Source organism: Adiantum capillus-veneris, chromosome 11 (genome assembly GCF_014529385.1).
Source record: "Adiantum capillus-veneris isolate H3 chromosome 11, ASM1452938v2, whole genome shotgun sequence".
Lineage (NCBI taxonomy): Eukaryota > Viridiplantae > Streptophyta > Polypodiopsida > Polypodiales > Pteridaceae > Adiantum > Adiantum capillus-veneris.
Genome location: NC_140941.1, coordinates 53,686,396 through 53,830,574, shown reverse-complemented (window position 1 = coordinate 53,830,574; position 144,179 = coordinate 53,686,396). Strand labels below are relative to the sequence as shown.

Sequence of the window (144,179 nt, the reverse complement as noted above, 5' to 3'; positions counted from 1 at the left end):
TACTCGAAGACTAGGAACGATAAACTCCCATGGCATAACCACTTCTTAGCCATACACCATCTTGAATGGTGTGCAGTTAATGGCAACTTTGTACGCAGTATGATAAGCCCATAGAGATGATGTAAGCTTTAAATCCCAATTTGTGCGATGAGCTTCCACCGTTTTGGTCAAGATAGAGATTAAGGTCTTGTTGGTGCTCTTAGCTTGGCCATTTTCTTGTGGATAATAAGGTGTGGACTTATGGTGAGCTATCATAAAGTTGGTAGTGAGTTCTTTTATTACTCCATTTATAAAATGAGTACCATTGTCACTAAAAATCTCAAAGGGACAACCAAATCTTGTAATAATGTTCTCAAAGAGAAACTTGGCAGTTGATTTTGCATCGGCCTTACGTGTCGCCCTGGCTTCCGCCCACTTTGTCACATAGTCAGTGGCAACAATAATATATCAAGATTGAGTGCTACGAGCTGCCGGACTAATCGGGTCTACAAAGTCCAAACCCCAGTTTTCAAATGGTTGAGTCACTTTAACAGGATGTAAGGGCATCCTATCCTTTCGTTGTGTGATCTTGTAACGTTGGCATTCATCACATACTTTTGCAAAAATTGATGCATCCTTGAATAAGGTAGGCCACCAATAGCCTGATTGTAACACCTTTCTAGCTGTTAGTTCCCCTAAGAAATGTCCTCCCGCTATACCCATGTGGGCTTCTTGCAGTATGTATAAATACTCATCCTCATGGGCACAACGTCTAAGAATATCATCCTTCCCTAGCCTGTAGAGAGTTCCTACAATGAGAGAGTAAGGTTCACATTATTTTAACAGTTTTTGAGCTACGTCTTTACGAAGCTCTTTGGGTGGAAAACCATTAACTAGAAAGTTCACAATCTTCTCACTCCATTCAGGTATGGTTTCGACTAGGAATAGAGAAGTATCAAGCAACTCATCATCGACTCTCGCAGGGGCTTCACCATTGGGTATGCGAGACAAATGATCCGCCATGACATGTCTTTTACCAGGTCTCACCACAACGGTAAAATCAAACTCAAGGAGAATTAACAACCATCGTGTAATTCTTCCCGTGGAACAAGGTTTATTTACTAGATACAACAAGGCTTGATGATCAACATAGAACACAAACTTGTTGGCCAGAAGGTAGTAGCGAAATTTCTTCACTGCATAAATCATACCTAAACCTTCTCGCTCTGTAGTGGTGTAGTTTCTCTCGGCATCATTCAATTGACGACTTGCAAAGCTAATGGGGTAGTCCAGTTTATGTTCTCCTGGTTGAGCTAGAACACACCCAATAGCAAAGTTTGATGCATCAATATGCACATGGAAAATTACATTCCAATCAGGCACTCATAGAATAGGAGCGCTAGTCAAGGTCTTTTTCAATGACTCATAAGCATGGTCACACTTCGCAGTCCATTGGAACTCAATAAGAAGCTTGTACAAAGGACGAGCTATCTCGACAAATTTTAAAATAAACCGTCGGTAATAACCAACATGGCCCATGAACCTTTGAACTCCTTTATAGTTTGTAGGTGGTGGCAATTCAGCAATGGCTTTAATTTTGCTCTCATCTGTGGAAATCCCATTTTTGGACACTATATGCCCTAAAATGACTCCATGTTTAACCCAAAATTGGCATTTGAAAGGTTTTAAGGAGATGCGATACAATCTACACTTCTCAAACACTTTTCGTAAGCATGATATATGTTCTTTCCAAGAGGAATAAACACAAAGGTCATCTAAGAAAGCTTCACAAAACTCCCTCAAATATTCCCTAAAAGCAGTGTTTATTAATCTTTGAAAGGTAGCAGGGGCATTGGTTAAGCCAAAAGCCATAACACGAAATGCGAATACTCCAAATTCGGTTATAAAGGCTATTTTAGCTTGGTCCTCCAGCACAATTGTGATTTGATTGTAGCCAGAGTACCCATGTAAAAAGCTATAAGCTTCCTTCCCTGCAACTCTTTCAAGCACATGTTCTGAATATGGAAATGGGTAATGGTCCCTCCTAGTGGCGGCATTGACCTTCTTGAGATCCACGCACACTTTGAGTTTCCCATTCTTCTTTGGCATGGCAATCACTATTGGAGACACCCATTCTGAGTGCTCAATAGGGTATATGAATCCGCATTCCACAATCTTTTCAATCTCTTCTTGAATGATTTTTTCATATTTAGGATTCGTTGGGTAGGGTCATTGCTGAACTGGTTTAGCCATGCTATTCATGTGGATTGTGTGTTGCACCACGGAAGGTGGAACACCTTTCATATCATGATATGTCCAGGAAAATATACCACTGAATTCCTTGAGAATTTCTTTAAGTACACACTCCTCAGTCTCTGTCAGATCTTGGGCAATGAAAACAGGTTTGGACTCTTCTCCTGGGTCTGCTAACTCTATTTCCTTAACTATCGCTGGACCATCATAGACTCCATTGCTCCCATCGATAGGTTTTGTTTGAGCCTTTGTATACACAACCTTACGTTCCTCTGTGGTATAGGATTTGAAATGTTCAGGTGCAGGGTGTAAGTCTGTGGGGTCCTGTTGCTTTGTGGACTGTGATTGCACTTCCGATTCCTTTTATTGTTGAGCTAACTCTCGATTTTGTCGTCTCCTTACAGTACAGCTCAACTTTGGCTTCTCTGTAGCCTCTAGTTGTGCGTTGTCAATGGGTTGTGGACTACACCACATAACGCTTTGAAGGTATTCACCCTAGTTATCTACCAACTTTCGATGAGCATCACATGCCCCTATATAATTAAGCCATTCTGCGGTAGATTTCTTTTGATTTATTCTAGCACGCACATTTGCTCGATATCGTCGCCTCTTATATCTCTTACTCTTCTTGTTTAATTCTTGATTACGGCCGATCTCTAGTCAAGAGTCACTAGATGAATCACTACTTGTGTCTTCTGCTCCCTTGGATAGATTATCATCTAGGTTACCACTGGGCCCTGAATGGTTTGTCCCCACATTTGCACCAAGATTTAACTCAGATTCTTCATCCTCAGAGTCAATTTCAATTGATGATTCTGACCCCAAATCGTGTGGGCTATAGTCTTGCGAGGCGCTACTGGTTCCAATGCCAGTCAAACCTTCATCTTGTAGGTTATCAAAAGCTATATACATTGCTTCTAGCATGTTTAAGGGTACAAGTGGTGGCATTTCATCCCCCTCAGGTGTTACCCAGGTCGTCCCCCTATTTCCCCAAGTGTCTATGGTTGCTGCTAGGTGGACCCAATCCACATTGTCCGACTCAGTCATCCCAGGTAGTACATCCATATAAGGAGAATCTTCCCCAACATCAGTGTCCGCTTTACACATGTAACAATACTGCAATGGGGTCGAGTGAATTGTGGTGTCAGATCTATGATCAATTATAAACCTGTTTCCGAGGATGTGCTCGACCAGTCACAAGATTGACTCGAATGACAGAATCTTGGAATTGCAAGTAGACATGGTTTTTAGACCGGTCATGCACCATTTTTGCTTCCGTCATGAAAGGACGCCCTAAGATCATCTCCGATGCCATAGTGTGTTTGGAGAAATCCATAACAATGAAGGTAATCCTTATTTTATGTCCAAAGACCTTGATCTTGAGATCTTCTAGCATCCCAATAGGTTTAACAATAGACCCATTAGCCATCTTCACTGCTATGGTTGTGGTTGCAAGGTGAGGTCTTCCCATAGTTTCCCAGCAATTCTTAGTCACAATGCTAACCCCAGCGCCACCATCAAGGATTCCCTTCACAATTAATCCTTTAGTAGTGATTGGTATGGTCGCATTGGATTCATCACCCTCAAAGTATTGTCCCAACTTGTTAAAAGGTATTTCTATAACAAGGTTCTCATCTAGGTTGGGTTGTGGATCTAAGTGTTCCTCCTCTATTGGCATCTCCCCAGCTCCATCCATCTGGGAAAATTGTGGTAGCCCAAACTTCAGTTCTCCATTGAGGAAGGCTCGAAGAGCTGAGACTAGCTAAGGGTCTTTATATAGTTTGGACATGATGGTGGTTCTAACTTCTGAAGACATGAAATCCATCAATTTGGCAATGTTTAACGGCACCTTTTGGACTTCAGTCCCTTGACGTGGGGAAGATGGGATCTCCATTTATTCGATAGGATCAAGTAGTCCCTCTGTAAACATTCTTTCCATCAAAAGTGAGTACGCCCACTTTCCCATGACTTTAAGTCACTTTATTCTTGGATGACACTAGGTATGGCTAAGGGTCTATGGACTTGGTGAGGTTGTTGTTGGTGTCTATAATCTGGATCTGCCTAGGTGCTAGTTCTAGATCCCTTTGGGTACCTTCTACCAAACTCCTTGATTGCTTGACTCGCTCGATCTCCTTTGTAGGGCTTGGATAAGCTCCTATCTTCTTCTTGGATCCCTGCCATTGTGGCTCATGAAGATCTTCCTTGTTGGTTTCTATCTTAGTGGTTGTTTTGGTCTCCATGGTTTCACTTGAATCAGAATCCTCTTCAGTGTCATTCATATATACGGGGTCGTCACCAGTCCCTATGTTGGTCTTTGAACTGAGGTCTGACTTTGCTGCTTTTTGCAATCTCTTTCTTCGTGTTTTCTTATTTTTTTGAGATTGGGCAATTGATGCCGTGTCTCTTTCCTCAAGAATATAATTTTGTTTTTGGAGCATCGATCGTGTGAGTACATTTATTGGTACCAGAGGTGTATTTTGTGATGGCTCCTCGGTAACTCTAATCAAGTTTAATGGCATGATCTTCGGTGCATTTGGATTATTTGGACATTGGGCAATCAAATGATCTATGCCATATTGATTACACATGAGTATCGGCATTGTAGATGTGCTCGCTTGATTGGTTTGCATTAGTGTGGCGTTGTTTTGTAGCCTAATAGGACACTCGGCTACATGATGTGGACCTCCACACTCATAGCATTGAAGAGGTGGTCTCTTAGCAATGTAATTGATATTTTGGCCTCTTGCCGCAAGAGCAGCTACTTGATATACAGGTTTGACTTGTCCCCAATAGTCCTCCATGTAGTATTGTGGACTTTCTTCAAGCACATCCATCCCATAGGCAATATTAGGGTCTATATCTTCCTCACAGCCTTCCAAACAAGAAATAGATGACTCACAACCCACTTGATTCATAGAAGTGATTCTCGGATGTGGTGGTTGCGGTCCTAGCACTGGAGGTGGTAAGGGTGTTGTTTGAACAACATTTTGGGCCCTAGGGACCATGTGTCGTGCTGTTTGTTCAAGAGGTGGGGCTGGCATCAATGCAGGCACTCAAGGTGTGTGTCCATGCTAAGGTTGGTCTATTGGCCATCGTGCACTTAAATACTATGCAATCCTTAGCTTGATGAACATACCTTCCACAGGCATTGCAATTCCCATTGAATTTTACTCTAAAAGTAGGGCATTCACTGGTACTATGCGGTCCATAGTATACTGAGCACCATTGTTGCTCCCTTCTTGGATACATATGATTGTTTTGCGGAGCACGATTATCCCTAAGACTCTCTTGAATAGCCTTGGTGAGATCTGCTAAAGTCATCTTAGATATCTTTGGCTCCTTAGAAATAGGTTTTAGGGTCATTGGTTGATGCTCTGATGCTTGCGAGCTAATAGATTAGGCTCAACAGACACTCTTTCTCCTTGAATCATTAAATTATCCTCCAATTGGATCGCATTGGTGGTGACTGCTTCCCAAGTGGTGATACCTCTAATGACTAGGCCATTGTAGATATCCTCATGTCGTAACCCCCTAATGAATCTATCAAGCAATTGGTTATTGTTGAAGCGCTCATTTGGATTACAACGAGAATTCAAATGCTTCAAGCGACTTATAAAGTCTCTCACCGACTCTCCTTCCTCTTGTTGGGCTTTCTGGAGCTGAGAGGCTACACCCCAAAGCACTCCCTCTTGTATGTATTCTTTCAAGAACAGTCTCCTAAGAGTAGGGTAAAGTTTTTTCTTCCACCCTTAGGGTTCTATACCAATCCCCTGCCTTCCCACTTAAGGTTATGCTTAAAGCATTACTCTTATGCAGGTCATTGTGTTCTCCTAGAGAATCACATATTTGTTCAAACACTTCGATATGCTTTCTCACATCCCCATCTCCACTAAATTTTTGTGTGAGCTTGGCTATTTGTACTGCCTTACTTCTAGGCTCTCTATCAGGTGTGTTACACATATTCTCAGCAATAGATCGACCAATAGCTTGAGAAAATGTTTCCAAGTCACCTAAGTGAGCAGGCACCGTGGGTGAAGGTGCTCCAGAGACTACATGTGGAGTAGGTATTGGCATTGGGCTTGGCGCATAAGAAGCCCTTGGGTTCCACGTTGGGTACAATGTTGTGCCATGTGGTGGCCCAAAGTTCATCTGTGTGGCTCTAGGCATAGTAGACGTCGGATGTGACATGCTAATGCTAGCCGGTATAGTCCCATGGAAATAAGAACTTGGGTGTTGTGGTCATGGAGCATAGGTTGTTGAAACAATGGGAGGGGTAGGGACTACATGAGTACGAGGACCCATGGGTGTATACGATTGGTACACACTTGTAGGTACTGTTGCAGACATTGAGATACCATGTAGCCGTGCTTTACTAACAAATGAGGTCCATGGCGTGTTTCTTGGCATGCCCATCATTGGGGTAGGCATGGTAGCCATGGTGTCATCAAGGGAAAGATGAGCTAGACTTGGAAAGGTGAAGCTATCACTTGTGGGCGCAGATTGCACTGAGACCCCTGGAGAAACAACATATGTAGGATCCATCGGACTTACCGAGGGAGTCTCCATTTGCGATAAGGTCGGTTGTTTAGCCTTTCCTGTATCCAAGAATCTCATGAGACCTGTTGAAGGCATGTTGATCCCCTTGTTCTGTCTTGCTAACTCAATGACCCTATGGATGACCTCACAAACTCTTTGTTGTTGATCCTCCACACTAGTAGCGCCCATTGTGGATTGTAGGACATCTAACCAACCCACGTGATAGGTGTGACCTGTGTATAGGTCGGCCAGAGTTTTAGTTTGTAGTTCGTACTCCCAGTTCTCATTCAAGAAAGCTCCATCTAGGATTGAGGTGCTAGGGGTGTCCTTTGAGCTAGATGCAATGTTGCTTTCTAGGGGTTGGTCCTTAGCGGTTGCTAAGTCAGGAGCACTCAATTGCTCTCTTAGCAAGGATAGTGACATAGGGGATTTTGCTTTTAACTCTCTTCGTTGCTCCGCCTTGCGTAAGCTCTCAAATTCCTTTTCCCTCGCTGCAATGATATATCGCTCAACCTCTTGCAATTTGGCAAGGCTTCTACCATCGGGTAATATGACCTCGGAGGAAAATAGTTCTGAAGAGTCAGGAGGTGCAGTGAATGAAGTATTCATGTGCACATTCTCTAAGAGCATAGGCTCTACGTTGGTCATGAATGGAGAATTTACTTCCTCACCCCCCTCATTTACATCATTAGCTCCATGTTCGGAGCGAGTGGCTCTACTAAAGGTTTCCTTCAAGCGGCTAAGCATGCTCGGACCGGACCATGGACCCATGGCATGCATGTCTTGGCTTGAGCTATCGGGATTAGGCATTGGGAAACCCTCCATGATGTCGCAGTCAGAGGAAGAGTCACTAGCCGCTATATTCGGGTCTTGGTTTGTACTACCTTGGGTCCCCGCCGAGGGCCCGGAACCTAAAGTAGGTGGATATTGAGAACTCACGTAAATCAAATTCTCTCTAGTTGCTCCGTCTCTAGCACACGACCAGAGCGCAGATGCATGTGCCTTTGACACCCTACAAGGGTCAGCGAATAACCTCGAAGGTTAACCGCTTACTTTTTTAAGCGTCCGTTTTCACTCGTGTTTTTTACGTTTTTAATATTTTTTAATGATCGATTTTTTTGATTAAAGTGTGTGATAGCTCAAAACAAGTGTATCACTTAGAGGGTCGAGGTGTGCTTTACAGCACAACGTTCGGTCACCTGAAGCTCCGTTGGTCCTCAAAAAAGTCGATTTTTAGCTAAGTGTGAAGTTAAAATTCGTAATTTTAAAGGGCGATAGATGCCTAAGCCTGAGCGTGAGCTTGGGCTTGGGTCTGGGCTTGGTTCTGGGAGATATTCCCGATCCCGGTCCTACCTTTAAATTTTTTATAATTTTTTTAATTTTTTTTTAATTTTTTTAATAAAAAGGATAAGGTCGCTGCGGCTTGCGCAAGAGCACACACACACTCTACCTACCTACTTCCAACTAATACACCTATTGTTACACACTAACACACTCTATTAGCTCTCACAGATCTACTTCCTACTTACTGTACATCACAGTACACAGAACTAACAACCTTAATATTAACACCTTACACAAAGAAAAAACATAGTACCTTTGAAAACTCCATTAACAAAAAAAAATACACAGTAGTAACACAAAATCCTTCTTCTCAACACACACACCCTCCTTCCTTACCTTTCCTACAATTGAAATTGCACCACAAAAGAAGCACAGAGTGCCATTCATGCTTAGTGTATGGCATTCCCCGACAGCGGCGCCAAGAATGTGCGCGTATGTCGCACGTGTCAATGCAAGGAACTTGTCGATACACCGTGTGCGAGCCACAAATGGCTCCAAGAAGACAACTAGTAAGCTCAAAGATGGCGTTGATGTGTCACTCACCGCTCTACGCTTCATGTCGTGGAGGATTCCTCGTCGCGAAGAAGAGGGAGACGCCGCTATGCCGCGCTCAACCGCCTCGCTACCGTCGTACCGTCACAATGCTCGATCGCACACACACTCTCTCTCTCTATCACACATACACACACATAGAAGGAGAAGAAGAAGAAGAAGATGGAGATGGAGCAAGAGCACTCTTCAATTGCACAAATGAGAGAATGAGTGAATTTTAGGTTTAGTTGACTTTTATATGAGCTCGCCCCATTTACACTTGGGCGCCCATGCTTAGCGAACTAATCCCTTGAATGTTCCAGTTAGAGTGCGCCTCTCATCGGTGATCACTCTTACCCTTTTCCTATTGGACCGACAAGCCCGGTACCTGACTCTACCAAGTAAATAATACAACGTCCGTCGTAAGTGATATGGTGTCCGTGAGCCATGAGGGTTAACAACCCGGTCCCCCCTCCAAAAGGCTTGGTATTATAGGTTTCTCCCATCAAGAGAGACATTTTACAATAATTTTTTTTGTGTTCCTTCAATACTAGCTAGTGCAATGAAGACGAAAGCTTCAACCATTAAGCAAAACACTTATAAAACACAACATCAATTCCCTGTTGGTGTAGGCCTCCCTTCTCACAAGCTTGGAGTAGATGAAAAGCTTTCCGTTAAAGCTTGAGAAGGAGAGAGAGAGTCTTCTTGCTTCACACATGAGCTTGTGTGTGAGTGTGTGAGATAATGCCTTTGAAAATTCAGCCCCCTCTCTCTCTTGGTCGACCCCTCTTCCATTTTACTCATGCAGGCACCCCATTGGCCCATGCCAGTCTTAGCCAATGAAATTTAAGCAGCATAAGTGATAGCCTTCTGACATGTATCCCCCTTTCCCCTTTTGTGAGAGCTTTAGGTAATTAAGTAATGCAACTAAAAATCTCATTGGACCGCTTTGTTTCCTGGCCAATAGGAATCAGGCAAGCCATTGGGCTGCTGAATGCTCATTGGACCCCTTTGGAGACTGTCCAATAGTCTCTTCTAGAGAGCTTAATTCTTATTGGTTCTTCTATTAAGTGTTTTAAGATTAATTAAACTAGATTTATTGTAGCCTAATTCTCATTGGTCCACCTCCATGGCCATCCAATAGGATTTGAGTAGACCTTGTGGGCATCTGGGCTAGGGAGCTGACATGTGTCCCTCATTCCCTTTGTGTAAAGGAGGCTTGTGAGTGTGTGTGTGTGTGTTTCTCTTTATAGCTAGCTCGAGGACCTCCCTTCTTGAGCAAGAAAATAGAAACCTTGTGCTCTGATACCAAGGTAACATTTAAATGGCCTAGTAACTTGTGTGTAGCGGAAATTAGCATGAACATAGTGAGCATTTCATTAGAATAGATTCCTAATGAGCATAACAAGAGTGCTTGGGTGGAGAGAGCAACAAAAAGCATAACATCTAGTTAGATAGGCATGAACAATACTTCAAAAGAGAGAGAAATTAAGCTATTGACAACAATTGAGGACCGGATTTACATGGAGCCGGTCCCCCCTCCAAAAGGCTTTGTATTATAGGTTTCTCCCATCAAGAGAGACATTTTACAATAAAATTCTTTGTGTTCCTTCAATACTAGCTAGTGCAATGAGGATGGAAGATTCAAGCACCAAGCAAAACACTTTTAAAACACAACATCAATTCCCTCACGGTCTCAGACCCAAGACCTCACACACCTTCGAAGATGGTGAGAGCTAGTGGGGTAGGAGAGTAGATTGAGAGGAAGAAGGAGTAGTCTTCCGAGAAAGATGTACATCTCCTCACTTAATAACTCATATTAGCATACATAGCTTAGTAATTAGCATGGTAGAGGAGATGGGCACGCATTGAAACTTGGCTCTTGGTTGGATTTGCATCACAAAGCCAAGAGTTGTTGGTGTAGGCCTCCCTTCTGACAAGCTTGGAGTAGGTGATAAGCTTTCCATTAAAGCTCGAGAAGGAAGGAGAGAGTCTTCTTGCTTCACACATGAGCTTGTCTGTGAGTGTGTAAGATAATTTCTTTGAAAATTCAGTCCTCTCTCTCTCTTGGGGTCGACCCCTCTTCCATTTTACTCATGCAGGCACCCCATTGGCCCATGCCAGGCTTAGCCAATGAAATTTAAGCAGCATAAGTGATAGTCTTATGACTTGTGTCCCCCTTTACCCTTTTGTGAGAGCTTTAGGTAATTCAGTAATGCAACTAAACTCTCATTGGACCCCTTTGTCTCCTGGCGAATAGGAATCAGGCAAGCCATTGGGCTGCTGAATGCTCATTGGACCCCTTGGGAGACTATCCAATAGTCTTCTAGAGAGCTTAATTATTATTGGTTCTTTTATTAAGTGTTTTTAGATTTATTAAACTAGGTTTATTCTAGCCTAATTCTCATTGGTCCACCTCCATGGCCATCCAATAGGATTTGAGTACACCTTGTGGGCATCTGGGCTAGGGAGCTGACATGTGTCCCTCATTCCCTTTATGTATAAAGGAGGCTTGCGAGTGTGTGTGTGTGTGTGTGTGTGTGTGTGTGTGTGTGTGTGTGTGTGTGTGTGTGTGTGTGTGTTTGTCTCATCTGCTACTTGCAAGGCTCGCCCCCTCGTTTGTAGGATTCATGAAGACTTTTGTGCACACACACAAAGCATCCATTGAACACAACCTTTGATTTTTGGAACCTTAGCATTTGGAAGTATTAATGGGTTGAACCTTAGGGTCTTTAAAGCCCATTGCTGCACCTTGCTCTTGTGTAGATGCCCCCCCCCTTGGATCCCTACTGTGGCCGGTCTGCCAGCTTAACCAATATTCTAGCCTTTTCTCCCCTGACACTTCCCCATATTAAATGATCAGTTTAACATGAGAAAATTATTTAGGAGAATTAGATGTTGGTTATTATAACACAGGCTCAGGGCCCGCTTACCAATCAATAGACTTGGAAAGCGGCCATGGATAACTTGATGCACTTGCCGTCGTTCGCCTATAGGTTCCACGTCATCGAGTTGAGCAACTCAGATAGTGGCCATGGCGGTGATGGGAATGTTGGCCCACTTTTCGTAGTGCTGTCCATCATCATGGTGCTCGGGGTTGTGGTAGACTTCATCGGCCGCGTATAAGAAAAACTTCAACATGGAGAAAGGTGTGTTAACCTGCAGTCCTTAGAAAACTTGAGAGGCTTGAGTGTTGCAAGCCGTGGGTGGGAGCATCAATCACTTGAGGAGATCTTGAACGGAGCAAAGGAAGTTGGAGGAATTTGAATCATCTAAGCTCTTCGGTTGCAGGGATTTGCTCTTGACCACCATGCACATGCCCGCAATTGAAGAAAGCTTACCTCAAGAAAGCTTGCCACCCACTGTTTTGCAGGCCAATGCCCACGTGGCAAGCCATTTGTGAGCATTGAGGTAGTGGTCTTCTTGCTCATTGCTTGATGCAAGCACTAGCCATTCTTGCGTGCAGCCCGACGCCGGTGCTACCCAAGCAGTACTCATTGGTTTCCACCTCTGCGGTGGGGAGCTAGTTGTAGCTCTTGTAGGGATTTTCTACCACATGGCAACACACCATCTTATTTTAACATAGATATAAGATACAACCTAAGACCTGGCTAGGTAACTTATTTTCCCTTGTGCCGCCGACCCACACCCTAAATTTTTGCATGCAAGGTGCCTTGGGGGATTCCTGTCCTATGCAAGGAACATCGACTCTACTTCGACACGGAGGGGGGGGAAGGGAGCTTGGGAGTACTGGACTCAATGCAAAGGGGGATACTTGCAGTGGAGAGCAAGCAAATCTTATGGAGTTCGGGGGCTTACACTCTTGACATTTCTCTTTGGTTTTGTTGCAGCCAACTAGATGGGATGCAAGGCCTACTTTATCTTGTCGAAGTGCTTTCGACCCACTCTGGTGAGCATCAGTTTGTGTTAGAAGTTCCCGTGCTTCTTAGTCGGTGAGGATTTGAGCTTTGGTTTAGGTGCTGCTATTGGACGCCCTGATCACTACAACACGTCACGTGGATATCGATGTGCGTACCAATGGTAAAAAGTTTGTTTAAAAAATAAAAAGCGTTGGTGTAAGCGTTGATATTAACATCGGCATCATATCGTTGGCATGCAAGTCCGTATTTTGCTCATTGAAATATGCAATGATATATGCATCGACATACATGTTTAAATAAACACTGAAAGGAGGATGTTATTTTGACGTTGATTTTTGTGAGCATATTGACGCATATTCCCACGACTAATTTTGATGTTGATACTGACACATATTTTCTCGCGTATTCTGATACCTATATCGATTCCAAAACCTGCATAAATTTTTTTGGGGAGAGAGAACTAGGAACTGATGCTACATGTATTGTAGCACTAGGAACCAACCCTCTCCACCCAAAGGAAGAGTGCAAAAGAAACTCTCTCTCTCTCTCTCTCTCACACACACACACACACACACACACACACACACATTGTGCCTTTAAAAGAGAGAGAGAGAGAGAGAGAGAGAGAGAGAGAGAGAGAGAGAGAGAGAGAGAGAGAGAGAGAGAGAGAGAGAGAATGTACACACATGCATAAAAAAACAACACATACACACACACACACACATTGAATGTACACACATGCATAAACAAAGAATGCATACTCACACACATTGAGAGAGAGAGAGAGAGAGAGAGAGAGAGAGAGAGAGAGAGAGAGAGAGAGAGATAAATTAAAAAAGTAGAGAAAATATGAAATGAAATGTTATATTAAGATTTTGGGCTAGGTTAGATTTAAGTTAGATTACATTTAGGTTTAAGTTAGATTTAAAATTAGGTTAGACTTAAGATTATGTTAGATTTAAGATTAGATTAGATTTAGGTTTATGTTAGATTTAAGATTAGGTTAAGATTTAAGTTAGATTACATTTAAATTTGATCTAGGTTAGATTACATTTAGGTTTAGGTTAGAGTTAAGATTAGATTAGATTTAAGTTTATGTTAGGTTTAAAATTAGAGTAGATTTAGGTTTATGTTATATTTAAGATTAGGGTAAGATTTAGGGTTATTTCAGACTTAAGATTATATTAGATTTAGGTTTATGCTAGATCTAGATTTAAGTTAGATTTAGATTTAAGATTATATATATATTAGATTTAAAATCAGGTTAGATCTAAGCTAGATTTAAGGTTAGATCTAGTTTACCTTCAAGATTACGGTTTAAATTTAGAGTTAGGCCAATGGTGATCTCTCTCTTCCTCTCCACGGATGCAGCCACTTGGTGTAATCCTATACATGCTACCTGTACTTATCTATTAGAGCTTTTAGGGCATGTCCCTCGAACAAGTGTAAAGGAGATGTTGTGAAGAGATGTTAAGCTGCTGTGAATTGCTACAGCTAAAGAAGAGACAAAGGGATTTTTTCCACTACATGTATTGTCATGTAGACGTGGGTGTGTAGATTTCTTGTACCCACAAATATAGGCATTGAACAATAAAGACAAGATTATAGCCCGGTGGTTTTGATCTCCGTGCACCTCTAGACCGAGGTGTACTGGGATTAGACATGACTAGAGAATGTGAGGTAGTTTACAGTGTGATCTGAGAGAGAGAGAGAGAGAGAGAGAGAGAGAGAGAGAGAGAGAGAGAGAGAGAGAGAGAGAGAGAGAGAGAGAGAGAGAGAGAGAGAGAGAGAGAGAGAGAGAGACGGAGAATGCCAATAGAAGATTAAATTTATGTCTAGGTGTTATAAGGTTTTTACATTCATTATGAGTAGTGATGATGATGTGGGGCGGTCCAACCAAAACACCTATCTCTCGACAAGGATCTTATGTCCTTGTAATCAATGCAAACATGCTGTGCGATGGACAAGAAGCTTTCTTTGCAACACGTTCGCGAATTTGGCAAGTTTGACCCATCTATTATAGATTGAGTTGTTGCCAATTACAACTCGTCAGACTCTGACACGCTGGCCACTGATAGGCAACAATCTTGCAACCCAATAGACGTGTTCGTAGGAACTTTGGTCAAGCAGCATACGTGAGGCCACAAGATGCAGGCTCTGAGAGCTCGGAGGGTGATCACGTAAACCACCATCCCAAAGAGGCTATGTTTGAGCCCAAGATCGTTGAAATGATCGAGATGATCATGGATTCAGAAAGGATTATCTATGATGACATGAGAGGTGAATCCGATACGTCATTGTATGGTGGAGCACGTGTGTCTAGATTGAAGGCACTCTTGGTTCTTCTCAACATGTAGGCAAAGTTTGGATGGAGTGACACTAGCATCACAACGCTTTTTAGGTGATCTATTACGATGTGATTACTTCAATAAAAAACTATAGATGTATAATGATTCGATAGATTACTTACACAAGTGTCTTGTATTTTTTCCGCTGTGTAGATTGCTCAAAGAGCACATACTGCCAACTGATAATGTGATGCCAGATTCTAGAGAGCAAGCAAGAAAGATCTTGCAAAACTTGGGGATGGATTACAATTCGATTCACGCTTGTCCTAACGCATGCATTCTTTTTAGAGGGAATACATAGACATGGAGAAGTGTCCAAAATGTGATTCCGAGAGATATCGAGTAGATCTCCACGGACAAAAAATTCCACAAAAGGTATTGCGACACTTTCCTCTGCTGCCTCGCATCAAGCATTTCTTTGAATGTAAGTCCATGGCCACCCTAGCATCATGGCATGAGGAGAATAGATCTTCGGATGGTGTGCTACGGATTCCTGCAGATTGTGCAGCCTGGAAACATATAGATGACACATGGCTGGATTTTGCCAGGGAAGCTTGAAATTTGCGCATCGACTTGGCCATGGATGGCATAAATCCATTTGGTCAGAAGTAAAAATCTTACAGTGTGTGGCCAGTTGTCATCGTCAACTACAACATTGCCCCGTGGTGGACTACCAAGAAGGGGCACCTGTTTCTAAGCTTGATTGTGCTTGTGGGTGGTATAAAGTGAAGAATATGGATGTGTATCTTTGTCCACTATTGGAAGAGCTACAATAATTGTGGATATGAGCTGACACATAGGTCGACCCAATCATCTTTGATCAAAGGCATAGAAGTGGTGGATATGAGCTGACACACAGGTCGATGCAATGCTTGATCAGAGGCATTCTAATGTGGACCATGCATGACTATCCCAGAATAATAGAATGCTCAGGTGATATATACTCAAACTTAATCACTATAAATGTTGGTTTTTCTCAAGATTATCTATTGTCATGTGTATACATGCAGGGCTTCAAACAAGCGGATACAGAGCATGTGTCACATGTGGACCTAGACTTAGGACCTAGACTTAATGCACGTCGGGCGCCCTCACTGAAGAAGCAAATCTGCAAAGGTCATCAAGTGCATCTTCTAGAGAATCACGAGTTACGTGATGGTTTTTTGGGAAGAGAGCCACCGAGGATGTCTGATCGAGCATGGTTAGAGAAGAAGGAGATGTGACGGTTTGCCCCCAGGGATGAAGAGACTCTCTCTATGGTACGAGTTACCATATTGGCCCAGACTCATGATCAATCACTTGCTTGATCCAGTGCACATATTCAAGAATGTGGGTGATTTGCTGTGGGACAATCTCATTGGCAAAAAGGAAGTTTGGGGGCCAAATTGACCTTAGAAATGTGTATCGTATGGAGCAATATTGCACCCGATGGATCGATAAAACTCCCTAAAGCGCCATGGATTTTGACAGCACGCCAAGAACACAAAGTAAAAGAGATCATTCGATCCACGCGGATGCCCACTGGCGTAATGCACTTGCTCCGAACATGTTCCACTAAACAAGGAAAGCTTGCTAGTTTGAAGTCACATGATAGGCATAAAATGTGTCAAGTATGTTTGAAGTGGAATATATCATATTGGAAATTGTGTAACATATCCATGTACGGACTTTAATCTAGACGTGTTTTGTAGTTTATTTTATTGATGGCCATTTGAGGAATGTTTGTCTCCTGACGTCCGTACCACAATCTACAAACTTGGGAAGTTGGTGCAATGGATCTCACAAAAGGAGATTCATGTAGATTCCATACCATCCGCCAAACTAAACACTGTGGAGGTTGTATGCATGTTTGAGAAACATTTGACTACTACCATGCTAACCATTCAAGTGAACCTTCTTGTTCACATAGTTGATAAGGTGGAAATAGCTGACACAATGCATTCCAGATGGATGTTCTTTTAGAACAGCTCATGAAAACGCTCAAGGGATATGTGCATCAGAAGGCATGTCCAGAGGGTAGCATGGCAGAAGGTTGACTGGTATCAGAGTCCCTATCTACATTAGAGAGTGGCTAGATGGATTTGATAAAGCTCAAGACATGCTATGGTGAACTATAGATGATGAGCGCATATCTGGGATGGTCATGTGCAATCTCGATGTTGAGAAAAAAATGACAGAAGATCTAGAGGCTAAAATCAATCGATTTTGCATGATTCACAATCCAGTGATGCAAAAGTGGATTTCACAATACGAGAATGCAAAGCAAGAGCGACAAAGGGCATGAATCGAGTGGAGACGGGAAGATGACCACCGATGCATTATCCGACGGGTCTTGAGATCCTACCAACATTAAGATGGTTACACAACCAATTGATAAGCGCACAACCGTGCGGCGAATAAGTGACTGAGGAGGAGTGGGAGTACTCGTGGTGTTGTGTGACCAAGGTAAGTTTGCAATGTACAACTCGAGTCTTCTAGACGTTTGGACAGCCACTCATAATCTTTGTTGATTTTAGTATGAGTCATTCACGGAAGCATGGTGTAAAGGTCGACATTTTAGGGTGGAACGGATCGACAAAAGGCATTTTACACAAGATTGTGGAATCATGGCAAAATTTGAACAGTTTAGTTGACAATGGTTCTTTGATGTAGATCCTCTGCTGGTGGAACTCACTTACTTCGACATGCTACAAGAGATTCTGAGCATCGATTATAGAGAATTTTTCATGGATTTGTTCGATGTGCAATGGTTCAAGATAAACATGGAGGGTTGCAATGCTATAGTGCGGAGAGGAGAGTCAGGTTTCCTTGAGGTAGATTCAACTAAAAAATGGACCGACCTAAGAGACACTTTTGTACTACCCGAGCACTGTGAACAAGTAAGTCTGTGAACATCCAATTTTAGAGGATTGATAGTCTGGAAGCACTCACGTAAGTTATTGTTGGGGTATAAAGCTCAATGTGGTCGCCCAGGTAAGTGGGCGGGCCGCCAGGTATGTACACATATTCTTTTGTAAAAACCTAATAAGAACTCACTATGCTCTACACATTACAGTAGAGCGAGTTCACCATATCATTGTGCTCTTCTTCTCACACTCTCTCTCGCGTCGCACTTCCGCTCGTACTCCTTCAACTGGTATCAGAGCTCAGATTGAGGCTCCGGGCAGCACTGCACGAGGCTAGAGTCACCAACTCAGATTGGAGTGAAATTCGACAGGCAAAGACATGGCCCCAAATATTGTGAGGTCATCTCGGTCACCTCGGTCATCGTTTGGCTTCGACAAAGTTCTGCTCATGCCATTTTTGACTACGTGGTCTCAGCGGGTGCAGATCTGACTCTGCAAATTTGGGGGTTTTTGGCCTACGACTGCAGGTGCTGAGGATATCGACACTCCTAGAGTGTTGATTTGTGGCTGTCTACACATCGAAGGATGGCTCACAGTTCTTGGAGGCGTGTCACATACGACACGGGCGCATCTACACACAGACTGTAGGAGACATCCACTAGTTCATCAGGTAGATTGTGTTTGCTGCTTGATATTCCAGATTTCATCCTGACATTGCAGGTACTTCCACATGGGATGTATTGTCAGAGATGATGTATGTCTGTTGAGGGTTTGCTGGCTGTGAGTCACGCAGCAAACAACCGCCGCAGCGGTTACAGCATACAGTGGGAAATTTGTGGATGTATGACTTTGTGGGAAGTCTATGTACTGTCAGATTTACTGCAGCCTTTGTTGAGGGTCGAGTGAGGTTTTATTGAGCTGGGGGATTCTCGAATGTTGAGATCCTTTCGGTGATACAGGTCTTGGAGCGATCCCTCGAGCACCCTTAGATAGGCAGCTAGGATGTATTGACTGTGAGTTAGACAGTTGGGATTGCATCTTTGCTTTACTGCCGTTGAGGCATTGTCGCAGTCTATGCTTACAGGACAGTGACAGGACAGTCAGAGACAGTACAGGTGCAGGACAGGTTTACCCACAGCTTACAGTGTTAGAGAGACAGTGGTTTTTTGAGCTGTTTTTTGGTCTATTTTTAGTACACCAGAGCCATTTTACAAAGGAGACAGTGCCAAAATTTTTGCAGAATCTGAAGCTTTCTTGGTTCATTTGACAGGTTGATATTGGTTCAGAGGTCAGTTTACAGGGGAAACTCTGCCGAATTTTTCCCAGGAAAGTAAACTACTATAAAGCGTAGCTATGGCTGGATCACAGGACACTGCTCTTTACAATATCAAGAAGCTGGATGGAACCAATTTTCCATTGTGGAAGAAGCAGATTTGGCACGTGTTGGTACAAAAGAAGTAGATAAAACCTATAAAGCTCAAGGGGATAAAACCAGAAGATATGGACGAAGATGAATGGAGCGAAATGGATGAATTGGCACTTTCTACCATTATGCTGACTTTGGCAGAAAGCGTTTACTTCAATGTAGCAGGCGAGATGTCGGCTTATCAAGCATGGTTAAAGCTGAGTGATCTTTATGAGAAGCAGAGTGTAGCTTCACAGGTATACTGGCTTAAGAAGCTTGTTGACTTGAACATGAAAGAAGGGACACCTATGTCCAATCATCTGAATGAATTCAACACAATCTATAGTCAGTTGTCTGCTCAAGGTGTCAAGTTTGATGAACCTGTTAGAGCTATGTTCCTGTTGATCACATTGCCGGAAAGTTGGGACACTTTTCACACAGCTTTGAGTAATTCTGCACCTCCAGATGGTTTGAACATAACAGGTGTAGAAGGAAGTCTGCTTACTGAAGAAACCAATAGAAAGACAATGGAAAAAGGCAAAGGAACAGCCTTAGTTGTCAGGGGAAGGACCAAAGAAAAGTACAAAGGTGGAAACAGGAATCAGTCTCGTAGCAAGTCCCGCAGTGCTAAAGGCAAGAGTGACATAGAATGCTACCATTGTGGCAAGAAGGGTCACATGAAAAGAGACTGCAGAGAATGGAAAGCAGAAAAAGGCAAAGAGAAAGCTGAAGACCATGGTGAGAAGAACAAGTCCTTAGTGAAGATTCAAGAAATAAATGTGACAAACACTATTGCAGAGGATGACAGTCTAGTGTCAAGAGACATCTACTTCTTGAAGAATACAATGGACTCAACTCTTCTTACAGCATCAGATGGAAATGCACTGAGTGACTGGATTATAGACTCAGGGGCATCACTTTATGTGTCTCCAAACAAGGTGTGGTTTACCTCTTATGTGACCACTAAAGATCATGTTCAGCTAGGTAATGGGCAGACATGCGAGATCTTAGGTGTTGGAGATGTTCAATTGAAGTTTCAGAATGGCTCTTCTTTCACGCTGAAGAATGTGAGACATGTTCCCGCAATTACAAAGAGCTTGATCAGCACAGGTTTACTTGATGATGCTGGCTACGTCACCACTTTTGGACAGAACATGTGGAAGATATCCAAGGGTTCTATGATAGTAGCACATGGAGTAAAGTCTGCAGGACTTTACATGATTTATGTATCAAATGTCTCTAAAAATGTAATCAATGTAACCGAGCAGCCGAACGTTTCTTTGTGGCATAGCCGGTTAGGACATATGTCCAAGAAGGGAATGGAAATCTAGTCTCGTTCTGGTTATTTTCCTGGCTTTTCATTTAATGATTTTGAATTCTGTGAACATTGTCTGTATGGTAAGCAAACACATCAGCCACATAAGCATAGAAGCAGTAGAAGAGATACACAGTTGGCACTTGTTCATAGAGATTTGTGTGGAACTATGCCTAACCTATCTCTAGGGGGAGCTTCTTACTTTATGACATTTATAGATGATTACTCGAGGAAAATATGGGTTTACTTTCTCAAGCACAAGGATGAAGCGTTTAGTGTTTTCAAAACGTTTGTGACACTTGTGGAGAATCAGAGTGGCAAGAAGCTTAAATGCTTACGCACTGACAATGGTGGAGAGTACGTTTCAAAGGCCTTTCAGGACTTTTGTGAGTCAAAAGGTATAAAACGTGAACTTACTGCTCCTTACAATCCTCCTCAAAATGGTGTTGCTGAGAGGATGAATAGGACCATACAAGAGAAGGTCAGAAGTATGTTGTCTAATGCACAACTGCCAAATGGGTTTTGGGCTGAAGCTGTATCAACAGCTATTCATCTTGTAAATAGATCTCCTAGCAAGGTTTTGCAGAAGGATTCAGTGCCAGAGATGGTATGGTCAGGCAAAATGCCCTCATACAAGCATCTCAGAGTCTTTGGTTGTGAGGCATATACTCACGTTCCAAAGGAATTTAGGAACAAACTTGAGCCATAGAGTAGAAAGCGCATCTTTCTAGGCTATGGTAATTCTGGTGAGATGGGGTACAGACTTTGGGATCCCGAATCCAGAAAGGTTGTCCGCAGCAATGATGTTCACTTTAATGAATGCAAATATCATTCTAAACCAGAGAGGGTTGAGGAGATTAGAAGAGTTGTCTTCCAAGAAGATGGACCTGCACGTGCAAGACAAAATTTTAGGGCTCAAGAGGAGCAAGGACAGGATAGAGTGGAACCACAGGTTGTGGCTGAGCCTGAGCCACCTATTGTGCGTAGATCTGGACGTGTCACGCTACCTTCTGATAGGTTTGTTCCATCTATGAACTATGTCATGTTGACTGATTGCAATGAGCCTTCATGTTACAAGGAAGCAGTGCAAATGAAGGACTCCGGGAATTGGCAATTGGACATGCGGTTAGAGATGACAGCTCTGCATAAAAACAAGACATGGAAGCTAGTTAAATTACCACAGGGCAAAAAGGCTCTACCTTGTAAATGGGTTTACAGGTATAAGATCACCGCTCATGATAGTCAGCCAAAGTACAAAGCAAGGCTTATTTCCAAGGGCTTTAAGCAAGAACATGGCATTGACGTTGATGAAGTCTTCTCTCCGGTGGTCAAGATGACTACATTGAGATGCTTTCTTGCATTGGTTGCCATATTAGATTTGGTGTTGCACCAAATGGATGTCAAGACAGCGTTCTTGCATGGTGATTTAGATGTGGAAATTTAAATGTAGCAGCCAGAAGGGTTTTTTGAGAAAGGCAAGGAAGATTGGGTATGCCAGTTGTTAAAGAGTCTTTATGGCTTAAAACAATCACCGAGGGCATGGTACCATAAATTCCACAAGTTTATGCTTTCTCAAGGCTACAAACGTAGTGAGTTCGATCACTGTCTATATACAAAGAAGGCTAAGGATGGCAGTTGGCTGATTCTTATTTTGTATGTGGATGACATGTTGATTGCTGGCACGCACTTGGAAGAAATTTCAGCTATGAAGTCAAAGATGGCAAAATCGTTTGACATGAAAGACATGGGTGAGGCAAGTCATATACTTGGTATGCGCATTGAGAGAGACAGATCAAAGAAGTTGATTTGGTTATCTCAAACAGAGTATATTGACAAGGTTTTGCAACGTTTCAATATGGAGAAGGGAAAGGCACTGAGTGTTCCATTGCCACCATATGTGAAACTTAGCAAACAAGATTATCCTGTGTCTGAGGAAGAACAGGCTGAAATGGATAAGATTCCATATGTGTCTGCAGTGGGTAGTTTGATGTATGCAATGATTGCTACTCGCCCAGACATTGCATTTGCAATGGGAGTAGTAAGTCGATACATGTCAAACCTAGGCAAGAAACATTGGGAGGCAGTGAAAGGAATATTGAGATACCTGAAAGCTACAAAGAGTATGCGTATATGCTATGGGAGTCAGGAGCTAAGTGTAAAGGGTTTTAGAGACTCAGATTATGCAGGTGACTTAGACAACCGAAGGTCTACGTCAGGGTATGTCTTTACATTGGCTGGTGGAGCAGTATCATGGCGTTCTAGATTACAAGAATGGGTTACTCAGTCTACTACAGAGGCTGAATATGTTGCAGCATCAGAGGCATGCAAAGAATCAATTTGGCTTAATCGACTAGTAACAGATTTGGGAATCAAAGAAGAGATGCCTGTGTTATATTGTGATAGTCAAAGTGCTATACAATTGGCTCGCAATTCAGTTTATCACTCAAAGACAAAGCATGTGGATGTGAAGTATCATTTCATCAGGGAAATGCTCGAGGATAAGCAACTTCAACTTGTCAAAGTTCACACCACAGAAAATCCTGCTGATCTACTTACAAAAGGACTTCCCTCAGAGAGCTTTGCGCATTTTCTCAAGCAGTTAGGTGTAGGGTAGTACATCACTTCTCTACATCTCTTGTATATTAGCTGGTATAGTAGCTTCTCTCACACTTAAAGTACCACATTGGACTTTAAGTGGGAGGTTGTTGGGGTATAAAGCTCAATGTGGTTGCCCAGGTAAGTGGGCGGGCCGCCAGGTATGTACACATATTCTTTTGTAAAAACCTAATAAGAACTCACTATGCTCTACACATTACAGTAGAGCGAGTTCACCATATCGTCGTGCTCTTCTTCTCACACTCTCTCTCGCGTCGCACTTCCGCTCGTACTCCTTTAGTTATGTGGCTCTTGCAGGTGGTATTTCATCCTACAAAGTCTGCATGAAACTGGTGGTATGTCATAAAGGTAGCCCCTCGTAGTGCACGGACGTATGAGGGCTACCATGTGCCAATCACTGCAACATCAGTGGAGGAGATCAAAGAGGATATTGCTGAGTCAGAAGCCACTGAGGTGGTACAGGACGAGCCTGGTGCTGCTATTGTCTATGGAATGCATGTAGAGGATCTACAAAATGAAACGAAGGACATTTGCCTAAACGGAGAGCTCTATATAGACATAGGGAGTTATGCTGAGTTATGCGAGGATGAGAGAGAGACCTCTTAAAGCCATAAACATTGTATTTGAGCAATTTTTCTCCTTTTTATAATGTATATTGTATTCACATGGAGCTTTGTTCATTCTTGTCTATATGATATACTTGAGAAATTTAAATTGTGTTTAATCAAATTATAACTTGATCAGATTTTCTTTTCCATTCATCAATAAGATATAATGTTTGTGTGTTTAATGCAGGTATGGATGATGATGAGTTTCTTTCTTCCTTGTCACCCCAACAGAGGAGGTGGTACGCGGAGCGTCATCACTGTGGAGCATCATCGCGTTGTTCCACTCCTTCAACGTCTCCCTCTTTTTTGGAGTACTCACTGCGCTTTGAGAGATCGGTGTCGGCGAGAAAATCTACACACTCTTCCAGGCACCGACGTTCTAGTGGTGGCGGAGGCGGTTACTGTGGAGATGCCACCCCTCATGCTTAGACACCACCTCATAGTCCACGAGGCTCCTTACCTTCCTCTTCTTTTCATGCCCACACACCAGCCACGACATCACCATCTACTCTAGGTTTTGCGCGGCTATTGGCTGTTCTTGGCTACACACGACTCGCTACTCCTTTGGGAGTCACCCTAGTTGACACTCCTTGCTTCGGGGCCCAGAATGCAGTGGAGACACCTGTCATCTGTACCCCCATCAAGACGCCACTTGATATGCCACTCAAGATCCCTATCAAGATACCTAGGTTCACACGTCCCACAAGCGAGGGGGCATTAGGAAATTTTGGAGGTCATTTGGAGTGCCTTATTGAAGAGAGAGAAAAGAAGGTGCAACCAATGAGCAGCAACCTTACGTAACGTAGAAATGCATGGAAAATAACACAAAAATGAAAGAAAAAATTTTAAAATATTGAGATTTGTCCCATTTTTGTAAGGTAACTTTCTCATCTCACAAAGTAGGGCCCACTGCCAGTAGACGTCAAGTTGCTGAAACCTGACTATTGATTGATACTAACTCTCTCCCTTCAATAAAAGATAACCACTACCTTTATGAAAGGCTTTCAAAATTCATTATTCCTCCATTATACCTATGGCTTCGTCTTCTACCCGCCCAAGAAGTTCCAGAGGTTGCTCTACACTGTCCCCAACTAACCTCACCATTAGTGTGCCAAGAAGACCATGTAGTAGCATAAGCACTATCTCAATCTCAAACTCTCTCACTACGGATAAAAGGTGGCAAAAGTAGAGGATAAGCAAAGGTTCTTTGGGTCCTTATGCAACCAAGAAGGAGAAAAAGCTCAAAAGCAATAAATATGTTTCGTTCCGCATGGAAAGCAAGAGTTCTCGATTTCAAAGTCGAGGTTGGTAAGAAGACTGTGAAAGAAGTCTTTGTTCAACATGTTTTCACTCACTCTGATGTGATTGCTAATGGCAGCGATGTCTCCATGGTGCATAATCCACGGTGCAACTGTGAGTTAATTATTTAGCACTCCTCTATAAATGTCATCTTACATTTCAAATGTGAATCTGTTTTTTTCTTCTCTTATTATAGATATTTAATCAGGTTATACAGATGTTTGTATTTATTTCTAGTCTCTTATGTTCACAGATGTTTATCCTTCCTCATATGAGGAATGGAAGCCACTGGAGTGCATTATAGGTCTCATCTCTGTGACCCATGCTCATATTGGGGTCTTGCAATATGCGGGCAGAACTAGCAAAAGCCTTGCAGACGAGGGTATTTTCTTCTATGACCATTTCTACCAACTCAATCAAAGGAATCAGAGAGAAGTGTTGGTGAAGGTTTCACTACCAACCAGCTGGAACTCCGTGGATTGGCCCGTTCCTGACACAACAATGAGTGAGGCATTGAGGAGCAGGCTCTATAGGGATGTTCAGAGGTCTCTCCGAAACTTTGTACCCACTAAATTGGTGAAACTTGCAATTTTTTGTCCTGTTGGTCTCTTTGTTGAGTTATTTCATACCTGCAAAGTACATGTTGCTAAAACTATGCTGCTCTGCAAATCATTTGATTCCCTCTTGTGTGATAAGCTTCTTGATAGAGGGTGGTATGTGAAAGAAACAGATGGCATATGTTGCGAGATTGCTCTTGACACTTTCATTGTCAAGTATATGCTTGTGACATAGACATTAATAATCTCCTTTTTGTACAAGCGTTCTCACATTGTTCAAGGATGCTATGTGCCTATGGATCAAGAGGCAGCAAGTTTGGCAAACAATGTTGTCATAGATGTGGAAGTGGTGGACAAAGACCTAAATCTTATGATAGTAATTATAATAAAGGCAGCAATGCAATCTTTTGCAACTTCAACATGACATAGTGGAGGAGACTGCCGACATTGACTCCGTAAACTTTAATTTCTTGCTGGGCGGACGAAGAGTAATGCAACAAAGGGAGAAGCATTTTCTGTGTGGAGATCTTTCTGGCCGTATTCAAATTGTGCCCATGTAATCTAGCCTGAATGGATTCAATGAAATGTAAGTTTTTTGACTAGTTTAATCTTAATATCAAGTGTTTGCTCAAGTCTCTCTCTCTCTCTCTCTCTCTCTCTCTCTCTCTCTCTCTCTCTCTCCCCCCCCCCCCCCCTATGAGTATTCAAAACACATAGATAGGTAGACGATATCAATTTAAGGTATAAACAATGAATTACTGTGAAGTAAAAATTCCAATGTGCTCAATGGGCTTAAGTACATTCCTTGCAGGTATGGGACCAAAATGTCCTCTAGGTAAAAATCGTGAAGATAACCTTCAAATGAAGGTGGGAAAATAGAAGTGCCAGGTGGATTAAGTAAACCCTTATGTGGTGTTCATCAATCAACAAAGTATTGAGAGCATCATAAGGCACATTGATCTGTTGAAAGGGCTTGTAGAAAAGTGGTACATTAGCTTTAGTTGGGTGGAAATGTCCTACAATGGGATTACAATTTCTTTGACTATACACAAATTAAAAATCTGATCTCTGAATTTCAGTCAAATTGCAAATTATGGTAACAAGGGGATTCAAGTTTTGGGCCTGCACTCAAAACCAGATAGCAACCCTAAACCGTGGAATAAAAAAATTCAAAAATTCCTTTGTGCCTGATCGAATTATTACTCTAAGATTTCCCAAGAGAAAACTACGTAAATCAGAGAACTCTGTATGTACACTGTACGGCTATTGTAGCAACAACAATCCATTGAGATCCAAGATAATTAGTCTCTGTAATCATTGTGTGCATACATATAAGTAGTTAGAAACAAGAAAGAGTATATTATTTAAGTACAATGGATATTACCGGAACAACCATATCTACTTGAAGCAAGAGTCCATATTGGTCATTTCTAATGTTGACATTCTGTTGTTGAGTGTCGATGTTCCCTTTTGTATTGCCAAGGATATCCACCTCTTGTGGTTGTGTAGTACATGACTCTTGTGTTTCCATGGACGAATGGTTAACCTGTTCTGTTGTCTGTTCCTGGCTTTGATTTGCAATGTTGGCCTCCTCCTCTACATGGTCAAGACACTCTGTATCTTCTCTCGGCTCTGAAGGGCTCTTCACATTAGCAATTACAGGAGCTTGGATTCCCTCATATTCACCATGTGCCGCATTCTTGTGCCACAATAATAGGCACTCCCTTATCCTCCTCTACTTGGCCTAGTGACCTTTGTTGCATGCCTCGTCTCTGAGGAGCATTTTACATCTGCATTTTCAAGCTAGGGCTTGGTCTACTTCACATTGATCAACCCCAACTTTCGTTCAAGCCGCTCCAACTGCAAAGCATACCGGTGTCTGTTCCTCTAATATGGGGTCAGTTCTAGGGATTTGGTTTCCAGTGGTGGAATCTTGCATGACTTCCTCATCATCGGTCATTGTTAAAGTTATTATATGGTCATCGACAAAACTGTCTTCTGCATCTAAAACACTTGGAGTTGAAAGAGATAGTAGATGTTGAATCATTGAAGCGTGGTACCTTTGTAAATATAAGGAGGTATAATTTTCCTCAACATTCTGTAAAATTAGGTTAACTTGTGGTCAATACTTTAATTAATAATAGCACCGAATTGGTCCAAACCATAGCACAAAAATACCTTTGACATAATGGATTCAAAGGAAAAAACATCTTTAGTATGTACTCTACATGGAGAAGACATCTCCAACCACATGCATTTAGGTATGTCTAATTAGGCACTTTGACAGCTTTAAAGTTTGCCTTGTAGAGTTCATGATTTTCACAAAGCCTTCCATAGACATGAAGTAATCTTTTTACACATCTATGAACAGGGAAAGTTATTTGTTATTAAAATATTGAGGTCATCAACCATAGCCCAAATAAACACTCAAGGTTTTATCAACACTCACACTCTTATCTCTGAATGTGTTCCTTGTATGGAGTTGATAGTCCATACCACTTGTTTGTCCAATCTAATGCATACAAGGCTCCAATGATTATTTGATTCGTATGGAAACACCATAGTTGTGACCTGAAGCATTGGACATTGGACAAACCATCTCTCCAATGTGCCATGAGGGGTGTTTTTTAATCGGAGTGGCACAGACAACTGTGGATCTAAAACATATATTTCAGTATGGATTTGTTGAGGGAGCTGGCTCTTTATTAAGCTAAATAAAAAACCAGGATTTAATTAGAGACCAAATACAAAAATAAAAGGATCTTAAAGGTAGAGACGAGCACTTACTTTAGGCATAAATAAACAATAGAGTTAGTAATTTGTGCATTGGGATCTTTCAAAATCCCAATATCAACAGAATCCAGAGCTAATTGCCTAGTACCATCAGCAAGGTGAATGGTTGCTAACAGTCCTTCTTTCATGGAATGTAAAATATCATTGTTTCTTTCATTTAAGTCTGTGGTAACTTGCCCATAATTTCTCCTCTGGGCCTCTTCATCAGCAGTAGCAATCTATATCTTCTTTAAGTTCTCTGCTTCCAGGTAACGTCTTTCTTCTTGCTCAGCTCTGGCTCTGGCGTTCACATCATGAGCTCGGGGGGTTCACTATGTGTAAAACTACCATATCACGTGCGTTCAAGACATGTTTATAAAACCCCTTCTCTGTGAATTTTGTTAGGAATATAATGTACCCTTTTCTTTTAAAATCTGTAAGTTATTTTTAAATTTGAAAAAATAATCACCTTCTGTATATATATTTTTGTGAGTTTCAAGAACTTTAAATACCCTTCTGTTGAACTCACGTGATAGGTTACATTTTTATAGGTGACCTCCCCGGGATCATGAGTAACCTCATGAATCTTAACCCCATGATCCCGTTGGCCTGGTGGTATTAGCAATATATCCTTCATTTTAGGGTCAATAAACTCATTAGGGATAAGGAGCTTATCTATCTCCAACATACTCTCTTGAGCGTCTCACTGTCCTTGTCCATTATTGTCACCTGGCGAGCATGAGCAACAACAGTGGTGATATCATTAAAATACTCCAGTAAAAAATCTTCTGCTGCTTCCAGAAGACAGAGCAGGGAAACAACCTTCCATCTCATTGTACCAGCACATGCTTCCTTGCAAATTTTCCTTACTGCTCTTTGGAAAGGAAGTTTAGGGACATAGAGCTCAATACATTTTTGAGCTTTTTTGATCCCTCCAAATAAATCCATGTTTCTCTGAATATTCTTCAAAAACACTATCTCTGTGTGTGTGTGTGTGTCTTCCTCTTTCAAACCCAATAGACACACAGAAACTCTCTCTATCTCTCTCTCTCTCTCTCTCTCTCTCTCTCTCTCTCTCTCTCTCTCTCTCTCTCTCTCTCTCTCTCTCTCTCTCTCTCTCTCTTCTACTTCAACAAACACTTTGGAAATACCTCTCTTGGTGGAATTAAATTGGATGAAAAGGCTTGAAGGAACTTTGCACCTTGGTTGCAAAGGTTGTCTCGGCGGTAGGTCTCTCTCTCTCTCTCTCTATCTCTCGCAGAGGTCGTCTCTTTTGTTAGGTCTCTCTCTCTCTCTCTCTCTCTCATCATGAATCCAAGTGTGCATTTGTTACCATAAATAGTACACATATTTTTTGATTGTTAAACAAATTTATTGTGGTCGTGCCACCCATTTAATGCATGTCCTTCTAACACGTGTACAATAATATTCGGCTTGCTTCATTAAAAACGCTAACGGTAATACCTATAATCGTATGAAAAGGGGAAAGAGAGAGAGAGAGAGAGAGAGAGAGAGAGAGAGAGAGAGAGAGAGAGAGAGAGAGAGAGAGAGAGAGAGAGAGAGAGAGTAACTTAGTAAAGGGGAGAATAGAAATCATATTGGAGAAGCTAAATACAGATCGAGAGAGAGAAAGAGAGAGAGAGAGAGAGAGAGAGAGAGAGAGAGAGAGAGAGAGAGAGAGAGAGAGAGAGAGAGAGACTTAAAAAGGCCTCTGCCTCCTTCAAGGTGCGGGAATCACAAGTTTGAAGACCATAAACAACATTCCCAGTCATGAATCTCTACTCCAAGAGCAATGTCTAGTCCTGGCAAAGGTAAAGTCAATCTCTTCACTTTCATTTGGTCCATAGTTTAGTTGTGTCTAGGAATTGTGCTTGAAAATGTAAAAGACCATTTAACATTTCACCAACCAATATTGCATCATGGCACGCCAGTAGTGTTGTGGACATTCGTTTATGTACTACGCGTGCCGTGATCCACTTTTGAAATTGTACAAACGTTTTTTTTGGAGAATAATATTCTTTGATGTTTTGGTAGCTATTCCATTGTATAAAAGCCCATCAAGTGGATCACGGTGCACCAGTAGCTCTGTGGATTTTGGTTTATGTACTCTCCGCACCGTGATCCACTTGTATGGCTTTTGCTCTTCACAACTATAAAGCAGTTTTGCATTCTATCCATGCTAGTTATTGCCTATATGATTAGTTGGGAATAATTGTGAGATATATAGCTATAGTTTGTTGAAAACTTATATGATCATATGGTGCTCTTCTTTTTATTTATGTTTGATGAAACTTATATTTGTGAGTATGAAATAAATGACAGGATTAAGATCACATAGGAGGAAGAGACAGAAAATAGATCCCGAGCGCATCATTGGCCAAGAAAACGTTCCAAGAAGACTGCCGGAGTTGTTAAAAACTTCAATGAAGAGGAATATAGACTTCAAAGAACCCATTGATATATCTGGTGCAGAGTCTGCCATGAGTTTGGAGGAGCCTACCCTGAGTTTGGAGGAGCTTGCTCTAGGTTTGAAGGAGCCTGATACTGATCCATTTGTCCAAATGGAGTCCCCTTCTACTCCAAAATTTACTTTACCAGACTCACTTAAGAGAGATGTGGATTTTTCAGCACCTACTTTGCAGAGTGCCCAATGTGTTGCAACAATCCAAAAGAAAAAAGAGGCAGTTATTTATGAAGACCTACAATGACTGATAAAATGCTTTTAGATTTTGCAGTTTTGTCTGGGGCTGGTGATAAGTTTGACTTGGTCTCCTGCATTTTTAATGCTCCATTTAATCTTGATGTGTTTATAGATGAACAGAGTGAACAATTGAAGCTGGAACGAGAGAAGTTTGAGCTTCACACTTAAGAGGGTAGGGTTAATGTTGGTGAAATGGTGGTAGTCCATTTAAAAGACTGTGATCCTAAAAGACAGTATTACAAGAAGTATAATCAGTTGCCTCTTATGTACAGACCCCATTGGTGCAGCTTACATGAACGGGAGTGCAAGCTGGTTGAAGAATCCTTTGGATTTCTTATATTTCAAAATGGATTATTTACAAGTCTTATGAAAGATCCTAAGGAGGTCATGGAGGAACACGATTTACCAGCAAATGAAAAAGAGGAAAAGGATGAGAAATATATTGAAGTGACGGAGATAGCGGAGTCCATTGATCTTGAAGAAGAAGAAAAAGAGGTGGAACGAAGCAATATTCTCTCAGTGAAAACCTCAGATATCAAGCTACCTCTAGATGTGTCAGGTTTCAATGAGCGGCAAGCCACCTTAATGCTATCAGTGAAGGAGTACGAGCGGAAGTGCGACGCGAGAGAGAGTGCAAGAAGAAGAGCACGACGATATGGTGAACTCACTCTACTGTAATGTGTAGAGCATAGTGAGTTCTTATTAGGTTTTTACAAAAGAATATGTGTACATACCTGGCGGCCCGCCCACTTACCTGGGCGACCACATTGGGCTTTATACCCCAATAACGAATATGTGTACATACCTGGAGGTCCGCCCACTTACCTGGGCGACCACATTGGGCTTTATACCCCAAAAACCTCCCACTTAAAGTCCAATGTGGTACTTTAAGTGTGAGAGAAGCTACTATACAAGCTAATATACAAGAGATGTAGAGAAGTGATGTACTACCCTACACCTAACTGCTTGCGAAAATGCGCAAAGCTCTCTGAGGGAAGTCCTTTTGTAAGTAGATCAGCAGGATTTTCTGTGGTGTGAACTTTGACAAGCTGAAGTTGCTTATCCTCGAGCATTTCCCTGATGAAATGATACTTCACATCCACATGCTTTGTCTTTGAGTGATAAACTGGAGTGCGAGCCAATTGTATAGCACTTTGACTATCACAATATAACACAGGCATCTCTTCTTTGATTCCCAAATCTGTTACTAGTTGATTAAGCCAAATTGATTCTTTGCATGTCTCTGATGTTGCAACATATTCAGCCTCTGTAGTAGACTAAGTAACACAATCTTGTAATCTAGAACGCCATGATACTGCTCCACCAGCCAATGTAAAGACATACCCTGACGTAGACCTTCAGTTGTCTAAGTCACCTGCATAATCTGAGTCTGTAAAACCCTTTACACTTAGCTCTTGACTCCCATAGAATATACGCATACTCTTTGTAGCTTTCAGGTATCTCAATATTCCTTTCACTGCCTCCCAATGTTTCTTGCCTGGGTTTGACATGTATCGACTTACTACTCCCACTGCAAATGCAATGTCTGGGCGAGTAGCAATCATTGCATACATCAAACTACCCACTGCAGACGCATATGGAATCTTATCCATTTCAGCCTGTTCTTTCTCAGACACACGACAATCTTGTTTGCTAAGTTTCACATATGGTGGCAATGGAACACTCAGTGCCTTTCCCTTCTCCATATTGAAACGTTGCAAAACCTTGTCAATATACTCTGTTTGAGATAACCAAATCAACTTCTTTGATCTGTCTCTCTCAATGCGCATACCAAGTATATGACTTGCCTCACCCATGTCTTTCATGTCAAACGATTTTGCCATCTTTGACTTCATAGCTGAAATTTCTTCCAAGTGCGTGCCAGCAATCAACATGTCATCCACATACAAAATAAGAATCAGCCAACTGCCATCCTTAGCCTTCTTTGTATATAGACAGTGATCGAACTCACTACGTTTGTAGCCTTGAGAAAGCATAAACTTGTGGAATTTATGGTACCATGCCCTCGGTGATTGTTTTAAGCCATAAAGACTCTTTAACAACTGGCATACCCAATCTTCCTTGCCTTTCTCAAAAAACCCTTCTGGCTGCTACATGTAAATTTCCACATCTAAATCACCATGCAAGAACGCTGTCTTGACATCCATTTGGTGCAACACCAAATCTAATATGGCAACCAATGCAAGAAAGCATCTCAATGTAGTCATCTTGACCACCGGAGAGAAGACTTCATCAACGTCAATGCCATGTTCTTGCTTAAAGCCCTTGGAAATAAGCCTTGCTTTGTACTTTGGCTGACTATCATGAGCGGTGATCTTATACCTGTAAACCCATTTACAAGGTAGAGCCTTTTTGCCCTGTGGTAATTTAACTAGCTTCCATGTCTTGTTTTTATGCAGAGCTGTCATCTCTAACCGCATGTCCAATTGCCAATTCCCGGAGTCCTTCATTTGCACTGCTTCCTTGTAACATGAAGGCTCATTGCAATCAGTCAACATGACATAGTTCATAGATGGAACAAACCTATCAGAAGGTAGCGTGACATGTCCAGATCTACGCACAATAGGTGGCTCAGGCTCAGCCACAACCTGTGGTTCCACTATATCCTGTCCTTGCTCCTCTTGAGCCCTGACATTTTGTCTTGCACGTGCAGGTCCATCTTCTTGGAAGACAACTCTTCTAATCTCCTCAACCCTCTCTGGTTTAAAATGATATTTGGATTCATTAAAGTGAACATCATTGCTGCGGACAACCTTTCTGGATTCGGGATCCCAAAGTCTGTACCCCATCTCACCAGAATTACCATAGCCTTGAAAGATGCACTTTCTACTCTTTGGCTCAAGTTTGTTCCTAAATTCCTTTGGAACGTGAGTATATGCCTCACAACCAAAGACTCTGAGATGCTTGTATGAGGGCATTTTGCCTGACCATACCATCTCTGGCACTGAATCCTTCTGCAAAACCTTGCTAGGAGATCTATTTACAAGATGAACACCTGTTGATACACCTTCAGCCCAAAACCCATTTGGCAGCTGTGCATTACACAACATACTTCTGACCTTCTCTAGTATGGTCCTATTCATCCCCTCAACAACACCATTTTGAGGAGGATTGTAAGGAGCAGTAAGTTCACGTTTTATACCTTTTGACTCACAAAAGTCTTGAAAGGCCTTTGAAACATACTCTCCACCATTGTCAGTGCGTAAGCATTTAAGCTTCTTGCCACTCTGATTCTCCACAAGTGTCACAAACGTTTTGAAAACACTAAACGCTTCATCCTTGTGCTTGAGAAAGTAAACCCATACTTTCCTCAAGTAATCATCTATAAATGTCATAAAGTAAGAAGCTCCCCCTAGAGATAGGTTAGGCATAGTTCCACACAAATCGCTATGAACAAGTGCCAACTGTGTATCTCTTCTACTGCTTCTATGCTTATGTGGCTGCTGTGTTTGCTTACCAGACAGACAATGTTCACAGAATTCAAAATCGTTAAATGAAAAGCCAGGCAAATAACCAGAACGAGACTAGATTTCCATTCCCTTCTTGGACATATGTCCTAACCGGCTATGCCACAAAGAAACGTTCGGCTGCTCGGTTACATTGATTACATTTTTAGAGACATTTGATACATAAATCATGTAAAGTCCTCCAGACTTTACTCCATGTGCTACTATCATAGAACCCTTGGATATCTTCCACATGTTCTGTCCAAAAGTGGTGACGTAGCCATTCTGAAACTTCAATTGAACATCTCCAACACCTAAGATCTCACATGTCTGCCCATTGCCTAGCCGAACATGATCTTTAGTGGTCACATGAGAGGTAAACCACGCCTTGTTTGGAGACACATGAAGTGATGCCCCTGAGTCTATAATCCAGTCACTCAGTGCATTTCCATCAGATGCTGTAAGAAGAGCTGAGTCTATTGTATTCTTCAAGAAGTAGATGTCTCCTGACACTAGACTGTCATCCTATGCAACAGTGTTTGTCACATTTATTTCTTGAATCTTCACTGAGGACTTGTTCTTCTCACCATGGTCTTCAGCTTTCTCTTTGCCTTTTTCTGCTTTCCATTCTCTGCAGTCTCTTTTCATGTGACCCTTCTTGCCACAATGGTAGCATTCTATGTCACTCTTGCCTTTAGCACTGCGGGACTTGCTACGAGACTGATTCCTGTTTCCACCTTTGTAATTTTCTTTGGTCCTTCCCCTGACAACTAAGGCTGTTCCTTTGCCTTTTTCCATTGTCTTTCTATTGGTTTCTTCAGTAAGCAGACTTCCTTCTACACCTGCTATGTTCAAACCATCTGGAGGTGCAGAATTACTCAAAGCTGTGCGAAAAGTGTCCCAACTTTCCGGCAATGTGATCAACAGGAACATAGCTCTAACAGGTTCATCAAACTTGACACCTTGAGCTGACAATTGACTATAGATTGTGTTGAATTCATTCAGATGATTGGACATAGGTGTCCCTTCTTTCATCTTCAAGTCAACAAGCTTCTTAAGCCAGTATACCTGTGAAGCTGCACTCTGCTTCTCATAAAGATCACTCAGCTTTAACCATGCTTGATAAGCCGACATCTCGTCTGCTACATTGAAGTAAACGCTTTCTGCCAAAGTCAGCATAATGGTAGAAAGTGCCAATTCATCCATTTCGCTCCATTCATCTTCGTCCATATCTTCTGGTTTTATCCCCTTGAGCTTTATAGGTTTTATCTGCTTCTTTTGTACCAACACGTGCCAAATCTGCTTCTTCCACAATGGGAAATTGGTTCCATCCAGCTTCTTGATATTGTAAAGACCAGTGTCCTGTGATCCAGCCATAGCTACGCTTCACAGTAGTTTACTTTCTTGGGAAAAATTCGGCAGAGTTTCCCCTGTAAACTGACCTCTGAACCAATATCAACCTGTCAAATGAACCAAGAAAGCTTCAGATTCTGCAGAAATTTTGGCACAGTCTCCTTTGTAAAATGGCTCTGGTGTACTAAAAACAGACCAAAAAACAGCTCAAAAAACCACTGTCTCTCTAACACTGTAAGCTGTGGGTAAACCTGTCCTGCACCTGTACTGTCTCTGACTGTCCTGTCACTGTCCTGTAAGCATAGACTGCGACAATGCCTCAACGGCAGTAAAGCAAAGATGCAATCCCAACTGTCTAACTCACAGTCAATACATCCTAGCTGCCTATCTAAGGGTGCTCGAGGGATCACTCCAAGACCTGTATCACCGAAAGGATCTCAACATTCGAGAATCCCCCAGCTCAATAAAACCTCACTCGACCCTCAACAAAGGCTGCAGTAAATCTGACAATACATAGACTTCCAACAAAGTCATACATCCACAAATTTCCCACTGTATGCTGTAACCGTTGCGGTGGTTGTTTGCTGCGTGACTCACAGCCAGCAAACCCTCAACAGACATACATCATCTCTGACAATACATCCCATGTGGAAGTACCTGCAATGTCAGGATGAAATTTGGAATATCAAGCAGCAAACACAATCTACGTGATGAACTAGTGGATGTCTCCTACAGTCTGTGTGTAGATGCGCCCGTGTCGTATGTGACACGCCTCCAAGAACTGTGAGCCATCCTTCGATTTGTAGACAGCCACAAATCAACACTCTGGGAGTGTCGATATCCTCAGCACCTGCAGTCGTAGGCCGAAAACCCCAAATTTGCAGAGTCGGATCTGCACCCGCTGAGACCATGTAGTCGAAAATGGCCTGCGCAGAACTTTGTCGAAGCCGAACGGTGACCGAGGTGACCGAGATGACCTCACAAGATTTGGGGCCGTGTCTTTGCCTGTCGAATTTCACTCCAATCTGAGCTGGTGACTCTAGCCTCCTGCAGTGCTGCCCGGAGCCTCGATCTGAGCTCTGATACCAGTTGAAGGAGTACGAGCGGAAGTGCGACGCGAGAGAGAGTGCGAGAAGAAGAGCACGACGATATGGTGAACTCGCTCTACTATAATGTGTAGAGCATAGTGAGTTCTTATTAGGTTTTTACAAAAGAATATGTGTACATACCTGGCGGCCCGCCCACTTACCTGGGCGACCACATTGGGATTTATACCCCAACAACCAAGAGTGCCAGAATTTAAATTTGGAGATAGGTCATACATTTTCCTTCATGATATACAAAGTATTTTTTGTTTGCGGGAGGACTTTGCACTGGACACTAGCTCCAAGTATTAGGAGGAGAGGAATGGATTTGCTTCAGACGATAGTAGTGATGAGGAGGCAATGGAGATCTCTAGTAACCCAATGGACTGCCTTAAACTCTACTTTGAAAAGGCAAAAAAGTATAAAGAAAGCCTTCCTGATGAAGCCACATTTCAAACTATTCAAAATAATCTTAAGCCATCAACTAGTAAATAGGATATGGAGGATTGGTTTAAGCGACCCCCCCCCCCCCCCCCCCCCCCCCCCCCCCCCCCCCCCCCCCCATCTCTGTCTCTCTCTCTCTCTCTCTCTCTCTCTCTCTCTCTCTCTCTCTCTCTCTCTCTCTCTCACTTACACACACACATCCACAAACACTTATTTTGTATACAGTCATGGATTGCTGAAAAGGACGACTTTCTTTGTCATCGAAGAAGACAGTTCCATGGTAGGGATGCAACTCTAGGACAATATCTTCCTGGTTTATGTAAGGCACTCATCCTAATCTTCCACAACGGAATGTCACAAGAGGGGAATACTGCAACCTATGCTTTCAAGACATTATCTCGCTTCTTAAGTGGTCCAATGCTGCCACAAAATGCTGACAAAGTTATCCTTGTCGACAAGGTTTTTGGGAGAGAATGTTTTGGTTACTCGCCAGGATATGGGGGCCGTGCAACATATTACTACACATACACAGCAATGGCATTATCTTTAGGAAAAGAAAACCCTACTAAACTCTTAGAGTATGGCAAACATTTAATGATCAGATATAAGGGCAAGGTTCCAAATGATATTTGCAAATCATCAAAAGGTTGAAATAGTTGTGGTACATGTTGAATTTAATTCTACAGGCATTTATGGTACATCCGATAATCTAAACTCTAACTCTCTTGTTCCACCGATTATTGGCATATTGCATTGTCTCCCTCCACCCCATTTGACTTTCGAGAGCACTTGAGTCGTTGAATGCGTCTGCTCCCTTTCTTTTCTGAAGTTGCAAATGTCTGATTACCTGTACGGTTGTTGAAGAGGCAAATACTTGCTTTTGTTGCATGCGATGAATGATTCTGCGATAAAACCAATGAAATAACTCCTTCACACTGTTTGCCTTATTTCGAGAACCTCCATGCTGTGTGTGTTTGAAGTAGGAATTTCTAGCCATGTAATGAGACTTCTCTAGGCCCTGGGTTTTCCATATACCTGGATTCCCATACTTTTGGATGAAGTATGGCAAATGATAAAAAATAATGTGCTGCAAAACAAGAAATTTATTTAGAAATTTAAACACAAACTTAGTACTAAGACTATCTGAGGTGCTTTGAATTTACCATGTACTGAGTGATTTGAGTGTCAGTCCATGCTGTCTTGAAGGATTTTTTTAGTAGCTGAAGGTTCTGTTTAAACTTGCTAAGATTATCTTGCAACCAAGAATAATTCTCACAAATTTGAAATAACGTGTCAATGGAACGCCACACATCACCCTTTGCATTGCGAGTTGGGTGATCTTGGTATTTCACTACTAAATGAAGTTTTTTCTAGTGCATATACTCAACTTTGCTAATGTAGGTAGAGTGATATACTCTCCCTCGCTTTGTTAGCTTCACATCTTTCATACCTTGAGGTTTAGATAGAAAATGGCGTGCCTTGACCCCACCTATGGATGGTTTGGAGGGTACATATTTCTCATTGGTTGATCTTTTTTGGTCCCACTAGATTTTCAAATTGCCCCCATGTAAACCAATATCTGACAAAACTAGTTCCAAAGCCTCTAGAGCAACTTGTCGTTCAGCTGACTTTTTGATTTTCCAAGAAAACCCAATGTACAGATATACCAACTTCTCTACAATTCGGAAAAGACCATGCATTGTACAAATATGGACATTAACAAGTGATATCTCCACAACTGGTCAAAAATTAGAGTCTTGATTGAAACGAGTAGGAGCTTTTCGCCACCACTTTGGGTCCATCACCTTTGCAGGCTCCATGCAATACAAGCATGGAGACTTTGCCATGGCACCCATTCCACAATTATACATAGACTTCAGTGTTTTGAGGTCACCTGCAAGATGCCATTGAAAGTCTCCTCTCCTATCTACAACCAATACCTCTCCTTGATTCATTTGCCTATCAATGATATGTGGAATAAGGGTTTGATGGAACACCCAAAATAAAATGGCATGGTCTTCTTTCTTTACCTGCAAGATTAATCCTTATGAGATACAAAAAATAAATCTAAAATTTAGGTACAATAGAGGGCTTGCTAGAGCTACAAAATTGGAGATAACTAGATTACCTGAAATGCACCAAGCCACGATATGTTTGTTTCTGATGGAGCACTAAAGTATGAAGGGTCATCAATGGGACATTTGGAAAGAGCCCTATTCATTAATGTGATTGTAACTTGCTCTAGCTTCTTCTGAATCTCACACTCATCTAGCTTCAAAACAAAATGTAGAACGCCACCTGTCTCTTCAAATGTGATATTGTAGAACTCTATCATTCTAGTTTGTAACAAAGTGAGGTCCATGAAGATATTGTTGTACTCATCATAAGTGACAGTAGTTCCTTGTGAGCTATAAATATCTTGAATATGAAATGGACATCCAATGAATTCTGTATATTCATTATTTAGCTGTAGTCTTTCCTTCCAAATACTTGCAGCTGTTGATAAAATCTTAGACTTTATTCCCTTCTTTACAAACATGGAAGAGATAGACTGTTGAATAGCTGAGTAACCTCTTTTACTAACTCCAAGGAAGTCCAATGTACCCTGTATATGCTTGGCAGGCACTGCATTCTTTGAAATGAATCTGTCAACAACATCCCGTTGCAAAACCTTAAACTTTTTGTGATTTATTATATCCTTTGCAAGACCACTAGTTATCAATGGATTTAACTGATTTCTTACATTGGCCTTCGGGTCTATGTTTTCTTTGTCTGGATAGATAGCATCTCTACAAAGAAAGCATAACTAACATAAGCAAAAACTTAGAATAGTTTAAATTAATTAGATAGTTTACAATACTCACCTCAATGCTTGGATTCTTTTCTTAAGGCCGCCAGAGCCTACCTTCAACGTTTCAAGATTCCATAGTTTCTTTTTTCGCACACGAGTGCCTAACATTGTCTCTTTGTTTCGTAATGACCGTACCTTTGTTGTTCGCAAGACCTGTGATTCTCGTGTGCGCTGCATTACAATATTTTGGTCCCCATAATGCAAGTTTGAAAGTATCTGAATCTCATTTGCTTGGTGCTTCACCATGTATTTATAAGTTTCTGATTTGTTGTTTAGAGCTTTACAGTAGCCAAGCAATCCATTCTCTCCATTACCTGCAAAGGTCAATAAGTTAGTGGGATTTAAAAATGTAGGGAAAGCATTTGTCATGGGATCTAATGGATAAAGTGATCCTTTTGTCCAAATATCTAAGTGTTTTGCTTCCTCTGCTTCTGAGTCTCTCTGTCATGATCAGTGTCACTTTGATGTTAGTTTTGTCTCGCTTAGACAGTGGTGTATATTGGGGATCCAGGTCAATGTGTAGATGATAGAAGGGTCTTTTAAGGAGGACATTTGTGGGGGTGGAAGAAGAAGCCATGTATGCAACAATTCCAGAAAGGAAGGATTTCTTTAAGGTCAGCGCACAAACAGTGAGAGAGTAAGGAGAGAGCAGGTTTGGAAGGATACATCCTATTTCCTTTAGTCATACGTTCCATGTACATGAAACTCCCTCCAATTCTAGGACGTTCATTAAATGCAATTGAAAACGGTTTATCCTTCAATCATCACGGCCATTATGACACTGTGGCAAGAATATACTTGTACGTGCACTTTTTGAATGGTTATTCCAAGTTTACAATTGCTTTTACCACACCTATTTTCTAGAGAGAGAAATTCAAAATTCTATTTTTCTTAGAAGGCCCTCCAAATGACCTCCGAAATTTCCTAATGGCTTACCGTACTCGGTCAACATCAGCGACGGCATCATCTTGGATGATGACAGCAAGAAGGTGATCTTGCGTATGCACGGCCTTTGCTTTCAGGTGTTTCCACAATACATACTAAACACCTGGAGTGAAGTGCCAAATGATAGTAAAAGATAGAGGCATCAGCATGCTGCATGACGAGTTTCCTGTGTCAAGTCGGGATGAGAGCTTCAATGAAGACCCAATGAAGGTGCGGATGGGCAAATACTGCAAGCACAAGTGTTCTAAAGTGCAAAAAGCAATAAAGCATGGGTGGAACATGCTAGATTGGATGGCCAAAGAAGATTGAAAGAATGCAAAGTGAGCAACGTGCAAGAATCTTGACAAGTGGAAGCAACAAAAGGAGGCAACCAAAGTGCGAGTAGAGGTAGGGATCTCGCACCACTTGGGGAGCGGCGAATGGGCATCATTTAAGGTTGATTTTGTAAGTGTTTCTGCATTGCCCTTTAGGTTTGGTAGTTATGGATAATTGTACTTTTAAATTCTAACATAACATATTCTTTGTATGTTTTGAACAGTGGTCGATGACAGGACGTGACCCCACACCGTACGAGTTCGAGTATGCGGGCAGAAAGGGCTTACACGTCCTTATGGACATTCTAAGTTCTCGCGTCGGCATGGTTAGTATTTCACTTTACTCTCTTACATTTGTTGTATTTTAATGATAACATAAGAAAATAGACTGTTTTGTAATTATGTGTTTATACTTACAAAAAGTTTTATTGTTTTTTTTTTTGTAGAATCCGATAGATACGCCGCCTGGACGTGATGAAACGGACAACGTCAATCTAGCCATAGCAAGATAGCACTAGTTTTCTTTTGTCATGTATATATGATGACGTGTGTACGCCATTTTGTAACTATTGGTCTATGATGTATTTTCTCAATAATGACAATTGTGTTGTAGCTATTACATCAAATGATTTTGCTTATGATGTGTATAATTTTGTCATTGTATCACTTTTATCAATTCACTTTCTTCAAACTACTTTTGTCTGTCATTTTTGTAACTATTGGTCAACGATGTATTTTCTCAATAATGACAATTGTGTTCTAGCTATTACATCAAATGATTTTGCCTATGATGTGTATAATTTTGTCATTGTATTACTTTCGTCAATTCACTTTCATTGAACTACTTTTGTCTGTCAATTTTGCATCTTTATTTTTGGAAATAATGTTCAATATGGTGGCAGGGCATTCGGTACCCTGCTACCCAATTTTTTTAATTCTTGAGCATCGCTATAAGCGTCTCTATATAAGGTTCTGTAGCGTTGCTATAATCGTCGTTAAAATGAGGACTATTGTGTCGCTATAGGCATCTCTATATAGCAACTCTTATAGCGACATTTATAGAGACGTCTATAACGACGCCTATAGCGATGTTTCCATTTCGACGCTTTTAGCAACGCTTTTATCGACATCGGGGGATAAAAACTCCGATTGTAGTTTTGTTACTACAGCCATCACAAAGTGCACATAACCTCTTGTAGTGCCAGTAGGAAAGTCTGGCAATTTTTGAAGATGATCTAGAAAAGGAAGGTTTCTAGTGTCACGATTGCGCTTGAATTGCAAGCGATCTGTCAAGCGTAATTTATTTTCCCCTTCGTACCTCTCTATCCACTTTTGCATGAATCTAAGTTGAGAAGACAAAATCTCATAACCTTTTCCCGCATTGTGATATCCATCTTTCTCATGATGCCTTGTCTCTGCGGCTCGTCCCTTATCACTTTGACGTTGATCTCAATAGTCCACATTCAGAGCATCTCTGGATTGAACCCAGAAACTCGCTGATGAGAATAAGAGACTCATGCACAAGCCATCTTTCAGCCATGCTACCCTTGGGACGAGCCCTTTCATGAACGAACCATTTTAAAGTCTTCATGAATCTCTCCAAGAAGAACATCCACTTGTTATGGACCACTCTAACAATTGAAATTTCATCAACCACATGCACAAATAGATGCATTTGGATGGTAAGAATGTTTGTCAAGAAGTACTTCTCCACCATACACACTGCTTCAATAGCATTTAAGCGAGCTGCATCTATGTTGTCTTTTCTTATCTCTTTTGATGAGATCCAACACACTAACTCATTGATTTATAGATTGTGCTTTTAATGTCATCTGTTAGACAATTTTCTATGGAAATTGGTCAGATAAACTATAATTTCTTTTGTCAAGCATGAGATTTAAGACCACTAAGATTGTCATCTCTAGTAAAAGCCGTTTTCAAACATCACATGCATCTAGTAGGAGTCCTGAATGAAGATATGGTCTTATTCACTTGTTGCTCCTCTGCACGACTCAAAACGCATGGAACTTTTGGTATAGAAAACTTTCCATCGGGTGTACTTATCTCGGGCATTCGAACCACATCATATAGGTCATCTCTTTGGGCCTTGCTCTCCCTTTTTCCAGTGATGGTCTTCCATAGGATCTCCCCTACATTCTGAAATAGGTTGATCAAATGATTAATAAGCAGGTCACTCCAATATGGGAGTTCATGGAAAATAGAGTCTCTTTATGTCAGGTGGCTCAAAATCTTCCCTCTCTAGCTACTTAATGTTCTTCCAATCACTTGCTTTTAGTGGATGCATGTCGTGTTCGCATATGTTTGATCTACGTAGCTCATGGCCTTTAGGCAAAATTCTACCATGCTCCTCGTAAACTGTCTTGCTTAAATGATGGGAGTGGCAAAACCCAAGTCAAGAAACACATTTTGGACATGCATGATTGCCCTAGTAACTCATGCCTGAAAAATCATAAAAATGAAATCAAAGCATTGGCACGGCCATGAATAGCATATAGGTGAGGATTTCAAAGATACTTACCTGAACACTCAACGAAGCCTAGCCAATCGTGCATGGTCCACATGAGAATGCCTTGCAGATGGGTATTTCTTCGTCCGATTGGTTGGGACATGTCAACCATATCGATCTCTGTCCACAAGATTTAGAGCTCTTCTATAAGTGGTTCCAGATAGACGTCCATGTTCTTTGCCTTGTACTTTCTTGAGACGATCAATGACAACAACATATGGCTCTTCTTGATAGCTAGCCATGGTGGAAGATTGTAATTAACCAAGCAAATAGGCCATGTGCTCCATGACAAACTCCGTAATCCAAATGGGTTTGCTCCATCTATTGCCAGACCAAAACGGATACAACAAGGCCCATCCTTGAATGTAGGCCATCTTTCCTCTATGTACTCAATCCTAGATAAACAACTAAATGACGAAGCGGGTAGGACTAAGCGGCATGGCTAAGCGATGATTGAATACCTAAGTGGCTAGCCGTAAGCGGCTAGCCAAAGGCGGCTACTAACACTAAGCATCTAGCCCTAAGGGTCTAGCCTTCAACGACCTAAATACGTACTAGTCTAAACGTCTAAGCGACTTAATACCGAAGCGGCTAGCCTTAAGCGGTAAGCCCTAAGCGGCTAAATAATAAAGCGGATATGACTAAGAGACGCGGCTCAACGACTGAATACCTAAGCGGATAGCCATAAGCATCTAGCCTTCAACGACCTAAATACAGACTACTCCTAAGCGGCTAAGCGAATGAATACCTAAGCGATTAGTCTTAAGCGGCTAATCCTAATTAAGAGGCTAACCCAAAGCGGACAACTACGACCAATTGACATAACAATGTCGATTTGCCATAAGCGATCGACATAACAACGCCGATCGACGATTTGTAAAATGCATGAAGTTAATCAAAGGTAGTTTGAACCTAACACTAGAACTTAACTGAAAACATTTTAATTTACATTTAAAACACCTACGACTAGTCACAATTTTAAAAAACATAATTTACTAATTTTTACATTAATTTACATAGAAATAATAAAACTAAATACAAAATGACATAAATCAAAATAATTCTTTTTTTAATGATCAAATTTCATTATCTTTCTTTGTTAGTGATGTTTTCTAATTTATAAAATAAAAAAAGTAATATTTTTTTTTCTATTTTTTCTTTGTTTAGAAATGTTTGTGTGTGCCGCACATAGTGTGTTTAAATTGTTCACAAACTAATGTGCATTTTTATTTATTTGCGTACATGTTTATGTGCATGTGTGTGTATGTGCAAGAGAAGAGAATGATAGGGCACTCACATGCGGCCTATTTGAGCAACAAACACTTGAAGAAATGTCGCCAAACCTACAAACAAACACACACACACACACACACACACTATGTTACTCACACGCACACAAAAGTGAAGAAACCTACTACGAATCTTGAAAAGAACCTAACCTTGTTGATTGGGGGCGGGGGGAGGGGGGACGTGTGAGTGTAGATCTCCAGTCCGGCAAGCCCTATAGCACCAGATCTGCAACAAGTGAGGAGGAGGAGAGCAAGGGAGGAGATGAAAAATTACACAAAAATATGCGGGAAGAACCTTGGGTTCTAATGTTGCAGAATTCGTCGGTACAAGTGCCGATAGAATAGTCAAAATGCGCATCCAAATTAGCATCAAAATATGCCTCCAAATCGGCGTTGGAATATGCGCTATCAAAAACTCAAATTTTGATTTTTTCAAAAATTGGTTCTCCCTCTAGAATTACCTACATATATATCGACGCCCGCCATCGACATCGGTATTTAGGTGATCTCTTGTAGTGGATCTACTAGCGATTTCGAGGAGTTTGGATTGTGGGGAGCTTTCTACGTGGTACCCATTGCCTTGGTCGTGGTGAGTGTGCTTAAACTGCATTCTTTGGTTCGGATTCTATTGACTGTGTGTTCTGCTTGATCCATGGTTATCACATGTGCAATTATGATGGATGTGATGTTGTTGATCCCGATGGGTCTGGTTCGTGCCCATGGAGGTTTGTTTCGACTACTCGGTGGGCATGCAGGGCTAGGGGTGGTAGTCCACTCTACATGGTGACACCCTCGGGCAACTCTAGTCCTTTATGGTTATTTTTTAGCTTTCAACAATATGGTCAGGTGTATGTCTCGGTTATGCTTCCATGTAAAAGGCATCGAACTTGGTTTTTGTTTGTATTGTATCGTCGGTTATGCCTCCTTGTAAAAGGCAGTGAAATTGGTTTCTATTTGTATTTGTATTGTCGGTTATGCCTCCTTGTAAAAGGCAGTGAAATGGTGGTCTTTTGCATCTTGTCTTTGTACTGTGGGATGCAAAGGAACATTATATAAGTTAGGAGGCTCATTCTAAGCTTGGTTACTCTTGTAATTCTTTTCGTTAATTAATATAAAGGAAAAATTACCAAAATACTCCTCTAATTTGAGGAAATTCCCAAAATACCCCTCAAATTTCAAAAATTCCCAAAATACTCCCTGTTGTGAGATAAATTTTTCCAAAGATAAAAATAACTGTACCTTTCATAAGAAGACTGATTGTCTATCAATACAAGATACTAAAACTAGAATTTAAGTAGGTTATGTAAGCTTTGGAGATGAATTGCTTCATTATTTTAGATATAATTGCCCTTTTTTACGAGGTAATTTGTGACAAATTACATGCTAAGCATTCAAAAACAGATCTTGATTGTCAGAAAAGAATAAAGAACTGTTAAGCTTGAATAATCCAACCAAAATAGATACAAGGGTATTTTGAGAATTTTTGAAACTTCAAGGGTATTTTGGGAATTTCCACAAATTAGAGAAGTATTTTGGTAATTTTCCCTAATATATACAACTCCCTATTGTGATTACTGTGTAAAAAAAAAAAAAAAAAAAAAAAAAACCTTTAAGGTCTTGAAATATTAATACTTCAAACCCAAAAGTAATGCCATCGTTATGCTTCGAGAACCTTATAGGCTCTTAAGACTCTACAAGTAGGTGCCCACGATTACTTTCTTGGGTTCAAGCCCTACTTTACATTGACGTAGAAGCGTTTAACATTCACGTGATCTTGAAATTTTATTGATTAGTGGCATCCTTATGTTTCGAGATCCTTAAAGGCTCTTCTCGGCAAGTTGTAGCTGAAGTGAATCATCCATGCACATTTAAAAAAAACAGAAAAAAAAGAAAGACATTCACGTGATCTTGAAATTTTATAGATTAATGGATAAGCTTTACATATGGCATGCATGGACAAAGAGGGCTACACATACCATGTGGAAAGGCTACGTTACACACACACACCACATAATATGCAACCTCAAGACCATAGGTTTAGTAGCTTCAATATAAAAAAAACAAATGAAGAAATCAGGAAGCTTGTTGTTCAACAAGCAGAGAAAATATCACAAGTGTGAAGTTAATTTACTCTCTAAAGTGGAGTTCTTTGCTTTTTATAGTTTTAACTTATGCATGAAATAAAAATGGTGCATTTTTAATTGATACGTGGGCATGACAAGGTCAGTCCGCGGTGGACATGATTATGCTTTAAGTTTTAAGGAATTTTTTTAATTTTAAAAGCTGGATCTAAATTTGTGACATGGTCCACTGTTTGATGAATGGTTCCCATTTTAATCATCAATCAATTTATTTTTCATCGGAAAGAAGGCAAGATAATATTTTAAAATTCAACAAAGGATAATTATTTTATATGCCAATGCATAATATTTTCTCAATCAATGACATCTTTTTGTCAAAACAAATGAAGTAAGATATTGAAGATTATTGAAAGAAAAGGATCCATCCTTTCCATCAGTTTTATAATTTATATGTTTTTTAATTCTGTCGCACATTCGAAGCTTTGCCTAATGGTTACGGTGAGGGCACACCCACTATGGTCCATGTGGGTGTGTGTGAGTGGACGCAATCAGTTCTATATTTTACATTGCCCACTCTTTTGCACCCAATCAAAATTTTCTCTTTTTGAAGATATAGCAATTTTTTTAAAGACAACCAAAAAGAGTCAAAATTTTCTCTTTTTGAAGACATAGCAAATTTTTTTATAGACAAAGCCAAAAAGAGTGAAGCAATGCTAAGGCTCTGCCCGTTGGGCAAGCCAAAACCTTTTTTTGGTCTGAAGAAGGCCACAAGGGGGTGGTGGAGAAATGGTGCAATTTTTGAGCCGTTGATGTAGAGGTTGCTAATGGTGGACACGTGTCCTCTTGGCTTGAAAATGAAAGTATTGTAAACATTATATCTTCTTTTTAAATTGTAAATAGGTCTTTTCATCATTGTAATTTGGTGCATTTTCATTTAAAGCTCCTTTTACTTTTATTTTTTTTAATCTTTGTTTATTTGGACTGCTTTAAAATCCTTAAAGAACAAAGCACTAGAAGTACATTCATAGAATTTTGATCCCATGATGTGAAATATTACAAAATTTTTATTTATAAAAGAATCTTTTTATTAAAGACCCCCAAAAAGGACATTTCATGAGAAAAAAATCTTCTTCTTATTAAACCTACCTTTTCTTAAGAAGTTATTTTGTTATTATGTATGCTTATTAACTCTACTTTTTAGTTTGTAATGGGGTCTTTTTATTTTGTTGTTTTATTTTATTTTATCTTAGAATGTTAATGTGATCTTTTCACCTTGTTGTTTAAGTGGGTTCATCGTGATTAATGCAATTTCAGCTCAATTGAGCACTTAAAAAAGAAAGAAGTGTGCCCATCGTAACAAACCTCACTATTTATTGACCATTTCACTTCTATGTAGATGTGTGTGCATTTGTGTGTGGGGGACTGGGGATGAAAGAAAAGTGCATTTCCCATATCCATAATCCATCGTCGAAGGTAGTGGTGGGTACCAGATCGATTGATAGGTCAGTTTGAAACCGTTAGTTTATAATTATGTGTGTATATGAATAATAACATTTTCTATTAGAACAATACAATTAAACAACTGAGTAAGACCTACTTTTGATTAATCTTCCCCCTCCCCCCTTACCATCAAGAGGCCATGGTGACTCCTCACCTTGTTCTAATAGTGGGAGATTCCAATGTAGAGACTTGTAGAGTTAACTCCACTATGTTTAAAGGTCTCAATAATAAATCCTACTTAAAGTTGTGGGGTAGGGGTTAAATGAAGGTGATTCCAATGTAGAGACTTGTAGAGTTAACTCCACTATGTTTAAAGGTTTCAATAATAAATCCGACCTAACGTTGTGGGGTAAGGGTTAAATGAAGGGTGAACTAGTGGTACAAAGGAAGAGAGAAGAGAAGAGGGGGGGGGGGGGGGGGGGATCAATTTGGTAAATAGGGTGTGCCTCTACTCACTAGTTCTAGTTCACTAGCCTAATTTGATGAGTGAGACTCTCTCTCCCTTCTGAGTTGATTCCTTTTTACCCATCATTGGTACCTATTTTTACCAGCTTAATCTGACGACCAGTTACTCCCCTCATGATGCCTAATATCAATTATAGATCCTACCCCCACCATTTTTAGGGCATTGTCGCAAACCAATCGACATTCGGGGTAGCTCTTTTGTTAGTGGTAGTGGATCCAATGAGTCATTGGCAAAATGCATTGTCTCTAGACGGTCTTTATCAAAGAGGAATGGCATTAAAAACTCAGGAGAAGAGAGTGTGTCTGTGTGTGTGTGTGTTTTTTTTGGGGGGGGGGGGGGGGCATCATGACGAGGCAACAAAAGGGGATGGGGTGGGGGGCTAATAATATTAGTGGCTCACAATTACACTGCCTATGGAAGGCCTTGCAAATTTGTGTGTGTCTGGACGTGTGTCATGTTCGTGATAGGTGAAAGAAGGCAGATACATCCAAAGGAGGGGTTAAAGGTGGCCATGCAGACATGTGAAGAGCAAAACGATGATCGTGAGCGGTAAGATATTATGGGCGTCATGCGGAGATTTCTTGTTACGGCCTTTTCCTCGTCGAGGTGACGGGAGACAAGAGGTGGACCACATACCACTCGCTCTCTCTCTCTCTCTCTCTCGTACACACATGCACTAGCTTCTCTCTCTCTCTCTCTCTCTCTCTCTCTCTATAAATAGAGACTCACCCCATGCATGCTGACACCCATTACCTACGTAAATACACTTAAGCGGCCCAGTCCCCACGTAGGTAGCAATCGCATGCAGGCTGCTACAATCTAGTCGCCATGGCAGCTATCTCTGTAATGAAAAAGCTGCAGAGATGCGAGCGCATTCATGCAGGCAGGCCGGATGACTATCTTATTCTCACGTACAAGATCAAAATCAAGGAGTGCGCCTCCTCTTCCTCCTCACTGCCCTGCACAATCTCCATCAATAGCAACTGCTGCTCCCTTCCCTTAAGCCCTTCTACCACTAGAGCTCTTTCTCAGCTGACAGACTCTTTAGCCCGTTTTGCTCCCACTAGTCATGAGAAGATATCCACTTCTCACGAAGCTACCACGCGCTTTCCACTACGACCGCCATTGAAGCTGCAGAGTGATAGCCGGCAAGAGCTAGCCCCTTATGAGCTGTCTTGCCATTCTAAAATCAATACTACGCCTGGATGCAAGCTGCAGCTGCTGGAAGTTGAGGCAGCAGAGGCCATCTCGAGGGGTGAGTCGAACTCTGCATGGAAGCCGCCAGGCGACACTAGCAGGAAGGAGAAGGAAAGGAGCACGATGCCTGTGAATAACGACGACGAAGAGGGGATGTGGGCAATGTTCCCACGGAGGCTGGAGCTGCAAGACGCAGAAGAAGAGGAGGAAGAAGATGGGGAAGGCGTGAAGGAGAGGTTTCCGCATGAAAGTGAACACCAAGCTGGGGCGCTGGAGAGGAAGCAGGCGCAGCAGCAGCAAATAGAGGAAGGTGGGCAGATGAAGCAGGGGGAGGTGTGGGAAGTGAAGAGGGTGGAATGCGAGTGCTGCGGCATGGAGGAGGAGTGTACGAGGGGGTATGAGGAGAGGGTGAGGGGGGAGCTAGGAGGACATTGGCTATGCGGGCTATGCGGGGAGGCAGTGAGGGAGGAGAGGAAGCGACTGGGGGGTCGTGCTGCAGGAGGCGAGAGGAGCCTGCAAGCGGCGCTGAAGGCGCACATGGAGCCGTGCCGTGGATTCAGCAGCCTTGCCCGAGCCAGGGCGTCGCCGCCACCCTCTGCCGTAACGGTACCCCACGCTGTCTGCCGCCTCCTCCGCCGCCACCTCAGCACATCGGCGACCTCCCCTCGTCCCGCGCCCTCCTCGTCTCTACCCCGTTCTTCTAGCTGCCTCCCTTCGTTCCATGTCCACACCACCACATGATAACTAATTAAGCTCAGTCTCTCTGGTAAAATTGTTCTTGCTCAAGATAAAAACCTCCGTCTCTGTTTCCTTCTTCTTCTTTTCTCTCCTTTTTTTTTTGAAAATGTTAAATGTTTACATTTTGCAAAATCTTGCAGTCTTCTCGAAATGGGAAGGGGCATAATTCCTCATATATGTGGCTTGGATGCTCTCTCTCTCTCTCTCTCTCTCTCTCTCTCTCTCTGCAAATGCACACTCATTTTCGAAATCCTTATCTTAAACATCGACAGCCACCTATCACCCCCACATGATATTTTTGTTTTCATAGGTATTATTGACGTCCAAGGATGACAATGTAATTTCTCTCTCTCTCTCTCTTCCTCTCAAGTGTGATAAATCACTTCCCTCTTGAACAATAGTCTTGAGCTCAACATATAATTATTAGATATTTCAGGTCTCATAAGACAATTTTATAAATTCCAAATACTCTCTCTCACCCTTTCCAACAAAGACCATCCTCCACTATAAACCCAGTCTCGAGTTTGAACCCCCTCTTCAACATCAATGTAGAGCTCGAGAGGTGCATGCATAAGAAACCATGCATGTATATCACATGCATTCAAATTGTACAATTAAAAACTCTTTGTATTTACATGTCTTGAAGTGGTAAAATGGCCGTTTTTTCTGTTAAAGTAATTAAAACATGTATCTTGTAAGTAAAATGATTAAAATACAATAAAAATTATGAATTAAAATACCCTTCCATTTGAACGCATGTGATCATACCAAAATATTTTGAGGTGCACCCCTCAAGACGAAGAGCCTCTATTATATTTGTGGGTAATGTCTTAAATACCTTCTCTCGTGATCATGATATTGTGTCTCCCACGGATTGCGTTCTTGTCTCAACTACCGGACTAAAAGTATTTGTAAGTCCTCATCAATTTTTCGTGGAGTCTTTAAATGTTCTTTGTAATACACCTCGCCTGTTGTTTTAATCAGTTTATATGTTGGCTAGATTTTGGATTCACATTTATTAGAGGATATCGTGCAAGATACCCTCCCTTGGTTTAAGAAGAAAAGGTGATAAGCTGTCAAGCTAGCCATAACAAAAGGAAAACAAGGGGAGAAGGGCACATGAAAGAGAGACGGAGGGAGAGAGAGAAAGATTCTTCTTGGAAAGCAACTAGTATGGCCCTTTGATACGACACAGAACCAATCCAAGAAATTGGATAAAAATAGCGAGACTTAACTTTGCTGTCACGCTTAAAATTTTTTTTCGATGAGTTACAAGTAAAAGCGAAAGTGATGAATGACCCCATGGAGACCTGGAGGCAAAGGGTTAACAACGAAAGTAGGAATCTCGTTAATAAGAGAGTCAGGGTTGGTAGAGTGAAGACAACGAAAGTAGGAATCTCGTTAATAAGAGAGTCAGGGTTGGTAGAGTGAAGAACGCGTGTGAAGCCACCCATTTGAGAACCATGAAGATCTTTAAAGTGCTTGAACCAGCGATACACGATACGGCATTGTGACCGGTTGTGAGCATAATCTGTTGCCGTAAGCGCACTTAGATGTTTTATACCTTTATGATGCATGCGTAGCTCTGTAAGCATCCGCAGTAGAGGGTCTACGTACCGTGTTTGTTATTCCTTTTTGGTCATTATTTCGTTGCTTCCAGATCTGTTGCTATTCATATTTGTGATCGTGGTTACTGTGGTGTAAGTCACCACAATAGCCAGAAATGCGACAAAGCATAGAAAGAAAGAGTCCGATAGATTCATGGTTGTGGGCGTGAAGGGAAAATCAGTAAACAAAACTGCTGAATGGAGTTTTGTTGACTCAATAAATGCAGAGTATTTTCACTACTTGATATGATCTCTTTTTTTTCTAATGCAAGAGCTACACTTTTGCTATTTGTCGCATGCAAAACATCGAACCTAAAATTATCAGCGAACGGCTGGTATGCTGCAAAGTCTTTCCTCATTTTTTTGGGTGGTTTTCTCGTGTGTTCCTTTCTCCTCGCGTCGTAGTTCTTTGTCACACCTATGTATCTCCTACCATTTTTTGTGCGGGTTCTCGAGTAGACTATGTAGTTGATTTCCTTGTCTGTCCTCGCTGCCTCTTTGAAGCTGGCATCTCCGGTGATGTCTCCTCCTGTGTCTGAGTTGCCTGAGTACTCTCCTCCATTTCGAACTTTATGTCTGCGATGTATCCCTGCACTGCATAAGTAAATGTCAGTTGTGTTCTGATTTAGAATTGTAGATAGCTGTAAGTAGTTCTTATACGTAAGGAGTGGATGCAATGTTTACCTGTTGTTTTGTTTCTTTTTCTGAACGGGTCTGTTGTTTCTCCGAAGCGTTTGTTGAATAACTCTTGATCTAAGTGCCAAGTGAAATGCTCGTCTGTCAGTATTGGTTCATTTTCTTCGAGTCCCATCTCGACCCTAATTTTGTTTAATATCATGTCACCGTTTTTCCTATCAAGGTCAAGGAGTTTGTCGAGCTCTATGTTGAAGCCAAAGTGTAGCATCTCGATGGCAAACAAAGAAATGCCTTTTGTCTTTGTATGTCGCAATTGCAGAGCCTCTCCGTCAAGTAGTTGTCCTGCTGTTTCGTTGTATTGCAACTTGAGTTTGTTGAGTATTTCACTACAAGAGGTTGTGTGCTCTTGTGACGCTGTTAGCGACGGAAATACACTGGGTTTTTATAACCCCCGGCGTCGCTAAAACCGTCGCTACGAGAGCGTCGCTATATGCGTCGCTATCACCGTCGCTATGACCGTCGCTATAAGCGTCGCTATATAGCGACGCTTATAGCGACGGTGATAGCGACGGTTACACAGAAGTCTATAGCGACGCTCATAGCGACGCTCCAGAGCCATAAATAGCGACGGTTATAGCGACGCCCGAGAGAATTTTTTTTTGGTGACAGGGCATTGAATGCCCTGCCACCCATCAACCATATTGTACTTGATTCACTTTTTAAAAAAAGTGCAAGGGTAGATAATAGACCCAAAATAGTCACCCACAAGACGCATTGTTTGCAAAATTGACAAGCGTAAAATTGACAATTGTACACATCATAGGCAAAATGAATTGATTGGCAAATGTAATAATGACAATTGTACAACATCATAGGCATAAAGAATTGATTGGCAAAATGAACTGTGGTGACAAATGTAATAATATACATGGTTGAAAAAAACGTATAAAATCCGTCTCATGATACATAAGCTATGAGAAACCCTAAACTAATGCTATCTAGCTACGGCTAAACTGACGTCGTCTAGTCAGACGTCTCATCGCGTCCAAGCGGCGTATCTGTCGGATTCTGCAAAAAAAGACAGCTTTCAGTAAGTATAAACATATAACGACATTTATAAAACAATACAAAAAATAGAAAAGAGTAAACCCTAATACTAACCATGCCGCCGCGAGAACTGAGAATGTCCATCAGGGCGTTTAAGCCCTTCCTGCCTGCGTACTCGCGCTCGTACGGTGTGGGATCACGTCCTGTCATCGACCACTGTCAAAACATACAAAGATTTCATTATGTTAGAATTAAAAAACTCATAAACCCTAAACTATCGAACATAAAGAGCAATGCGAAAACACTTACAAAATCGGCCTCAAATGATGCCCATCCACCGCTCCCCAAGTGGTGCGAGCTCCCTGCCTCTACTCGCGCTCTGGCTGCATCCTTTTGTTGCTTCCACTTGTCGGGATTCTCGCGCGGTGCTTTCTTCGCATTCTTCCAATCTTCTTTGGCCAGCCAATCTGGCTTGTTCCACCCATGCTTGATTGCTTTTTGCACTTCGGAACGCTTGTGTTTGCAGTATTCGCGCATTCGAATCTTCATCAGGTCTTCATTGAAGCGCTGATCCCGTGTTAGAACGGGAAACTCATCATGAAGTATGCTGATGACTCTGTTTTTTAAATCACTTGGTACTTCACTCCATTTGTTTAGTATGTAGTGTCTAAACAGTTGAGAGCAAAGACCACGCATGCGCGAGATCACCTTCTTGCCGTCATCATCCATGATGATGCCGCCGCTGAAGTCGACGGAGTAAGGCAAGCCCTCTGGCCGGTGACGCGTGAACCTGGGTGTCCCGGCAGGGGTCTCTAGCGGCGTGTCGATGGGGGTACGGACGCCAGGTGTCTCCACCGGCGTCTGGGCCCCGAAGCGAGGAGTGTCGAGTGGGGTGGCTCTTGGCGGAGTAGGTAGAGGTATGTAGCTGCTAGGAACAGTCAGCCGCGCAAAACCTGGCGTAGATGGCGATGCTGTGGCTGGTGTGGGGGCGGGCAAAGAAGATGAGGGTAAAGAGCCTCGTCGAATACGAGGCGGTGTGGAGGCATCGGCGGCGAAATCCCCACAACAACCGCCACCACCACCACTCGAGCGCCGGTGTCTAGACGAGTGTGAAGATTGTGTCGTCGACGCCGAAGCTTCGGAGAGCGCCGAATGCTCCGAAAGAGAGGGAGATGCGGATGGAGTAGGAACACGCGATGATGCGCTATAGCGATGACGCTCCACGTACCACTATCTCTGCTGCGGTGACAAAGAAGAAAGAAACTCCTCATCATCCATACCTGCATTAAACACACGAATATTTAAACTTAATATTGAATGAATAGAGTAGACAATGACGCAAAGACCATTAAATACAATGACGTAATGATGCATATAAATACAATGACGCAATGAATTGAGTGATAGAAGAGGCAAGTCGAAAACTCAGAATTTTCAATCAAAAGATGTGAGCGCGAGTAGAAAAGAGCGTTATACACCATGGAAGGTACTTAGAGAGCCAGAGCTTTTACAACACGGAGCAAAATTGTTCAAATACAATATTTGTGGCTTTAAGAGATCTCTCTCTCATCCTCGCATAACTCAGCATAACTTCCTATATCTATATAGAGCTCTCCGTTTAAACACATATCCTCTGTTTCATTTTGTAGCTCCTCTACATGCACCCCATATAGAGTAGTAGCATCTTGATGCTCGTCTGGCACCACTGCAGCGGCTTCTGATTGAGCATCTTCTCTGATCTCCTCCATTGATGCCGTTGTGATTGGCACATGGTAGCCTTCATACGTCCTTGCACTACGAGGGGCTACCTCTATGACGTACCACCAGTTTGATGTAGACTTTGTAGGATGAAATATTACCTGCCAGAGCCACATAACTTACATGAGAGCTTTCAAGCACATAACTTGTAAAAGGGGGATGTTAACTATTTACATACTTACTTGTTCACAATGCTCGGGTAGTACGAAAGTGTCTCTTAGATTAGTCCATTTCTTAGTAGAATCCACCTCAAGAAAACCAGACTCTCCTCTACGCACAGTAGCGTTGCGACCCTCCATGATTATCTTGAACCATTGCACGTCGAACAAGTGGACAAAAATCGATCCTCAAAATCTCTTGTAGCGTGCCGAAGTAAGTGAGTTCCGCCACCAAAGGATCTGCATCAGAGGAACATCGTCGACTAGACTGTTCAAATTTTGCCATGATTCCACAATCTTGAGTAAAACGCTTTTTGTCGATCCGTTCCACCCTAAAATGTCGACCTTTATACCATGCTGCTGTGTATGACTTATACTACAACGAACAAAGATTATGAGTGGCCGTTCAAACGTTTAGAAATAAAGTCACTAGCTAGTCGTACATTGCAAACTTACCTTGGTCGCGCAACCCCGAGAGTACTCCCACTCTTCCTCAGTCACTTTGTCACCGCATTGTTGTGCGCTTTTCAATTGGTTGTGCAACCATCTTAAGCTCATGAATGTTGGTAGGCTCTCCAGAACCGTCGGATAGTGCATCGGTGGTCGTCTTCCCCGTCTCCACTCGATTCGTGCCCTTTGTCGCTCTTGCTTTGCATCCTCATATTGTGAAATCCACTTTTGCATCACTGGATTGTGAAGCATGAAAAATCGGTTGATTTTAGCCTCTAGATCTTCCATCATCTTCTTCTCAACACCGAGATTGCAGATGACAATCCCAGATATGCGCTCATCATCTATGGTTCGCCATAGCGTGTCCCGGGCTTTATCAAATCTATCTAGCCACTCTCCAATGTACACTAGGGACTCTGATACCAACCAACCTTCTGCCATGCTACCCTCCAGACGTGCCTTTTGACGCACATATCCCTTAAGCGTTTTCATGAAACGTTCTAAGAAGAACATGCATCTGGAATAAACTGTGCCAGCTATTTCCACCTCATCAACTATGTGAACAAGAAGATGCACCTGAATGGTTAGCATGGTAGTAGGAAAATGTTTCTCAAACATGCACACAAGCTCCGCAGCATTTAGTCTGGCGAATGGTATGGAGTCTACGTTGATCTCCTTTTGTGAGATCCATTGCACCAGCTTTGCAAGTTTGTAGATTGTGTTACGGATGTCGAGAGACAAACATCCCTCAATGGCAATCGGTAAAATAAACTGTAAAGTATGTGCAGCAATGATATTAAAGTCTACATTTTATGCAATGATATTAAAGTCCACTATGAACATACCTGACACATTTTATGCCAATCGTGTGACTTCAAACCGGTAAGCTTTCCTTCTTTAGTAAAACACGTTCGGAGCGAGTGCATTACGCCAGTGGGGGTCCGCAAAGATCGAATGGTCTCTTTTACTTTGCGTTCTTGGGCTCCTGTGAAAATCCATGGTGCTTTAGGGAGTTTTATCGATCCATCAGACGCTGTTTGCGGCCAATATTGTCATTAGGACAAGCGTGGATAGAATTGTAATCCATCCCCAAGTTTTGCAAAATCTTTCTTGCTTCATCTCGGGAATCTGGCATCACATTGTCACCTGGTAGTATGTGCTCTTTAAGCAATCTACACAACATAAAAATACGATACAGTCGTGTAAAAATCTATCAGATCATTATACATTTAGAGTTTTATTAAAGTAAACTAATTGTAATAGATCACCTGAAAAGCGTTGTGACGCTAGTGTCACTCCATCCAAACTTTGCCTGCATGTTGAGAAGAACCAGGAGTGCTTTCAATCTAGACATACGTGCTCCATTATACAATGGCGTATCCGCTTCACTTTTCATATCATCATAGATAAGCCTTTCTGAATCCATGATCGTATCGATCATTTCATCAATCTCGGGCTCAAACATTGCCTCGTTGGGAATGTGCTCTGCATGATCATCCCCCGAGCTGTCAGAGGCTACATCTTGTGGCCTCACATATGCTGCTTGACCAAAGCGCGTGCGAACACGTCTATTGGGTTGCAAGATTGCTGCCTGTTGGCCAGTGTCAGAGTCCGACGAGTTATAATTGGCAACAACTCGATCTATAATAGATGGATCGAACTCGCCAAATTCGCGAACGTGCTACAAAGAAACACGTCTTGTCCGTCGCACAGCATGCTTGCATTGATTACAAGGACATAAGACCCTCGTTGAGAGATAGGTGTTTCGGTTGGACGGTCCCACATCCTCGTCACTACTCATAATGAGGATAAAAATCTTATAACCTGGACAACAAATTTAATATTCTATTGGCATTCTTCATCTTATCTCTCTCTCTCTCTCTCTCTCTCTCTCTACCTCACATTCTCTAGTCATGTCCAATAATCCCCGCACACCTCGGTCTAGAGGTGCACGGAGATCAGAACCACCGGGTTATAATCTCGTCTTTATTGGTCAATACCTATATTTGTGGGTACAAAAAATCTATAGACCCACGTCTACATGATACTGCATGTAGTGGACAAAACCCCTTTGCCTCTTCTCTAGCTATAGCACTTCACAGCATCTTAACATCTTTTCACAGTAGATCTTTTCACTGTTCGTCTAACTCTAAACCCTAAACCCTAAACCGTAAGTAATTCTTGTAAGTAATTCTTGTGTGGACTCGATCTAACGTAAATAAGCGTAAATCTAAATAAACGTAAATCTAACTAAAAATAAACCTAAATCTAATTTAACGTAAATCTACATCTAACCTAATCTTTAACGTCTTTTGGGATAGTTTCCTACGACGTTAAAACTCTCTTCTTCTTTTGTGTGTGTGTGTGTGTGTGTGTGTGTGTGTGTGTGTATGTGTGGGTAAACCTAAATAAACCTAAGTCTAATCTAATATAATATAAATCTAAATCTAACGTAAATTATGTTATATTAAAAACAAAGAACTAAACTAACAGGGATTATAAGAACCTTAAAACTGATTTAACACATAATTTTTCACATAACTCGGCAAGAGTTGGCATTCTCATCACTAAAGATGTGAGAGTTAACTTCCGGCGGTGACGCTGCTTCATCTCCATCCACATCTGACGACAGCAATTGGCCCTTTGGACCGTTCTTGCTCTTGTTACTAACTTTGAAGTTGCTGTTGAATGACTAGAGGTTGTCTAGATGGTCATTGTCGGGGATGTAGTGACTCTTGCCGCCCTAAAGATCCACCTTCTTCCCTATCTTCTGAAGACATTTCACCAGTACTTTTGGATCGACGGAGCCCACCATGAGTGAAGGCAGCAATACCCTATATTCCATTGAGGGCTTTCTTCAGCCGCTTCATGCAGGCATCACAGTCTATGGAGACCTAAATCTAATCTAATATAACGTAAATCTAAATCTAGAGTAAATAAACGTAAATCTAACTAAAAATAAACCTAAATCTAATTTAATTTAACTTAAATAAACGTAAATCTAATTTAACGTAAGTCTACATCTAACCTAATCTTTAACGTCTTTTAGGATAGTTTCCTACGACGTTATAACTCTCTTCTTCTTGTGTGTGTGCGCGTGTGTGGATGTGTGTGCCAATAAAAAGAGATAAATGGTATAACCTTTCTATCACCCATGCCAAGTATGATAGATTGGTTATGCCATTTCCCTCTTGAATAATAGGTCTTGAGTTCAACTCCTCGTCGGCTAGATCTTTAGGTCTTTTAATTTTAATTAGTTTCCTAGGACGTTAAATTAGTTTCTCTCTCTTTCTCTCTCAATGTGTGTGCGTTTTTTTGTTTATGCATGTTTTCTCTCTCTTTTCCTCTCTCAATGTGTGCGTTTTTTGTTTATGCATGTTCTCTCTCTCTTTTCCTCTCTCAATGTGTGCGTTTTTTGTTTATGCATGCTCTCTCTCTCTTTTCCTCTCTCAATGTGTGTGTGCATTCTTTGTTTATGTATGTATGTGTGCGTTTTTGTTTATGTTTGTACTCTTTCTCTCTCTCTCTCTCTCTCTCTCTCTCTCTCTCTCTCAAAAACACTATGTGTGTGTGTGTGTGAGAGAGAGAGAGGGAGAGAGAAAGAGGGGAAGGGAACATGAGAGTGAGGAGAGGGAAGGAGCATACCTGGCTCTCCTTCCTCTCCTTGTGTGTGTGTGTGCGTGTGTGTGTGTGTGTGTGTGTGTGGAGAAGAAAGAGAGAGAGAGAGAGAGAGAGAGAGAGAGAGAGAGAGGGAGAGCGTTACCTGCTCCTTGCTTGAGGGCGCCGAAAAACTCAGATCTGAGATCTGAGTTTTTGGGTGCTCTCTGTTATTTTTTTTAGCCCAGCCGGCGTCGCTATGAGCATCGCAAATATGAATAGCCTCTTGTAGTGTTTCTTTCTGCAGTTCGGTTGCGAACCTGACCTATTTGTCACTGTTTTTCTTCAGTATCTACTTCATTGAGTTGATGTAGCTGCGGACGTGTGAGTAGTGTGGTCGTGGTTTTATGTATGAATATGGATGCTCCCCTGCTAAATTTGCCATTCTCATTTGGCCGAAGGTAGGATAGTTTGATGAGCCGTTGTTGTTTGTTGCGGATGAAGTGCTTGTTGCGTTACTTTTGAACATATCAAATAGCTGCAAGTGAGGACAAAGAATAATCATTTTGTGAGACGAGATTTCTATGCATTCAAGCGTAATGTTGATCTTTAAGGAACATAGATTTTGGAATGTACAGACCTTGTTGGCTGCCATGTTATAGTTGTTTTCTTAAAAACCTGTAACACAAGACACGATATTAAGAAATGAATCATACGATTTGCAAGTGAGGACAAACTTTATATCAAACGGAGTTATACAATTTTATGTGATTGTATATATTCAAGTATCTGAAAGCAAATCTCTCATAGGCTCTAACATGTCTGGTGTAGGAAGCTCTAGGATCCTTATGTGTCTTCTTTCGGTGACTTGCGAGAACATGACATACGCAAGGCCTGGCGCGAAAACTTGTTTGATGTTGAGTATGTCCTTTTCAGCTATTGTTGCACCCTGCGATTTGTGACCCGTTATTGCATATGCTAGTATCAAAGGGAATGTATATTTGTGATAATATTTGAAATTGAATGCTCTAGTGGAGTGTTTTGTACGCCGAATGGTGATTCTGGTATTTGTGTTGTCTATGAGCACAGTGATCGCGTCTACCAGACCGATGCAATCGTGGGATATATCCTTGACCCTGTATGTGGCACCGTTTTGCAGCGCCAATTTCCAAGTCTACATTTGAGGTGATCATACACTTTGCACCAATAGCGACGTTGTGTATTTCATTGAAAGAGGTGTCGTTGACCCAGCTCTCTAAGAGTGGCTCGTTGTCCGCATTTGTTTTTAACACTATTTGGACTATCTGCTCATTTGCAAAACTCCTTTGCAATATGATGTCATTGTATCTCCGAGCGTCGTTGCGATGTGTGAAAATGATTGTGGTGTTTCGTCCATAGTTTCCAATAGTTCTTGTTCATTTATGATGCACTCTGAAAGCGTGCTTGTCATGTCTTGTTCGATTGGCTTTCTTTGTCTAATTGTATGCAGAAAGTTGAGGAATATTGGGTCCGCTGCGTGTCGAACTGAGAATGTCATCTTGTGGACTATGCCATGCTTGAAGTGTGCCGATTGTGTAATTGTACATACATGGCAGAAAGTTCCAGGGTGCTTACAGACGGGCGGTAGTTGTGCGAAGTCTCCAAAGAGAAGCACCAATTTACTGCAGAATGGATAATGAATTGATACGTTTGTGACATTGACAAGTTGGCGAACGACCATGTTGAATGTTGTGCTTGTGAGCATTGATATCTCGTCCATTATGATAACATCAGCCTGTTTGATGGATGTGAATCTTTCGTCCCTTGGATTTATTGATTCTGGGTAGTGTTTATTTGAGCCCGCCGTTATCTTGACTTGATAGTGCACTGTTTTTGCGACACTGCATAGCCGAGATGCAACTGTGCCAGTTGACGCTGCAAAAGTAGGACCAAGAGAACACACAGAAGCAAGCCAAGCTGCAAGCCGATCTGGATGCGGCACTAAAAAGATGCCAAGAGCTGGAAAGTCAGAGTCAGGCAACAAATCAAAAGCTTCAAAGAGATGAGGAGTATAAGAAAATCAGCAAATCACGGACATATGCGGAGAAAGAAAGGGACAACTTGACACTCCAGCTTGCCGATGAGTCCAAAGAAGTGGAGACTTTGAGGAATGCTAAGGAAAAAGTTGATCTAGAACATGAGGCCAGCCATGATGAAGTTATAGAGCTGAAAGATCAAATAAAAGTCAAAGAACAAACAATCCAGAGGCTAAGGGCATCTCTGGGTAGAGTCAGAGCCACGCCTCAACTAGCACTGCTTTAGAGAAGGATATGTATGAAGAACAGATGAAGGAACTCCTAAAGGAGTTGACACTAGAGAAGAGACAAAGATTGATGCTGGCCGAGGGCTCCCTAGTGATGCAAAGCCGTTTGGAGGATGAGAACAAGTCCATGAAAGATGAGCTAGCAGCCTTGAAAAAGAAGATGGACGAGGATCTCAAGAAGATGCAAACTGAAAATGAAGACACTAAGAGGAAGCTAGAAGAGGCTGAGAAAGCCAATGCTGAATTGAACGACCTTTTAGTGACCATAGGGGATCAAGCTGAACAGGAAAAGAAAGCATATCAAAAGAAGATTGATGAGCTAAAAGGCCAACAACAGACTGAAGAGCCACACTTGAGCACAGGGCCAGCAGCAATGGAAGGAATTGATATAGATAATGTGTCAGATCTAGTGGACACAACAATGCAAGAGGACATCCTTGTGGGACCATCCCAAGAGCCCCAAGATCTGACACAAGAAGAAGAAGACAATCTCCAAAAGACAATAGAAACGGCCATAAAAGACACCGCCAAAGAAGCAATGCAGTGGGAGCAGAGGATATTGAAGTCTATGACCATTCAGAAATTAGATGCAAATGTCATTCGACATGAATGGCTACAACCCTCTCTCCCATATCCTCTTCTCAAGTATGAAGCTGCTACAATAAACAAGAGGATTAAAGAGGAGCCGATAGTGCCACTATACGAAGAAGATATCACCAAACCAAAAGGTGTTAAGCTTATTGTGGACTCTCAGCCAAAATGGAGGAAGGCATGGCTAACTAAATACCCATAGTATTTAGTACATTTGGTAGAGGCGCCTGAAATAATTAGAGACAACCTTAGCTTTTGCCCTCTACCAAGGATGCGGACCTAGAAAGAACAAGAACTGCTGAAGAAAATCCACCCCACGTGGCTCAACTACCCAAAGCTGCCAAGCTTGAAGGTAGGTGAGAGAATGAGTGAGCAATACATGGTGAAAACCCTAACGGGCGCCATTAAATTGTTCACTGGCTTGCCTGACCTCTCTTACATTATGCTCAAGATGATATGTAAAACCCTTCTGGCAGTTTTTGAGATCTTTAAACCTGGACAGGCAACAAACATCATATTTTTCTTCCAAGATACATATAGATGTGCGTATGAACTGTCTGCTCAACCTTCCCATGAGGTGATACATGCCCTCTACCAGCCAATAATGTTTTTGCCCTCGTACCATCTCCAGGCCTTTGAAAAAGCCTTCTACACCGGTTTCTTCACCACCATCGATACAAATATATTCGGCCCTACATTACTGGTCCAACATGCACGGTATGAGTCTGTTTTGAAGATGCACGAAAGCCTCCACTGAAGAAGGAGTTCTACTGTCATGTCGCGGACGACATGATCTAGGAGGGGGGAGTGTTAGTGGCTGGACACATTGAATGGAGGATGATTACCCGTCGGGATACTAATTTCCTTTGTAATCATTCCTTAATTGAGAAGAAACCGTCATTTCACCTTTGTAAATAGTGGGGCTTGCAGAAGCTTCCAAATTGTATCCCATTTTTGACATTTAGACTTAGTAACTGGTTAAATTGGAACATTAGGGTTTGAGATTGTAAGGTATTTATACCACTTTTGACCTTAATGCAAAAAAACCTTTTGTCATCTTTATAAGTTTGTCTGTGTGAGTTGAGCGTACTCTGTGTATGAGAGAGAGTGAGAGTTTATCTTGACGCTATGCGCACACTGGTGGTTGGAATCGAGCGTGGAGAAGTACAGCGTGTTGCCCCTGGAGAGAGCTACGTGCCAACACCTACATTGTAGGTGTACAGCCCGGTCTCCCGAGATTGACCCACAAGCTTTCTGGTGATTCGGTGAGCATATGATGTCTGTTTTTGTATTTCAGCACATCCACACGTTCACAATGAGTAGAGCTACACATTAGGCACTCTAGTTTAGAAAACAAGGACCTGTAAATTTCGACCAGACATCCTACGCGATTCTGCACCGGGTGTTTAGGGTTTGGGTTTTGGGCCACGGACCTTAGGGAGAGCGACCTATTGGTGTTAATAGGATTTCCCTCAAGTTTCGTAGTGTTTCGAGAAAGTTTGATGGGTATTTGGCTCTTGAAAGCGTTGTTAAAAATATCCTCTTGTGTACTCTTGAAGGCTGTAACTTAGACATTGGATAGAGACCTCTGTAGGAAGTAGTCAATGGTCCTTGCTTCCACGCGCCTACGGGTCGAGCTTCATCCTTAGCTGACAAATCTTGCTAGGTGAGTTCTCGCTGTGCTGACGTCCGTCGCGGCGTATCCGCCAACAGCAGCTCACAGAGGTTTGACTTTATGGATTTCTCTAAGCCACTTGTTGGATATACCAAATTCACCCATATGTAGAAATAGAGGGTTAAAGATAAAGTTATCCACAATAAATAGGATACTAGGAGATAGGCAGGGAGAAAATTGGCATGCCAACAAAGAAGATTGGAGTCCACAAGAAACTCAATAATAGCTAAAACGTGTAGACTGTTAATGGTAAATTATGTCCTTTCAATTCTCCATGAAGCCAAACCAGCCAAGAAGAGACACCCATCAATGTATACAAGATAGTCCAAACAACATGAAAATCTCAATTTGGAGGAGTTTGTGACGGCTTCTTGCTCGAGGGGTTCCCCGTTCAGTATCCCCCTATATAACGTATGTTTGCAGTGTATTAAAAAAACCCCTCTTTTAACATGTCTGAATGAATAAAATGACTCCTTATTTTATGTTTTTTTTTCCAAAATTGAATATAAAAACCCCTTATTTTAATGTATCTTTGTTAAATTGCCTAAAATTTTTGTATTTTAAGACCCCTCCTATAAAACTCACGTTATATATTAACATGATTACATAGTGCACCCCCTAAGGCTTCTTGAGCTGTTTAGTTTCACCACAGTTGCTAAAAAGGGTACTGATGAAGCTCACAATGAGGGGAAAGGCAATGGACACAATGAAACCCGCTATCGCTCTAATTTCCATTTGCATGAGCACAAAAAATCTTCTCTCTCTCTCTCTCTCTCCCTCTCTCTCCCTCTCTCTCTCTCTCTCTCTCTCTCTCTCTCTCCAAAAAAAACTCTCAAAAAGAGTCCACGCCTCGTGCACTGTTTCAGAGAGGTTTTTTTAATAGAGAGCACACAGACTCTTTCTGAGAGTTTTGTGTGTGAGAGAGAGAGAGAGAGAGAGAGAGAGAGAGAGAGAGAGAGAGAGAGAGAGAGAGAGAGAGAGAGAGAGAGAGAGAGAGAGAGAGATTATTATCATCCTTGGAGGTCAAATATGACCTATGGGACCAAAGTTACATGTGATGTAGTATGTGTATGGGTGATGAGTGACTCTTGATGCTCCAAAATTGTGGTGATGAGAGTCGCAATGGAGAGCCTACACTATGGTTGGGAGAGGAAAGTGTGTAGGTCTAAGTCACTAAAAATGTGAGAGAAGCAAGTTCGAATGTGACCAAAAGCTGAACACTCTAGTAGTGTGTGGTACTCAGAGTCCCGAACTTGTTCGTGAGCATAATGTTCACAGTCAATTTGACCCTTCTCCATTTCCCCAATGCCCTGTCTCGCATCGAAGAAAATGGAAGCTAAGCCGAATGGCTGCGATAGTGTGTATTGCCGACAAGGGGATAGGCTCAAGCATGTTAAGTGTGAGTATGGTTTTCTCTTTCAGAGAAGAACCTGATTTTGTAGTTGGGGGCAATATGGGTGGTATTATATATGAAGTGTGACCCACCAAATTTCTCCCAAGACGTAATACATTGGCATTGTAGAAAAGCTTCATTCACTTGGGAGTTAATTGAAGCATCATGTAGCAAGTGTAATGAATCCCATCTCCCAAACCACTTCTTTATGTATCGCATCCATCCCGTGCTCAAGATCTTGCTTTTATGCGTCTTTTGAACTTTTTTTCATGCTTCCCATGCAATTGTAGGAAGTCGATGTGAGGGGTTTTGACGTGTCTTTATCATGTACTCCACAACCCTTTCCATGCCCATAACCTCAATTGGAAGAGATCCTGACTCAAGAAGTAGGAGCATATATGGTGTTTGTGTCTTAACTTGGAGAAAGTTTGTAAGAAAACGCTTTTGGACATTCTCAAACTCTTTCCAAGTAGACTTTTAAATGCTCCCACCCCACACTTAAACTTCATAAAGAAGAATCGATGTCACCAATGCATCAAAAAGGTACTTCTTGAGAACCCAACACTTGATGTTTCCCACATTACACATGTTCTCAAATGCATAATATGCTCTCTTTTTCGCTTCCAAACAACGCATAGCACATTCATGCCACTTGTGATTGGAAGGAACCTCAAGGACAAGGTACTTAAATCTCTCAACAACTTCAAGTGTCTCATTGTTGTACACAATGCATGGCTTCTCCTTATGGTTGTTTTCATAAGCATAGCCTTTGTTTTGGATTCATTCACAATCAGCCCACTATGCAAGCAAAAGTTCTCAAGGATAACCATAAGCTTTTGTGCATCTTCTAAAGTGTGTGCTAGAAGCACTATATCATCCGCATACAACAAAAGCACGATTACTACATGCAAATAGTGACCACTTCAAATGTGTTTTTCTTGCATAAAGTCAAGTACCATTTGTTCCAATTGATTGATGCATAGATTAAAGAGAGTTGGTGACAATGGACATCCTTATTTAACCCCAAATATGCTTACAATTTCTTTTGAAATTCCTCTTTCCATGCACAATCAACAAATCACTTTCTCATAGATTCGAGAAACCGCAAGCATAAACTCACTTGGCACTTGTAGTTCTTCCATCCTTCTCCAGAAATTGTTACATGGAGTCATATCAAAGGCTTTCTTAAAGTCCACAAAACAACAATACAATCTCTTGCCTTTCAACCAAGTTTCCTCCATGAGAATACAAAGAGTGAAAAGATGATCAATGGTGCTATGGAATTGACAAAAACCCGCTTTTCCTTTTGCATGCTTGTCATTCTCTTCAGCCCAATCACTCAATTTTTCATATCCATTATGCACCCAAAAAACTTTGCCATAAAAGACCCAATCATTATAGTCCGGTAGTGGTTTACATTCTTTACAACCCCACCTTTGCAAAGACCTACCCAATTAGTACTCCAATCATAAGGCATACCATGTTGAAGTGCAAGGTTGAACATATCAGACATCCACTCATGGATAAAATCTTGCATCCATTTAATCATCTCCAGCTTGATACCTTGAAGGTCTCCCGCTTTGCAAATGGCCAAATTTTCAAGCCCACCGCATACATCCTCAAGAGTAAAAGAAACGGGCATACATGGAGTGAACCATAAAATGACATTTTCACAGCATTTTCTTACTCATACAATTTCCTACAATGTGTGTACATATACACAAGACTCAAGTTACCATAATGCCCCTCAAGTTTCTCCAAAATCTTACACATGCATGTACCTTTTCTTGGACATGAAAAAGTTGTTGCTTTACTTCCCATCTTCTTCTTTCTTTTGAATGAATGTCTTCTATGTATGCAAATAACTTTGATAGTTGTATTTGTCCATAGTTGCATCAAGCTTTATCAAGGACTTTCAAGCATCTTGACATTCTTTATTAAACAACCTTTTGCGTGATCTATCGTTGTTGATACCATGGAGATGATTTATGGCAAATCACTATTTGGCACAAGAACAAATAACTTTCTTGAAAGCTTCCCATTTAGTTTCCAATGGTGAGTCATATTGAAGCTTTGTCATCCATAGCTTTTGCTCAACCATTTCAATGTACATTGGTGCCCGTTTGAAATCCATACATAGTGATACTTTCTCTTCCCTTTGGCTGAGATTATCCTGGTTAGTTGCTTCTCCACATGGTGTGATTTTGGGATCCATGGGCCAATCATTAAACTCTTTATGCGATACATGATGGATTTGGAGAGTAACATATAGTCAATCAAACTATCCCCATTATGTTTCCTACATGTAAATCCATTGGTTCCACTCCACAAAGATGCACCATTGGCAATGAGCATACGCGTGCTATTACGCATGTGTAAAAGTAACTTTCCATAGTGACATGGATCTTTTTCATCCATTGAAGTACGATAATACAAGTGAACTTCTTCCAACTCCCTAGAGAGAGAGAGAGAGAGAGAGAGAGAGAGAGAGAGAGAGAGAGAGAGAGAGAGAGAGAGAGAGAGAGGACTATGAAAACTCAAAACAAGGACTAAAAATTCTTTGAAAGAGGCTTGAGACTTTGAGAAAGAGTAAGAGAGAGAGAGAGAGAGAGAGAGAGAGAGAGTTCTGATGATAGACAATGCCAATTTGAGAGAGATACTAGAGAGGCTGCATTGACTGGGTAAGTAGTCGGCAGTAGCACTCGTCCATAGGGAAAACTCATATGATGCTCTCAAGGACTTCCTACGGTCCTTAACCTAGTGTCAGGATTTCAACTTTGAGGGCCTCCCCATTGTTTCAAAAGAAGTCTTAGTGTCCCCTCTCTCTCCCTCTCTCTCTCTCACACACACACACACACACACACACACACACACACACACACACACACACACACACACACACACACACACACACCATTGGAAACTAAATGGGAAGCTTTCAAGAAAGTTATGTGTTCTTGTGCCAAAGAATGCTTTGCCATAAAGCATTTCCATGGTATCAACAAAGATAGATCACGCAAAGGGTGGTTTGATAAATAATGTCAAGGTGCTCAAAAGTCCTTGATAAAGCTTGATGCAACTATAGACAAAGACAACTATCAAAGTCATTTGCATACATACAAGGCATTGATTCAAAAGAAGAGAAGAAGATGGGAAGTGAAGCAACAAGTTTTTCAAGTCCAAGAAAAGGCACGTGCATGTGGAAGATTTTTGGAGAAACTTGAGGGGCAAGCGGGTTGAGAATTTTGGTAACTTGAGTCTTGTGGATATATACACACATTGTAGGCAATTATATGAGCAACCAAATGCTGAAAAAATACAATTTTATGGTTCACTCCCATGTATGTCCTCTTTTTTTTACTATTGAGGATGTATGCGGTCGGCTTGAAAAGTTGGCCACTCGCAAATTAGGAAATCTTCAAGATATCAAGCCGGAGATGATCAAATGGATGGGAGATTTTATCCATGAGTGGATGTGTGATATGTTCAACCTTGCACTTCAACTTGGTATGCCTTATGATTGGAGTACTAATTGGGTTAAGCCTTTGCATAAAGGTGGGGATGTAAAGAATGTAAACAACTACTGGACTATAATGATTGGGTCTCTTATGGCAAAGTTGTTTGGGTCCATAATGGAGATAAAATTGAGTGATTGGCCTAAAGAGTGACAAGTGTGCAAAAGGACAAGCGGGTTTTCATCGATGCCATAGCACCATTGATCATCTTGTCACTCTTCGTGTTCTCATGGAGGAAAGTCGGTTGAAAAGCAAGAGATTGTATTGTTGTTTTGTGGAGTTTAAGAAAGCCTTTGATATGATTCCATGTACCAATTTGTGGAGAATAATGGAAGAACTCCAAGTGCCAAGTGAGTTTATGCTTACGATTTCTTGAATCTATGAGAAGGTGATTTGTCAATTGCACATGGGAAGAGAATTTTCAGAAATTTTTGTAAGCACTATTGGGGATAAACAAGGATTTTTTTTGTCACCAACTCTCTTTGATCTATGCATCGATCAATTGGAACAAATGGTACTTGACTTTATGCAAAAAGAAGGCATTGAAGTGGTCACTATTTGCATGTGGTAATCGTGCTTTTGTTGTATGCGGATGATGTAGTTCTTCTAGCACACACTAGAAGATGCACAAAAGCTTATGGTTGTCCTTGAGAACTTTTGCCTGCATAGTGGGCTGATTGTGAATGAATCCAAAACAAAGGTTATGCTTGTGAAAACCAACCATAGGGAGAAGCCATGCATTGTGTACAACAATGAGACACTTGAAGTTGTTGAGAGATTTAAGTACCTTGGCCTTGAGGTTCCTTCCAATCACAAGTGGCATGAATGTGCTATGTGTTGTTTGGAAGCGGGAAAGAGAGCGTATTATGCATTTGAGAACATGTGTAATGCGGGAAACATCAAGTGTTGGGTTCTCAAGAAGTACCTTTTTGATGCATTGGTGACACCGGTTCTTCTTTATGGAGTTGAAGTGTGGGGTGGGAGCATTTCAAAATCTACTTGGAAAGAGTTTGAGAATGTCCAAAAGCGTTTCCTTACAAACTTTCTCCAAGTTAAGACACAAACACCATATATGCTCCTACTTCTTGAGTTGGGATCTCTTCCAATTGAGGTTATGGGCATGGAAAGGGTTGTGGAGTACATGATAAAGATACGTCAAAACCCATCACATCGACTTCCTACAATTGCATGGGAAGCAAGCAAAAAGTTCAAAAGACGCATAAAAGCAAGATCTTGAGCACGGGATGGATGCGATACATAAAGAAGTGGTTTGGGAGATGGGATGCATTACACTTGCTACATGATGCTTCAATTGGCTCCCAAGTGAATGAAGCTTTTCTACAACACCAATGTATTACGGCTTGGGAGAAATCCGATGGGTCACGATTCATACATTACACCACCCATATTGCCCCCAACTACAAAACCATGTTCTTCATTGAAAGAGGAAACCGTACTCACACTAACATTCTTGAGTCTATCCCCTTGTCGGTGATATGCACTATCACAACCATTTAGCTTAGCTCCCATTTCCTTCTATGCGAGCAGGGCGTTGGGGCAATGGAGAAGAGTCAAATCAATTGTGCAAATTATGCTCACTACAAGTTCAAGAGTCTGAGTACCACACACTATTAGAGTGATCAGATTTTGGTCACATCCAAACTTGCTTCTCCCACATTTTCAGCCATGACTTAGACCTACACACTTTCCTCTCCCATCCTCTCCCAACCACACTGTGGGCTCTCCATTGCGACTCTCATCACCACAATTTTGGAGCATCGAGAGACACTCATCAGCAATACACATACTACATCACATGTAACTTTTATTCCCATAAGTCATATTTGACCTCCGAGGACGATAATAGAATCTCTCTCTCTCTCTCTCTCCCTCTCTTTCTCTCTCTAAAACTCTCTGAAAGAGTTTGCACCTCGGGCTCTCTCTCTTAGAGTTTTTGCGTGAGAAAGGACTCTTTCAGAGAGTTTTTGCGTGAGATTCTGTGCAGGTGCGAACTCTTTCATAGAGTTTTAGAGAGAGAGAGAGAGAGAGAGAGAGAGAGAGAGAGAGAGAGAGGAGAGAGAGAGAGAGAGAGAGAGAGAGAGAGAGAGAGAGAGAGAGAGAGAGAGAGAGAGAGGGACTTGATATTTGTTGTAGCTGAGTCCCTTCTTCCATGTAGTGCATTCGCAGTCAGCTCTCGACACGATCTTTGCCCATCATGCTAGCCACAATACCCACATGATCTCCATCACCTCCCCCGCCCTTTCCTACAAAGACTTCGTTGAGAAGGGTCTTCTCTTTGCAGCTCACCCTAAGAACTAACTTTGAAAGTTCTCAGAAAGAGCCTACATTGGCATAGATCATTTGGAGAGCTCTAGAAACACTAGATGCTCTTTTATTTATATGTTGCAACTCGTCCAAGGTTATTTTTTGCGCTCTGTAGGTGGCTCATGCACCCCCTTAGCTCCTTGCACTCTTTGTTTTCCCCTAGCATTCTGCTTGTCTCTCTTTCCTCCATGTAGATGACGCTCTACCTCCCACAATGCGCTCTTTTCTTTATATTTGGTGAAAATGATTATGATGGTTGACCTTCTTGCCTCAACTAGCGTGCATCCAAGATCCAACATGCTTATATGAATAGGGAATCCCAATGTTCGGAATCAATTTCACAAACATACAAAATTCCCTTTAGGGTGAATTGAAAGAGTATTTTGTTTTCTAAATAATGGGCATTTTTAACTCTATTTTCTTAAATTTCTAATGTAGATTTTATCCTTCTTCACTTCCCTTCAATCATCCACTATTGTGAGTTTTCATTTGACTTAAGGCTATGCTATGGCACACTTTTCCCTACCACTGATAGGGACCCTCATATTTGCCTTTCCTAGCCAACATCGTCGTGTCAAAGTTGTTGGTTGTAGTAGCCAACAATCCAGCCACCCTTTGGAGGGAGGTAACCTATGGGGTGCTCAAGCAGGTGTGCGCTGGGATTTCAATTTGTTCAGATTTTGCAAAATAAAGCACCGCCTAATAGGGGTGGGACAACTCCACAAGGTAGTGGAGTCACTCCAGCATGAGGACAACATACAAGTTAAAGGAAGACACAGGAGCGGATTCAAGTTGTTGCATATATTGGGGGTTGCGATTTGTAAGAGTCTCCTCTAGAGATGGCATATTATCTTATGGTCAAGACTCAAGAAGGTAGAGATGTTGACGATGGCAATTTTATCGATCAAATTATTGCGGATTTTGCGGCATCCAACTCATTGAATTTATTGATCTCACACATTCCCTTTGCATTGTTGTTGGTGGAGGGCCTCTTCGTTCACTTTTGCAGTTTATCAAGATCTTTGTGTGGAATTCACAATAAATGTGGCGCTCTTTCATTTCTTCAAGCTAGGCCATTGACGACTACGTGGATTGGTAAATGGAATGATGTACTGGCAGTCACCTTACATAAGAGTAGTTTATTTTTAAATTGATCAAAGCATCATTGAGAGAGAGAGAGAGAGAGAGAGAGAGAGAGAGAGAGAGAGAGAGAGAGAGAGAGAGAGAGAGAGAGAGAAAGAAGGGTAGAAGATGAAAAGTTGAAATTTTATAAGAACAAGCCCAAGAGAGCTCAAAAATGTAACCAATATCGTGAAACTTTGCATCATCTCATTAGAACATTCCATATTGGGTATAAAGGAAACAATTGCGTTTCGTATGTCCACATAGACTCTACCAAAACTACTACTTCTGTAACTTCCCTAGACTAGGCATTTCTTGACAACATTAAAAAAGAAAAACCTCTCTCCTTGCAAGCACTTGCCATAATAGTATGCATTGAGACAACCCCCCTCCCCCCCCCACGTCACAATAGAGGGTTCACGCACACACACACACACACACACACACACACACACACACACACACACACACACACACACACACACACACACACACACACACACTCTTGCCCAATCATCTACAATGACTTGACTAGCTATGAGCGTGAGCCGTGATTCGGAGGAGGGAGCATAACCTTTGATAATCAAGGAGTTAATATAAGGATGGATGATTGAAGTTTCCATGAGGAATGCTTGAGGCATTTTGGGACAATAAAATGTGTCATTTGATGTTAAATGTTTCCTATTATGATTTGAGTTCTATATGTATCTTGTTGAGTTTTGCTCATATTTATGATTGCTCGAAAAGGTTTGCTCGGAGTATGAAATTCTCTTGATAAAAGCAACCATAAGATAAGGTGTGTATAGCATCGGAACAATAAAAGGGATGACCCAAGCATCCCAACTCTTACATCTCTTCAACATAGACCAATGGCACTAGGGTAGAACACCTAGGATGAGAAAAACTATTCGGCAACCTATCAAACTAAACAATTTTCCTTCGCCCGAGTTCTTATATGTGTCCGATTGTCATCCCCACCCGTGATGCTGTCCCCCTCTCTTTTCCTCCTATGCCTGCACACATTTGATATGATGCTTCGTGATCACTGCTCTAGGCAAGACCATGTAGAGAACACGTAGGCTGCTCTTGCTCTCTCCATGTTCTCTACAGATCCCCCAAACAAAAGAGAATCCTCCTAGAAGCCTCATCTGCTCCACATTACTCACATCTTGCTTCCCCCATGTGGCTATGCTCACTGCCCATCTTTCCCTTTGAGAGCTCTTCCTGAGCTACGTCGCCCCCTTCCTCTCCTCGATACCCTGTCGCATGACTTGTCATAAAATTTAATATCTAACTAGACCAAATTATTTTCTCAAATTAAACCGATAATTTAATGTGGGAGAATAAATCGGAACAAGAGTTAGAATATAGACATGTGCTTGTGGATCTATCTCAGCAAAGCACCAAAGTCAGTGGGTCCAAATGGGAGATGGTCTATTAAAGAGAAATGCTAGATAATGGATCTTGAAATACCTTAGGGTTAGCTTCATTGAAGACCTCCAAAGGTTAGTGCTAAAAGTCCTTAGACCTAGGACCTTAGGCAAGCTAGGTGAGCTTGACGTGGGAACCCGGCCCAAGTGTGAGGTGCTTCTCATGCTTGCTGACTAAGGTGCTTGCGGTGCTTGTTGTGCTTACTCAGGCTAAGGTGCTTGAGGTGCAAATCATGATTGCTGACTAAGGTGCTTGAGGGGCTTCATGACTAAGGTGCTCAAGGAGTGAGGTGTTCCAAAGTCAACAAAATCCATACAAAAGGGGGGGCAAGCCCTACAAGTAGAGGCATGAGCGAGAACACACACACTCACTCAAGGAAACCCCAAGACCTAAGAGGCAACAAAGAAACATGTCAAGCACCTACACATGTTGCTCTCATGTAGTGCCTAAAGCCTATTGGTTGACCTCTAAAGGGGTCCAATGAGAATTTAGTTTATTTAAATAATTATATAGGCATTATCAAGTCCTCTCTCTTTCAAATGTGTAAGGAGGACACTTGTCCAAATGTGACCCTTGCTGCTTGATATACACAAAGCATGTGATTGGCTAGGCTTGCAGGGGTCCAATCAAATTCAAGGATGAGATAAAAGGGAGGGGTCGACCAAAGCAAGCTGGGGGTGTGCTTGGGGGTATACTCTCTCTCACTAAGCATGTGATTGGCTAGGCTTGCAAGGGTCCAATCAAATTCAAGGATGAGCTACAAGGAGGGGTCGACCAAAGCAAGCTGGGCATGTGCTGGGGCGTATACTCTCTCACACACACTCACATGCTCTCCTTCTCACTTGGTGAAAGTGCAAGAACTTCATTCCTTCTCCAAGCTTGAGAAGTTGAGAGACTACACCAACAACTCTTGGCTTTAGAATGAAAATCCAACCAAGAGCCATGCTTCAATGCTATGCTAGTCATCTTCTTCATCTCCATTACTATGCTACTATGCTATGCTAAGCTCTATGAGTAATGGTATGAGAGGAAAATACTTATTTCTTGTAAGTTACTTCTTCTTCCTCTTCCCTACCCTCATTCCTTGCTAGCTCTCTCCACCTTCGAAGGTGTTTGAGGTCTTGGAATTGAGGCTAGGGACAAGTTAATGTTGCCATTTAGCTAGGTCACGGGCATAATTGTGGTGCATGAAGCTCTCTATCTTCATTGCACCATCAAGGTCTCAAGGAACACAAAGCTTGCTTTGTACCAAGTCTCTCTTTATGAGAAAAGCTATAATACAAAATCCATTTGGAGGGGGGACAGGCTCCACATAAATCGTTGTTGGGATTAAAGCCCAAGTGGCCTCTTATACGGATATGGCCAGCCGCACGCCTAAGTCGTTTATCACTAACTCTTTGTATATACTCACTTATACTTGCGTGAATAATAAGATTTGGGAGATAACCCTTGAAGGAATTCTCTGCGTACTGTGTAAGCTCTCTGTCTGTGTATCTGTGTGTGTGTGTGTGAGTCGATCTAAGCTCCGCTCCACGACTTCAATTGGTATCAGAGCAAGGTTCAGTGCGGTCTCGCGTAATCGCGCGTGCACACACTTTTCAGGCAAATTCTGGATCTGGAGCTTGGAAATTCACACTCGGCGTTTTGGGAGTATTTCCATCAGGTGTCCTCGGGCTATACCCCCCTTTCGAAGCTGTTTATGCCCTCATAATTTCATTCAGAGCACTACATCAAAAGATAGGTTTCAACTGCAAAGAAACCCGTCTTGTGTAGATTGGCAAGCAGCGGCGGTCATAGGACAGTGATTGGTCTATTGTAGGATGTATGCTAGTTCTGGGAAATTTGCTGAGCCATCTGAGAGGGTCATGTATGAGTTTTTTTGAAGCCAAGCACTGGGGGTTGGGTTACCTAGTGTGAGGTGGATTAGGTTGCTAGAGTTTCCCTCTACACGCATCCTCTTCGGCGACTTTTATCCCATAGGATGTATGACTTTGTGTAGACACTGGATTGCATCTTATGCGTCAGGCCGTTGAGGCATTGTTCAGGGTTTAGTATTGAGACAGATACAAGTTCTGTGATCGCCCAGACAGGAGATAGTGTATGCTTACAGGATAGCATATTAAAGAGATTTTTAGATTTGTCCCTAGTCAGCTATTTATGGTTGTTTTTGAGCTATCTTTTGGTTTCCAGAGCTCAATTTACAGGGGAGAATCTGTCAAAATTTTCCAAGATACTGACAGTTCTTGAGGAGAGGTGTTCAGCTTGTTGTTTATAGCTTGTTTATTGTGTATAGAGGCCAGTTTACAAGGGAAACTCTGCTGGATTTTTCCCAGGAGTAAACAATTTGGTAGACATGGCATCTTCTCAAAGTGAGACTCTTTACTACATACAGAAGCTGGATGGCACAAACTTTCCATTCTGGAAGAAGCAGATTTGGAAGGTTTTGGTGCAAAAAAAACAAGTGAAGCCACTGAAGCTCAAAGGGGAGAGACCAGAAGGTATGACTGAAGATGAGTGGGAAGAGCTTGACGAGTTAGCTTGTTCCAGAATCATGCTGATACTGGCAGAAAATGTTTACTTCAACGTAGAAGAAGAGACTACAACGTATAACGTATGGCAAAAGCTATGTGGTATGTACGAGAAACAAAGTGCTGCTTCTCAGATTTACTGGCTCAAGAAATTGGTGGATTTGAAGATGAAGGAAGGGAAAGCCATGTCAAATCATCTCAAATGAATTTCACACAATTTTTAGCTAGTTAACAGCACAGGAGATAGTCTTTCCAGATTCAGTGAAGGCTACGTTTCTCTTAATCACTTTACCAGACAATTGGGATACTTTTCACACGATGTTAAGTAATTCTGTCGCACCAAAAGGTCTTACAAGTGCCAATGTAGAAGGCAGCTTGCTCACAGAGGAAGTGAACATGAAGAATATTGAGAAAGGCAAAGGCAATAGTGCTTTGGTCGTTCGAGGGAGACAACAATCTAAAGAGAATAAGGGTAAGAAGGCACAAAACCGAAGTAAGTCTCGTGACTCAAAGTCAAAGGATGACATAGAATGCTACCAGTGTGGCAAGAAGGGTCACATGAAGAGAGACTATACGAAGTGGAAACAAGAAAAAGGAAAAATAAAGAGTTCTGAGCAAGATGAAAAGAAGAGTTCAGTGAAGATTGAAGAGGTGAATGTCACAGGATCTGGTTCAGACAGTGATTCTGGTATAGCAGTTGGTGACATCTTCCTCACAAGAAATCTTACTTCTGTTTTCTTGACTGCAGAGAAAGGAAATACTATGAGTGATTGGATTATTGACTCAGGGGCATCTTTACATGTTTCTCCGCACAAAGAGTGGTTTACATCATATGTGGCTACTAAAGATTATGTCAGACTTGGCAATGAGCAGGTTTGTGACATACTTGGAGTCGGAGATGTGTAGTTGAAGTTTCAAAATGGCTCTTTTTTATGTCTCAAGAATGTTAGACATGTTTCAACAATCCGAAAGATCTTGATCAGTACAGGCAAGTTGGATAATGCGGTTATGTGACAGTTTTTGGGAACAACGCTTGGATGATCTCCAAAGGTTCGATGACTGTAGCACATAGCAGCAAGTCAGGAACACTGTACACTTTACACGTTTCAGAGGTTAAAAACCATGTAATCAATGTGATTGAGCAGCCAAGTCTGTCACTGTGGCATCGTAGGCTGGGACATATGTCAAAAACAAGAATGGAAATACTTTCTCATTATGGTTATTTGCCTGGATTTTCATTTCAAAATTTTGAGTTTTGTGAGCATTGTGTTTATGGTAAGCAAACAGAGGAACCGCACAGATCAAAGAGGAATCGTAGGGACGAACGGTTAGCTCTTGTGCATAGTGATCTATGTGGACCAATGCCTAGTTTGTCGCTAGGGGGAGCATCGGACTTTTGTACCTTTATAGACGACTATTCTCGCAGAGTATGGGTTTACTTCTTGAAGCACAAGGATGAGGTGCTCAAGGTATTTAAGACATTCTTGCAGCTTGTGGAGAATCAGAGTGGTCAGAAGCTGAAGTGCTTGAGAACTGACAATGGTGGAGAGTACGTTTCCAAAGCTTTTCAAGAGTTTTGTGAAGAAAAAGGGATAAAGCGGAAACTTACTGCACCATACAATCCTTCACAAAATGGATTTGCAGAACGTATGAATAGAACCATACAAGAGAAGGTCAGAAGCATGTTGTCAAATGCTGATTTGCCTGATAAATTTTGGGCGGAAGCAGTGGCTACAACAGTCCATTTGATCAATAGGTATCCTAGTAGGGTTTTGGATAAGAGTGAAGTGGCCAAGATGCTATGGACAGTCAAGGATCTAAGAGTCTTTGGTTGTGAAGCTTATAGCCATATTCCTAAGGAGTTCATGAATAAGTTAGAACCAAAGAGCAAGAAGTGTATATTTCATGGATACGGAGAATTAAGCGAGATGGGTTACCGGCTTCGGGATCCTGAGTCCAGAAAAGTTATTCGTAGCAGTGATGTGCATTTCAATGAAGCCAAGTTTCACGCTAAGCCAGAGAAGACAGAGGAGATCAGAAGAGTTGTCTTCAAGGAAGATGGACCTAGTGCTAGCACATCAAGACATCATGGTCCGGCTCAGGAACAGCCTATAGTGGCTAGAGAGGCAAAATCAGTTGTGGTGAGACATTCTGAGCGTGTCTCCAAACCACCTGATCGCTATGTGCCACCTCTAAATTATGTCATGCTCACGGATTGCGGAGAACCATCTTGTTACAAGGAGGCATTACAAGTGGTTGACTGGGAAAAATGGCAGTTGGCCATGCAATCAGAGATGATGGCTCTGCATAAGAATCAAACGTGGGATTTGGCTCAATTGCCAGAGGGCAAGAAAGATCTACCTTGTAAGTGGGTTTACAGGTATAAGCTTACTCCTCATGATGGATAGCCAAAATACAAAGCATGGTTGGTTGCTAAGGGTTTTAAGCAAGAACACGGAATAGATTTGGATGAAGTCTTTTCACCAGTTGTCAAGATGACAACATTGAGAAGTGTACTTGCTTTGGTTGCCAAACATAATATGCATTCACATCAGATGGATGTGAAAATGGCATTTCTTCATGGAGATTTGCACGAGGAGGTTTATATGCAGCAGCCAGAAGGGTATGTTGAGAAAGGCAAAGAGAAATTGGTATGTCATTTGAGAAAGAGTCTCTATGGATTGAATCAGGCACCAAGAGAATGGTACAAGAAGTTTCACCAATTTATGCTTTCTCAAGGATACAAGAGAAGTGAGAAAGATCATTGCCTGTATACTCGACAAGTTAAGGATGGTAGCTTGATAATCCTCATCTTGTATGTGGATGACATGTTACTTGCTGGTAGACAAATGGTAGAAATTTCAGCTCTTAAGTCAAAAATGGCAAAGGTTTTTGACATGAAAGACATGGGCAGGGCTAGAAAAATACATTTTTCCTAGCCAATCAAAATAAGGGAAAACTTGAAGTTCTTCTGGTTTTTAGGTCAAAATTTGAAGCTTTTGTCGGTAATTACACTAAAACTTGTGTAAATTTACCGGTTTTCTTAAAGGCAAGCTCAAAATCTAACCGGGATTTTATAATTTCAGCCGGTTAAAATACACTAGACCCCGGTTTTTTTCTAACACTGGACATGGGTGAGGCAAGTCATATACTCGGTATGCGTATCCGGCAAGATAGGTCAAAAAAGATGCTTTAAGACAGACAGCTTACACAGTACGCAGAGAATTCCTTGAAGGGTTATCTCCTAAATCTTATTATTCACACAAGTATAAGTGAGTATATACAAAGAGTTACTGATAAGTGAATTAGGCGGGCGGGCCGCTATATCCGTATAAAAGGCCACTTGGGCTTTAATCGGGTCCTCCACTGTTGTCAAGTTCTCTAATTTTCTCTCTAGCAAAGTATTGTTCATGCTAAGTTAATTAGGTATAATGTTTCTGTTGCTACCTCTTATCAAGTTCTCCCTCTATTTTCTCAAAGTTAAATGCTCACTACAGTTTTCTTAATTCTGCTATTTTCAATGTTCATAGTCCATTTTTGTTACTTTGGTATCAAGCTCTTGGTTTCTCTTTTCTTGTTTAAGAAGAGAGGTCCTCAAGTTGTCCATGAAAGGTTGGACCTAATAATTGCAAGAAGGTAAGTGGGACAGGGATCTATTATGTTGGTTGAAAAGAAATTAGTTTGAGTATACCGTTGGGAACTATAGACTTAATAATGGAGTCTCTTAGGGCTTGCCTTTGGCTTAACCATTATTGAGATACTAGCAAGATCAACAATAACCATAATCAACCAAGAAATGTTAGACCCTCTCCACTATTCTTTACAATCAACAATCTCTAAACCACGGGTGTGGCTGCTTGAGAGCTAATTTTCAAAGGTAAAGAAGAATAGCAACTGAGGTTTTTGAGGGTACCAAAGCACAAAGTAGCATATACATAAGTTTAGTTAGAATGGATGAAAATAATAAAGAGAGCAGCACTACAAGAGGTACTTCACATTAACGACACTTGCAGTGTGATGCTCAAAAGTGAAAATACATGGCGTCGCTATTCTATTTGTTGCATAGCGACGCCCATAGGAACGCCGGCAGGGGTTAAAAAAAAATCGAGAGTGCTAGGAACTCAAATCTCATATCTGAGTTATCGACGCTCAAGCGAAAGAGGTAACCCACGCTCTCTCTCTCTCTCTCTCTCTCTCTCTCCCCCCCCCCCCCCCCCCCCCCCCCCCCCCCCCCCCCCCACACACACACACACACACACACATACACGAAGAGAGGAAGGAGAGCCATGTAAGCTCCTTCCCTCTCCTCTCTCTCATGTTCCCTTCCCCTCTTTCTCTCTCTCTCTCTCCCTCTCTCTCTCTCTCACACACATACACACACATTGAAAGAGAGAGAGAGAGAGAGAGAGAGAGAGAGAAAGAGGAGAAAACAAAGAGAAAGAGAAAGAGGGAGAGGATAAAAAACCAAAGAGAGAGAGAGAGGGGGAAAAGACGAAAGAGAGAGGTAAGGGGAGAAAACAAAGAGAGAGAGATTAGGTTAAGATTTAAATTAGATTAAGTTAGATTACATTTAGATTTATGTTTATGTTGAGTTTAAGATTATGTTAGATTTAGATTTATGTTAAATTGACATTAGGTTAGATTTAAAATAAGGGCAAGATTCAAGATTAGCTAGCTATGTTAGATTTAAGTTAGATTACATTTAGGTTTAGGATTTAAGATTGGATTAGATTTAGGTTTATGTCTAGTTTAATATTAGATTAGATTTAGATTTAAGATTAAGACAAGATTTAAATTTAACTAGATTAAATTTAGATTTAAGTTAGATTACGTTCAGGTTTATGTTAGATTTAAGATTAGATTATTTTGATTTTAAGATTAGATTAGATCTAGATTTATGTTCGATTTAAAATTAGATTAGATTTAGGTTAGATTTTAGTGCATGTCAATGAAGGCGCGCTTTGCCCAAAGAGCAAACACTAGTTACACAATAGTATGTATATTCCCATGAGAATTTGACACCTATTAACTCACACACTAACCATATTCAATTAGCCACAAATCACCACATGTTCAATTAGGTTAGATTTAAGATTAGAGTTTGGATTGAGTTTTTATATTAGAGTCTACCTTCGAGATTACGGTAAAAAAATTAGAGTTAGACAAACGGTGATCCCTCTCTTCCTCTCTATGGATGCTACCTTAAGTTGGAAAGCTTTCAACGACATGATACTCAGATTGGAGTCCAACATGTAATATGCTAAGTAATCCCTTGAACAAAGATCTGTTGTGAAGTGATGTTAAGATGCTGTGAATTGCTACAGCTAGAGAAGAGGCAAAGGGGTTTTGTCCACTACATGCACTATCATGTAGACGTGGGTGTGTAGATTTCTCGTACCCAAAAATATAGGCATTGACCAATAAAGACGAGATTATAACCCGATGGTTTTGATCTCCGTGTACCTCTAGACCAAGGTGTGCGGGGATTGGACATGTCTAGAGAATGTGAGGTAGTTTACAGTGTGAACAAAGAGAGAGAGAGAGAGAGAGAGAGAGAGAGAGAGAGAGAGAGAGAGAGAGAGAGAGAGAGAGAGAGAGAGAGAAGATGGAGGATGCTAATAGAAGATTAAATTTATGTCCAGGTTATGAGTAGTGACAAGGATGTGGGGCCGTCCAACGAAACACCTATCTCTCAACAAGGATCTTATGTCCTTGTAATCAATGCAATCATGCTGTGCGATGGACAAGACGCGTTTCTTTGCAGCACGTTAGCGAATTTGGTGAGTTTGATCCATCTATTATAGATCAAGATGTTGCCAATTATAACTTGTCGGACTCTCACACTGGCCAACAGGCAGCAATCTTGCAAAACCAATAGACGTGTTCTTAGGCACTTTGGTCAAGCAGCATACGTGAGGCCACAAGATGTAGCCTCTGACAGGTCGCAGGATGATCATGAAGACCACATTCCCAACGAGGCAATGTTTGAGCCCGAGATTGATGAAATGATCGAGACGATCATGGATTCAAAAAGGCTTATCTATGATGATATGAAAAGTGAAGCCGATACACCTATGTATGATGGAGCACATGTGTCTAGATTGAAGGTGCTCCTAGTTCTTCTCAACATGCAGGCAAAGTTTGAATGGAGTGACACTAGCATCACAACGCTTTTCAAGTGATCTATTACAATGTGTTTACTTTACAAAAAAACTTTAGATGTATAATGATTTGATAGGTTACTTACACAAGTGTACCACATTTTTTTGCTGTGTAGATTGCTCAAAGAGCACATACAGCCAGCTGATAATGTGATGCCAGATTCTAGAGAGGAAGCAAGAAAGATCTTGCAAAACTTGGGGATGGATTACAATTTGATTCACGCTTGTCCTATTGACTGCATCCTTTTTAGAGGGGATTCCGAGAGATATCGGGTGGATCTCCACGGAACAACCAATTGAAAAGCGCACAACAATGTGGTGAAGAAGTGACTGAGGAGGAGTGGGAATACTCTTGGCGTTGCGCGACCAAGGTAAGTTTGCAATGTACGACTAGTGACTTTCTAGATGTTTGAACGGCCACTCATAATCTTTGTTGGTTGTAGTATAAGTCATGCACAACAGCATGGTGTAAAGGTCGTCATTTTAGGGTGGAACGGATTGACAAAAAGCATTTTACTCAAATTATGGAATCATGGCAAAATTTGAACAGTCTAGTCGAGGACGGTCCTCTGATGCAGATCCTATGGTGGTGGAACTCACTTACTTTGGCATGCTTCAAGAGATTTTGAGGATCGATTATAGAGGATTTTTTATCGACTTGTTCGACGTGCAATGGTTCAAGATAAACATGGAGGGTTGCAACGCTACTGCGCGTAGAGGAGAGTCTGGTTTCCTTGAAGTGGATTCAACTAAAAAATGGACCGACCTAAGAGACACTTTCGTACTACCCGAGCATTGTGAACAAGTAAGTTATTGTTGGCGGCTGGACACACCCAACGGAGGATGATTGCCCGGCAGGATATTATTTTTTGTAATTATTCCTTAATTGAGAAAAACTAATATTTCACCTTTGTAAATAGTGGGGCTTCCAGAAGCTTCCAGATTGTATCCCATTTTTGACATTTAGACTAAGTGAATCATGCCACTTTTGACCTTAATGCAAAAAACCTTTTGTCATTTTATAAGTTTTGTCTGTGTGAGTTGAGTGTACTCTCTGTACGAGAGAGGGTGAGAGTTTTATCTTGACGCTACGTGTGCACTGGTGGTCGAAATCGAGTGCGGAGAAGTGCAGCGTGTTGCCCCCGAAGAGAGCTACGCGCCAACACCTACATTGCGTGTGTACGATCTGGCTTTGTGAGCTCGATCCACAAGCTATATCTGGTGATTTGGTGAGCATACGTTCTCTGTTTTTGCATTTCAACATATCCACGCGTTCGCATTGAGTAGAGCTACACATTCAGTACTTTAGTTTTTGGAAACAACGACGTGCAAATTTCAACCAGACATCCTACGTGATCTTGCACCGGGTGTTTAGGGTTGGGGTTTTGGTTCATGGACCTTAGGGAGAGCGACCTATTGGTGTTAATAGGGTTTCCTTCAAGTTCCATAGCGTTTCGAGAACGTTTGATGGGTATTTGGCTCTTGAAAGCGTTGTAGGAAATCTCCTCTTATGTACTCCTGAAGGCTACATGTAGCTTAGACATTGGGTGGAGACCTCTATGGAAAGTAGTCGAGAGTCGGTCGAGTGTAGGTTGACACCCTATGCTTGCTTCCACGCACCTGCGGGTCGAGCTTCGTACTTAGCTGAAAAATCTTGTTAGGTGAGTTCTCACTGTGTTGACGTCCGTTCCGGTATATCCGCCAACATTGACGCCGCTGCCGGGGAAGAAAACCCTAGGTAGGTTACCAAGACTAGTCCTTGAGGATAGGGATTCTCTGGCTTGCCTGGCTTGTTTTACATTTAGATAGGATCAGAGGGTGGAGGACTCTCTAGGTCTTAGGAGGAGTCTAGGGAGCGAGTGTCTGGCCTAGATCCTTCGACTTAGGTAGACTTACGTAGTTTTAGGTATTAATTAAGTTGTGGTGTAGAGAGTAGGAGTTGGAGTGGTAGAGGTGGTGAAAGGATAGCTTGAGAGTCCGGAGAGGCCAGGAAGCAACCGAGACACCAAAATCACCATCTCACATGATGAGTAGGAGTAGGGTAAGTAGGACATCATGATTTATGATCTGGAGCACTTCATGCATGTTATATTTGCTGTTAGGCTCATCGAAGAGTTGTAAAAGACGGAAAAGAGTGATTAGAAGCTGAAGTGAAGTTCAAAAGTTTCTGTGAGTATTTTTGAGAGAGCTGCAGAGCATAGGGAGTACTTCTGTCAGGAAAAAAATAAATTTTAAGCTAGTAGATATGCTACGTGTAGGATGTCTACAAGGTGTTCTGGTGAGAATTTTGAAAATCTAAGTTGAGCAGTGTGTTTAGAAGGTAGGTTTTACCCTATTTTCACCTAGAAAGTGAAAGTTTGACCATATCTTGACAGGATAAGGCCAAAAGAAAGGAAATTGCCAGGCATCCTACCCAAATTGTGCCAAGGCATTATTTTAAGACCAAAACCATAGGATGGCTTCAGGAGCATGATCTACATCATTTATTGAGTGCATGAGAAAGGTTTCATCTCAATTGGGTGAGAAAATTGGGTTTTAAGTAGACTTTAGCATTTTGACTGAAAAAGGCTAGGAAAGCTAAAATTGGGCTCTTTTGAAATCCAAACTAAAATCTAAGCTAGCATTGGGTTGCTGACATCAAGGGGAAGTTGTGGCTCAAGTTTGGGGTCAAACAGGTCACTTAGACATCCTACATGTAGGATGTGTTCACAGTGATTTAGCACTCCAAATCCAACTTTGAGCATACCATAGTGATTAGCACCTTGGGAGGAGTCTGTGGTTTGCATTTGAAGCAATTTTGAGGAGATAGACATCCTACGCATAGGATGTCTACTGCATGATATTGAAGTGAAAATCTGACTGTAGGCATAGCAGGGTGTTGTATAGCCTGAGGCAGGCCTCCTAGTCAATTTTGGTCCAAATTGGAGTTGATTTGACTGGTCAGACCAACATCAGGCTGTTGGAACAGATTTTTGATCAATTGACCAACTTATAGGTGTCCAAATCAAAAAGTAAAAACAGCTGTGGACTTAGCACATCAATGGGAATCTACAGTGCAAAATTCAACCAACACAGAGCAGGTAGACATCCTACGCATAGGATGTCTACAGGGGCTTATTGAAGTGAAAATATGACTGTGGACATAGAGTGATGTTCCAATTGACTTAAGAGTTCTAGAACTTCTTTCAGAAGTGAAATTGGACCTTGTTTGACCTTTTGACGGAGCAAAGATAGAATTAAGACTTTCCCTCTAAACTGCCAAACGTTCGAGTGAAGTATAGTTCCAGATTAACAGAGCTAATCAAGAACATCCGAAGTGTATAAACTATAGTAGTGGTTGAGGTTAACCCTCCAATTATACCAATCATTACTAAGACCACCTCTAGCAGTTAAATGCTTTGATTCGATTGCCAAAATTGAACGCTTGTGTATAGGTATATTAGCGGCAAGGCAAGAAGTTGTGCGGAAACTGATCCTTTGCCAGGTGAGTGGTTGGATTTGTGATAAATTGCATTGCTAAGTTTGATGAATTTAAGATCAGGAAGACACATTCCTAGAGACTAAAAAGTGGCAGGTGATCAGGGTAGCTTAGTGTCCACTGAGGAGAGTGTAACTGAGGCAAGGCTAGATCCATTAGCACCGATCATTGAGGAGGGTAGTGATACTGACACTTCATTAGATAAGTCCTTCTTCATGATGGGTAGTCAACATGTAGGAGGTTTCTCCGATGAAGGACCAATGCTAGGAGGAAGTACGTCCCAAAACCCTTTGAACGATGCCAAGTTCACTATAATCTTCTTAGAAGGAACAAAATCTAGGGGATCCCTAGTTTATTCTTACTATCGAGGACGCAAGTGTATTTGTATAGAAGAAATACCTGCTCAGAGACTGGAGATAATTCGAGTCTATGATAATGGAGATAGATTCTGAGACGAACAAGGGAACCGCTATCTGATAGTTAGTAGCCCTGAGGATTACAACAGATATGGAGATAATGTGGTAAAAGGAAAAATGGTCTAAGAAACTCAAGAACCGCCTCCAAACATTGATCGACCTGGAGATCGTTTTATGTATGATAAAACAACAACCAGGGTCTCTACCTATAATGAGAATGTGGGAATTTACAAGCATGAGAGTGAGGGAGTAGTCTATTATTTTTGATGCAAAGAACCCTACCCAAACGAATTAAGCAAAGACAAGGTTCTTTACTTATTCTCTTATGAAATTACGACGGGGAAGGATATCATTTTTGTTGATAGGTACGGGCGAGAATACAACTGTATTCTCCCAGAGGAGGTAGAAAAGGCAACAGTTCTAGTAACATCAACATATGCCCCCGAAGAAGTGCCAAGGTTCACCTATACCCCTAGCAAGTCGAGGAATCCATTTTCAGAAGAGTACAACGCAACATCACATTCTAACCGACAACAAACGTTCAACTACCAGAACCAGCAAGCAACCCAACCATCATTGCAGGCATGGCTTCGAGAAAGTGCGACATTAGAACAAGACCAAAATCGAGATGGTTATCCAGCCGCATGAGGGCTAAGAGATTTACAAGAACCACCACTCTATTCACAGTATCAAGGCGAGAGTAAGCCAAAAACTCAAGAGTTGACAGAGCCTGGAAGACAACCCATAGAACGAGCTCGAAGATATGAACCACCTCTTGCAAAAACCATCAAAAATTATGGCTTAGGGGCACCTCTGGGAGAGGAACCCTTCCACTACTGAAGGCCAGAAGAGGTATATCGAGTAGGACGAGGAGAACCAATGATGAGATTTGTAGACCATCGTAGAATTAGACCTTCTCAGGTGCAAAAATGGGTAAACAAGAAATACACGGGAAACAGAGATCCTAGGGATCATGTAGCAGCCTTTGTGCGTGTAATTAGAGCTGAAGAGGTGTTAGACTTCCCTACCCAATTTGCAGGGTTTGGAATTACCCTAGAGGAGGATGCCGCTACTTGGTTGGACTCTGTGGAGTATAGAGACTTTGAGTCTATGGAGGAGGTGTTTGACGACTTTATTGAGGAATTCTCACAAAGGGGGATAACTCATTATACAGTATCACAAATCCATGAATTCAAACAGAAGGAAGGGGAATCTGTGCGAAAGGCAGCCCTACGACTAAAAAGATATGTGAAGTTCTGCCCTGTGGAAGAACTGCCAACTCAGTCCACACTTATGCTTATATTTATTCAAGGACTAAGGAACGCAGATCTCCAGAAGGACTTACATATGAAGAGGAGCACGACGTTAAATGAGTTAACTAAGGAGGCTCTTTACCTTGTAGACAATTGTGCGGTCTACAAGGAGGGTGAATTCAAGGATCTTGATGACGATTCATCCTCACAACAAAGTGGAAGCAAGTCCGCTAAGACAACACCGAAAGGAGAAGTAGTTGTAAGCCAGGAGCAGCTTGTGGAGGAAGTGCTAAAAAATATTTAATATGTATACCAAGCCTCAGGCTAAATAGCCAAAGTGGTGTGCTATTGAACAAAAATGGACAAACCATGTGACGGAGGAATGTTATTATAACAAGGGATATGTGAGAGAGCGACCATATGCTCCCCAAGTTCAGGTAGCATCTCCTCAACCTCCACCGATGCCTAGGTATCAAGCAGGCAACCTACCAGAACCTGTAGGTGTAGAAAGACCACAACTAGTATTGGGGCAACAACCAGTAGGCATAAGATACACACCAACAGTAAACGAACCAGAAGAGAAGGCTTTGGTACCTATGCATGCATATTACGAAGATTCCAATGGATATGCTGCAAATCCTGTCTATTATCCACCAGAAGAACCCCCAGCACCAGAACCTTGGAGCATGATGGGAAGTACAGGACCACCAACAGCTGCACAGGCAGCAGGAGAAGGAAGATATAGCTTGGATGAACGAACACTGTTGTTCATAGCCAACGGAGGCATGGGCGGGTAGAGGCATACATACCAACAAAGAGGAGCTCAAGGAGCACCTCAACAGCCTAAGGGACCCTGCTACAAGTGTGGTGGAGGACCATTGGCTAAGAGACTGTCCCCATGATGAAATCATTAGAGTCAACGCATATTGCACTGAGTGTGGAATTACTCATTTGATTCCTGATTGCCCTAAGAACTCGAGAAAAGGAGCAAAAACTACCTTGAACATGCTGGAAGCAGTGCCTTCTAGTGGAGGGTCATAAAATGAGACAGTAATACCTATTCACGCAGTGACATGAGCCCAAGCTCAAAGAATGACAAATGAACCCATAATTGAAGAGCAAAAGACCGATGCCCCAAGTGCAAAAATGAAAAATCAGAGAAGCACTTGGAAAGCTAGAAAGGCGCGTATGAGAGCCAGGAAAGAATGAGAATAAACGGCTCTATCCAAGGAGTTAAAGCACACAAAGGATAGATTAGAGCGGTTAGAGGATCTAACTAGTATAAGCTCACACACTGCAGCAACCATAGGGACCAAGGAAATAGTAGAACCCAAAAGTGCAGGATCAAGAGGATCAGTGCTAGTAGAAAAAGTAAATGAGCAGTTAGACGTACTTTTAAAAGCATACGAAGCCAAACTCAAAAACAATCAAACCCAAGAGCAAAGATGGATGACTTATCCATATGCAGAAATAGAAAAACAGAGGTTGGAAATGTGTCGAAAGATGATTGAAACAGCCCAATCCTTGATAGAAAACTCGCTTGGTAAACCTGCAAGTTGGCACGAGGTATCAGCTCCAACCCCTATCAAACCAACTCTAGAGAAACAAGTAGACACAAAGGAGAAACTCATGACTGCCTCTGAGTCTAGGAGAGAACCTATCATAGTGCCAAATACAACAGATGAGACAATTGATGGTTTCCAGCCTAAAACATTGGTAGAAATGGGTAAGGATTGTAACAGTCTAGATGACCTGCGAAAGCAAATCCGTGACGTCAATGAAGCTAACAGGGTGAGCCACCAAATAAATAGCACGAGAAAGGAGGAAAATGAGATCTTACCTCCCTTTGAAGAATTTGAGGGAACATCACAAATGAACTTTGATATGCATTCACAAGGGGGAGACCAGGGTTCAATTAGTTCGGGGCACAGCCAACCAGACTCGCTAAAAACTCTACCCTCTTACCTAGGGGAGTATGTCCACCCCTGTGGCATGCACATCACATTAGCCGAACTCCTGAGGTTACAACCAACCATGTGGACCACCGCAGGCAAATTCTAAGAAAAATTTGGAGTAAAAGACCCCACCTTGAAGCTTCAAGAAGGGATCAGAGAATTGGACAAGCCTCAACTAAACACTAGGCCAATACCTTTAAATAAGGTTGGAGAATATTGCGAGGGAGAAGATGGAAATACCACACTACCAGTAGAATTCAAAGGAGTAGTTTCCAAAGCTATTCTTGACGGTGGAGCAGGAGTCGCTATCGCCACCAAGGAAATCTGGAAAAAATGGAGAAAACCCGCTTTGAGAGCTACCAGAATGAAATTGCAACTGACAGATGGGTTCATGGAAAAGCCTCTAGGACTTTTAGAAAAAGTAATTGTCACCGCTTGAGGAATCGAGTATGAGCATACATTTGCAATAGTTGATTTCGACAAAAAGAATAATTATGAGGTCATCTTGGGAAGACCATTCATGAGACAATTAAAGATGGTCCAGGATTAGGGTTACGACCACATATACCTCAGACATGGCAAGACTACAACCAAAATATACCTAAAAGACCATAGTTACAAAGATGTGAACCAGACACCAGTGGAACAGTTTGATTCAGCTACATTGACAGGGTCCGAACTCCTAGCATGGTTAGGGCCAAAAAAAGAGCTATGGATGTGCAGAGCTTCACATTGTGGGAGCTTAAAACGAGAGGAATGCGTCTTAGAAAGAGCTATTGAGGACAAAGATTACATTCCCGAACCTTTTCCCAAAGATGCCTTAGAACCTCTGGAATGGGAACACATACTAACAACATTGGATGTCTGTACCATTACAGATAGCCCAACGACAAAGTTTTGCAATAAGGATGGCTATGATATGCTACCCTATTACATGTAATCCTTATACCAGCAGGAGATGCAAATGTAGTCACCAGAACAAGTAGAGTTAAATACCGATGCAGATAACGAGTGTTCAGACAGCTCAAGCGAGCGTGGGGAGACAACAGCGAATATTAAGTTTTATGATTTTGCAAGTCAACACCCTAGGCGCTAGGAACGCTAAAGAAAAAAAAGCAGAAAAAAAAATTAGAGAGAACCTGATGCCTAGGATAAAAGATAAAACTCACTATCTCATGCTTGTCAAGGTAGAGGATTGTGTAAAAGATCAAATATCAGGAATATTCTCAAGAGTTCGAAGGGAAAGGACGCATGAGGAAATAAAACAAGCACGGAAGGCTAAAACAGAAACAAAATCAAGAAAATATCAACAATCAAAACAGGAAAAGACAAAAGATCCAGAATGGACCAAAATGGAGCGTAAAAGAAAATACCAAGAACTGAAACGGTTGTTACGAGAGGTATGAACTACTGAGGGAGAAAGTGATGGTAAGGAGGAGTCAGAAAAAGGAAACATGAATGTACCATCCCACTATCGAAAATTCACCATCCAGGACCGAAAAATCATAATGACACCACCAATATGGGAAAGAATAAACCAGGAATCTTACGATGGGCCGAAAAACGCAAAACGGATAGACCTCGCTGCACCAGGCGACAAGCCTCAGCCTGACTATATAGCAACTGATTTGGAGCCTGATGAAGAAGAACTGCTAACACAACTTCTCAAAAAGTATAAATATGTGTTTGCATGGTCCTACAAAGACCTCAAAGGAGTTGATCCATCGATATGCCAACATACAATTCCGTTGAAATCAGATGCCAAACCTAGCAAACAACGTCCTTACACATATAATGACACATTTGCTAAACGAATCAAAGAGGAGATTGATAAGTTGATGGATGCTGAATTCATCTATGAAATCGATCATACAGATTGGGTGTCACCCATTGTGGTTGTCCCCAAAAAGAACGGAAAGCTACGTGTGTGTGTGTGTGAACCTCAAAAAAGTGAACGCAGCCACAATAAGGGATAATTATCCCTTGCTGATCACAGAACATGTGCTTGAGAGGGTGACTGGGAAATGGTCTTATTCCTTTCTAGATGGGTTTTCAGGGTATAACCAATTGGCAATTGCAATAGAGGATCAACACAAAACAGCATTTGCAACAGAGTGGGGAATATATGCGTATAGAGTTATGCCTTTTGGCCTAACCAATGCCCCAGCTACCTTCCAAAGGTTAATGACTCATGCGTTCAAAGAATACCTGAAAATATTCTTAGAAATATATATGGATGATCTCTGTGTCCACTCTCTTCTACGAGAAGAACATATTGACCATTTACAAAAGGTATTTGAGAAGTGCAGAACATATCGAATCTGTCTCAACCCGGAAAAGTGCATTTTTATGGTTAGGCAAGGCCGCATCTTTGGACATATTGTCTCAAGAAATGGCATAACCACTGATCTAGACAAAATAAGAGTCATAGTAGACTTGCCCAGACCTACTAATGCCAAACAAGTACAATCCCTCATGGGACACTACGGATATTATCTAAGATTCATATATATGTATGCAGCCATTGCACAACATCTGTATCGCTTATTAGTCAGTTTCGACTGGACTGAGGAGTGTGAAACTTCCTTCCAAAAACCTAAGGAAAACCTTGTATCAACACCTGTACTTAAAGCACCAGATTGGGAAAAGATATTCAATGTTCACATTGATGCATCTGCATATACAATTGGGAGTATTCTGGCTCAACCTGGAGACGGAACAATGGATTTCCCAGTTTGTTATGTGAGCCGACAGTTAAATAGTGCAGAAAAGAACTACACCACCATTGAAAGAGAGGGATTAGGAATGATTTATTCCCAATAATTGCAGTCAAAGTGGGTAGCAATCAGGTTGAATCGACGGCATTGCTTGATTCTGGAGCTCAAGCAAATTTGATCTCTTACAAATTATATAAACAGCTCAAGCCCAAAGATCACTTACAACCTACTCCACACGTGCTGGAAAGTAGTACATCACATTCGCTAGGAACATTGGGCTGGACTATATTGCATGTACAAATACATCAATATATTTACCCCCACAAGTTTTACGTGGTTGAGGATGCGAGCACACCACACCCCATGTTGTTGGGACAACTTGGCAGAAAGAGTATAATGTGCAGATAGATTGGAATTTGGATATAATCAAAATTCAGTATGCACAAGAGCAACAGGTGGTAGACTTTGCTCAGCAAACCCAGAAGAACGAGTTGACAACACCACAATCACTGGATAAAGAATCAAAAGGATGGGTGCCAATAAATAAAAACACGCACTACAACAAAAAAGGGGACCTTTGACACAAGTTTTGAAGCATCCCATCGAAAAGCCCGTCGATATACGTGTCCCTACAAAATCGTCGCTATATGCATCGATATACGCGTCGAAAGGTAATATTATCGACGCATATTTTGACGGACTTAGCGACGCATATAGCGACGACCATAACATAAATTTTTTTCTTGGGTAGAGGATAGGAAGCCTGGCCTGTGCCTAGTGAAAAGATGGACACAGCCACAGCCAGACTTCCTGTCCTCTGTCCAAGAAAGTGTGCAGCACCAAAATCAACCGTGCTCCCGTAGAAATTTCGACAGAGTTCCCTTCGTTTTTACATAAAATTTAAAAAAAACCATATCATGCATACGCCTCCTACATGCTATCCATGTAGGATCTCACATGAGATTTAAGGCCAATGAAAGAAATGAAATGAACTTTGTGTAAAACCATAACTGTACCAACTGAAAACCATAACCATAACCATAACGAACTTAATTTGTACAAAATCATAACCAAATTAAAACCATAGCCGGCCATAACCACTTTGATCAAAACCATAATGCAGATAACCATAATCATAAACAAAATTAACAATAACCATAAGCATAACCAAAAAGTTAAATATAACCATAAACAAAACAAGAACCATAACCATGTCTATACAAGAATAGGAGAAATAACCATGTCTATACAATGACAATGACAATAACCATAACCATAAGGAAAACAATAACTGTCTGAACAATAACCATAACCATATATGTCTATACAAAAAAGAGACACAGAAGCGTGTTTGTGTCTCACAAAGCATATATATGAAATCCACTGATGACTAGGCGTCACAACCTGCACATAGGACAAGTCACAAAATTAGTATTGATATTACTTCACATATACTTATTTAATTAAATCAACTCACACATATTAACGTCTCACCTCAAGCGATCAGCGAGACTCTAAGACCTCCCAGTCTACAGGCTCTCCTGAAGCATCAAGATCATTCAATACTTCATAGATACCTCTGCAATATCCATATGTCTCCTCCTGGCGTGTCGGGGCTCGATAAATCCCAAGATTCTACGTTTATACAAAAATCAAAGTAATAAGAATACATGATTCATCACGTTTGAAAAAATGCCATAGCTAGAATTGGATCAGAAACTCACAAACTCATAGTGAAAGGTGTCAAAGCCTCCGCTGCCAAGATGAGATGTCCCCCTGGTCATTTGTCATATCTGCGTGGCTTGACGCTGCTGTCTGAATCGCGTGTCCGCTGTCCGCTGTCTGCTCATCCTTCCTGATCTGCTACCACGTCTCGTGTGGGATTCCCGAAGGCTTCGGCAAGCCGGTCTTGAAAGCCTGCCAAACTGCATCTCGTCGATGTTTCATGGTGTCCCGTGCAACACCCTTGATCCACCTCCTTGGAACAGCCTTTGAACCCAGAGCAGGCTGGTACTCTCTCATGATGGTCTCCACTATATAAATGACTTTGTCCTCATCCTGCTCAAGCCAAGGCATCAGAATGCTGGTCGAAAATTACAGCTCTACGAGCTGGAGAATCCGCTGTCTCATCTCAGTCCCGACTCTATCCATGTCAACAGAACCATCTGCCCATACAGTATAGAGCTTGGAGGCACTAGGATCGTGTGGCAAGAGGTGTGTGGAGAGGTGTGCCTGGGTAGGACGGGGGTCATGAGCGAGGAGGGGTCGAAGCATCTGTGGACCCTCGTCCACAGCAACCACCACCTCCACCTGATGATCACCAAGATCAGCGAGTGCGCCTTTGATGTGGAGATAAGGATGAACCCGCCTCTGCCGCACCCCTAGGTGTCGAAGCGGCCGTGATGGGAGACCTCGCATGCATCATACGCGTAGGCGTCCCCCCCCCCATAGGCTTCCCCCCCATATGTGTCTCGCCCATAGGCATCAAACCCTCGGGAGTGAAGCCCGGAGGCGTAGTACCCGTGCCTCTGGTTACCCAGTACTGAGACGCATCTGCCATCTGACTGGGCGTCATCCGTGTGACGAAGCCCATAAATGCATCTGCACTCATAGAAGCGGGATCTGGAAACTGGTCTGCCATACTAAAGTCCTGCAGAAAGAAAGTAAAATAAAGCGTCAGAACACCTTTGTTTAAATTAACTTTAAGATTAATTTTAAATCAACGTCTTCACACAAACACTTACAAGCCTAGGCCTCGACGAGTGAGGCATCATCGATAAGATCTTGCACCGTATCATTGTCTATCTCTAATTGCAGAAATAACTCTGCCCCAACTCGTTCTAGTAGATTGTCTTAATCCATTGCATCTTCATCTATAAGTGTCAATTCTGCCTTGTCTACGTCGTCCCTCGTATATCTGTCAGCTTCCTCTGCCATACCTTCGTCCATCTCATCTAATGTCACAGTAGTATGGATGTCGTCTGACCAACTTTCCTCCAGGAGCTCTTGTGCCCCTTCAAATACTTGTTTATTTCTTGGAGAAACCTGAACCACAACCACCATTGTCGCTCTCAAGGGTCCGGTACAAAGACCACTTGCTCGCAATGTTCGGCGAGAGCAAATGTGTTGCTCACATTTGTCCAAACCTTTGTAGAATCTATTTGCACAAGCTTGTTTCCATCTCTGCGTACCGTTGCATTGCGACCAGAAGTAATCACCTTGAACCACTTCACATCCAACAGAAACATCTCAAACCACCCGAAGCTGACTTTCAGGATATCTGACACCAGACCAAGTAATCCAGGTTGCTATTGCTCTCATTCGTGTCTCTGGCACTGGCCCTTCTCTTTTGCATGAAACTAACCATTACCCCACTGTCTTGCATGCTCCTCATCGCTCCACAGTCGAGGCATTTCTGGGTCAGAAACGGATAGAAATTCGGTCGTCAAGACAAGAGACTCTTGCACTAGCCATCCTTCTGCCATGCTCCCCTCTTGACACGCTTTTTGGCGAACAAGTTAACCCTTAAGTGTTTTCATGAACCGCTCTAGAAAGAACATCCAACGGCTGTGGATTGTACCTGCCACTGCAACCTCATCTACTACATGGACGAGCAAGTGCATTTGGATAGTTAGGCAGCTCGTGGGTAGATACTTCTCAATCATGCAAACTTCCTCAATGGTGTTAGCCCTTGCGACTGCAATAGATTCCTCCCGTATCTCCTTGGAAGAGATCCACCGCACTAGCTCTGAAATCTTGTATATGCAGGTCCGCACTTCCTCCGTTAAACACCCCTTGATCGCAATTGGAAGAATGAATTGCAAGAACTTATGCCAGTCGTGCGATTTCAGTCCTGACAGTTGATCATCACGGGTGAATGCTGTCTTGAGACATCGCATATATCCTGTTGGCGTCCTGAACTCTGAAGATGAGCTTCTCAAGCCAAATGGATTGACTCCATTCATTGCCATGCCCAAACGCAAATTTTGTGGTTCACTCTTAAAATGTGGCCAGGTATCTTCAATGTGCCTCCAGGCTTTTGAATCAATGGGCACCCTAAATGTTGCGTCAGTGGATCTATTCGTAGAATGCCACCGCATCAACTTTGCAATGGAACCACAACGAAACATGCTTTTTATCCTAGGAATAATAGGGAAATGCCGCAACACTTTAGCTGGCACTGTCTCGCCAACTGCATCTTGTTTGCAATGGAGCCACAACAAAACATGCTTTTTATCCTAGGAAAAGTAGGGAAATGCCGCAACACTTTAGCTGGCACTGTCTCGCCAACTGTATCTTTTTTGTAACGCATTGCTCCACACTTAGGACACGACAGAAAATCTGGGAATTCATTGCAAAAAAGAATGCAATCATTTGGACATGCATGAATCTTGTTGTAGTCCAGGCCAACTGAGGTCAATAGTTCCTTTGCGTCTGGCCTGGAGGGAGGCATTTCATTGCCAGCCGGGAGAAGTTGCTCCCGCAACCATTTGTTTAAGCCACATTAAATTAAAAAGCTCTCCAAGCACGTCACCATTGCAATTGGAAAATCTATTTTGTAAATTACGTACCTAAACAAAGCAGTGACGCTTGCATCTGACCACCCATACACTGACTGAAGATTCAAAAACGCCAGACAAGTACGAAGCACAGATATTTTGGCGCCTTCATAGATTGGTTGACGTGCCAACTTCCTCAACATGTCTTCAGGATAAAGGTGCACGGCTTCTGGTGCTGCTTCATTAGCGTTCTCCTCGCTTGTCTGGAAGAAGGTATCCAGCATCTCCTCCATGCCGTCGTCTTTTGTCTATAAGCCCTTTTCTGCTTCCATCCTTGGCACTATATTGGTCGGACCTTCACGCATAATCCTTTTTCTCTCTCTCTCAGATGTAGGTGCTATGTCGCGAAAATCAATGCCCGTTCTGTAGGAGTCGTATCGTAGATTCTGTACGGTTTCTCTAGCAAACTCTCCGTACTTGTGCACATGCTCATTACATATCCTACGCTTGCGCAGGATTTGATACTTGCAGAGCGTGCACGAGCATGCAATATTTTCATCCATGTTAGTTGATGACGTTGCCATCTACAATGATTATGAATGTTGTTTTAATATATATACTCCTCACAATGTAAACTACCTCGCATTCTCTAGTCTTGTCCAATCTCCGTACACCTCGGTCCAGAGGTGTACGGAGATCAGGACCACCGGGTCAAAATCTCGTCTTTATTGGTCAAATCCTATATGGGTAGACACATACGTTGTCGTGCTGTGACACGTACATAGTGGGAACGCATGCTACAAGAGTTATCTTGTAATTTTTTAGATACATAATTATCTTTCCTATAATGTACATATGTATATTTAAGTATAATAATAAGCCTTCTATCTCATCCTATTATTTTTCTCAAGGGTAACCTACTCTTACTTTACCATCAGAAAATACTATGGGAAAAGCATCAATAGCTCCGTCTCTTTAACTTGGGGCAAAAAGCATTGATTCTTTATTTCTACTATCTCATTATCATCTCGCACCCTAGCTAGATCCTATATCTAGGGTAAACTCCAATATATATATATTCTATGTATTTTTTATACTTTTCTTATATTTCTTTTTAAATAGCTACGTCTAGGAGGGAATCAAATCCTAGTGGGACACTAGGTGGCATGATTTCAAAGATACACTTATTTTAATGCATTATTGCAAGCATGATTAAAAAACTTTGTCAAGGAGCAATGTCATGCTTTCATATGGCATGAGGTGTCCTTTGGAATTAAATGAAAGTTTAGGCTAAGGGGACCACGGGAAGACTTTTGTTGCCAAAAATGGACCCTATTTTGATGAATTTTTTACACAAGGTTCCAATCCGAATTGGAAAATGATTTTCAAATGAAATCGTAGCTAATGAGCTGAAGTTTCTGCTCATATTTTTACTTTTTTATTTGGAGCCATGGTTGAGGAGATATGATCAAAATAGTGGACCCCAGTCTACCCACATCATGCAGGGACAGCTCATTTCCAACTTTTCCAATTCCTATTCACACTGGCTCCTCTCTTCTTGTGTAAACCCTTGGGGATTCCCTTCACCTATAAAAGGGGACCTCTTCTTCCTTGAAAAGAAACTCAAGCATTCAAGCCATTGATGAGAGGAATTCTTGAGGGAGTGAGTAGTAATGCCTAATTGTACTTAGCCCCATTAACATAAGCCCAAGGCTACACTTTCGCCTAGAGGAAGACTAGCCATTCTTGTACGCTATCCTTGGAAGATCAACTCTAATAAAAGAAGGTGTTGTACTTGGCGTATCAATCAACGTTGAATTCTCCCCTCTTCTTCTCTCTCCCATCAATAATGGTGCCGAAGGGTTTCAAGTAAGATGTGTTCTACATTGATGTTTGCTTGATTTCTTGTTGTTTTCATTTTCATCTCTAATCCAACATATATATATGTATCTAATCTCATCTCCTTAACCAAACCTATCTCTCTCATTCTTAGTAATTCATCCTCTCTAGGTTCTCTTTGCTACAGGTACATCTCTCCCCGCAGTATCCTTATTGCCTACGGGCAAGAATAGGGCTTGGGAGGGAAACTTCTCATCTCTTCACTTCTCTCATATCTACATTTCTCACATACTATCCTAGATGAATAACCCACATGATGATCATTTCTATCGCTTTCACTCTGTACGATCTATTAGTATTAACGTATGGATTAGCCGAAAAATACACTTTCAACAACGTATAGTGTTTCTCTTTGGCCCAGAAAGGCTTAATGAAATACTTCTATCACCGGATCCCATCATACTACCTCTCATAGACTATAACTTTTCTTTTGACGTAAGCGTAGTTATCTTGTTATGAACCAAGAGGATTTGTACACACAATTAATCCCAATCACTAGACAAAATATATATATTATGGTGAGCACAAAACTACAATTCCAAAGAACAATTCGTAGCCTATTTGGTCAGTCAAGATTGAATGCCATTAACTCATCTATTAACCCTTTCATATTACCCATGATACGATATGACCATAGCCTTGATGTTTTCATTTTGGTATTGTTTTGACATTCTCTTTTGTGTTCTTTCTTTGTGTGTGTGAGTGCAAGAGAGAAAGAGTGAGTCTTCTTTGATTGCACTTCTTTCCAAACCCTAGTCTTCATGGTATCTATGGTTTAACTCCTTCATATAGTTTTTGTTGAGTTCTCTCACAAACTCTCACAGAGCCATAAGCCCGGTGCTTTCCTGGCAAGACCGCAAAGTTCTCAACATATTTTTGGTGAAACCGACACAAACAAACCGGGGTGAGAGTACATAAAGATGGTTAGCAAAGTGGAGAAGCTATATGATGAAATGAAAGAGCTTGAAGACAGATGCAAATGGCTTGAAGAAGAAGACCGGATTCAAAAAGCGATTGAAAGCGCTATGAAATCCGTATATAATGAGCTTAATATATTCGAAGACTATGATCCAGAAGGATATCTTGAGTGCTATGTGACAGAGATGAGGCTTCAAGCAATTCCAGAAGCTCGGATGATTGCAGCATTTGTTGAACTTGTGAGTGATGATTTCAAGCACCAAGTTCAAGACTTTGCAAGTGTATATGCAAGCAACTGGGGTGAGTTTTCTACAGCTATAACACAGGTATGCTTGGAACATCAAGACCAAGAGATGGAGCAGAGTGAAAGTGGATGTGACCAGCTAGAGTTGGTGTCTCTTGTAAGCCATGCAAGTGTCAACACATCCATACAGGCCAATTTAGAAGCAGTAATAGATGCATATCTTTTGCAGGATGCAAATTTATTGTATGCAGATGAAGCATACATAGTGCAAGCTATTTATGCATGTTTGGGTCTTGTAACTTTCGTATCTCAAGATAATGACTCTCATGATGCTATCCAAGCGCCTGAAACGGCTCAAAGCGACTTAGAGGATGATGCAAACTTGTCGGCTATGATAGATGATTTGGACGCTCCTTTTGATTCGTTTGAATATGCACATGAGTGTATATACAAGGATGAGGATGCTATGGTTTTGGGAAGGGAAAACAGGTGGAAGACGGCTATATTAGTGATGTGCTACAATCTACTTTTGAGCAGATCCAGGAACTTTTACCAAGTTTAGAAGATCCGGATGCCTATACTGAAGACATATACCAGGATGAAGAAGCCATCATCAATGCTTTCCTATGCAAGTTTGATGCATGTGGTACTACCCAAATAGATATGCCTAGCTGCAAAAGTGCTAATTTTGAGGGGGGGAGTGAAAATCTCTTCCTTTGTGAGTATAGCTCTGTTAGTAGCATTGCAGATTGTGAAGTACCTCAGTTAGACGAGGAGGAAGAAGAGGAGTGCATTGACAGAGTAATATGTATGTCTTGTATATATGGGGTAACAGATGTGATGCATATCACTCATGAAATTGTGCCTTTTTTAGAGCTAGATGCAGCAAGATTTCACAATTCCATGGTAGAGGAAGGAATGACAGATGCAGATTCTCTGCATGAGGATTGGGGTTCTGCGGATGAATCTATGAATCTTCAAGATTCACAAATCAGAGATAGAGAAGTGTTTGGGAATGCTATACAGGTTGAAGTGACATCAGAGGATAGAGCAGAAGAGCAAGTAACCTCTTCAGATATGGTCTGTGATTGGGGTGATATTTCTTATCTGTGTGAAGATGCAAATAAAGATGCTTGCCATAAAGTGCCTACTATACAGGGTTCTAAGAAATTCGGTTGCCTGCAGGTATGCAAACAATATCTGAGGCATAAAAGGGATTTAGGTCTTGTGTCACAAGGTATAAATTGCAAGCAGGTTTGTGAGCATCTATCTGCTATGGATAGGAAGGGTATACATGGTGATGCCTTGAAGCAAGAAGAGGATGCTAGCTCTATGCTGACACCAGAGTCATGTAATGAAGAAGTGTTCTCCCTATATAAGCGGAGACATGATTCAGTTGACGATAATTTAGCGATGAGTCAAAAAGGAAGAAGGGGTGAAGATATTGTGTCAGAGACTAACTCCAAGGAGGTTTTTGAGCAGTCCGTTACAAGTGACCAGGAGCATACCTACCAGGATGATTTGGAAAGGGAATTAGACACCATATTTGAGAAGTATGCAAAGTTTTATGCTATAAAGCTGGAGAGGTATTTGGTAAAAGGTGAGAGAATTGATGAGAGGTTTACCATGCACATTTCTGAGGTTTCTCTCGATGTTGAGAAAGGCTATCTAGAGGATTCTTTTGAGAATGAAGATGCAGATTCAGACTTCTATGCGAAAGAGGTACATATGGATTTATAGGTTGGTCAGAAGGTTGAAGTGCAGTTTCAAAAATCTTTCAAGTATATTACAGGAAGCCTGGAATTGTTTTTTGAAGAGGAGGCTGAGGAACTTATGTCTCTACGTCATGAAGATTTTGCGCATAATAGAGATTTGTTACAGATGTTTTGGAGACAGATGTATATAACAATTCCTTCTGATCCGAGAGCAATAAAAAGATGCGGAGAATCTCAATGCTTAGTACAATACAAGTTTTTGAGTTACCCGTATGATCCTGGAGGAGGTCATGGGATGACAGGGGATACAATTGCTTTCACAAGTTACCATGAGGTTGGCACATGCCGGAGGATGTGCAGGTTTAGAGGGGGTGGATGTCGTGCTGTGACACGTACATAGTGGGAACGCATGCTACAAGAGTTATCTTGTAATTTTTTAGATACATATTTATCTTTCCTATAATGTACATATGCATATTTAAGTATAATAATAAGCCTTCTATCTCATCCTATTATTTTTCTCAAGGGTAACCTATTCTTACTTTACCATCAGAAAATACTATGGGAAAAGCATCAATAGCTCCGCCTCTTTAACTTGGGGCAAAAAGCATTGATTATTTATTTCTACTATCTCATTATCATCTCACACCCTAGCTAGATCCTATATCTAGGGTAAACTCCAATATATATATATTCTATGTATTTTTTATACTTTTCTTATATTTCTTTTTAAATAGCTACTAGGAGGGAATCAAATCCTAGTGGGACACTAGGTGGCATGATTTCAAAGATACACTTATTTTAATGCATTATTGCAAGCATGATTACAAAACTTTGTCAAGGAGCAATGTCATGCTTTCATATGGCATGAGGTGTCCTTTGGAATTAAATGAAAGTTTAAGCTAAGGGGACCACGGGAAGACTTTTGTTGCCAAAAATGGACCCTATTTTGATGAATTTTTTACACAAGATTCCAATCCGAATTGGAAAATGATTTTCAAATGAAATCGTAGCTAATGAGCTGAAGTTTCTGCTCATATTTTTACTTTTTTATTTGGAGCCATGGTTGAGGAGATATGATCAAAATAGTGGACCCCAGTCTGCCCACATCATGCAGGGACAGCTCATTTCCAACTTTTCCAATTCCTATTCACACTGGCTCCTCTCTTCTTGTGTAAACCCTTGGGGGTTCCCTTCACCTATAAAAGGGGACCTCTTCTTCCTTGAAAAGGAACTCAAGCATTCAAGCCATTGATGAGAGGAATTCTTGAGGGAGTGAGTAGTAATGCCTAATTGTACTTAGCCCCATTAACATAAGCCCAAGCATACACTTTCTCCTAGAGGAAGACTAGCCATTCTTGTACGCTATCCTTGGAAGATCAACTCTAATCAAAGAAGGTGTTGTACTTGGCGTATCAATCAACGTTGAATTCTCCCCTCTTCTTCTCTCTCTCATCAATAATGGTGCCGAAGGGTTTCAAGTAAGATGTGTTCTACATTGATGTTTTCTTGATTTCTTGTTGTTTTCATTTTCATCTCTAATACAACATATATATATGTATCTAATCTCATCTCCTTAACCAAACCTATCCCTCTCATTCTTAGTAATTCATCCTCTATAGGTTCTCTTTGCTACAGGTACATCTCTCCCCGCAGTATCCTTATTGCCTACGGGCAAGAATAGGGCTTGGGAGGGAAACTTCTCATCTCTTCACTTCTCTCATATCTACAATTCTCACATACTATCCTAGATGAATAACCCACATGATGATCATTTCTATCGCTTTCATTCTGTACGATCTATTAGAATTAACGTATGGATTAGCCGAAAAATACACTTTCAACAACGTATAGTGTTTCTCTTTGGCCCAGAAAGGCTTAATGAAATACTTCTATCACCGGATCCCATCATACTACCTCTCATAGACTATAAATTTTCTTTTGACGTAAGCGTAGTTATCTTGTTATGAACCAAGAGGATTTGTACACACAATTAATCCCAATCACTAGACAAAATATATATATTATGGTGAGCACAAAACTACAATTCCAAAGAACAATTCGTAGCCTATTTGGTCAGTCAAGATTGAATGCCATTAACTCATCTATTAACCCTTTCATATTACCCATGATACGATATGACCATAGCCTTGATGTTTTCATTTTGGTATTGTTTTGGTTCTTTCTTTGTGTGTGTGAGTGCAAGAGAGAAAGAGTGAGTCTTCTTTGATTCCACTTCTTTCCAAACCCTAGTCTTCATGGCATCTATGGTTTAACTCCTTCATATAGTTTTTGTTGAGTTCTCTCACAAACTCTCATAGCCATAAGCCCGGTGCTTTCCTCGCAAGACCGCAAATGTCTCGACAACGTGCACTCCTAGGTGTACATGGCAATGCATGTAGCGGGCAAAACCCCTTTGCCTCTTTTAGTTCCATAGTTTCTTCTAGAGGGAGAGAGAGAGAAATAGAGATTCTCAAACTCTTTCACAAAATTGGTCAGCCAACCTAACTCTTTCTCTCTCTTTTTCTCTATCTACTATCTATCTCTCTCTCTCTACCTCTGTAGCTATCTCTAGTTAATTCTCTCTCTCTCTATATATATATATCACTCTCTATCTCTTTATTTCTCTCTCTCTCTCTCTCTCTCTCTCTCTCTCTCTCTCTCTCTCTCTCTCTGTGTGTGTGTGTGTGTCTACGTACTCTATCTCTCGTTCTTTCTCTCTTGATCTCGCTCTCGCTATCTCCCTTTCTCTCTCTCTCTCTCTCTCTCTCTCTCTCTCTCTCTAGGAAACCATGATCATGGCGTACTTGGTATCATTGCAAGAGACCGTAAACAAACAAGGTGAAGACTTACGAGCACTTTCAATGGAGAATGGCACACTAAGGGTACTTGTGGTTGAGAATGAGAATCTGAAGAGGACACTTGAGATACAAACAACACGTTTGATGCAACTTGAAGAGGAAGTCAAGGAATGTAAACGCTCTCTTGTGGACTTGAATGCTTTGAAGGAGCGGATGAGCAAAGTAGAGCATGACCATGTATTGAAAGAGGAGAAATTTGACACTATGAGCCGGGATGTATGCGACATGAAAAATGTATGCACAAACAAGTCTTGGGCTGATGTATGTGGTAGCAATGTGGTTTCTAATTCCTCACTCATGCAAGCTATGGTTCAAACAAAGAATGTTGAGAATGTGGATGTGCCGGAGTTGAAGGAACGGGAGCGACGTTCCAAGAACATTGTTATTCGTGGAATTCCCAAAGAGAAGTAAGAGACACCTCCTTCTCTTGCCATTGTTATTGAAGATTTCTTCAAAACCCACTTTGGCATGTCCGGAGTTATGGTCTATGGAGCACATAGAGTGGGGAAGCAAGGAGCTCCTCGCTCGGGAGAACGGCCAATGGTATGCACCATGCCGGATGAGACCAAGCGAAAGATTATCCTTGATAATAGTTGGATCTATTTGAGGGATACAAAATGTTTTGTATGTGAAGATCGCACTATTAAGCAACAAAATATGCGTCGCAAGGCATATGAGGAAAAGAATAATAAAAACAAGGAGATCTCTCATGAAGAAAATGTGCCCAAGGAGGAGGCAAGTCTCTCAAGAAAATAGGGATGCGTGACCTCTGAGACCGAGTTACAATTGAAAATATGCTTTTGGAATTGTAATGGATACCCATGGAATGCGGGGGTTGGCATTGATGAACTAACAAGCAAAGGCGATGTTGTACTTCTTGTTGAAACTTGGGAGCATGATACACAAAGGATTAATGGCTTGGAGGATTACAATGTACATTCATTGATGTGGTCAAAGAATCTCAAGCAACGAAGAGGACAAGGAGGGTTAGCATGTATGGTTAAGAAAGGATTGGAATATTTTGTATCAATTGTGAAAGATGACAAGTACAAACATTATGTATGGCTGAAAATTATGACACCAAAAAGAGCACCCATTTTTGTAGCCGGTTGCTACATTCCTCATCATGATTCTCCCTTTTATGCATGCATAGATAGAGATCAACCATTTTCTGATTTGGAAGAGGACATTGCTTATTTCAAAGGTGAAGGTGATGTTATTGTATTTGGGGATATGAATGCTCGCACAAAAACATTGCAACATGATACTCAACAATTTGATATGCCATACATTTCAAGGGAGTTGGAGGAAGTTCACTTGTATGATCGTACTTCAATGGATGAGAAAGAGCCGGATCACTATGGAAAGTTACTTTTACACATGTGTAATAGCACAGGTATGCTCATTGCCAATGGTGTATCTTTGTGGAGTGGAACCAATGGATTTACATGTAGAAGACATAATGGGGATAGTGTGATTGACTATATGCTACTCTCTGAAGCCATCATGTATCGCATAAAGAGTTTTATGTTTGGTCAATGGACCCCGGAATCCGACCATCGCACCTTATGTATTGACCTTTCATATGGAGAAGCAACTAAGCATGATAATCTCAGCCAAAGGAAAGAGAAGTTATCACTATGTATGGATTTCAAACGGGCACCAATGTACATTGAAATGGTTAAGCAAAAATTATGGATGAATCTTCAATGTGATGCACCATTGGAAACTAAATGGGAAGCTTTCAAGAAAGCTATTTGTTCTTGTGCGGAAGAATGCTTTGCCATAAAGCATCTCCATGGTATCAACAAAGATAGATCACGCAAAAGGTGGTTTGATAAAGAATGTCAAGATGCTCGAAAGTCCTTGATAAAGCTTGATGCAACTATGGACAAAGACAACTATCAAAGTCATTTGCATACATACAAGGCATTGATTCAAAAGAAGAGAAGAAGATGGGAAGTAAAGCAACAAGAATTTCAAGTCCAAGAAAAGGCACATGCATGTGGAAGATTTTGGAGAAACTTGAGAGGCAAGCGGGTTGAGAATTTTGGTAACTTGAGTCTAGTGGATATGTACACACATTGTAGGCAATTATATGAGCAAGCAAATACTGAAAAAATTCCATTTTATGGTTCACTCCCATGTATGCCGTCTTTTTTTACTATTGAGGATGTATGCGGTGGGCTTGAAAAGTTGGCCACTCGCAAAGCGGGAGATCTTCAAGGTATCAAGCCGGAGATTATCAAATGGACGGGAGATTTTACCCATGAGTGGATGTGTGATATGTTCAACCTTACACTTCAACATGGTATGCCTTATGATTGGAGTACTAATTGGGTTAAGCCTTTGCATAAAGGAGGGGATGTAAAGAATGTAAGCAACTACCGGACTATAATGATTGGGTCTCTTATGGCAAAGTTGTTTGGGTGCATAATGGAGATGAAATTGAGTGATTGGGCTGAAGAGAATGACAAGCGTGCAAAGGGACAAGCGGGTTTTCGTCGATGCCATAGCACCGTTGATCATCTTGTCACTCTTCGTGTTCTCATGGAGGAAAGTCGGTTGAAAGGCAAGCGATTGTATTGTTGTTTTGTGGACTTTAAAAAAGCCTTTGATATGATTCCACGTAACAATTTGTGGAGAAGGATGGAAGAACTCCAAGTGCCAAGTGAGTTTATGCTTGCGGTTTCTCGAATCTATGAGAAGGTGATTTGTCAATTGCGCATGGGAAGAGAAATTTCAGAAATTTTTGTAAGCACTATTGGAGTTAAACAAGCATGTCCATTGTCACAAACTCTCTTTGGTCTATGCATCGATCAATTGCAACAAATGGTACTTGACTTTATGCAAGAAGAAGGCATTGAAGAGGTCACTATTTGCAATGTGGTAATCATGCTTTTGTTGTGTGCGGATGATGTAGTGCTTCTAGCACACACTTTAGAAGATGCACAAAAGCTTATGGTTGTCCTTGAGAACTTTTGCTTGCATAGTGGGCTGATTGTAAATGAATCCAAAACAAAGGTTATGCTTGTGAAAACCAACCATAAGGAGAAGCCATGCATTGTGTACAACAACGAGACACTTGAAGTTGTTGAGAGCTTTAAGTACCTTTGCCTTGAGGTTCCATCCAATCACAAGTGGCATGAATGTGCTATGCGTCATTTGGAAGCGGGAAAGAGAGCATATTATGCATTTGAGAACATGTGTAATGTGGGAAACATCAAGTGTTGGGTTCTCAAGAAGTATCTTTTTGATGCATTGGTGACACCGGTTCTTCTTTATGGAGTTGAAGTGTGGGGTGGGAGCATCTCAAAGTCTACTTGGAAAGAGTTTGAGAATGTCCAAAAGCGTTTTCTTACAAAATTTCTCCAAGTTAAGACACAAACACCATATATGCTCCTACTTCTTGAGTCGGGATCTCTTCCAATTGAGGTTATGGGCATGGAAAGGGTTGTGGAGTACATGATAAAGATGCGTCAAAACCCCTCACATCGACTTCCTACAATTGCATGGGAAGCAAGCAAAAAAGTTCAAAAGACGCATAAAAGCAAGATCTTGAGCACGGGATGGATGCACGACATAAAGAAGTGGTTTGGGAGATGGGATGCATTACACTTGCTACATGATGCTTCAATTGACTCTCAAGTGAATGAAGCTTTTCTACAACGCCAATGTATTACGGCTTGGGAGAAATCCGGTGGGTCACGCCTCATACATTACACCACCTATATTGCCCCCAACTACAAAACCATGTTCTTCGCTGAGAGAGGAAACCGTACTTACACTTACATGCTTGAGCCTATTCCCTTGTCCACGATACGCACTATCGCAACAATTCGGCTTAGCTCCCATTTGCTTCGATGCGAGATAGGGCGTTGGGGCAATGGAGAAGAGTCAAATCGATTGTGCACATTATGCTCACTGCAAGTTCGAGAGTCTGAGTACCACACACTACTAGAGTGCTCAGCTTTTGATCACATCCGAACTTGCTTCTCTCATATTTTCAGCCATAACTTAGACCTACACACTTTCCTCTCCCAGCCAAAGTGTGGGCTCTCCATTGCGACTCTCATCACTACAATTTTGGAGCATCGAGAGTCACTCATCAGCCATACACATACTACATCATATGTAACTTTGGTCCCATAGGTCATATTTGACCTCCGAGGACGATAATAAAATCTATCTATCTATCTATCTATTTGACACTTGAGATGCAAACAACACGTTTGATGCAACTTGAAGAGGAAGTCAAGGAATGTAAACGCTCTCTTGTGGACTTGAATGCTTTGAAGGAGCGGATGAGCAAAGTAGAGCATGACCATGTATTGAAAGAGGAGAAAATTGACACTATGAGCCGGGATGTATGCGACATGAAAAATGTATGCACAAACAAGTCTTGGGCTGATGTATGTGGTAGCAATGTGGTTTCTAATTCCTCACTCATGCAAGCTATGGTTCAAACAAAGAATGTTGAGAATGTGGATGTGGAGGAGTTGAAAGAACGGGAGCGACGTTCCAAGAACATTGTTATTCATGGAATTCGCGAAGAGAAGTCAGAGACACCTCCTTCTCTTGCCATTGTTATTGAAGATTTCTTCAAAACCCACTTTGGCATGTCCGGAGTTATGGTCTATGGAGCACATAGAGTGGGGAAGCAAGGAGCTCCTCGCTCGGGAGAACGGCCAATTGTATGCACCATGCCGGATGAGACCAAGCGAAAGATTATCCTTGATAATAGTTGGATCTATTTGAGGGATACAAAATGTTTTGTATGTGAAGATCGCACTATTAAGCAACAAAATATGCGTCGCAAGGCATATGAGGAAAAGAATAATAAAAACAAGGAGATCTCTCATGAAGAAAATGTGCCCAAGGAGGAGGCAAGTCTCTCAAGCAAATAGGGATGCGTGACCTATGAGACCGAGTTACAATTGAAAATATGCTTTTGGAATTGTAATGGATACCCATGGAATGCGGGGGTTGGCATTGATGAACTAACAAGCAAAGGCGATGTTGTACTTCTTGTTGAAACTTGGGAGCATGATACACAAAGGATTGACGGCTTGGAGGATTACAATGTACATTCATTGATGTGGTCAAAGAATCTCAAGCAACGAAGAGGACAATGAGGGTTAGCATGTATGGTTAAGAAAGGATTGGAAGATTTTGTATCAATTGTGAAAGATGACAAGTACAAACGTTATGTATGGCTGAAAATTATGACACCAAAAAGAGTACCCATTTTTGTAGCCGGTTGCTACATTCCTCATCATGATTCTCCTTTTTATGCTTGCATGGATAGAGATCAACCATTTTCTGATTTGGAAGAGGACATTGCTTATTTCAAAGGTGAAGGTGATGTTATTGTATTTGGGGATATGAATGCTCGCACAAAAACATTGCAACATGATACTCAACAATTTGATATGCCATACATTTCAAGGGAGTTGGAGGAAGTTCACTTGTATGATCGTACTTCAATGGATGAGAAAGAGCCGGATCACTATGGAAAGTTACTTTTACACATGTGTAATAGCACGGGTATGCTCATTGCCAATGGTGTATCTTTGTGGAGTGGAACCAATGGATTTACATGTAGAAGACATAATGGGGATAGTGTGATTGACTATATGCTACTCTCTGAAGCCATCATGTATCGCATAAAGAGTTTTATGTTTGGTCAATGGACCCCGGAATCCGACCATCGCACCTTATGTATTGACCTTTCATGTGGAGAAGCAACTAAGCATGATAATCTTAGCCAAAGGAAAGAGAAGTTATCACTATGTATGGATTTCAAACGGGCACCAATGTACATTGAAATGGTTGAGCAAAAATTATGGATGACAAAGCTTCAATGTGATGCACCATTGGAAACTAAATGGGAAGCTTTCAAAAAAGCTATTTGTTCTTGTGCGGAAGAATGCTTTGCCATAAAGCATCTCCATGGTATCAACAAAGATAGATCACGCAAAAGGTGGTTTGATAAAGAATGTCAAGATGCTCGAAAGTCCTTGATAAAGCTTGATGCAACTATGGACAAAGACAACTATCAAAGTCATTTGCATACATACAAGGCATTGATTCAAAAGAAGAGAAGAAGATGGGAAGTAAAGCAACAAGAATTTCAAGTCCAAGAAAAGGCACATGCATGTGGAAGATTTTGGAGAAACTTGAGAGGCAAGCGGATTGAGAATTTTGGTAACTTGAGTCTAGTGGATATGTACACACATTGTAGGCAATTATATGAGCAAGAAAATACTGAAAAAATGCCATTTTATGGTTCACTCCCATGTATGCCGTCTTTTTTTACTATTGAGGATGTATGCGGTGGGCTTGAAAAGTTGGCCACTCGCAAAGCGGGAGATCTTCAAGGTATCAAGCCGGAGATGATCAAATGGACGGGAGATTTTACCCATGAGTGGATGTGTGATATGTTCAACCTTGCACTTCAACATGGTATGCCTTATGATTGGAGTACTAATTGGGTTAAGCCTTTGCATAAAGGAGGGGATGTAAAGAATGTAAGCAACTACCGGACTATAATGATTGGGTCTCTTATGGCAAAGTTGTTTGGGTGCATAATGGAAATGAAATTGAGTGATTGGGCTGAAAAGAATGACAAGCGTGCAAAGGGACAAGCGGGTTTTCGTCGATGCCATAGCACCATTGATCATCTTGTCACTCTTCGTGTTCTCATGGAGGAAAGTCGGTTGAAAGGCAAGCGATTGTATTGTTGTTTTGTGGACTTTAAGAAAGCCTTTGATATGATTCCACGTAACAATTTGTGGAGAAGGATGGAAGAACTCCAAGTGCCAAGTGAGTTTATGCTTGCGGTTTCTCGAATCTATGAGGAGGAGATTTGTCAATTGCGCATGGGAAGAGAAATTTCAGAAATTTTTGTAAGCACTATTGGGGTTAAACAAGGATGTCCATTGTCACCAACTCTCTTTGGTCTATGCATCGATCAATTGGAACAAATGGTACTTGACTTTATGCAAGAAGAACGCATTGAAGAGGTCACTATTTGCAATGCGGTAATCATGCTTTTGTTGTATGCGGATGATGTAGTGCTTCTAGCACACACTTTAGAAGATGCACAGAAGCTTATGGTTGTCCTTGAGAACTTTTGCTTGCATAGTGGGCTGATTGTAAATGAATCCAAAACAAAGGTTATGCTTGTGAAAACCAACCATAAGGAGAAGCCATGCATTGTGTACAACAACGAGACACTTGAAGTTGTTGAGAGCTTTAAGTACCTTGGCCTTCAGGTTCCATCCAATCACAAGTGGCATGAATGTGCTATGCGTCGTTTGGAAGCAGGAAAGAGAGCATATTATGCATTTGAGAACATGTGTAATGCAGGAAACATCAAGTGTTGGGTTCTCAAGAAGTATCTTTTTGATGCATTGGTGACACCGGTTCTTCTTTATGGAGTTGAAGTGTGGGGCGGGAGCATCTCAAAGTCTACTTGGAAAGAGTTTGAGAATGTCCAAAAGCGTTTTCTTACAAACTTTCTCCAAGTTAAGACACAAACACCATATATGCTCTTACTTCTTGAGTCGGGATCTCTTCCAATTGAGGTTATGGGCATGGAAAGGGTTGTGGAGTACATGATAAAGATGCGTCAAAACCCCTCACATCGACTTCCTACAATTGCATGGGAAGCAAGCAAAAAAGTTCAAAAGACGCATAAAAGCAAGATCTTGAGCACGGGATGGATGCAAGACATAAAGAAGTGGTTTGGGAGATGGGATGCATTACACTTGCTACATGATGCTTCAATTGACTCTCAAGTGAATGAAGCTTTTCTACAACGCCAATGTATTACGGCTTGGGAGAAATCCGGTGGGTCACGCTTCATACATTACACCACCTATATTGCCCCCAACTACAAAACCATGTTCTTCGCTGAGAGAGGAAACCGTACTCACACTTACATGCTTGAGCCTATTCCCTTGTCCGCGATACGCACTATCGCAACAATTCGGCTTAGCTCCCATTTCCTTCGATGCGAGATAGGGCGTTGGGGCAATGGAGAAGAGTCAAATCGATTGTGCACATTATGCTCACTGCAAGTTCGAGAGTCTGAGTACCACACACTACTAGAGTGCTCAGCTTTTGATCACATCCGAACTTGCTTCTCTCACATTTTCAGCCATAACTTAGACCTACACACTTTCCTCTCCCAGCCAAAGTGTGGGCTCTCCATTGCGACTCTCATCACTACAATTTTGGAGCATCGAGAGTCACTCATCAGCCATACACATACTACATCACATGTAACTTTGGTCCCATAGGTCATATTTGACCTCCGAGGACGATAATAAAATCTATCTATCTATCTCTCTCTCTCTCTCTCTCTCTCTCTCTCTCTCTCTCTCTCTCTCTCTCTCTCTCTCTCTCTCTCTCTCTCTCTCTCTCTCTCTCTCTCTATTTCCCTATTTCCCTATCTCTTTCTCTGTCTCGCTCTCCACTTTCCTATCTCTCTCTCTCTATATATATATATATCACTCTCTCTCTCTCTCTCTCTCTCTCTCTCTCTCTCTCTCTCTCTCTCTCTCTCTCTCTCTCTCTCTCTCTCTCTCTCTCTCTCTCTCTCTCTCTCTCTCTATTCCCTATCTTTTTCTCTCTCCCTATGTCCCTATCTCTCTCTGTGTCTCGCTCTCCGCTTCCCTATCTCTCTCTCTCTCTCTCTCTCTCTCTCTCTCTCTCTCTCTCTCTCTCTCTCTCTCTCTCTCTCTCTCTATTCCCTATCTTTTTCTCTCTCCCTATGTCCCTATCTCTCTCTGTGTCTCGCTCTCCGCTTCCCTATCTCTCTCTCTCTCTCTCTCTCTCTCTCTATATATATATATATATATAATTATATATATATATATATATATATATATACATATATATCACTCTCTTTCTTTCTCTCTCTCTCTCTCTATTCCCTATCTCTTTCTCTCTCTCTCTCTCTCTCTCTCTCTCTCTCTCTAATTCCCTATCTTTCTACTGATCGAACGAGCGACTGAGCTAGGGAGATCCAGACGCCCACGACTGCAGAGGCCAAACTACACAACATCGACAAAGGCTGCATCAGAGGATCCAGGTCACTTTGGCTCGACATGCACAACGCCCGGTCAGACTACTGGCCATGGAGGAGATTGATGAGGCCCGCCAGCGACAGATGCTGGATCTCCTATGATCTACCTATCCCAGCTAGCTATTTTAGCTGTTTAGTCCACACCCAGCAGTCTAGGATTCCATAATATTTTATTTTGTCATCTTGTTATTCTGACTTTGTATCATATCCACCACATTGTAACTTTCTGGTCTCATAGGTCACTTTGGCCTTTTGAAGACGTTAATATAACATTTCATTTTATTTCTCTCTTTAGTTTCTCTTTCTTTAATTTTAATTTCCTACTCATGCATTAATTCTCTCTCTCTCTCTCTCTAGTTTTATTTTCCTACACATACATTTCTCTCTCTCTCTCTCTCTCTCTCTCTCTCTCTCTCTCTCTCTCTCTCTCTCTCTCTCTCTCTCTCTCTCTCTCTCTCTCTCTCTCTCTCTCTCTCTTTCCTACACACACACACACACCGCTCTCTTTCTCTCTCTCTCTCTCTCTCTCTCTCTCTCTCTCTCTCTCTCTCTCTCTCTCTATCTCTTTCTTACACACACACACACACGATGTAGAGAGAGAGAGAGAGAGAGAGAGAGAGGGGTTGGGGGTTCCATAATACCTGCGTAGTAGGTTTTGACCAAGATCTGAGTGTGTGCGTTGAGGGCGAAAATGGCCCCTACGCGCGGGTTCCCCTTTTTCCCCCCAATTTTTAGCGTCGTAATGTCCGTCGATATACGCGTAAAAAAGCATTCCTTGCCACGCGTATTTCCACGCGCATATCGATGGCTATTTTGATGTGTATATCGACGGGATAAAAGAACGTCGATATCCACGTGGAAAGGTACGGCCGTCGATATATAGTGCGTCGATAACTTTGGGTTATGTTGTAGTGACGATACCCATGGAGAACAACCAGGAAACTGCCAACCATGTTCACTACAAATATAAGACAACAATAAATAGATGAAGGTTAGCAATACGTGAAAAACAAGTATGGGTACGGAAGGATAGAGGTGACATGGCATACAAACCACAATACAATAGCAGAACTTCACAGAAGAACACAGCTCAACCAACAACCACGGGAATAAAAAAGATATGGATCCCAAAGAGAATGCTCAGTAACAACTTAAATACGACTCGCATTTGGATCCTGAAACCAAAGGAACAGAACTCCCTTCAGTACAAGCAACACCAGCATGCAGACAAACACTACATATGAAACCGGCAAACCGATCTATGTGGGTGCTGATCAACAAAACAACAATAACGACCATGAACGTGGCAATAAACCTACAAAAACCTCCAAAACCAAGCTACAAATGGCGAGCAAAAGAGAAAAAGACTACGGCCAATTCAGCCACGACAATTCTCTCCATGGAGACAACCATGGCCATATCGACAATAGCGGCAAACCAAGCGACTTTTGCAAGAAAGACGATCAAACAGAGAGCTATAGAGTTACAACTTTTACTTGCAAAGAAATCTGCCAACCAAATCAACAACAAACAGGCAACCTCGACGTCGAATGCCAATAAGCATCTTTCTTATTCCCTCCTCTCGCGAAGCATTGATTTTTCCATGCATTGACTGAGTATGTATCAATAGGGCCACATTACAAGGCCGAGCATTAGCACAATTTTTAACCCATGCACTGCACATACCCCGAGGGGATACCTTGTCGTCCGAGAGGACTCCGACTAGGAGGGGGGGAGGCATTCCCAATGCAGACCCAATGAAGGTAAAACGAGCAAAAAAGGGCATGTTTTTCGACTATTTTGAAGGGTTTTTGTTTGATTGCAAATTTCTTTGGACTAACCTAAGTACATATGCCCTTATACAGCACGAATCTACAAGTATATGGAGCCAAACGCCAAATCAGGCCCCTAGGTGTGTATATATATAAAAATAGCCATTTTTTGGGCAAAATATTGGTAAAATGAAGAAATCCGGCCATAGAAATTGCATGTGAGTGTAGATAGTATTTTGTGGTGATGTTTTGGAGTTCTTATGATTTTTGGGGATTTTCTGGGTTTAATTTGCTATTTTCTTTTTAATTTTACTAATTATCGGTAGAAAAACTTCAAAAATACAAAAAGCAGGTGAAATACGATCGTAACAAAAAACAAAAAATATGGGGATAATCAGTGACTATAGGACAACCTATGGTACAATCGGGGTGCAATTATGTGAATGGAGCGGAAGGCTGTTTTGGCCTGATTTTGACCGAAACGTCAAATTTCTCGGAAACTGGGCAAACAGAGTCCAAAACAGCCTTCCGCTCCAAAACAGACCCCCATTGTAAGATTTTTTCACTTCACTTAGAGCTCATTTCTACTATTTCCTTCTTGAGAGAGTTCTCTTGCCACCTAGAGCGAACCGGACTTCCAGCGGCTTCCACGACGCGCACGACCACCCGATAGGCTCCAAATATGAGAGGTAGGCTCACCACCTTGAGCTTTTCGTGTATGTTTGATGTTTTGTCGCGAAAACTAGTGTAGGGTTCACACGGGAAACGGGCAGTAGAGACCTACAGGTAGAGGTGGCCACCTAACGGCTAACCCAAAAGCAATAAGGCTTCATCGATGGTTTACCCTACCATAGGAGACCACTCTTGAATGCACAAAGGTAGCAAACAACCATTGGGAAAAACCCTAACTTCTAGAGCCCTGCAAGAGGCTACCAAGTGGTAAATCGGTGGAAAGTCGCCCAAATGCTACCAAAACTCATGGGTAGGAGCATCTCGACATGCTCTACAAGGCTATATAGCCCACATGGCCATAAGGCGAACCAAAGCGGGACTAAGCTTCAGAAACGACATCAGACACACAAAGCGTCAACTAGCTCTCACGGCCAAACATGATGTGTGTTTGCCACCAAACTTCACGAGCGGCATTCCTAGACCATGAACAACCAAGTCCTATGGTGGTAGATCACCACAAGTCATCGACGACATGTAAACACAACCATGGGTGCTTCCAGAGCGACAAATTGTCAAACGGGGCTCCGGTGAAGCCAAAGCCAACAAAAACCATATGGCAAGGATTCCCAAGGAACCATGAAGCTATGGAGACTAACATTAAGAAATTTCATCGCCGAAAAGCACTCCAAGAGTCAAAAAACGGCTCAGAGGCTCTGAAAGCCAAACAGGGAGTTTCTATCTATCTTTTTGACTTTTTTTATTGAAATAGGGCTTACAGGGGACTCAGGGGGGCTCAGGGCATGCACCAGTAGCATTTCTCATTAAAAATTCATCAGGAGACATCCTACGCATAGGATGTCTCAAGGCCATATTTGGGAACCAAACTCAACGTTTCACCTCATACACAACTTCTGCTTAGCTTATACATACTAGCCATCAGCTTTTATCACATTTGGACAAGAGTTGACCTCATATGCATTAAAAAAATGGAAAGTCAGAGCATAGAGGGAATAATGGGTCATAGACCTACCAAAACTAGTCCAAATCACATGAAAATTGCACAATATACTCACTAGCACATTGCCAAGCTAACTGTGGGGTCAGATATGAAAATTAATGAAATAGACATCCTACGTAGGATGTCTAAATGACTTATTTAACCTCCAGCTGGTGTTTTTGAGTTCCGGATATCTTTATAACACCTTTACAGGCTCATGTATCAAATTTCAAGCCATACCCATCACCTTTGGCCCCCAAAACCTCCAAGATGCACTTTTTGAGCCTAAAAACACTACACATGCTCTTAACAACACCAATGCTTATCCAAATCAAAATCTAAGAGCAAGGCCATGTTCTACATTCTAAGGGCTACCCACAAAACCAAATTCAAGTCATTCTGAGAAAATAGACATCCTACGCGTAGGATGTCCCGAGTTTCATATTGACCTTTTTTGCAGGAATTGACTTCATGGGAGTCTTTTACATGGTATAAGAAGCCTATATATCAAATTTCAACCCAATTGAATATCATTTGCCATCTGTTTAGGACATCCTACCCAATTTGTGAGCGAAAAGCCTAAATCTGCTCAAAATTGCACTTTTTGATGTCCAAACCAAGTTCCAAGTACATAGCCATGTTGCACAGGTTAAGGGCCACAAGCTTGTCAAGTTTCACCAAAATCAGAGAAGGTAGACATCCTACGCGTAGGATGTCTACATGATTATTTTTTAGCCAAAAATCTATTGTGGGCACATGCAGGGTTTCCCTTGTCCCTTTTGAGTTCTTATTTGAATTTTCAAGTCATTTGGGTAGTCAGAACTCAGTTTATCAGCTAATATGTAAAAAACGCTAACTTTGGACTACTGAGTGCAACAGGATCCATGGCAGCCGCAAAATCACCTGCAAAAAAGAAGAGGATGACTATCAAGGACTACTTAGAAGAAGTGGAGCCTTTTGTTATCCTAGAGGGAACCCTGAAGCCCACAAGCACTTGGATTCAAGATGACCTGCTAGAAACCAATGATCTGAGAATCTACCAAGGAGTATTTAAAGATCCGGAGGGAAATGCAGTGGAGCTACCCATGAAACGTCAAGAGCTCAATGAATTTGTCAAGAGCAAGATGGGGGACTACTTGGAGAAACTGGATCTCCACAATTACTTTGAAGCCTTGACAGCGGGGATTGATGTTCAAAGAGTGTGGGAATTTGTCACAACAATCAAAGAGGACGGCATAGCCAGAGTTACAGATCTGCAAGGCAAGCCTAATACAATGATTTTCATCACAAAGAAGGTGGTGGCAACAACAATTGACATCTCTGACAAAGGAGACAGTGTGACAAAGAGGCAAGATGACATTAAGGTCTACTCGAAAAAGAAGAATAACTATACATTTGAAGATATTGCAAACTTGAAGGTGGCTATCATGAGCCAACTATACAATCAATACTTCCACATGTGTACCAAGCGGCCATAGAAATACAGGATGCCACCTGGAGCTATTGCCACCACTTTCACTTGAGCAATGCAGAAGAGCAAACCAAAGGAGATAAACTATGCCGCTTACATCCACGACAATCTTGCGAAGATGGGGACCAAAAATCCCACCTATATTGTGCCTGGTGAGTTGATAACCAAAGTCGTCTATGGAGCATTGCATGGCAAGGGAAACTGGCCTCTACCTCCCTCACACAATGATTGGCTCAAGCTAAAGGAAGACAAATAAGAAGAACCTCCTAAGGCGCCCAGGGTAGCCACAAGGTTGAAGCGTCGTTTAGAGACAGTGCTAGAAGAGCCGCCCGAGCCAAAGAAGGGAAAGAAAGAAACTCTACAAGTGCCAGTTAAGGGAACAAAGTCACAGAAAGCGGCAACACTACAACAAAAAAGGGGGCCTTCGACGCAATTTTCAACGCACCCTGTCGAAAAAACCGTCGATATACGCGTCCCTACAAAAACATCGCTATATGCATCGAAAGGTACTATTATCGACGCATATTTCGACGGGCTTAGCGACGCAGATTACGATGACCATAACATAAAAAAATTTTCTTGGGAAAAGGACAAGCAGCCTGGCCTATGCCCATTGAAAAGATGGACACAGCTAGCCACAGCCAGATTGCCTGTCCTCTGCCCTAGAAAGCGAGTAGCACCAAAATCAACCGTGCTCCCGCAGAAATTTGGGCACAGTTCCCTTCATTTTAACATAAAATTTTCAAAAAACACCATATCATGTATACACCTCCTGCATGCTATCCATGTAGGATATCACATGAGATTTAAGGCCAATGAAAGAAATGAAATGAACTTTGTGTAAAACCGTAACCAACTTAAAACCATAACCATAACGAACTTAATTTGTGCAAAACCATAACCAAATTAAAACCATATCCGTCCATAACCATATTGATCAAAACCATAATGCAGATAACCATAACCATAAACAAAACAATAACCATAAGCATAACCAGAAAGTTAAACATAACCATAAACAAAACAATAACCATGTCTATACAAGAATAGGAGAAACAACCATGTCTATACAATGACAATAACCATACTCATAAGGAAAACAATAACCATAACCATATATGTCTATACAAAAAAGAGACACAGAAGCGTGTATGTGTCTCACAAAGCATACATATGAAATCCACTGATGACTAGGTGTCACAACCTGCACATAGGACAAGTCACAAAATTAGTATTGATATTACTTCACATATACTTATTTAATTAAATCAACTCACACATATTAACATCTCACCTCAATTGATCAGCGAGACTCTAAGGCCTCCGAGTCTACAGGCTCTCCTGAAGCATCAAGATCATTCAATACTTCATAGATACCTCTGCGATATCCATCTGTCTCCTCCTGGCGTGTCGGGGCTCGATGCATCGCAAGATTCTGCATTTATACAAAAATCAAAGTAATAAGAATACATGATTCATCACGTTTAAAAAAACGCCATAGCTAGGATTGGATTGGAAACTCACAAACTCACAGAGAAAGGTGTCGAAGCGTCCGTTGCCAAGATGAGATGTCCCCCTGGTCATCTGTTATATCTGCGTAGCCTGACGCTGCTGTCTGAACCGCATGTCCGCTGTCCGCTCATCCTCCCTGATCTTCTGCCTCATCTTGTGTGGGATGTCCGAAGGCTTCGGCGAGCCGGTCTTGAAAGCCTGCCGAGCTGCATCTCATCGATGTTTCACGGTGTCCCGTGCAACACCCTTGATCCACCTCCTCGGAATAGCCTTTGAACCCGGATCAGGTTGGTACTCTCTCATGATGGTCTCCACTATATAATTGATTTGGTTCTCATCCTGGTCAGTCCAAGGCATCAGAATGCTGGTCGAAAACTCCAGCTCCGCGAGCTGGCGAATCCGGTGTCTCATCTTAGTCCCGACTCTATCCATGTCAATAGAACCATCTTCCCGTACAGTATAGAGCTTGGAGGCACTAGGATCGTGTGTCCCCCAAGGTGTCCGAGGTGTGCCAAGAGGTGTGTCGAGAGGTGTGCCTGGGTGGGACGGGGTTCGTGAGCGAGGAGGGGTCGAAGCATCTGTGGACCCTCCTCTAGAGCAATCACCACCTCCACCTGACGATCGCCGAGATCGGCGAGCGCGCCTGTGATGCGAAGATAAGAATGTACCCGCCTCTGCGGCACCCTTAGGTGTCGAAGCGGCCGTGATGGGAGACCTCGCAGGAGTCGTACCCATAGGCGTCCCCCCCCCCATAGGCGTCTCTCTTCCCATAGGCGTTCCCCCCATAAGCGTCGGACCCTCGTGTGAAGCCCGGAGGTGTAGTACCCGTGCCTCTGGCTACCCAATACTGAGACGCATCTGCCATCTGAGTGGGCGTCATCCGTGGGACGAAGCCCATAAATGCATCTGCACTCATAGAAGCGGCATTTGGAAACTGGTCTACCATACTAAAGTCCTGCACAAAGAAAGTAAAATAAAGCATTAGAACACCTTTGTTTAAATTAAATTTAAGATTAATTTTAAATCAACGTCTTCACACAAACACTTACAGGCCTAGGCCTCGATGAGTGAGGCATCATCGATAAGATCTTGCACCGTATCATCGTCTATCTCTAATTGCAGACATAACTCTGCCCCAACTCGTTCTGGCAGATTTTCTTCATCCATTGCATCTTCATCTACAAGTGTCAGTTCTGCCTCGTCTGCGTCATCCCTCGTATATCTGTCAGCTTCCTCTGCCATACCTTCGTCCATCTCATCTAATGTCACAATAGTATCTACGTCGTCTGACCGACTTTCCTCCAGGAGCTCTTGCCCTTCAAATACTTGTTTATTTCTTGGAGCAACCTGAACCACAAACCACCATTGTCGCTCTCGAGGGTCCAATACAAAGACCACTTGCTCACAATGTTTAGGGAGAGAAAATGTGTCCATGCGACCACAGTGCCATGTATGTATGATACTTCTAGTCACATCCAATAGCCAGCTCTTCCTCTTCTAGAGATATGGGTTCTCCGATCTGTCGAGCTGCTCTCACTGTCTTGTCTAACCATGCCATTGTAGGGAATTCAGGTAGAGGAGCGAGATAGTCTGGCAAGGGTAAGCCTCTAGTCGTTCGGCTTCGCCTGAAATCGTGTCGCTCCCTATTGCGTCTCTCTTTCTCTTCTTCATACAATTCAAGCCATTCTTGCATCGGCTCTGAATTTAGTATACAGAACTTCATGATATTTTCTTGCATGGAGTTGTTCATTTTCTTCGGCACCCCTTGCCCTTGCGGCTCCTCTCCCACTAGTCTTGCATCCTCCTCATCGCTCCACAGTCGAGGCATTTCTGGGTTAGAAACAGATAGAAATTCGATCGTCAAGACAAGAGACTCTTGTACCAGCCATCCTTCTGCCATGCTCCCCATCTGGACGCGCTTTTTGGCGAACAAAACCCCTTAAGTGTTTTCATGAACCGATCTAGAAAAAACATCCAACGGCTGTGGACTGTACCTGCCACTACAACCTCATCTACTACATGGACGAGCAAGTGCATTTGGATAGTTAGGCAGCTCGTGGGTGGATACTTCTCTATCATGCAAACTGCCTCAATGGAGTTAGCCCTTGCGACTGCAATAGATTCCTCCCGTATCGCCTTGGAAGAGATCCACCGCACTAGCTCTGAAATCTTGTATATGCAGGTCCGCACTTCCTCCATTAAACACCCCTTGATTGCAATTGGAAGAACGAATTACAAGAGCTTATGCCAGTTGTGTGATTTCAGTCCTGACAGTTGATCGTCACGGGTGAATGCTGTCTTGAGACATCGCATATATCTTGTTGGCGTCCTGAACTCTGAAATCACCCTTTTAACTTGTCGCTCTTCACTTTTTAGCAATACCCATGGCGCTCTTGGAAGTTTTGTTTGGCCAGCTGCATTGGTGAAAGGCCACAACTCTGGCATCTTTCCAACTGACTGCAAATCATCTCGTGAAGCTCGATTGTCTTTTATTCCCATGATTGTCTTCCAGGTGAGCTCTCCCACATTCTTGAATATATGCATTGGATCCAACAAATGGTTAATTAGTAGATCACCCCAGTACGGCAACGTATGGAGAATGGACAAACGTTTCATTCTTGGAACAGGTTGCCCCTCATGTTGCTCCCATCGGCAACGCCACTCTTGTACATGCATAGGACGACATTCGACGCGACCATGCTGACCAAACGCAAATTGCGTGGTCCACTTTGAAAATGTGGCAAGGTATCTTCAATGTGCCTCCAAGCCTTTGAATCAGCGGGCACCCTAAATGTTGCGTCAGTGGATCTATTTGTAGAATGCCACCGCATCAACTTTGCAATGGAACTACAACGAAACATGCTTTTTATCCAAGGAATAATAGGGAAATGCCGCAACACTTTAGCTGGCACTGTCTCGCCAACCGCATCTTATTTGTAGCGCATTGCTCCGCACTTAGGATACGACAGACAATCTTCAAATTCATTGCGAAAAAAGAATGCAATCATTTGGACATGCATGAATCTTGTTGTAGTTCAAGCCAACAGAGGTCAATAGTTGCTTTGCGTCTGGCCAGGAGGGGGGCATTTCATTTCCAGCCGGGAGAAGTTGCTCCCACAACAACCTGTTTAAGCCACATTAAATTAAAAAGCTCTCCAAGCACGTCACCGTTGCAATCAGAAAATCTCTTTTGTAAATTACATACCTAAACAAAGCAGTGACTCTTGCATCTGACCACCCGTACACTGACTGAAGATTCAAAAACGCCAGACAAGTACGAAGCACAGATATTTTGGCGCCTTCATAGATTGGTTGACGTGCCAACTTCCTCAACATGTCTTTAGGAAATAGGCGCACGGCTTCTGGTGCTGCTTTATTAGCGTTCTCCTCGCTTGTCTGGAAGAAGGCATCCAGTATCTCCTCCATGCCGTCGTCTTCTGTCTGTAAGCCCTTTTCTGCTTCCATCCATGTCTCTATATTGGTCGGACCTTCACGGATAATCCTTTTTCTCTCTCTCTCTCTCAGATGTAGGTGCTCTGTTGCGAAAATCAATGCCCGTTCCGTAGGAGTCGTATCGTAGATTCTGTACGGTTTCTCTAGCAAACTCTCCGTACTTGTGCACATGCTCATTACATATCCTACGCTTGCGCAGGATTTGATACTTGCAGAGCGTGCACAAGCATGCAATCTTTTCCTCCATGTTAGTTGATGACGTTGCCATCTACAATGATTATGAATGTTGTTTTAATATATATACTCCTCACAATGTAAACTACCTCGCATTCTCTAGTCTTGCCATTAGGGAAAATTTGGACTCACAAAGGGGCCTTATAAGGAGTTTGATTTCCTCTCTCATGTCCAAAACAGGTGTGCAGTAAATTTTTTGCAAATCAACTCTAAACTTGTCGGAGATTTGACAGGTATAATCTACTCTTCAAGCTCTTTCTATTGATATATAGCACGCCACGAGATTCTTCATATTTTGAAAGATTCTATTTTTGATTCTAATCAAAAATAGAATCTTTCAAAATATGAAGAATCTCGTGGCGTGCTATATATCAATAGAAAGAGCTTGAAGAGTAGATTATAACTGTCAAATCTTCGCCAAGTTTAGAGTTGATTTGAAAAAAATTTACCGCACGTCTGTTATGGACATGAGAGAGGAAGTCAAACTCCTTAAAAGGCTCCTTTGTGAGTCCAAATTTTCCCTAATGCCAATCTCCGTACACCTCGGTCCAGAGGTGTACGGAGATCAGGACCACCGGGTCAAAATCTCGTCTTTATTGGTCAAATCCTATATGGGTAGACACATACGTGCACTCCCAGGTGTACATGGCAATGCCTGTAGCGGGCAAAACCCCTTTGCCTCTTTTAGTTCCATAGTTTCTTCTAGAGGGAGAGAGAGAGAGATAGAGAGAGAGTTTCTGTCCTTTTCACACAATTGGTCAGCCAACCTAACTCTTTCTCTCTCTCTCTTTCTCTATCTACTATCTATCTCTCTCTCTACCTCTGTAGCTATCTCTAGTTAATTCTCTCTCTCTCTCTCTCTCTCTCTCTCTCTCTCTCTCTCTCTATATATATATATATATATATATATATCACTCTCTATCTCTCTATTTCTCTCTCTCTGTCTACGTACCCTATCTCTTGATCTCTCTCTCGCTATCTCTCTTTCTCTGTCTCTCGATCTTGCTCTCGCTATCTCTCTTTCTCTCTCTATTTCCGTATTTCCCTATCTCTCTCTCTCTGTCTCGCTCTCCACTTCCCTATCTCTCTCTCTCTCTCTCTCTCTCTCTCTATATATATATATATATATATATATCACTCTCTTTATCTCTCTCTCTCTATTTTCCTATCTCTATCTCTCTCTCTCTCTCTCTCTCTCTCTCTCTCTCTCTCTCTCTCTCTCTCTCTCTCTCTCTCTTTCTCTCTCTCTCTCTCTACTTCCCTATCTCTCTACTGATCGAACGAGCGACTGAGCTAGGGAGATCCAGATGCCCACGACTATGGAGGACTACACAACATCGACAGAGGCTGCATCAGAGGATCCAGGTCACTTTGGCTCGACATGCACAACGCCCGGTTAGACTACTGACCATGGAGGAGATTGATGAGATCCGCCAGCGAGACCGATGCTGGATCTCCTATGATCTACCTATCCCAGCTAGCTGTTTTAGCTGCTTAGTGCACACCCAGCAGTTTAGGATTCCATACTGAATCTATTTTGTCATTTTGTCATCTTGTTACTCTGACTTTGTATCAGATCCACCACATTGTAACTTTCTGGTCTCATAGGTCACTTTAGCCTTTTGAAGACGTTAATATAACATTTCATTTCATTTCTCTCTTTTATTTCTCTTTCTTTAATTTTAATTTCCTACGCATATATTAACTCTCTCTCTCTCTCTCTCTAGTTTTAATTTCCTATGCATACATTTTTCTCTCTCTCTCTCTTTAATTTCCTACATGCACACACACTTCTCTCTCTCTCTCTCTAGCTTTTTAATTTCTTATTTACACACACACACACACACATTTCTCTCTCTTTCTCTCTTTCTTTAGTTTCTTACACACACACACACACACACACACGTTTCTCTCTCTCTCTCTCTCTCTCTCCCTCTCCTACACACACACACACACCGCTCTCTCTCTCTCTCTCTCTCTCTCTCTCTCTCTCTCTCTCTCTCTCTCTCTCTCTCTCTCTCTCTCTCTCTCTCTTTCCTACACACACACACACCGCACTCTCTCTCTCTCTCTCTCTCTCTCTCTCTCTCTCTCTCTCTCTCTCTCTCTCTATCTCTTTCCTGCACACACACACACACACACGATGTAGAGAGAGAGAGAGAGAGAGGGGTTGGGGGGGGGGGGGGGAGGGTTTCATAATACCTACGCAGCAGGTTTCGGCCAAGATCTAAGCGCGCGCGTCACAGGCGAAAATGGCCCCTGTGCGCGGGTTTCCCTATTTTTTCCCCTAATTTTTTTGCATCAAAATGTGAGTCGATATACTCGTGGTAATATCCGTCAATATACTTGTGGAAAAGTATGCCTTGCTACGCGTATTTCCACGCGCATATCGACGGCGATTTTGATGCATATATCGACGGGATGTAAGTGCGTCGATATCCGTGTTGAAAGGTATGGCCGTCGATATATACTGCGTCGATATCTTGATGTTATGTTGTAGTGCAAGGCTAGAAAGACTAATGGAAAGTTTCAGAGCTGAGAGAGCGCTAAAAGGGGATCTGAGCGAGTTATGGAAGCCATCACTTGAGGCTATGTCGGGATCATCTCGAAGGATAAAAAGGGATCGGTTTGAAGATTATATCAAGAATTTTGAGATCTTAGATGCTACAACGGAGAATATCCCGAATATACCTTTTACAATAGAAGAGGTTGACGAAGTGAGATGGCAGCTGCTAGAAGAGTAGGAAGGCCAAGAAAGAGAGAGAAAAACAAAGGCAGATCAGGATTTCAAGAAGAAGCAACCAACTCCACCATCAAGCCGAGAATCCAACCCACCACCATCACCACCTCCTCTTAGTCCTCCCCAAACCCGACAAGAAGAGGAGTTGAACAAACCTGATGGGCAACAAGACTCCAAGCAAGAGAAGAACAAAGAGGAAGAGAAGAAGGCAGAAGTTGAGTCAAAAGATGAGAAGCTAGATCCAGAAGAAAGAAACTATAGAATATTTCTTGATCTCCTAGCTACTGGTGAGGCAAGCTTTTCCATGCATGGGAACCCCCCATATATTTTTGCCCTTTTACCAAAATATTTCCTATTATATAAGTTACTTTTGATTTTTTCTTCCTTTTTCACAAACGTTTTAGCCTTTATTAAATAAATAAGACTTATGCTAATCAATCACGATGTAGCATAAATAAGTAAGTTTTCTGTGTTGATCTTTTTTTGACCTTAAATATTAAATATATATATTATAAATTACATTATATATATTTTTTAGTATTTTCTAATATATTTTTCATGTATGTATATTCTTCCACCCTACCAAATATTTTATTCACTAGTTTTCATTTTCAAACCTCAACCCCACTTTCAAATTTCAATAATACCTCCATCTAGATGATTGCCAATCTTTTCAAAACTCTAGGTCATGTTTTCATACACATGAAGGAGCTTACTCTTGAAGGCAAGAGAGAAGTCCACTCAAAGGGGACCACCAAAAGACTTTTGCAGTCACAAATAATACATTATTTGGCTAATTTTTTTAAGTAAAAAAGAACCCCGAATCTGAAGGAGCGTTCAACATGAAAGATGTAGCTCGTGATCTCAACTTTTAGCTCAATTTTTTTCAGAATTTTTGGAGTTATGAACACGGAGATATGATTTTTGTAGTGGACCCCATTTTTCTTGTGTAATGGTGACACAGGCCATCCCCAATTTTCTTCCCTCTAGAATGGCTATGGTTCTACAAGTCTTCAAGCATGATTACAAGAGACAAGGCTCTTTTAATGAGGTCTTGGCAAGTCTAGAGTGATTCTATCACCATTTTTGGAGGATCCATCCTCATCAACAATTATCCACCTTCGACAACCTCTCTTATAATTTTCTTACCTCTCTCTTCTTTCCCTAATAAGCTTATGTCTAGCCAAAGCTAGACTATTGTAAATATCTCCTATCCTCTACATCCTACCCACATTCTCTCTTCTTCTCTCTCTATTGACTCTGGTATTTTAAATAATGAAGAGACAAGATGGGAGCCACAGTCACATGCACCCCATAAGAAATATTGCTAAAACCTTACCTCCTTCCCTCTATAAGGAGGCCATGAGAGCTCACTTGAAAAAAACACACACACACACCTATCCATACACACTCTTGTGCTACATGCTTGTGCATGAACCCTAATCACATAATCACAACACCATCATCATCACCATCACCATGCACAAAAGATGAGCACCACACCTCCACACCACTTGTAATTAAGGGTTGAAGGCACAATTTCAAGAAGAAGAAGGGTGGACACACTCATGATATTCCTCGCCATCAACTCCTATCTCTCCATTATGCCTCCTACTATCTTGTCCCTTTCTCATTTTCCTGCCATACGCTACCTATTGTATTCATCTTTTGCAAGCAATCAACACACTCCATCTTGGTGCCATACTTTGTGTTGCTTTGGATACATCTCATTGTGAGTATGGTATATGCTTTTTCCTTGCCTTTTTTTTTCGCTTATGTAAAGGTGTGCGGATTCGCCACCATAGACACACGCTCTCTCTCTCCCTCTCATATTCCTATCATCTTGCTACTTCCATCTTGAGGTGTGCGGATTCGCCACCTCTTGTATGATAAGTGAGCTTACTCGCAAGTTTCCCCTACCTCATTATCTTCCTTACTAATATGCACGAGTAGCAAGCCCATTCTCACTCATTCACCACTCCTCTCACCTTATTCTCCGACCACCCCATTCCACATTTGGGCGTGGATCTTGAAATTGTTTTCCATGGCATGCTTCATTGTGTATATGTATGCGTCCTAGCCGCATATCTTGCTAGGTGGTGCCCCTATTGTGTATTCCCCATGATGAGGCCATTGTGCATAGTCTTGGTGTAGAGGCCACCGGGTCTATTTTTCACTTCCGCCTCTCACTGGGTACTCTCGAGAAGAGGCAGCTAATGCAGCTTTTGAGTTGTCAAACACTAGACCCAAGGAATATATGCAGAGCCCTCGGGTAGTGGAGTTGAAGGACATGGCCACAGATACAGTGGATTTACAGCCACAAACCAATGATTGGGATGAAGTGATGCAAAAACTCACCCGGCTCAGAGCAAGGTCTATCACCACTGAGATTGAAATTGGTAATCTCAAAACAAATGAATTTCATATCGAAGCCGAAGTGGACTCGCTGCAAAAGCAGGACCAAGAGAACACGGAGAAACATACCAACTTGCAATCCGATCTGGACGCGGCACTACAAAGATGCCAAGAGATGGAAAGACAGAGTCACGCAGCAGAACAAAAGATTCAAAGAGCAGAGGAGGAGTACAAGAAAATCAGCAAATCACTGACAGATGCGGAGAAAGAGAGGGACAGTTTGACACTACAACTTGCTGATGAGTCCAAAGAAGTTGAAATGTTGAGGAATGCTAAGGAAAAGGCTAAGTTAGAACATGAGGCAAGCCATGATGAAGTGATAGAGCTAAAAGATCAAATGAAAGTGAAAGATCAGACCATCCAGAGGCTACGGGCATCTCCGGCTAGAGTCAAAGCTGCTACCTCGACTAGCACTGCTTCAGAGAATGATCTATATGAAGAAGAGATGAAGGAACTCCAAAAGGAGTTGACACTCAAGAAGAGACAAAGACTGATGTTGGCCGAGGGATCCCTAGTAATGCAAAACCGTCTGGAAGATGAGAACAAGGCCATGAAAGATGAGCTAGAAGCCTTGAAAAAGAAGATGAACGAGGACCTAAAGAGATTGCAAACAGAAAATGAAGACACCAAGAGGAAACTAGAAGAGACTGAAAAAGCCAATGCAGAATTGAACGACCTCTTAGTGAACATATGAGATCAAGCTGAACAAGAAAAGAAAGCATATCAGAAGCAGATAGATGAGCTGAAAGGCCAACAACAGACTGAAGAGCAACACTTGAGCACAGGGCCAGCAGCAATGGAAGGCATTGACATAGACAATGGTCAAATCCAGTGGACACCACTATGCAAGAGGACATCCTTGTGGGACAATCCCAAGAGCCCCAGGATCTAACACAAGAAGAAGAAGAAAATCTACAAAAGGCAATAGAAGTGGCAATAAAAGACACGGCCAAAGAAGCAATGGAGTGGGAGCAGAGAGTATTTAGGTCTATGACCATTCAGAAGTTAGATGCCAATATCATTCGGCATGAATGGCTAACACCTTCTCTCCCATATCCTCTTCTCAAGTATGAAGCTGCTACAATAAACAAGTAGATTAAAGAGGATCCAATAGTGCCACTATACAAAGAAGATATCTCCAAACCAGAAGGAGTTAAGCTGATTGTGCACTCTCATCCAAAATGGAGAAAGGCATGGCTAAACAAATAGCCGCAGTATTTAGTTCATCTGGTAGAGGTGCCTAAAAGAATCAGAGACAACCTTAGCTTTTGCCCTCTACCAAGGATGCAGACTTGGAAAGCACAAGAGCTGCTACAGAAAAGCCACTCCACATGGCTCAACTACCCAAAGCTGCGAGGCTTGAAGGCAGGCGAGAGAATGAGTGAGAAATACATGGTGAGAACCCTAACGGGAGCCATTAAATTGTTCACTGGCTCGCCTGACCTCTCTTGCATCATGCTTAGAAAAATCTGTAAAACCCTTCTGGAGGTTTTTGAAATCTTTAAACCTGGACAGGCAACAGACAACATCTTCTTCTTCCAAGACACATATAGATGTGCATATGATCTGTTTGCTCAGCCTTCTCATGAGGTGATACATGCCTTTTATCAGCGAATCATGTTTTTGCCCTCGTATCATCTCTAGGCCTTTGAAGAAGCCTTCTACACTGGTTGCTTCACCATCGATACAGAAATATTCGGCCCTACATTACTGGCCCAGCATGCAAGGTATGAGTCTCTTCTAAAGATGCGCGAAAGCCTCCACTAAAGAAGCAGCTCTACTGCCATGTTGGGGACGACATGAACTAGGAGGGGGGGAGTGTTAGCGGCTGGACACACCCAATGGAGGATGATTGCCCGGCAGGATATTATTTTTTGTAATTATTCCTTAATTGAGAAAAACTATCATTTCACCTTTGTAAATAGTGGGGCTTCCAGAAGCTTCCAGATTGTATCCCATTTTTGACATTTAGACTGAGTGAATGGTTAAATTGGAACATTAGGGTTTGAGATTGTAAGGTATTTATACCACTTTTGACCTTAATGCAAAAAACCTTTTGTCATTTTATAAGTCTTGTCTGTGTGAGTTGAGCGTACTCTGTGTTCGAGAGAGAGTGAGAGTTTTATCTTGACGCTACGCGCGCACCGGTGGTCGGAATTGAGTGCGGAGAAGTGCAGCATGTTTCCCTCGAAGAGAGCTACGCGCCAACACCTACATTGCGTGTGCACGATCTGGCTTTGCGAGCTCGACCTATGAGCTATATCTGGTGATTCGGTGAGCATACATTGTCTGTTTTTGCATTTCATCATATCCACGTGTTTGCATTGAGTAGAGTTACACATTAGGCACTTTAGTTTTTGGAAACGACGTCCTGCAAATTTTGACCAGACATCCTACGTGATTTTGCACCGGGTGTTTAGGGTTGGGGTTTTGGTTCATGGACCTTAGGGAGAGCAACCTATTGGTGTTAATAGGGTTTCCTTCAAGTTTCGTAGCATTTCGAGAACGTTTGATGGGTATTTGGCTCTTGAAAGCGTTGTAGGAAATCTCCGCTTATGTACTCCTGAAGGCTGTAGCTTAGACATTGGGTAGAGACCTCTGTAGGAAGTAGTCAAGAGTCGGTCCAGTGTAGGTTGACACCCTATGCTTGCTTCCACGTGCCTACGGGTCGAGCTTCGTCCTTAGCTGAAAAATCTTGTTAGGTGAGTTCTTGCTATGCTGACGTCCGTCGCGCAGCGTATCCGCCAACAGTTATGTGCTTGGAAGCTGTCCAATTTTAGAAATTATGTGCTTGGAAGCTCTCATGTAAGTTATGTAGCTCTAATAGGTGATATTTCAAAGTCTGCATCAAACTGGTGGTACGTCATAGAGGTAGCCCCTCGTAGTGCACGTACGTATGAGGGCTACCATCTGCCTATCACAGTGGCATCAATGGAGGAGATTGGAGAAGATGCTCAGTCAGAAGCCACTGAGGTGGTGCTGGACGATCATCAAGCTGCTACTCTCTATGGGGTACGTGCAGAGGATCTACAAAATGAAACGGAGGACATTTGCCAAAACGGAGAGCTCTATATAGATATAGGGAGTTATGTTGAGCTATGCAAGGATGAGAGAGACCTCTTAAAGCCATAAAAATTGTATTTGAACAATTTTGCTCCGTTTTATAATATATATTGTATTCACGTGGCTATACTTGAGAAATTTAAATTGTGTTTAATCGTCATTGCGTCCACTCGAGGTACGTATGCTCCAGGTATGTTCTCATAAGCAGTGACACTCCTCGGTGTGTTGTGAAAGTCTGATATGCCAATGAGCACTGCGCTTTGAGTGCGATGGAGACTGAGGCTGCACTTGCGAAGGAGGTGATCCACCTCTGCTCATAGATGATGCTCGCCCCTCCACTATATCTAGTTGATCGGATGAAAGAGACGCTAAGAAGCACTACTACTGCTTCTTAGCGTCTCTTTCACCCGATCAACTAGATCTAGTGGAGGGGCGAGCATCATCTATGAGCAGAGATGGGTCACCTCCTTTGCGAGTGCAGCCTTAGTCTCCACTGTACTCAAAGCGCAGTTCTCGTTGGCATATCATACTTTCACAACACACCGAGAAGTGTCATTGCTTGTGAGAATGGAGCATACGTACTTGGAGTGGACACAATGACGATTAAACACAATTTAAATTTCTCAAGTATAGCCACGTGAATACAATAGTGTGCATACTGTAGACATTTCATAGCTAAATTCTCCCAAATGGTAGAACCACGACATGACTTTACAAAGAAAAATGTTTACATATGGATTGCTAAAGAGAAAAGTGCTTTTGACAAGATTAAAAAAAAATATTACTTCTTGACCCGTGCTTACACTACCGGATTTCTCAAAACCATTTGAGGTCCAACGTGATTCTTGTGGAGATTTCCTTGGAGCAATTTTTTTCAAGAAGGGCATGCCATAGCATATGAGAGTCGAAGACTCAATTCCAATGAGCGAGTATTGTCCATCTACAAGAAGTAACTACTAGTTGTCCTACATGCCCTCGACACATGGAAGCACTATATTTTGGAGATTCCATTCATCCTGCACACAGATCACCAAAGTCTTAAGTACTTCATGATGCAAACTAAGCCATTTGACAAACAAATGAGGTGGGGAAATTTTCTTTCTTAATTCAATTTTCATATTGCTCACATTGCTGGCAAGCACAATGAAGTAGTTGATGCACTATCACGATGGCCAAAAGCCAATGCAATGTCCATAGAAACTCACAATGATCTATCTTCTATGATAGATGAGTATGCTAATGACCCCAATTTTAAAGATGTAATTTTGGCCCTTGCCTTAGGGAAGAAAGAAGAACCATTCACCTTGCAGGATGGTTATCTTCTCTATGGCAATAGGCTATGTGTTACTCACTCTCTTCGCGAGAAAGTAATGTATGAATCCCATGATCCTTCCTATGCGGGGCCTATGTGGGGCATCGAGATATTCAACCTACCCTTTGCGGAGTAGAGACGTATTTCTATTGGCCTACCATGAAGATGAACATACAAGACTATGTGTCAAAATATGTGGTATGCAAAAAGACAAAGTATGATAGGGGAAAGAAACATGGATTTCTCCAGCCTTTGTCAATTTCTAATTCACCATAGCATATCCGTGGATTTTATCTTCGGATTGCTTAAGTCCATTCGTGGGAGTATGGGAATATGGACAATAATAGACATGTTTAGTAAACAAGCACATTTTATATCTGTCAAAAAGACTATTAAGGCACGTCAAATGGAAACCCTCGTGATACCCCAAAATTTTAAACACCATGGCTTGCCAACATCAATAGTGTCGGATAGAGATCCTTGAATGACCATTAATTTTTGGAAGGGTCTCTTTGAAAATCTATGTACTAGGCTTAATTTCTCTTTTACCTATTACCCACAAACGGATGACCAAATTTAAATAGCCAACCTTACAATTCTAGATCATGTTACCAAAGTACATCAAAATTCCCAATGGAAAAAGTACCTACCGCTTGTAGAGTATGAGTACAATAATACTGCCCATGCTACTACGAGAAAGGCACCTTTTGAAATCATTGACAAATATTTAAAAGTCCCTTGCTACTTAAGGTATATTGGAAGATCTTCGCTGCCGATGAGTATAGCCGAGACCTACAAGAATCTTTCCCAAAGATTAAGAAGGCTATTTCCATCTCACAAAAAATGCAAGATGCTATTGCTAACAAGCACAGAAGGGCCTTAGCTTTCAAGGAAAATGATTGGGTCCTACGCAAATTTCCCAAGGCTTGATTGAGGCAGACTACGGATAAAAATCCTACATGCCACCAAAAATATTATGCTAAACTAGGAAAAAGATACTATGGTTCTTTTCAAATCCTAAAACCAATCAATGAGATGGCCTATCAACTCAAGTTGCCCAACCATTGGCTCATTCACAATGCTTTTCATGTGAGCCTACTTAAGCCTTACAAAGGAGATCCACCACAAGAACCAATCATTGAGGACCCGCCCGAGATCGAAGATCAAGAAGAGGTTCTTCAACCCAAATAGATTCTTTAACATGAAGACAAGGTACTAAGACATTGTAAGATTATCCAATGATATCTTATTAAATTCAAAAATTATCCTTTTGAAGATGCTAGATAGATGCAGGAAACATAGCTTAAGGATAGTATGAACCTTGTGAATGCTTACAATGATACAATAGAGTAAGCAAATGTAGATACTTTTTAAATGAAAAATGTTTTTGTCTTATAAGACTAGTTCCTTTTTTACTTGTGTACAATATTAAGTAGAATGCATGCTTAGAATCATATTTGTGATGACGACGTCTCTCAAACACCAAGTAGAATTTGTCACTCTACTTTGGGAGAATGAAATGGGCTCAAGAGCAGACATGTTGCGGCATCTAAGTCTCCCAAGTCCCAAATGGATTACTCATCCATTTTGGAATGATGCCGTAGGGTAAAAAAGGATCCTCTACTAGCTAAGAAACATAGACTAATGACTAAGGATTTATCTTCTCTACCTCATAGTTGAGGGCGATTATGATTTCAGGAGAGAGGTAATATCATAAAATCTAATATCTAACTAATCCAAATGATTTTCTCATATTAAACTGATCATTTATTGTGGGAAAATAAACCGGAACAAGAGGAGCAATGCTAGCTAATGGAGATTGAAAGACCTTAGGGTTAGCTTCATTAAAGACCTCCAAAGGTTAGTGTTAAAAGTCCTTACACCTAGGACCTTAGGCAAGCTAGAATGGAGCTTGAGGTGGGAACCTGGCCCAAGCTTGAGGTTCTTGTCATGCTTGATGACTAAGGTGCTTGAGGTGCTTGTGCATGCTTGATGATTAAGGTGCTTGAGGTGCTTGTCATGTTTTATGACTAAGGTGCTTGAGGGGCTTCATGACTAAGGTGCTCAAGGGGTGAGGTGTTCCAAAGTCAACAACATCCCTACACAAGGGGGGGTGATCCCTACAAGTAGGGGCATGAGAAAGAACATACACACACTCACTCAAGGCAAGCCCAAGACCTAAGAGGCAACAAAGACACATGTCAAGCACCTACACATACTGCCCTCATGTAGTGCCTAAAGCCTATTGGTTGACCTCTAAAGGGTCCAATGAGAATTTAGTTTATTTAAATAATTATATAGACATTATCAATCCCTCTCTCTCAAAGGGTTAAGGAGGACACTTGTCCAAATGCATTAGGGAAAATTTGGACTCACAAAGGGGCCTTATAAGGAGTTTGACTTCCTCTCTCATATCCAAAATGGACGTGCAGTAAATTTTTTGCAAATCAACTCTAAACTTGGTGAATATTTGACACTTAGAATCTACTCTTCAAGCTCTTTCTATTGATATATAGTACGCCATGAGATTCCTCATATTTTGACACATTCTATTTTTGATTCACTTGTGATGTGACAACTCCCTCTAGAATCTAGAAAATAAAAAATAGAATATTTCAAAATATGAGGAGTCTCATGGCGTGCTATATATCAATAGAAAGAGCTTGAAGAGTAGATTCTAACTACCAAATTTTCACCAAGTTTTGTGTTGATTTGCAAAAAATTTTACTGCACGCCCGTTTTGGACATGAGAGAGGAAGTCAAACTCCTTATAAGGTCCCTTTGTGAGTCCAAATTTTCCCTAATGCTATCCTTGTTACTTGATATCCACTAAGCATGTGATTGGCTAGGCTTGCAGGGGTACAATCAAATTCAAGGATGAGCTACAAGGAGAGGTCGACCAAAGCAAGCTGGGTGTGTGCTTGGGGGTATACTCTCTCTCACACACACTCACATGCTCTCATTCTTACTTGGTGAAAGTGCAAGAACTTCATCTCCTTCTCCAAGATTTAGAAGTTGAGAGCCTACACCAACAACTCTTGGCTATGGAATGCAAATCCAACCAAGAGCCATGCTTCAATGCTATGCTAGCCATCTTCTTCATCTCCATTACTATGATACTATGCTATGCTAAGCTCTATGAGTAATGGTATGAGAGGACACTACTTCTTTCTCATAAGTTACTTCTTCTTCCTCTTCCCTACCCTCATTTCCTGCTAGCTCTCTCCCCCTTCGAAGGTGTTTGAGGTCTTGGGACTAAGGCCAGGGAGGACAAACTAATGCTTTCCTTTAGCTAAGTCACGGGCATAATTGTGGTGTATGAAGCTCTCTATCTTCATTGCAACATCAAGGTCTCAAGGAACATAAACTTTGTAATGTACCAAGTCTCTCTTTATGAGAGAAGCTATAATACAAAAGCCTTTTGGAGGGGGGATCGACTCCACATAAATCCGGTCCTCAACTATTGTCAAGTTCTCTAATTCTCTGTTGCAAAGTATTGTTCATGCCAAGTTAATGAGGTATAATGGTTATGTTCTATTTGTGCGAGCATTCATGTCTCCAAAAACAATGACTTCACCTTGATCCTTGTAATGAGCAATGTCTTCCTCTAGTTCAATAAAGGGATGATCTCTATCCATATCCAAGCGAGCATAAAGTTGGAGTCATAGTGAGGAATAACCAGCCACAAACATAACTTGACCATTTAGTGGGATTCATAAATAGTGTTTATACTTATCTTCCTTGACAATGGAAACATCTTTCAAACCCTTTTTGGTCATACATGCTACGCCTCCTTGGCCTCTTTGTTGCTTTGCATTTTTGGCCCACATCAAAGAATGCACATCGTATTTGTCAAATCCAAGAATTTTTTGTGCATCATGCTCCCTTGTTTCAATAAGAAGTATCACATCAGAGTCATTGGTAAGCTCACCATGGTAAGCTCACCAATGTCAATTCTCATATTCCATGGATACCCGTTATAGTTCCAAAAGCTTATTCGCAAGCGTGAGTTGGTCTCATAGATCATGTGTCCCTATTTGTTGGGTGGACTTGCATCCTCCTCAAGTGGCTTTTCTTCTTGAGATGACACCTTAACCTTCTTGCTTCTTTCCTCATATGATTTGCGACGTACATTTTGTTGCATAGATTTCCACTACAAGCAGGTCTGCATAGGCAATTTCGTCATTTTGTGTAGAATTTTTGTCAATGCCTTTTTCTACATAATAGGTGCCTTACAGTCTTCTACGGTTTGTGCTATATAGCACGTGTTGTTCCTGCTCCATTTCTCCTATTTTTGGCAGTTTTCACATCAGGTGCAACATTTACCATCGCTGACAACAACATAGATGTCTTTAAGATGTTTGCTGTGCTGAGGGCAGGTTGGACGGGGACAATTACCCTATGTGGGCTTATATGATGCAACACGTTCTTGTGTCAAAGGGCATCTCAAATATTGTGCAGGGCATTGATGTATGTCCTGGTTCTAAGGATGTAGGCGATGTTGAGGATGTTGCAGGTCTTGCTACAAGGATTGCTACTATTAGAGTTGTTTTGCCTACGATGGAACAAGTTCGTTGGGATGTAAAAGATGCGCAGACTCATGCATTGATTGCGCTGTTTCTAAGCAAGTTGCAATGAGGCTAAAATTTCTTTGGTGCGTAAAGAGCTGGAGTCGAAGATTATGCATGAGAAAGATGATATGGAAACTTTCTTTGCTAGTGTCAAGGATATCAATGAGCAACTTATTTCTACAGGTGAAGTCATTTCAAATAGTTCCCTTGTGCAGACTGTTCTTGATGCCTTACCATATTCTTACGAGACTTTTGCTAGTACTTGGAGACTTATGATCCAAGGAAATCCAGAAGTTGTCAAGTTTGATGCATTATGCACATTGCTGTTGCAAGAGTCACTTTCCAGAAAAAACAGGACTAGACAGCGTGCAGTTGAATAGGCTTTTAATGTTTCTCAAAGAAAGGGTGGTAACAACAATGCAACCACTTCTTATGGTTCTGGTGCGAGTGACAAAACTTCTGTTCCCAATGCTTCTGCTGGCAGCACATCATCTGGCAATTTTGGTGATAAGGGAAAAAAGAAGATGCGTTGCCATCATTGTAAAGCTAATGATCACTTGTTCAAGCAGTGCTCTAAGGTAAAGTCCAAATAGGCTAAGAAGAAAGAGGGTGGTTCCACTGCAAATGTTGGTTCCACTTCACATGCAACCATTGTTGAGTCTTCTATAAAAGGAGATTGTAATACTGATGTTGATGCACAATGGGCTTCTAGTGTAGAGTGCACTTACAATCTTGTTGTCCATGATGCATGCATGTCAATTGCTATAGATTCATATGTGTGGTATTTCGACAATGGCTCTACAAAGTACATTACCTCACATCATGAATTATTCACCTCTCTCGAGTCTGTCCCTCATGGGAATTCAGTCACTTGTGCCAACAATGCCTCTTATTCGGTTCAGGGAGTCGAAAAGATTTTGCTTACTGCTGCTAATGGTAGTTCTTTCACACTTGTTGATTCATTTTATGTACCTGGGATCAAGAAAAACCTTTTGTCTATATCTGCACTTGCTAAACTTGGAATTCTATTCAAATTTGTGGATGACAGATGTACAGTTCATGATCTCAGCTTTGATGATGAAATCATTGCATCTGGGCTTTTGTGCCGTGGGTTGTATAAGCTCACTTTATATGACAAGTGTGGACAAAATTTTGCAATTGTCGTTGCTGATTCAAGGGCTATTTCAAATGAAAAACTTTGGCATGCACGTTTTGGTCATCTGAATTTTTCCACTTTGCTGCGTTTGCGCAGAAATCTGATATGGTTGCTTCTTTGTCGCATCTTGAAGCACCTGTCAAACATGTTTGTGAAGGCTGTATTTTGGGTAAGATGCAGCTTTCTAAGTTTCCAAAGGATGGTTCAGTTCAGGCCACATGCAAGTTGCAGCTTGTGCATAGTGATGTTTGCGGACCCATGCAAACTCCGCCTTGGGCAATTACCTTTACTTCATGACTTTCATTGATGATTACTCCAGGCATGCATGGGTATTTTTTCTTAAAGCGAAGTCCGAAGTTTTTATGTGCTTTAAATTTTTTTTGGCTATGGCTAAGAATGTCTCAAAATGTACTATGGGCACCCTCCATTCCGATCGAGGGGGAGAGTATATGTCTCATGAATTCAATGCATTTCTGGCTAGTGTTGGGATAAAATACAATGTACAATGCCTTATACAACTTAGAAAAATGGTGATGCTGAGAGGAAAAACAGGTCACTTACAAAAATGGTACGATGTATGGTCAAAAGTCAAGCTTTGCCGCATTCTTTTTGGCTTGAGGCCATCATGTGCGCCACTTATGTACTAAACAGGTGTCCTACGAAAACTTTGTCGTCTATTACTCCATATGAAGCATGTGTGTCACTTATGTACTAAACAGGTGTCCTACAAAAGCTTTGTAGTCTATTACTCCATATGAATCATGGCATGATAGAAAGCCTTCTATTGAGAACATGCGTGTTTTTGGTTGTTTGTCATATGCTTTGGTTCGACAAACACAACCCAAAAAATTGGATGATAAGGCTGTCAAATGTATTTTTGTTGGTTATAGTGCTAAAAGCAAAGGTTATAGGTTGTATCATCCGCAAATAAAACATATTCTGGTTTCATGGGATGTAGTGTTTGTGGAAGATTTTGTTCAGCCCTTGCTATCATGTACTAGAAACAGTAATGTAAGCGCACATGACATTTATGACTCTTGTTGCCTATTTTCAGTGGTGGAAATACGAATGTAAGTTCCAATGGGACAAATGTACAGTCTATGGGGGTTTCTAAAAATGTTATAGATCAGCCTATTACTGATGCAGATGTACATGATGTACTTGATGAGGAAAGGGCTGAAAATGAGCAGGCTAGAGGTATGCCAAAATGGCTGGTGTACACTTTGCGTGACAGTAAATGGGATGCACCTTTGTCTAGTCGTACTCGTTCATGCTCTCTCCATGCATCTTATGCATCAGATTGTTATGCTTTGGCTGTGTCTAGCTTACATGATGTTGAGAAGCCTCTATCTTTTGATGAAGCACAGAATTTAGAAAATTGGATGGCTACCATGCAATCAAAATATGATGCACTTATAGAAAATTACACATGGACTTTATGTGATGTTTCCTTCTGGCAAAAAGGCCATTGGTACAAAGTGGGTTTACAAGTTGAAACGCAAGCCGGATGGTGAGATCGATCGCCATAAGGCTCGACTTGTTGCAAAGGGTTATGCACAACAAAATGGCATAGATTATGAAGAAATTTTTTCTCCCACTTGTCATATGACTACTGTGCGTTTTCTATGTGCATTCGCAGCTCATTTTGGTTGGGATGTACATCAATCAGGCATTGTTACTACTTTCTTGAATGGTGACATATTTGAGGAATATTTATGTAACGCAGCCTCACGGTTTTGTCAAGAAGGGACAAGAGGACAAAGTATGCAAATGTAACAAGGCTTTTTATGGGTTGAAGCAATCTCCTCGTGCTTGGTATGAGAAAGGTGACATTGATTTGGTCAAACAAGGCTTTCGTAACAGTCCAACACAGAAAACACATTGTATTTAAAGCGTGAGGGTGATGTACTTCTCATTGTGGTTCTTTATGCAGACGATTTGTTGATCACTGGACCAAATCAAAGACATATTGCTGAATTTAAGGCTGATTTGAATGCTACTTTCAAGATGAAAGATTTGGGGTTGTTGCATCATTACTTGGGTATACACTTTAAGCAGTGTTATGGTGGTATTGCCTTGTGTCAGAAAAGTTACATAGAGACATTACTATGTAAGTTTGGACTTGAGGATTGCAAACCTATTGCCAGTCCCATGGAAACAGGGTTGAAGTTGAGTCTACATGCTGTTGGTGATCCTCCTGATGTCACTCTTTACCAAACTGCTAGTGGATGCCTCATTTATGTATGCAACACAACCCTTACTGTCTGGGTACTATGTCGGTAACGTGGCGAATCTAGTATCCTAAAAGAACAGATTGCAATTTTAAGTGAAGATTATTTTCAAAAATTTACAATATTTTCTTGCACATTTGTTAAACTCTTCAAGTGGTGATTAAGAGTTTACTTGAGATAGTCTGAGAGTGTTAGTGTCATTCGCAACCATGAATTTGTATTTGATATGCTGTTTTTTATTGTCCAGTGCAAATATGACGCCAGATCAAAAGAAATGTATTATGCATGCCATTTGTAAAGAATGTATTTTGGCAATCTCATCATGTGCAGCTGATTGCATACAGCTGCACTGATCGCATACAGCAGATTAGTGAAAGTTATGTCTACATCAAAGACATCACTAGACTTATATGGGAGAACACAGAGCGTAGGTTGCGACTTGAAGGCCAATACGAGTTGTTGCTTCTAGCAGGGATACAAGAATTTGACCCCCACCACAAGGTTAGGACAGTGTTGGGAAATATGAAAGTATGTTGCAGAGACTTAAAAGACGATATCCCACTTGCCTGCGACATGTCAAAATCAGAGCTCTGGGATAAATTGTGGAAAGAACAGAAGGTAAAGATGAAGCGTGTGAAAGCGCAGGACCAAGCAGCCTTACCCAAGAGATTGAAGATGGCCCAAGATTCTGTTAGCAGCAAGCTAACTCGGACACCATTTTTCGGAGTTCTCTTTGTAAAACAATTATTATTTTGATAAATCCAAAATATTGTAACTCCTTTTTTTTCGGATAAACTTTGTAATTAATGAGCCGGGGCTACAAGCTTCCAGATAGTATCAGCCAGTCATCACTCCACTTTGGTAGAACTCCATATTATTAGTTTTGACCACCCAAAAACCTTGGCTAAGGTATAAAAGCCAATTTTTGTAAGTTTTGGATAAGAAATACACAGCATGAGCTAACGGCGCTCACTTCTCTCCTTCTCGCTCTTCCTACTCCCTCTCCTGTTGTCACATTGCGATTGCGTTTGTTGCATTGCAGCCGCATGTAATCCATTCACAGTATTTCATAGCTTTTGGCGTTGCCGACCCGTGGCCTAATTTCATCATAACTAGGAATTTACACTTTTAAATAAAAAACTAAGGATAGGCGCGGTATTGGGGCATCATTGCTAAACATTTAGATGCATTCTGGGTCAAAAACGGATCAAAAATCCACTACTGTTAATAATCGCGATTTTTCAACTTGACCTAAAGTGGGGTTTGAGGCCATAGGCATGTGTGCTTAGGTCTTATAAACTTGTCCTAGAAGTTTCGTTACATTTGGATGTCATTTGATGCTGTAACGGATGTGATTTGCTTGCCGATGAGCGATTGGCTTTTGGTGATTTCAGTCACTTGAGTGTAGCTTGAGTTAGATGCGGATTGTTAGTTGTTTTCCAAGAGATTGACAACCTCTTGTAGCCTCTATGCACTAGGGTTGACAAATTAATCATGGTTCTCGCTAATACTGCAATAAGATAGGATGGTGAGGTTAGACATGCGTCCCACATTTTGCTGAGGATCGAAGAGACCCAAACTAGGGAAAAACACGAGCATCTTGTGTAGTTGTCCTTTAACTTCCTCTAGGTTGCAATTGGCCTAGAGTTCAAAACTTTCTTTTAGAAACTGCATAGCTTAAGATTTCCGTTTTTTGCTGTGTAGAGGTAGCTTGGAAGTAATCGTACTTGCTGAGTACCTTTAGGATTGTAGGATTGTAGATTTAGATTAGGATTTGGAGAATGATTGATAGACGAGACAAATCTTAAGATCAAGGCTTAAAAAAACATAAAAAACAAGAAAATGAGTGTTTGTGGACACTTTCGACAACCCCATTGCATGAGAATCTAGGAGTAGGGTAAGTAGGATCCGAGGTGGATTTTAGAACATTGCTCTCTCTGAAAGAATCAAGTGTGAGTGGTTATTGGAAGTTGTAGAATTTCAGGTC

The 144,179-nt window shown here is 41.7% G+C and overlaps 2 protein-coding genes across 2 annotated transcripts; one reads left to right on the top strand and one right to left on the bottom strand.

The window, feature by feature from the left end:
• Positions 1-50,059: 50,059 nt before the first annotated feature.
• On the top strand, positions 50,060-51,326 carry LOC147447245 (uncharacterized). Its single transcript, XM_086523094.1, has one exon. The coding sequence runs from the start codon at positions 50,142-50,144 to the stop codon at positions 51,249-51,251; it is 1,110 nt and encodes a 369-aa protein (XP_086379220.1). The 5' UTR covers positions 50,060-50,141; the 3' UTR covers positions 51,252-51,326.
• Positions 51,327-53,315: 1,989 nt separating this feature from the next.
• On the bottom strand, positions 53,316-121,963 carry LOC147447244 (uncharacterized). The gene is made up of 3 exons (XM_086523594.1): positions 121,843-121,963; positions 53,540-53,836; positions 53,316-53,449 (listed from the first exon to the last, which is right to left on the bottom strand). The coding sequence occupies exons 1-3, from the start codon at positions 121,961-121,963 to the stop codon at positions 53,316-53,318; spliced, it is 552 nt and encodes a 183-aa protein (XP_086379720.1).
• Between the last annotated feature and the right edge of the window lie 22,216 nt (positions 121,964-144,179).

What these genes read in the sequence shown, in the direction of transcription:
- LOC147447245 (XM_086523094.1), top strand. Translation starts at nt 50,142, where the DNA reads ATGGCAGCTATCTCTGTAATGAAAAAGCTGCAGAGATGCGAGCGCATT.
- LOC147447244 (XM_086523594.1), bottom strand. Translation starts at nt 121,963, where the DNA reads ATGGTAGACCAGTTTCCAAATGCCGCTTCTATGAGTGCAGATGCATTT. An exon ending in TTGGGTAGCCAGAGGCACGG is followed by an intron (nt 53,837 to 121,842) that starts GTACTACACCTC and finishes ACAACGAAACAG; the next exon opens with CAGGACAACTACTTGACGGA. An exon ending in AAAAAGAAACAAAACAACAG is followed by an intron (nt 53,450 to 53,539) that starts GTAAACATTGCA and finishes TTACTTATGCAG; the next exon opens with TGCAGGGATACATCGCAGAC.